Here is a 118,760-nt window from a genome sequence, read left to right as displayed (position 1 = left end):
TAGGATTTATTTCTGTGTTGTGTTGTTTTTGATTTGTGCTTAGTCTGTTTTTAGTCATCTGGTCTTGGTTATTATTTATGTCAGCTCGTGTCCATTAGTCTTGGTCTTACTTTCTTAGGGTTTTTCTTTATTAGTCTGTATGTTCCTTCAATTGCTTTCACCTGTTTTGGTTAATTGGTCCCGCCCTGCTCACCTGTTCCTTCCTCCTATTTAAGCCTGCCTTAGTTGTTTGTGTGTTGCCGGAACGTCTTGTGTTTATCCCTCTCGCCAGCCTGCGGTAAGCTCTTTCCAGCCTCTGATTATTTTTGTATACAACCTGCCTGTCTGCCAGTCCGTGCCTGTTCTGTTTTTTGCCTTCCAGTTTTTTAAGTCCACCTTTTTGCCACTTGGATTTTGTTAATAAACACCTTTTTTAATATACAGCTCTGTGTTTGGCTCACATTTGGGTTCAACCTTAACGATTCATTACACTTGTTACTGGAACGGTAAATATCTAGAAACTCAAAAGTCCCTAAGGCTGTTGTTTAATGTTTTGGCTACAGGCAACCTTTTAAGTACTCCAAAATAACCATGCACCATGACTGTTTTACAACCACTGAAGAACTTAATAATTATTGACTCAATAATTGAATGTCCACAACTTCTAAAAGATTTTATAGGCTTATTTAATTAGTATGTTTAGTATGTTGTATGTTTGAATTAGAAGCAGCATTAAGCAATTTACTCTTTTTCTGAGCCACAGACGGCCCACTTCCCCTTTCTTCTCAGCAGAGTTCCTGTAGACAGAATTTGCTCCCTTTTCAACCGTTACTACCTCTTTCCATTCTTACTTCACATCCTCTCAACTGAACATGTTAAAACTTATTTTCTCCTCAGCCTGTCTAACACATCTAATGCATTAAAATAATTATTTCACTCATTTAATACATAAGTGCTTGATCATTTAAAAAAGAGAAGACAAACATACAATTTATTAAAGTGAAAACAATCAAATAAAACATACAATTACAGAACTCTTATGTTATCTGTTTTACTGAATACATTTAATGTCCAAATTATTTTATTAATTTGTGAATAATAATGGAAGGTGGGTGAGCTCACCACACCACCGATTCTGAGGTTTCTTGACAGCACGCTGCGGCTCTGTGTAAACATAAAAGTATGTATATAGGAATATAGGAATAGGAATGGGTTCTGATGTGGAAATGTTCCATGTGGTTCTGTTGTTGGTGTTGGTTAGGCTTCTGGTTTGGTGCTGCTGGAATTTAGCTAGAAAATGAAAAACTGGTCTTCAGTCTGTTCAACTCAGCAGTTTGAAAGTAAAGAAGCTGATTTTAGTCCCAGACTGTCAGCGTTGGCTCTTCTTTCATTCTCAACGTGTTTTCAAGGTTTGGAAAGATGGAGCAGATATATAATTTCATCATTGCTTTGACTTTCTGCTGCTGATTTATTCAACTAAAGAACAAAATCTGTCATTTAAATCGTGTCAGAAAGAATATGGAAATGTTTTACTGTAAATTAGGACTTTTTGAAAGTCAGTGTTGATAGAAAAAAATCTGTTTTATTGAAACAAGCGTCAGAGTTTTATTGAAATGTTGAAAATGTATCAGATGAACAGAATCAAACACAGAAGAAGAAATTCTTTTAATTTCATTTTAAAACACATGAAGTAGAACTGCAGCAAATATACAAAAGGAAGATTTAACATCTGAATCTAAAAGGTTTTTAGAAAAACAGGAGCCGACAGAAACAGATAATGTCCAGAGATTGAGAAAAACTGGCCAACATTTCAATCAAATCTGACTGATGAATGAAAGTAAAAAACCAAGAGAGAAAGTCATCATGCTGATATTCAGAGTGAAGCTTTGACTGGAAACAGGCAGAAAAACAACATGTGGATCCTGGAATAATCCCAACTTCCATCTTTAAAGGACTGGAAGAGGAAGAAGTTTCCAAGGAATCATTTAGAAGAGTTTCACAAAGAAACAGATTGAATCCATGAATGTGAAAACGTGTTTCTGAGTGAAAGAGACAGACATGAACAGACTGAACTATCTGTTCAACAGGGAGAGGCTTTCTCTGACAGGAGGAGACGCTTTAGACTCAATCAGCACAAAAACACAGAGGAACCAGAACTGGACCAGAACCCAAAGCCAGGATGCAGAGGTTCAGTGAATGTGGTGTTGAAGGTGTGGAGGTGGATCAGTGAGTCAGAGGAAACTCTGTAGAAGGACAGAGTACCAGCAGGACAGTCCACATACACTGATACTCTGTTGGAGACGGAGGAGGAGGAGATAGATGTTCCTCTGTTATTGTGCCAGACATAGTAACCATCATCAGAGCATCTCAGACTCCAGGACAGATCATTATATCCAAACCAACAGTTTCTAATGTCTCCTCTCCTTCTGATTCTTCTGTAACTCACTGATATATTAACTCCTCCTCTCCACTCCACCTCCCAGTAACAGCGACCAGTCAGACCAGTACTACACAGCAGCTGACGAAGATCAAATCTGTCTGGATGATCAGGATATGACTGAAACTCCTCCACATGTGTCACCTTCCTGTTGTCTTCAGACAGTTTGAGTTTTCTGCTCACTGTGTTTGTGTCGATTGTGAGTTGACATGAATCTGATGGAGAGAACAAAGATAATCCAGCTGCAATTATTGATCATTTATTGACACTTTGATGATGACTCCTGAATGAGTGATGGACAGTTTGAAGATGGATGAATGTGAGCTGCTTTGTTGTCATGAATCAAATGAAAAACACACTTACACTTCCTCAGACCTGGTGTCAACCATTGGACTCCAGCAGGCTCCACCCTGAAAGGAGGAGGGGGTCAGACCATCAGTCTCTTTCAGCAGCAAACATGGACATTACATGTCTCTCAGACACACATTGTCCTCCACTGAGAAAAGACCAGTCCAACAGTTGGACATGTCCACTTGTTGTAAAAATCCAGAGACGGAAAGAAGAGCTGAGAGCAGATGATGATGGAAACATTACAACCTGCAGTGGATGTAGTGAGGACAGTTGGTGGCGCTGTAGCACAACTCATTTGTCCAAAGAGAGGAAAAGCTCCAACAGAGAGGAGAAAGGAAATCCCTCATTAACAACCTGAAGAAACAGCCTGAAGCCTAAAAGGACATCAGGAAACTAAGTCAACATTTCTGGAAGCTCCAACTGATTTAATAATCAGCATTAAAATATAATCCATCTAAACACTGACACCAACTCTGGATCCTTGTTACATCCACACTCCCACACAGAAATGGAGGAATGGAACATTAAAAAGCCCTGTGGAAATCTGCTGTGGCTACACTGGAAGACCCAGAAATACAAACATTAAAAAGGAGAAGCTTTTCATCATCATAAGGGGCTTTTCGGCCGGGCACGTTGGTGAGCGCCTGGTGGCCGGGCTTTTACCCACAGAGCCCGGCTGGGCTCAGCCTGAAGAGGTGACATGGGTCCCCCTTCCGATGGGCTCACCAGGGGCCAAAGGGGTCGGGTGCGCTGTGCAATGGGTGGCAGTAGAGGACGGGGACCTTGGTGTTCCGATCCTTGCTGCGTAAGCTGGCTCTTGGGACGTGATATGTCACCTCTCTGGTGGGGAAGGAGCCTGAGGTAGTGCGCGAGGTTGAGAGGTTCCGACTAGAGATAGTAGGGCTCACCTCAACGCACCTCTTCCACTCTGGAGTTGCCCCTGGTGAGAGGCGCAGAGCTGGGGTGGGCATACTTGTTGCCCCTTATCTCGGTGCCTGCATGTTGGGGTTCACCCTGGCGAACGAGAGGATGGCCTCCCTCCACATTTGTGTGGGGGGACGGGTTCTGACTGTTGTTCGTGCTTATGCACCAAATAGCAGTTCAGAATACCCACCCTTTTTGGAGTCCTTGGAGGGGTTACTGGATAGTGCCCCTCCTGGGGACTCCCTCGTTTTGCTGGGGGACTTCAACGCTCACGTGGGCAATGACAGTGGGACCTGGAGGGGCGTGGTTGGAGGAATGGCCCACCTGATCTGAACTCGAGTGGTGTTCTGTTGTTGGACTTCTGTGCTCGTCATGGATTGTCCATCACGAACACCATGTTCAAGCATAAGGATGTCCACATATGCTCTTGGCACCAGGACACCCTAGGCCGCAGTTCAATGATCGACTTTGTTGTTGTTTCATCTGACCTGTGGCCGCATGTCTTGGACATTCGGGTGAAGAGAGGGGCGGAGCTCTCCACCGACCACCACCGGGTGATGAGTTGGCTCCGATGGTGGGGGAGGAAGCCGGTCAGACCTGGCAGGCCCAAACGTATTGTGAGGGTTTGCTGGGAACGTCTGGCAGAGACCCCCGTGATACGGAGCTTTAACTCCCATCTCCAAGAGAAATTTGAACATGTCCCGAGGGAGGCTGGGGACATTGAGTCTGAATGGACCATGTCCCGTGCCTCTATTGTCGAAGCGCCTAGTCGGAGCTGTGGCCGCAAGGTTGTCGGTGCATGTCGCGGTGGCATCCCTTTAACACGCTGGTGGACACCACCGGTGACGGAAGAATTTTATTGTTTTAAGAATTTAAAACAATAAAAGACGATTAGATATAGGTCTGTAATTCACTAACTCATCTTGATCAAGAGAAGGTTTCTTAAGTAAAGGTTTAATAACAGCTAATTTAAAAGCCTGTGGTACATATCTATTTACCAATGATATATTAATCATATCTAAAATAGGGCCATTGATCTAAGGGATTACCTCCTTAAACAATTTTGTTGGGATCGGGTCTAACATACAGGTAGAAAGTTTAGATGAAGCTAAAATTTTAGATAGCTCAGAAAGCTCTACTGCTTCTAAACAGTTCAAACACAGCGCAGGTTCTAAAGATTCCTCCAATGCTGCCCCACTTACTGATGACGAGGTAATCATGTTTGGGAGGATGCAAATTATTTTATTTTTAATGGCATGAATTTTATTTATGAAGAATCCGATAATGTCATTACTGCTAAGAGCTAAGGGAATAGATGGATCAACAGAGCTGTTACTTTGAATAAGTTTGGCAACTGTACTGAAGAGAAATCTAGGATTATTTTTATTCTTCTCAATTAATGATGAAAAATATGCTGCTCTAACTCTGCGAAAGGTCTTTTTATACAACAATAGACTGGTTTTCCAGGTTAACTCTTCACAATCAATGCCATATGTCAGCACAAGGTCTAAAGTATGAAGCCAGGAGTTCGTCGGTTTATGCACATTTTGAGCAAAACCAATTGAATCTAGGATAGTTTTAATAGCTGCACTAAGGCTATCACATTCTGTGTCAACATGAATGTTAAAATCCCCCACTATAATTACATTGTCAATATTTAACACCAAATCACATAAGAGGTCTGACAACTGATCCCAAAAACTGAGAGTAAGGGCCTGGTGGACGATACAAAACAACAAACAGAAAGCGTTTTATTGCTTTGCAGTTTGGATGAGGGAAACTGAGGGTTAAATGTTCAAAAGAATTGTAGTTATTAATTGGCCTGGGAAGAATTAATAAATCAGATTGAAAGATGCTTGCTACTCCTTCTCCTCTTCCCATAGATCTGGGAATGTGGAACTTTAAATAATTGGAGGGAGTTGACTCATTATACTAATGTAGTCCTCTTGTAGCCAGGTTTCTGGAGACATCATGATTCTGATTATAGGAAGTAAATTAATTAACTAACAAAGTCTTTGAATGGAGAGACCTTATATTTGATAGACCACGTTTAACTTTTATTTTTTGGTTCAAGTTGAGTCATATTGATGTTTATTAGATTTTTATGATTTGCTCCTTTTAGATCTGTCTTTGATCTGCTCAGTTTGGCCATCAGAAAGACACTGTCTCAATAGGGTAATAGGTGGGTAACATTACAGAAGCTGCAGAGAGATGTGTTAAACTATGGCTCTGCTTCCTGGTCTGGATCCAGGGTTGTCAGCATTTAGGAGACATTAGGGGACCGAGACATTCAAACGCTTCTCGCCTTTAAATTAAATTGATATCGCCTTCACTTAATTGATAATTATTAACATCTACAAGTGCATCATGCTAAGCCTGACAATATTTGCACCATCATCTTGTCTCTTTAACTGTGGGACGCTGCATTAAACTATTCCTAATTTACCTTTAGACTTATTTAAATAAACTATACAGTTATTCTGACTGCAAGAGATAATAGGAGCAGGAGAGGGATGGGTGGGATTTAATTTAAGAGGTTTTGGTTTATGACATAAATCAGTCCAAACTTTGTCATAAAGTACCTCTGTACTTTTTTTCATCCATACCTGAGAGCTTCCAGTCTCCAGCGTGGATCCTTCAGTCCAGCCGACAGCTGCTTCACTCCCGAGTCTCCTGGATGATTGTAGCTCAGGTCCAACTCTTTCAGATGGGAGGGGTTGGAGCTCAGAGCTAATTTCAGAGAAGCACAGCCTTCCTCTGAGACCAGACAGCCCGACAAGCTGCAGACACACAATTCAAGACATGATGTTAACATGAGAAAGTAGTGCTCAAGAAGCTGCTGCTCAGCTGGTTCTTATAATTATAGAATATAACTCAAACAGTATTTTGTTCTGTAGGTTATAAAAAGTAACATCTGACACATTTAAACAGATGAATCCTGACTAGAGCTCCACTGGGATGGAAACTCTACAAACTGACACAAACTCTGCAGAAGCTTCTGGCTTTAAGAAACTTCAAACTGGACCTAAAATACCAACAATGAACTGGTGGTCCCAGTAGAACCATTGTTCTGGTCTTTAGATTGCTATAGTCTCATTGATGGAGTTGAAAATTTTTGCTGAGATAAAGAATAAAGAGGTGGTTTGGATCAGTGTTGTTAGCAGCATATGGTGAGCACATATTTCATACTTGCAGAATCATTAGAATGTCTTTGAGAAATCTCCCATCTAAGGTCAGATACAGTCTTTCAGTGGGCTCTCTTTCTTAAACTCTTTATTGAACTTTTCCCCACATTTTTCCCACTTACTGCATCTCATTCTCTTTCTGTCTCATCACTAGTTTCCCTGTCACTCTGGGCTCTGACCTGCATGTGTTTATGAAATTGTGAATCAACTCTGGTGGACGCGATGACCAGGAAACTGGGACATGGAAAGGACAAACTATCTGCAACTCATGTTCTGCTTAACAGTGAAAAACTGGGAGATAATTAAATGATTTCTCTCAGAAAGAAAGTCAAGCCCAAATTTGCAACTTCATCTTCAAAAAGTCCTATGGTCCGTTCTTCGTACGTTGCTAACTCAGTTAGCTGGATTTGATTGTTGACGATTTGGCATGATCTTGGATTGTTTGGTTCTTCGAAACTCATCCTGGACTTGCTGTCATAGCAACATGTGCTACTTATTTCATGTAAATAGGATTAAATCGCAATTTTCATAAGCGGAGGAGATAGGGTAGTCTGTCATAGCCATGTCTTGTCCATTTTTACAACAGCAACTTCTTGCAGAAGGTGCAAGAATAATTTGCAGAGCTTTTCGAATTAATCGCGTATTGCGCAATAGACAGGATCCTTTAGCGCAGGGGTGTCAAAGTCATTTTGGCTTAGGGACCGCATACATCTTAATCTGATCTCAAGAGGGCCCCACGAGTAAACTCATTGCAAGATTAAATAGAACTAATAAAAGTGGACTTGATTTTTATATTAAATTAATTTCACTTTTACACAATATATTATGAATAACTTCAGTGTTTTTAAGAAAAGTATGTGTAATTTCAACAATACTTTTACTCAGTTAAACATTTACTTAAGTGCATTATGCATAAGAACTGATCACAGTGATTGTACAATGTTGAAAAACATGTATACACATTTTTGGAACTTAAAAACACTGTCCTGCATGACAAAATACATCAAACAGATAAAAATTAAGAAATAATTTCAAATCAATTTTTGACATCTGAAGCTCAGTGCTACCATCTGCTGATTAAAACACAGCGCCCCTCATGGACAATATAGGAACTGCAGATTTTCAATTAAACAAAGTACATGTTTTTTTTTTCAATAATTCTTTTATCATTCTCTTCCTTTTATCTCCTCTTTCTTTCACCTTTTCTTTTTTTCTTCTTCTTCCTTTCCTCTCCTACTTTCCCATTGTAGTGTCCATATCATTTGAGATATTCCCCGCTTGAATCATAGCCATGTCTTGTCCATTTTTACAACAGCAATGTATCATTACCAGTGACTCATTTAGCCAAAAGGACACCTTTAAGGACAATGCCACAGAAACTTTTATTCAAGCTTACTCTGCTACCTCAACCTTGGGCTGCAACTCAGTAGGTGAGCTAGTAGATAACTTTCAGTCTAAAGTCTCAGACATCATAGACTGCATTGCTCCAGTTAAAGTGAAAGTTGTTTCCGGGAAGAAAAAATCTCCTTGGAGAAATGCTCCAGCAGTTAGAAGTGAAAAAAGGGAATGTCGGAAAGCTGAACGCAGGTGGAGAAAGAACAGACTCCAGGTTCACTATGACATCTATAAAGAGAGACTTTACAGATATAACTTAGAACTGAAAAATGCAAGAGAATCTTTCTTCTCTGAGATCATTAAGAAAAACATTAATAATGCTCGTGTCTTATTTGCCACAGTCGACAGGTTAACAAATCCTCCTGTGTCAGTGGCTTCCGAACTCCACTCCACCAGGGCCTGCAACGAATTTGCAAACTTCTTTACTGAAAACATCCAAAAGATTAGAGGATCTGTATGTACATCCATACTAAGTTCAGTACCAACGTTGTCTCCTACCAGAATTGATTTTGACCAAATGTCCCAATTCAGCCAAATAAACTCCAAAAGCTTAGAGCAGATAATTCAGCAGTTAAGTTCCTCCTCAAGCTGCCTTGATGTTCTCCCCACAGCTTTCTTTAAAAAAGTTTTACCTGTCATAGCGTTTGATTTGACTCAGATAATAAACGCGTCCCTTCTGTCAGGTGTTTTCCCCCAGTCCCTAAAAACAGCAATTATCAAACCACTGCTGAAAAAGAACAATTTAGACAAACTTCTACTCCAGAACTACAGGCCCATCTCAAACCTCCCCTTTATCAGTAAGATCATTGAAAAAGTTGTATTTCAACAATTAAACACCTTCTTAACTACGACCAGCCGCTTTGATGTTTTCCAGTCAGGTTTCCGTGCTCACCACAGTACAGAGACTGCCCTTATCAAGGTGTTTAATGACATCCATATAATTACAGACTGTGGAAGAACCACCGTTCTGGTTCTATTGGACCTCAGTGCAGCATTTGATACTGTCGATCACTCCATTCTGTTAGAACGTCTGGAAAACTGGGTCGGCCTCTCTGGTACAGCTCTCAACTGGTTTAAATCCTACTTAAAGGACAGGGAATTTTTTGTATCAGTAGGTAACTTTACATCAGAGATGACAAAAATCACATGTGGGGTTCCCCAAGGGTCCATCCTGGGTCCCCTCCTATTCAATATCTACATGCTCCCTCTAGCACAGGTAATAAAAAACAACAACATCAGTTATCATAACTATGCAGACGACACACAGCTCTACATCACCATGTCACCAGGTGACTATGGACCAGTTCAAGCACTGATTAAATGCCTAGAAGAAATCAATACGTGGATGTACCAAAATTTTCTTCAACTGAATAAAAACAAAACTGAAGTAATAATATTTGGACCAATAGAGGAAAGATCAAAAGTTAGCACACAGCTTCAGTCGCTTCAGCTAAAAACCACCAATCAGGCCCGAAATCTGGGAGTAGTGATGGACTCAGACCTGAACCTTCAAAAGCATCTAAAGACAATTACAAGGTCAGCTTTCTATCACCTGAGGAACATTTCTAGGATTAAAGGACTGATGTCTCAGCAGGATCTGGAAAAACTAATCCATGCGTTTATATTTAGTAGAATTGATTACTGCAACAGTGTTTTCACAGGTCTGCCTAAAAAGTGGATCAGACAGCTGCAGCTGATCCAGAACGCTGCTGCCCGCGTCCTCACTAAGACTAAGAAAGTAGAGCACATAACCCCAGTTCTAAAGTCCTTACACTGGCTCCCTGTATCTCAGAGAATAGACTTTAAAATACTTCTGTTAGTCTATAAATCCCTAAATGGCTTAGCACCAAATACATTACAGACTTGTTATTAGTGTATAAACCCTCCAGACCACTCAGGTCTTCTGGCTCCAGCCTACTCTGCATACCTAGAACCAGAACCAAACATGGAGAAGCAGCATTTAGTTCCTATGCTCCGCTTATCTGGAACAAACTTCCAGAAAACTGTAAAAGTGCGGAAAGCCTGAGTTCTTTTAAATCAAGATTAAAAACACATCTGTTTAAAATTGCCTTTGACTGTTCTAGTTAAACAGTTTTAATGTTTTTAATGTTCTTTTTTGTTACTACATTCTATCCCTACTTGCTTTTATTCTATTTTCTATCTACATTTTATTATTTTGCTATATCTTAATCATGTAAAGCACTTTGTATTGTCTTGTACTGAATTGTGCTATATAAATAAATTTGCCTTGCCTTGCCTTGCCTTGCATTGCCCAATAAAACTATTCACATTCATAAATCAAGCGGAGCACTATGGCAAAAGCAGTACTGCTCCACTTGTGAAAGTCAAATCTCATGAGCTCTTTTTGGCATTAAGGCATTGGCATTGTGAAGTTTAGTTTTACTTTGAAAGACTTGCTTCCTGTCAAGCCGTATATTGTATTAGAAAAACCTATGGATGGATTATTTAGACACGGAGCAATACAGTTTTACAGTGTAAACTGTGTATGACTTGGAAAACGAAAAACTTCATTTTTTACAGATGAAACATTTTTGTTAAAATTCCCAGTTTGCAGTCCTTTACTTCCGGTGTCTAAGGAATGACACCGATATTGGATCTGTTGCCATAACAAGTGGCTTTTTGTATAATAATTAAAGGCTACCATTTTGTAGAATATTCTTGTATTTCACTTTTACTTGTCCCCATGTTCTAGTGGGTCCCTTGGAGGATATGAAATAAAAGAACAAAATAACTATGAAATTATTAAAATGCAAAAACACATACTGTAGAAAGTGATACAAACATCTAGACATAGACAGACATAACATAAACATAGACAGCACTTTACGAATTAATTTGTCTGCTGCTTTTAGCCAGCCCTCTCTCCTGGCTTTAGCAGACTTTGAGGTGTTACCTGTCATTTTAATTAATGACTCAAATTTGGCATAACCTTACATTAAAAGCTTGTGTTCTACTTGGGAGAAAAACTGTTTGCGTTCTTTGGCCATGCTGAACAGCCAATAGCAGCGTTGCTGATCATTGTTTCAACTATCGACACATTTCCCCTTTTAAACAAATGCATGAACACGCAGTTATGTCAGATACCTCAATCCAGCGATACTAATCATAAACACGTGTGTTCGAAGAACTCAATTATCCAGGTCATGATTAGTCGGATGAAATTATCCGACCCCAACAGCGAAGCAGGTGAGGGTGTGGACTTAGGGAGCCATGGAGGAACTCCAGGACTGTTTTGAGTGCTCTGACTGGGACATGTTCAAAGCTGCAGCAACATATGAAGACAAGATAAACATTGCAGAGGACGTCAGCACCACAAAGAATATTATCACCTAGGCCAACCAATGACCCTGGATGACTGAGGAGGTTTGTCAAAAACTAACCAGGGAAGGGAATTGACCTTCAAGTCTGGTGACAAGAAGGCACTGAGGACAGCAAGAGCAAACTTGAACTGTGCCATCAGGTTAGCGAAATGGAGCCACACTAAGAAAATCCAGGAGCTTTTCCACAACGTCAGTAACACCAGGAGCATGTGGAAAGGCATACCGGCAATTACAGACTACAACACACCCTCCCCCCCAGTGGGTGAAGTTGATGCTGGCTTTCTCAATGGACTAAATAACTTCTTTGGGAGGTTTGAGGCACTAAACAGCACTCCAGCAGTGAACGCTGTTCCCCATCAGGAAGAGGTGGTACTCTACCTTGACACACGTGGAAGACTCTGAGGAGAGTCAACCCGCAGACGGCCCCAGAACCCGACAACGTACCTGGGCGGGTGTTCAGGGAGTGTGCAGGTCAGCCGGCTGGTGTCCAGCCTGTTGCACTGACTCCCATCATGATGCGTCCCTAGGTTCACCACCAATAACATTGTGAAGTTTGCAGATGACACAACGGCGGTGGGCCTGATCAGAGACGATAACGACTGGGACTACAGAGAGGAGGTAGAGCAGCTGGTGGGCTGGTGCAGAGACAACAGCCTGATCCTGAACGTGGAATAGACGAAGAAGATCATCGTCGACTTCAGGAAAAAAAGGCCTCACCACGCTCCACTGCTCATCAACAGCTCAGCTGTGAAGATGGTCAACAGCACCAAGTTCCTGTGGGTGCACATCGCAAACAACCTAACCTGGTCTGTGAACACAACGTCACTGGTGAAGACGGCACATAAGCGCTTGTACTTCCTGCGGAGGATGAGGAGAGCCCACCTGCCCCCGCACATCCTCATGACTTTCTACAGAAGCACCATAGAGAGCATTCTGAGCAGCTGTCTCTCTGTGTGGTGTGGAGGCTCCTGCGCCTCCGACTGGAAGAACATGAAGAGAGTGGTGAGGACAGTAGAGAGGATCATCAGGGCTCCTCTTCCCTCCATTAAAGTGGAAGTCCGGTCAACAAGGAAAAAATCAGTGGATCATTAGCTATACCTAAAACTAATAAGTCCGTGGTGGTTTAATTAATTTAACGTTAATCAATAAGAAAATAAAAGCATAAATTATCGTCTCTATCACTGTGTATATGGGCGGCCATTATTGCCCATATTTGGGAAAAAATGGCCGCCCGACATCACATCCTGTGACGTCTCTGTGTGGTAAGGCACTGTGCTCTACAAGCTAATTTAATAGGAGCTGTTGTACACAGCTCGGATCAACAGCAATTATTTCGGATTTCGAGAGGACTTCACCATTGAAATTCTTGATAGCTATTGTTAAAGCAACAATGCCAGAGTGCATGGCAGTTAGATGTAACAAGACATCGGGATAAATTGGAAAAAACATTAGTTTTTTCACCTTTCCGATTCATGATCCACCGGGTTCTTTTGTTGGATTACCTACTTGAAGAGGGAGGATTTGCCATCGAACTTCTGGCCAGAGAGAAAACACGTCATCTGTAACCAACATTTTGAAGAAGAATGTCTTCAAGATGACATGAGAACAAGACTTTTCGGTAGGTTTTGCTTTTTTTGTAATGTAGAATTTGCCGGATCATTTGTTTACCCGACCAGAGGACCGGAGTGATATGACACACTCTGAAAGGATGCTCACTGTTGCAAAGCCCACTTATTTTATGCGACTTTGGTCTTATTTTTTTCTCAAGTTGCTTGTAAATTTCATGAGTTGCGGGTTGCAGGTTTTTTTTGGCTTGATTCTGAAAGTAAAGTCAAATTTTTGGGGTCTAAACTAAGTGATGCCAAAATATCCCTGCGTGTCATAACGCACTGCAGCTAATCCTGACAGGAGCAGAGTAAACTCAGAAGGAGCCGATCTGCCCGTATTTTCTGCAGTTTACAGTTGCTGAAACTGCTGAAAGTAGATTAGGCGTTTTATACTCATCTTATACCATTGGAGTACCCAACCCTAAACTGTATTTAATGCTTATTTGTTGTGTTTTTATGTCTGTAAAATGTAAAATGAGTATTACCTTAAATTGAAATGCTTAATACCATGCCTATCTTTGTTTAAGAGGTTAAAAAATATTTCGGCATGAAAACGGGGACAGATAGGACATTGGGACTTGCTTTACAGCCGATACCGCAACCTGACGTCACAAACTGGGAGGTGGCAGTACTGTTCTTCACCAAGATCTATATATGAAAATTACTCTTAATTAAAAAAGCTTATTTTTTATTGAACAGTATGTCAATTTTATATTTAAAGTACTTTCAGCAGTTGGAATTCTGATTTTGACCGGACTTCTCCTTTAAGGACATTTCATCCCAGCACTGCATGTCCCAAATCCGTAACATCATCAGAGACCCCTCACACCCTCACCATGGACTGTTCTCCCAGCTGCCCTCTGGAAAGAGGTTCCGCAGCTTCAGCTGCAGGTCCACCAGGTTCTGCAACAGCTTTTTCCCTGCTGCTGTCAGACTGTTGAAATGTAAAACTCTAACTTGACTGCACCACACTGGCATCATTATTTTGACCTACCAACTTTTTATAATCCATTTAAATAGTACACAACTGAACGTTTACTGCAGTTTTGCCCCATATTGTTTTGCACTGAACTGAACTTTTCATATTGATGCCTTTTTGCACTATTATTTTTGCACCATAAACATGGAAGAATATTATTCTGCACACTCTAAAAAAGTTTTTTCTCCAGCATTGTTACATTCTTGTCAATGCTGCATTTTATATTGTAATGTTGCAGTATTTATTGATTGCTTTGACACAACAGTCAACTCAAAATCCACATTTTTCAAAACGGTTAACGCAGAGGCCTAAACAGTAGCAACAATGGTCAAAATGACACATTTTGTTTGCAAAAGGCTCCAACTCTGCCAAAACATTTAAAATATGAACCAAAAGCAAACTTTGGCCTTAAACAACACAACTTGCACCAAATGTTTGAGCCCTTCCAATCACTCATTACACAAGGGGCAACAAAATACCACACTCAGTGTGAATCAGTGCAGCATTGCTGCTTCATTGTAGCCAAAGACTGTATGCTGCTTACATGTCAGTGTCATTTGTTGTCAAATTTGCCTTCTTACAAAAAATGGATCCACAATCAAAAGTGCTGTGATGCAAATTTTCTTGACTAGTCATTATGTTTTTTTTAAGATTGTGGCTAACATTCCAACAGAAAATACTAGGGCTGTCTGTCTCTTCTAGTCTTTTCTCTCTTGAAGAATAGGCCACATGGCCTCATCTTCATCACACTCAATATTCTCCCTTGCAATGCATCTAGGGAAAAATCTTCTTGCATGCCTCATCAATATCTTGGGCAGCAGCAGTCATTGCATTGAGCAAGGGCATCTGCTCATCAGAATCAGAATCAGAAATACTTTAATGATCCCAGAGGGAAATTGCTGTTTACTGAGGCCATGCTGCCAAGGACACCGCTTTCACGGTGCCCACAGGGCGCTGCCCTTACTCTGTGGAAAGATAGAGGCCATAAAAGGAAGGTGGGAGGGCAAAAACATTTTTCAAACTTTATCCTAATAACAGAGCACAGTTTGAGATATCAAAAACCGTGGCACAAGAAGCACAAATAGGACCAGACACATAAGCAGAGAGGTAAACATTTGAGAATAGTCGCGTGTAAGTTCATCTGTTTTTGTGAGCATCAGTTATGTGTGTCTGTTTAGGTGAAGTGTTTATCTTTCCATGAATGCTCTCCAGAGGCCATTGTCCTTGATGTTATCAGCCGGCCAACAGTTCAGAAAGCATCCGCAGGTGCCAGCAGGGGAGGAGGTAGCGGGGGAAGAGTTTGGAGCACTCTCCACCATAACAATCCAGGAGTGACTAGATAGGGAAGGCATAGTTCAAATACTTTATTTGTTATAAGACAAGCTGCTCTGGCTTTCCCGTCAGCTTTAAGTCATTGCTGGCTCCAAATGGCTAATCCAATATTCCAAATTTATTGGGCTTTTCTGCGTTTTACATCAAGATTTTATCCCATCTCACCTTGAGTTCAACCACCAAAGCCAGTCTGTGTACCAGCACATCAAGCTTTTCGGCTCTGCTCATCTAACTTCCGGGTCTGTTCGTTCACCGCCTTAGCGATCGCGTTATATGCAGCCAGTAGACTGATCAAGGCCAAATGGCTACCGACATCCGCTGTATTTGCTGGTTGATAGAATTATTCTTACTATTTTCTACATATTTTATGTTATTTACTATGTTCATTGCATTTATCATATATATTTACTCTTTATTACTAAGAAGTTTTAAGGTTTTATTAAAGTGTATTTCATGTGGCTGATCTCTCTCTCTTATCGTTGCAGAAGGCCTGCAGAAAGCAGATAAATATGTTGTGATAAGTGTTTTATGAACTCTATTCAGCCATCTGGAGTGCTTACGCACAACTGTACTGTGTGAACTGCTTGGTATTATCTCAAAGGTCACATAGTGGTTTTGCTTTTCCCTACCTTTTAGCTTGACAAATTAAACGAGGGTTTCCTTTTTCTAAAAAAGAGAGGAGGCGACAGAGTTGCTTCAGAGCGAGTTTTGGAGATCTGTATTAAGCCGGGCGTACACTGTACGAGTTTTTCCCCTTTTCGGGCCGATTCTTCAGTCGTGCGAGAATTTTTTGAATCGGCCGAATTTCAGCTTGATCGTAGAGGGGGGAGGAGGGGGGACTGGCTTCTCACGACTACCTCCAGATCAGGAATAGGGTTAGGGTTAGGGTTAACCCTAACCCTAACCCTTTAAGCATCTCCGCTCCTCTCCTTGCAAGATTTTAAAAAAATAACCTCAATGTTATCTCTCCTCCTTGTGTTGTTAATGAATGTTTTAGGTATCTGAACCTGACACTGATACATCAAAATCCACCGCCACCTCGCACAGGGATTCCTCTTCCTCGGATTCCTCTTCCCCTGACCCCCCTACCTCTTAAGCCGGGCGTACACTGTACGAGTTTTTCAGTCGTGGTACTTATATACATCTCAAACTGTGCGAGGGAACCGCGGGGTTTAAAAGTTCACCGCTCACGATCTGTGCGGCGCGACGCTCGGACGAGACCGGACTGCTCACACTGTACGTCGTGTCCCCTCTGGGACCGCTCGCTGTGGGGACAGAGGCAGGCGAGCGACGGTAGGTGACAGGGACCCAGAGCTGGGGTTCGAGCCCAGCTCTGGCGAAGCCCGCAGGAGGCACCGGGCGTCAGGGGAACGGAGGGGAGAGAGGAGGGACGAGACGCACCGGCGGCCGCGCGGCACGGCAGGTCGCCCGGCCCGCCCCCCCAACAAGCGGAGGAGTGCCGAAACAGGCGGCCAGCGCGTTGCGGACCGCGGAGGAGTGCCGAAACAGGCAGCCAGCGCGTTGCGGACCGCGGAGGAATGCCGAAACAGGCGGCCAGCGCGTTGCGGACCGCGGAGGAGTGCCGAAACAGGCAGCAAGCGCGTTGCGGACCGCGGAGGAGTGCCGAAACAGGCGACCAGCGCGTTGCGCGGACCGGACGGCTCGCCCTCCCCAACACCGGCCGGAGGTTGCTTCAGGGACGCCCGCTTCCCTCCCTCCACTGGCGGGGACGGAGAGGAGGGGAGGGCGCCCCCTCGTAGCTCTGCTTGAACAGCAGGATGCGCTCACGAAAACCTCACGACAGCCGACTGAATTTCAAACATGTTTGATTTTCACCGATCGTCCGATTCCTGATCTGGAGGTAGTCGTGAGAAGCCAGTCCCCCCTCCTCCCCCCCTCTACGATCAAGCTGAAATTCGGCCGATTCAAAAAATGCTCGCACGACTGAAGAATCGGCCCGAAAAGGGGAAAAACTCGTACAGTGTACGCCCGGCTTTACTCTGACTCTCATCTGCCTTAGATTAAGGCCTGCAGACTGATTGTAAATTGAAAAGTTGTGTGAAGAAGTGTCAAACAGGTGTTTCAGTGATTTCATACCGATCAATAAGTTTCTAAGAGCTGGGAACATATGGTTTCTGTTTGGCTACTAAAGCAATGGAGCTTGGACTTTTTGAATGACATCTGCGGTAACAATTTTGCAAAAGGGTGAGGAAAATGTGTCAAACCAATGAGAATGGGTTGTCATTTGCAAGAGGTGTCTTTTGCTCTGCTGAGATGGTGATGATGAAAACTGACAGGTTGCCAGTTTCCTCAAACAGGTCAAAGCAATCAATAAAAACTTTAATCTTATTCCAACTGTAATCTCATTACACTGTCGTAAGCTGTATGCAATGAAATTTGGTTTTGGACTCACTCTTTGCATACAAAGTGACAATAAAATTTGTCTAAGTTTAATGAGATGCGGCTGTTTAGAAATCATCCAGGGCTTTAGACCACTTTGGTAGAACAACACCTTTTTCTTTTCTCTCCCTTCGTCAGCTTCCAGCTTTGCTTTGATAGCTCTGCTTCATCTTTCTCTGTTCTCATCTCTCCTGCTGCTCAATCAGCACACTGCATTCTGGGATCTTTATGTGCTGAGACAGAATAGTCCATTTTAGTAAATGTAAATGGGAGCAAAAGTTGATGATGCATTATGTTACATTTACTGTTACTTTTTTATTGTAAATCTTATTTAGTTTATTTCAAATACACATAAATAATTCAGGAATACTGTTAAATGACTGGGTAACCAGTGGGTCCCATTACTAGCGGGGGCCCAGACGGTTGTTTTTTTAGCTTCTCTGCATTGAGGTAACGTATAGTTGTCTATAGATGAATAATATAATATAATATATATAATATATTGCTATATATTACTCTATTGCTGAGGCGGCTAGTCGGAGCTGTGGCCGCAAGGTTGTCGGTGCATGTCGTGGCGGCAACCCTCGAACCCGCTGGTGGACACCAGCGGTGAGGGAAGCCGTCAAGCTGAAGAAGGAGTCCTACCGGGCTTTTTTGGCCTGTGGGACTCCGGAAGCAGCTGATGTGTACCGGCAGTCGAAGCGGCAGGCGGCTCGGCTGATCGCCGAGGCAAAAACTCGGGCGTGGGAAGAGTTCGGAGAGGCCATGGAGAAAGACTTCCGTACGGCTTCGAAGCGATTCTGGTCCGCCATCCGGCGTCTCAGGAGGGGGAAGCAGTGCAGTACCAACACTGTTTACAGTGGGGGTGGTGTGCTGCTGACCTCGACTCGGGACGTCGTGCGTCGGTGGGCGGAATACTTCGAAGACCTCCTTAATCCCACCAACACGTCTTCCATTGAGGAAGCAGAGCCTGAGGACTCTGGGTTGGGTTCTCCCATCTCTGGTGCTGAGGTTGCCGAGGTTGTTAAAAAGCTCCTCGGTGGCAAGGCTCCGGGGGTGGATGAGATTCGCCCTGAGTACCTTAAGGCTCTGGATGTTGTGGGGCTGTGTTGGTTAACGCGGCTCTGCAACATTGCGTGGACATCGGGGGCAGTTCCCCTGGATTGGCAGACTGGGGTGGTGGTCCCCCTATTTAAAAAGGGGGACCGGAGGGTGTGTTCCAACTACAGAGGAATCACACTCTTAAGCCTCCCTGGTAAGGTCTATTCAGGGGTTCTGGAAAGGAGGGTCCGTCGGATAGTCGAATCTCGGATTCAGGAAGAGCAGTGTGGTTTTCGTCCTGGCCGTGGAACACTGGACCAGCTCTACACCCTCAGCAGGATTCTTGAGGGGGCATGGGAGTTTGCCCAACCAGTCTACATGTGCTTTGTGGATCTGGAGAAGGCATTCGACCGTGTCCCCCGGGGGATCCTGTGGGGGGTACTCCGGGAGTATGGAGTACCGGACCCTTTAATAAGGGCTGTCAGGTCTCTGTACGACCGGTGTCAGAGTCTGGTCCGCATTGCCGGCAGTAAGTCGGACTCGTTTCCGGTGAGAGTTGGACTCCGCCAAGGCTGCCCTTTGTCACCGATTCTGTTCATAACTTTTATGGACAGAATTTCTAGGCGCAGCCAAGGTGTTGAGGGGATCCGCTTTGGTGGCCTTAGGATTGCGTCTCTGCTATTCGCGGATGACGTGGTCCTATTGGCTTCATCAGGGCGTGATCTACAGCTCTCACTGGAACGGTTCGCAGCCGAGTGCGAAGCGGCCGGGATGAAAATCAGTGCCTCCAAATCCGAGACCATGGTCTTGAACCGGAAAAGGGTAGAGTGCCTTCTCCGGGTTGGGGAGGATGTCCTGCCCCTAGTGGAGGAGTTCAAGTATCTTGGGGTCTTGTTCACGAATGAGGGGAAGATGGAGCGGGAGATCGACAGGCGGATTGGTGCAGCGTCTGCTGTGAAGGGGGCGCTGTACCGATCCGTTGTGGTGAAGAGAGAGCTGAGCCAAAAGGCGAAGCTCTCGATTTACCGGTCGATCTACGTTCCTACCCTCATCTATGGTCACGAGCTTTGGGTCGTGACCGAAAGAACGAGATCCCGGATACAAGCGGCTGAAATGAGTTTTCTCCGTAGTGTGTCTGGGCTCTCCCTTAGAGATAGGGTGAGGAGCTCAGTCATCCGGGGAGGACTCAGAGTAGAGCCGCTGCTCCTCCACGTCGAGAGGAGCCAGTTGAGGTGGCTCGGGCATCTGGTCAGGATGCCTCCTGGACGCCTCCCTGGTGAGGTGTTCCGGGCACGTCCCACCGGGAGGAGACCCAGGGGAAGACCCAGGACACGCTGGAGGGACTATGTCTCCCGGCTGGCCTGGGAACGCCTTGGGGTTCCTCCTGAGGAGCTGGCCCAAGTGGCTGGGGAGAGGGACGTCTGGGCCTCCCTACTGAAGCTGCTGCCCCCGCGACCCGACCCCGGATAAGCGGAAGACAACGGACGGACGGATATATATAATATAATCAGAATGTTTATTATTGTCATTGTACATCATGTTATACACACACACGTACAATGACATTAAAGCCAGCTCCAACCAGTGCACTAATATCAAAATGTCAGATAATCAAAAATATATATAATATACAGTGGTGTTATGTACATTAAAGGTATAAGATATGTTACTGTATAGATTGTTAAATAGGTGAGTAAATATTTGAGAACAGACTGTAAATATTGTACAGTGTCAAAATTGCATCATGAATAACGTCAATAAACATATTTCCATCATGTTTTAACAGGTAATGGACAGAAATCTGGTTTCAACAGGATGGAGAACTTTGTACCTGAGAGTTTCCAGTCTGCAATTTGGACTCTCCAGTCCAGCAGAGAGAAGCTTCACTCCTGAATCCTGCAGGTTGTTGTTCCTCATGTCCAGTTCTCTGAGACTGGGGGACTGGGAGCTGAGAACTGAGGACAGAGCTTCACAGCTTCTCTCTGAGAGGTTACAGCCACTCAGTCTGAGGAGACAGGGAGAAAAATCTGCTATTAAACGATTCATCAGAGATATTGTTGATTTCTTTACAGTCACCAATGTTCTCCTTGGAAAGATTGATGGATCTGTCTGATTTTACACGTCTTTATGTTGCCTTTTGCTGTCAACTGGTTGATTAAAAATAAACTACCTTTAGGTGTAATTTAGGATGCTGAGATGGAGAAAAAGTGAGGATGCTCAGGGAAACTGTGTGAATAAAAACAGCAACTTCCTTTTCAAGCACTTGCTGCCAAATGTTCGAAAACCTGCGCTAAGCCGGGCTGCTTTCAGAACACAAGGCTGTGTAATGAGCAGGTTAAAGCAACCCAACCACTCGGTAAATCTGAGAAAATTATACAACATCAATACAGTAATCTTAGCTAATGTGCTAAGGCCAAGTTAGTCTGCATTGTAAATGCAGACGAATTTAGCTAACGTCCTTAACACAGAGACACAGAGTCTGTATCTATGGCCTTCGTGTTTGTCGGTTTAGTTTTAGTCTGACTTTTGTTCACTATTTTTCAGTTCTTCCTCCTTGTTAGGGTTTTAGTTTTGATCTGGCTTTATTTGTTGTTAGTTTTCAGTGAGTAAGAGAGGGAGGAGGAGGCTCCTCCCTTCACTTCCTCTGCAGTCAATCACACTTGTCGGTCATTAATCAGTCAGACTCACTTCACCTGTCAGCCTCCCTGCATAGGCCTCCCTCTGCCTTCACTTCTCTGTGGCTCCGACTTCAGTACACCAGTAACTCCTCGCCAGTCTACCTGAGTTTTCCCTACTTGCTGTTGGAACCCTGCCACCTCTGCATCTCAAGTTAAATTTAGCCTGTTGCTGGATCCTTTCTGTCTCATCTCAGTCTGTAGTGTTGCCTCTGCCTGTTTACCTAGGGTGACCAGACGTCCCCGATTTCCGGGGACTGTCCCTGTTTTGGACCACTTTTATTACGGTAGAGCTGTTGCGCACAGAAATAGGTGTTACAGTAGCTGGTTGCGCTGCTGATAATATAAAGACAACTATGAAGCTAGGGAAATTGCTAATGTTGAAGTTGAATTTGTTCTACACGCTTCTGCCTTGGAAAAATATTTGTCTTTTTACAAAAACAATGTTTAAAGCCAGATTTGGGAACAAAGGTTATTCAGACAACGCAAGAAAAGGAAGCTTTGTGTGGGGAACTTTTGTCCTAGCTGTCTAGCTGCATATGGCCCCAGGACAGCACAATACTTTTCTTGAAGTATAATTTTGGAGAAGTAGAAACAAGTATTAATTTCAAAAGGTAGGTAAAAGTTGAAAAAAGTTTTTACAAAATCTTAAAATGTTGGATAGTCGTTATTTCCATCTTGCTGTGAAAATTGGTGAAATATTATCATTTTTAATGCTTAGATATAAAATTACAAGGCAATTACTAAAATTGCCTTTTGTTGAAAATATTTTTTGGCATGCCATACTTTATATTTATAGGTAGCCTAGATGTGCATAATATAAGAGTGGAACTAAAACATGATCTAAAATTATTATAGAGCTATAACTTGCTAAGAGTAATAACGTTAGATAATTATATCTTTAAAATGAGATAACTATCTCATAAAATGTGATAGTTTTCTTGGTCTAAAGAGATGATCTTTTCATTGTTTTAACAAGCACTATAGAAGTCATCTTGACTGCTGCAACTAAATCTCAACAAATTCACATTGTAAGTTTGTTCACTTAAGGAACTTAATTAGCTGAACAATGTTTCATAACCTAGTCAACAGATTTGCTTTCATCAGTCAGTAATGTTGTCACCTCAAGGCACAGCTGACAATGCAAATATTTGTGTGTGACTTTCTTTGATAAGTCATAAGCATTGCAACTCTATTTTAGAAACTGTCTGGTGAAAGCTCTGCTTGTTTACTGTATTTTAAATATGGATTTAATACTGTGCATGCTGACATAAAATGATATGATGATGAACTCATTGCTTGCTACTGGCTGAACATTGTGGGTGTGGCCAAATGGCGAATATCAGTCCCTCGCTGTATTCATACGATTGTCTTTAAATCACACATGGATGATTCGACTGGCAACAAACTCCATATGAAAGACCTTTGTTCACCTCTGAAGAGCCCGACAGAATTGAAATGTAATTTGACTCCGTTGCGCCCTCTAGGTTAATACATCGGCTGTATCTCCTCGCTGCGTCGACCGATCTGCACCAGATCTTTTGTGAGTCATGGGGGAGCACTGCCGAACATGCTCGTGTGTATCGCCCGTTGGAAAGGCGGGGAAAATGCGTGACAGCTTCTGTGGTGGCTGGCGGTGCGGGAACCCCCGCGGTGGCCAATGGGCCGGAGCGGCGCTTGGCTGCGAGGGCCGCTTGCGGCTTTAATTTCTATTATTAACACTATTGATGTATTCATTTTATTAGCCTTAGGATATAATAAAAGTGTGAAGAGGCACATTCCTGGCTTTTACAACTGATTTTCGTTGTTTAAATATGTAAAAAATAAATGAAACAATTACTGTCCCTGTTTCCTCATTTCATCTTGATGAGATGTATTGATTTTTATCCACAAACAAGAAATGTCCCCAGATTTGATGTCAGAAATCTCGTCACCTTATGTTTACCGGACTTATTAGACTCCTCTCTGTTCCAAGCCTCATCAACTGTTGGTTTACCTGTCTCTCCTGTGCTCCATTTACCTCAGCCTCCCATTGTTACTACCAGCTGCTTCTGTCCTCATCCTCCTAGACATTCTCTGCCAGCCCTCTGTGTCTGTCTCCAGCAACTGTGGAAATATCCTGCCTCATCTGTGCAACTAATCCTGTTGTTACTCAGATCTGCAAGTTTTCATCCAGCCAAGCTATACATCCTGTATTAATCAGATCTGCCAATATTCATCCAGCCAAGCTATACATCCTGTTGCTACTCAGATTTGCAAGTATTCACCCAGCCTAGCTGCATATCCTGCTGAGCTCTGGTCTCCAAGTACTTTCGCTGCCGTGCTGTGGATCCTGCTGCTGTGCTCTGGTCTCCAAGTACCCTCTCTGCAGTGCTTCTGGTCCTGGTTGCCAGCTCCTGCACACATCTACACCTCTGCTCAAGTTCAGTTCTGCATCTCTGGTTCCACCTACCATCATTCATCTTCCTTACAATAAACTCTCTATTTTAGCTCTGTGCGTTTCATTCTCTGCCTGGGTTCGTCCAAGAACAAATCATGACAGTGTTTGTCAGGGTTCTCTGTTTTCTGTGCTCTAACTCTGCTTCACAGGTGGCTGCAATTGACGGGTGGGTGTGGCCTACACCTGCAGCTCATCGAGGAGCCTTTGTCTCGGGCTTTTAAGGAGTACAGAGACAGATGGAAGATGCCAGAGTGTTAACCCGTCGTGGTATGCTTAGACCAGTGATCTGTCTCCCGTACCTCGTATCTGTGAGTTTTTGGAAGCCCTGTTTTTGGACTAACTCTCCTGTTATTCTTCAGTCTTGTCTTGTTTGGATTTTCTCACCTCTGTCGGCATCATGCTTAGTGAACCACCCTTCAGAATCCCGACCGCTCAGATTTTGCTCTGGCATCTCCACTCATACTCCCTTGGTGGTACCAAGCCGGGCGTGAGAACCCTTTCCTGGATTCACCTGGTTAATTCACTACACTACGGTTCTTCCAGCTGCTCCTCCTTCCTGCCATCTCAGTGGTGCTGTCCAGGCCCCTTGCCTGCATTCCATCTGCTAGCCCTCCTGTCTCTCAGCCACCAGTTTCCATCAGCAAGTTACGGTCACAGAGTTCCCTTTTCACTCCCCCCCCCAGACAGGTCTTCCGAACCAAACGGTAAGCGGCACAGCTTCTGGTAAATTTTCCCCTGGTTTGATCCTTAGTAAAACGTATCCTCTTTCTTCTCGCAGCTCTGACGTTCAGACCTCGTCAGTCACACACTCTGTGTGCTTTCCCGTTGTACACTCTTTAAATAAACATCTTAAAACATTTTCTGCAGATGAGTCAGAGCGTCTGCCATGTTGAATGTGGCAAATCTGCTGTTAGACTCAGACACTTAAACAGTATCAGAGCGACTCAGATGATGTTTACTTTATTTTTGTAATATTAATAGTTTATTTTGTATCCCTTTGGCTTTATTCTCCTGAAGAACCTGTATTCACAAGTTTGGTTTTATTGTAACTGAAATATACAGAAGAAGAAATTAATAACTGACCAATATTCATATCTGAATATCACCAGTACATTCCATGCTCATGTTACCTGGGGGGTGGGGTGGGGGGGGGGTGATAGTGAGCAATAAAGACGAAGTAATGGGGAAGAAGAACTGGGGTGCATTAGCAGTAGAGACTGGAGCTGGGGAGTTGTATTCGTTGTTGTTCAAGGATTTGCAGGCCACAGCAAAAACCTTAGGGACTTCAAAATGACCAGTAAAGTGCAGAAAACACACACAAAGGGAAAGAAATCAGACCGAGTCCAAAAATTGTAGAGCTCTGTTTCTTCTTAAATGAAAACGCTGACCTTACATTATATAGCAGAGGAGCAGGGATTCCACTTTCTCCAACAGTGCAGAAGGACAAAAAAAAAGACACTCCCATATAGAAACAACCCAGCTTTTAAAGCACCAACCTGTACCAACTAATAAAAAAAACAAGGGTGAAAACCTTTACAACATTTACAATTTCTATTTAGGGAAAAATCTAACTAAATTAACCCTCTAGAGGAAAAAAAACATCAACATTCAGCTTCAACATGAGGCTGATTGACAACACCAGGTGCCCGTTCTTCATATGTCGCTAAGTCAGTTGGCATGATCTTGGATTGTTTGGTTCTTCGAAACTCATCCTGGACTTGCAGTCATAGCAACATGTGCGCAAGCTTAAACCTGCTTGCCAGCAGGCTTATTTCATGTAAGCAGGATTAGATCGCAGCTTTATAAGCGGAGGAGATAGGGAAGTCTGTCGTAGCCTGGGTGCGATTTACGAGGGGGGGGGGGGGTTACCCCCCCCTCTGTTTGTGACGTCCCCCCCTCTGGTCATTGATGTTTTATCCCTGGGGGGGATACATTCCTCCCCCCCTCTGGTCTGAATAGGTAATATTGGGGATTTTATAAAAATTTATATAAATTAGGGCTGTCAGTTTTAATGCGTTATTAATGAGTAACTTTGTTAGATCATAACGCCGACAATTTTTTTTTGTCGCCGTTAATCACGCGTCAAAACACAAACACTGTTCCCTAATGTTTTTTACCCGCCGTGCTCTCCGCACTGTGTTTCTTTTACCCTCTGCGCTTTCCGTAGTTTTAAGAGTGCTAGAGAACTGCAGCAAAACAGACCCGCGTTCACTGTTGCCAAAGACTGTTTAATTAATGCGACTTTGGGCTTCTTTTTTCTAAAAGCGCTTCTAAATTTCATAAGTCACGGGTTGCGTTTTTTTGGGGCAGGTTTCTGAAAGTGAAATCGCTTATTTGGGCTCTAAAATAAGTGACGAAGTAGGGGTTATTATGAGACCTGCCTGCACTAGGCACTTTGAGTGTATCCAGCTGAAATATCCCTTTGCCATAGGAGCCGACGGTAGTAAAGGCAGAGAGAGCAACTCTGCACGTATTTTCTGCAGTTTTCGGTGCAATAACCGGTGATAACTGCTGAAAGTAGATTACTTGGTGCAGATCACCATTTTGAGCAGACATTGGTTCTGAAGATGAGTTTTTTACACGTTGATAGAATTGCAGAAACCCAACCCATAAACCGTACTTTAATGCTTAATAATTTGTTATCTCTGTATTTGACAAACTAAGGCTGAATTACATTGCCAAACGAAGGACCTGGAGTCACTAAACAGTTGCTAAACAGTCTCTTTCAGGGTATTAAGCTCCTGCAGTGGCAAGCAAAGTGTAAGACTGGAATGACCTGGAAATTTAAACCCTTTTTCCAGGTTTAAACTGTATGAATATGAATATAAACAGCAAGCAAAAATATTCAAAGAAATTATTGTTGTTGGTGTGAAAGCTCAGAATTAGATGTGTGTGAGAGAGAGAGTGAAAAAATGAACAAAACATGACTTTATTGAAATGTACAATTTTTATTAATTTGTATGTTTTTGCGTAATACCATGTCTATCTTTGTTTAAGAGGCAAAAATATATATATATATATATATATATATATATATATATATCGGCATGAAAACAGGTATTTATTTACACATTTATTTAAACATTGTGTAAACATCAGGGCATCATGATTAGTCATTTAGCCATTATAGTCCAGAGTTTAACATTTGGCACTAGGATGTTTTCATTCCAATTCTGAAAAGTGCTTGAAAAATAACAAAAATATTTTTTGTACAAGCATGTATTTTATTAGTGTCATTTATTGCAAAATTGCATATTAAAATGCCCAAACAGGCCATTACCCTTTCAAAAATAAAAGGATAAAAAAATTTGATTAATTTGCAATTAATCTCGAGTTAACTATTGACATTATGCGATTAATCGCAGTTAAAATTTGTAATCGTTTGACAGCCCTAATATAAATACATGTCTTGTGTCCTTCACATTTGGTAATTAAAATTTTTGTTGTCCGTTTTTAAAGAGTATTACAGTATTTCTGAGTTGCTAAAACACTAAAATTCATTTGCAAAACCAAAGTTGCAAGTGTACAAACCACTTTATTGATTGAAGCACACAGTTTGTAGAACTTTAAACACTTCTCATGTGGTTAGACACAGCTAGCAAATCGGAATCGCTCTTTGTGCAAAACTGTAAACACATTGTCATTCAAAAAGCACATGTAGCATTTTGGTGCACTTCAACTCAGAATGGCACAACACAGCCCCAAAAGTGAAATACAAGTAACACACTGTTGTCATCGGTAACACACAAGCACTCAAAATTGAACACACCTGTTTCAAATCAGTAATGTGTTGCACCCAATCAGTAATCGGGATCTAAAGCCATGTCAAATTCAAATGGCAAGTGTGATTTTCACAATGGAGGGCAGGAGAGAAGGTCAAAGTAGAAGTGAACATGGAAGAGAAGGAAGAGGAAGAGGAAGAGACAGAGGAGGAGGAAGAAGAGATGGAGGAGGAGGAAGAGGAGGAGGAGGAAGAGGAGGAGGAGGAAGAACAAGAGCCATAATTTCCAATTAAATTAGAGCAACAATCATACACCATGGCTCTGTCTCATTCCGCCTACTTCTACACTTCGAACACTTAGTTTTAAGTATGTAGTGTAGATAACACAAAAAGTCAGTGCACTGAAAGTACCCGGATAACCCCCTAAAAATGGGCACAAAATGCAGTGTGTAACGATGGACCCTACTCGCACTCAGTAAATTACTGTAACAAGATTGGCCCTTTTCTTGCAGTATTACAGTAAAACTAATAATAGTATTACATAAAAATATATATTTTATGTATTTTACATATTTGGTTACATTGCATTAGGTCTGTCTGTACAATTCTAACAAGATGTTTTATTTGCTAGAATTGAAAGACTGCCACATGCCGATGGAAGGAGAGGTATGTACTGTACATCTTTACTGTGTTGAATGTAATGCAGCACATGTATACAGAGTTATGAAGCCTGGAATGCTATGTCATTTACATTATATCAAAAATGAACTTTTTTAAATTTCTATAGAGAATGTTTCAACTGGATTCCATGGAGAGGCCTTATGAGTGCATCTTCTTGGATGAAGCTGGCTTCAATCTCACCAAGAGGAGAAGGAGAGGCCGCAACATTATTGGTCAACGAGCCATTGTAGAGTTGCCAGGGCAGCGTGGTGGCAACGTGACCATATGTGCTGCCATCAGCAGCTACGGGGTTATTCACCGCCATGTGACTTTAGGACCTTACAACACTGCCCATCTTATAACGTTTCTGTATGCTCTACAGGAAGCATTACTGAGACGTGAAGAGAAAGGTGATGAGCAGGCAGAGCATCCCATGTACGTGGTAATCTGGGACAAAGTGAACTTTCACCGTGGTCCTAGAATACGTGAGTGGTTTGAAAATAACCCACGTTTTATAAATGTGTGCCTCCCACCATACTCGCCCTTCCTTAATCCCATTGAAGAATTTTTTTCTGCATGGAGGTGGAAGGTCTATGACAGAAATCCTTATGCACAGGAAAATCTCCTTCAGTCAATGGATGCAGCATGTGACAACATTGGAGTGGAATCAATTCAAGGTTGGATTCGTCATAATAAAGGATTCTTTCCCCGTTGTTTAGCAAGCGACAGGATTGCCTGTGACGTTGATGAGGTCCTGTGGCCACACCATGCCAAGAGGCATGATGCTGAGGCAGAATGATTCCAAGACATTGCTATTTATCTGCTGCATATTTTGTTTGTGACTATATTTGTGTGCAGGATTGTGCAAGTACTTCATAATAAATCTAATTTTTCCCCTGCTCTGCTTTGAGTGCAGTGTTTTGCATTTATCTCTGTAGTGTGTAATGACTGCTGTGTAGTGTTTATGCATTAGCTGGATGTGTGTGATATCTGAAAACAGTGTTTGGTTTTGGGTAAAGATAACATAGTTCTGAAGCAATTATTTGATATAGCAAGACAAGTCAAAGGTTTTGACAGTGTAGCTTAAGTTTGGTGATTTGTGTTTAAGGTTTTGGGAAAGCGAGGGAAATTTTCAAAAAATGTGTTTTAGCAACTCAGAAATACTGTAATACGTTTTCTGCTCAAAGCGGTTAAAGTAAACTAATACCCACTCCCAATTCCAGACAGTAGATGGCACAAGTTTAAAAACAATAGTCGAACCTACTGGATCTAGCTATTTACCTGAAAGAGCACCTGCTAGCTAACCAAGTAATGAATGAGAACGTGTGGCAGCATGAACGTCAACAAAGTATTTTGTCATATTTCGACCTGAAAAATCAACAGAAAAGGTCAAGAGTAGATGACGGGACAAACAGTCATGGTAATGTTACAGGACGAACTTTGGTGATGAAGATTTGCAGGCAGCGTCACAAGACAAAAAGCAGCAGCAGCCGATTTCTCCACCCTTCCGCCCAGGACAGGTTGGAGGCTGTCTCCAGCCAGAACGCTTTCTAAGATGGAAAGCTGTCTGGCGGAAAGCATGCAGGCCATATAACCTTGTTGTTATGTTCATTTATGTTTGTTTATAAAACACTTGAAATGATCCCCCCCTCTGTTTTTTTTAGCAAATCGCACACTGGTTGTATCCATCTATTGTACATTTTTACGACAGCAACCTGTTGTGGAAGGTGCAAGAATAATTTGCAGAGTTTTTTGAATAAATCACGTATTGCGCAATAGACAGGATCCTTTAGCGCAGCGTGGCAGTGTAATTGTAGAGAGATTTTTCTTGGTGGCTGTTATAAACAGACAAACATCATTTAACAGTGGCTTTTAAAAAGAGGAAAAAGTGGTGTTTGAGCAGTAAATAGAAAATATTTAAGTTATTTTGTATGATGTTTTTTATTTTTTTTATCATATTCAGTAAGATTTGTTCAGGCCATTTTATTGTGAAGTTTAGTTTTATTTTGAAAGGCTTGCTTCTTGTATATTGTATTAACGGATTACCTAGACACGGAGCAATACATTTTATGACCGTGTAAGCTGTGTATGACTTGGAAAAGGAAAAATGGAGAATTGTAAAATGGATTTATCGTCATTTTTGTATTTGTGTTTTTTCTTAATTTTTTTTATAAAAAAAAGATTTCTTTGTTAAAATTCACGGTTTGCAGGCGTCCTTTTCTTCCAGTGTCTAAGGAATGACACCGATACTGCATTAGTTGCCATAACAAGTGGCTTTTTAAAATAAAGTATAATAATTAAAGGCTACCATTTTGTAGAACATTCTTGTACTTCACTTTTACTTGTCCCCATGTTCTAGTGGGTCCTGTGGAGGCTCTGACAAAAGAACAAAGTAAATATGAATTTATTAAAATGCAAAAATACATACTGTAGAAAGTGATAGAAACATCTGCCTGATTTGACCAGTGATGACATGTTTAGCCGCATGTCATCATTCAACCGCTGGTTGTCTAGGTGGTGTCCTGAAAACGACGTGGGCTACATTGATAACTGGAGAACTTTCTGGGGAAAACCTGGTCTGATCCGGAGAGACGGCATCCATCCTACTTTGGATGGTGCAGCTCTTCTTTCTAGAAATCTGGCCGGATTTATTAGTCCTCCTAAATGCTGACAACCCAGGGTCCAGACCAGGAAGCAGAGCCGTAGTTTAACACACCTCTCTGCAGCTTCTGTACTGTTACCCATCCATTATCCTATTGAGACGGTGTCTTTCCCACGGCCAAAACTTAACAGATCAAAAACTTATCTAAAAGGAACAAATCATAAAAACCTAATAAAAATCAATACGGTTCACCTTGAACCTAAAAATAAAACAATTAAATGTGGTCTATTAAATATAAGGTCTCTCCCTCCAAAGACTTTGTTAGTTAACGAATTGATTTCTGATAAACAGATTGATTTGTTTTGTCTCACAGAAACCTGGCTACAAGAGGACTACGTTAGTATAAATGAGTCAACTCCCTCCAATTATTCAAATTTCCACATTCCCAGATCTGTGGGAAGAGGAGGAGGAGTGGCAACCATCTTTCAGTCTGATTTATTAATTAGTCCCAGGCCAATTAATAACTACAGTTCTTTTGAACATTTAACACTCAGTTTCCCTTATCCAAACTGCAAAGCAATAAAACCTCTTCTGTTTGTTGTTTTGTATCGTCCACCAGGCCCTTACACTCAGTTTTTGGATGAGTTGTCAGATTTCTTATCTGATTTGGTGTTAAATACTGATAAGGCTATTATAGTGGGTGATTTTAACATCCATGTTGACACAGAATGTGATAACCTTAGTGTAGCCTTTAAAACTATCCTAGATTCAATTGGTTTTGCTCAAAATGTGCATAAACCGACGCACTCTTGGCTCCATACTTTAGACCTTGTGCTGACATATGGCATTGATTGTGAAGAATTAACAGTATTTCCTCACAACCCTGTCCTATCTGATCATGTTTTAATAACATTTGAGTTTAATCTAACTGAGTTCTCCACCCCCAAAAGAGGGTTCCATTATAGTAGATCTTTATCGGATAATGCTGTATCAAAACTTAAAGAGTCTGTCCCCTTTTTAATATCCTCCGTATTGCAGAAATGCCCTGTAGATGGCAGCAATGTTGTTTCTTCCAATTCACAAATAGATGTCTTTGTAAACGGTATGACTTCGTCATTGCGTTCTGCATTAGACAATGTAGCTCCCTTGAAAAAGAAGGTGATTATTCACAGGAAGCTGGCTCCTTGGTTTAATTCAGAGCTGCGTTCCTTGAAGCACAATGTTAGGAAATTGGAGAGAAAATGGCGCTCTACACACCAAGAGGAATCCTACTTAATCTGGAAGAACAGTCTATTGTTGTATAACAAGACCCTTCGCAGAGTTAGAGCAGCATATTTTTCATCATTAATTGAGGAGAATAAGAATAATCCTAGATTTCTCTTCAGTACAGTTGCCAAACTTACCCAGAGCCACAGCTCTGTTGATCCATCCATTCCCTTAGCTCTTAGCAGTAATGATTTTATGGGATTCTTCATAAATAAAATTGATTCCATTAAAAATAAAATAATTGGCATCCTCCCAAACATGATTACCTCATCCTCAGTAAGTGAGGCAGCATTGGAGGAATCCTTAGAACCTGCGCAGTGTCTGAACTGTTTAAAAGCAGTAGAGCTTTCTGAGCTTTCTAAAATTTTAGCTTCATCTAAACCTTCTACCTGTATGTTAGACCCAATCCCAACCAAGTTGTTTAAGGAGGTATTCCCTCTGATCAGTGGTCCTATTTTAGACATGATTAATCTATCCTTGGTAAATGGATATGTACCACAGGCTTTTAAAGTAGCTGTTATTAAACCTTTACTTAAGAAACCATCTCTTGATCAAGATGAGTTAGTAAATTACAGACCTATATCTAATCTTCTTTTCTTATCTAAAATTCTTGAGAAAGTAGTTGCTAATCAACTATGTGAACATTTACAAAGTAATGAGCTACTTGAGGAGTTTCAGTCAGGCTTCAGAGCTCATCATAGCACTGAAACAGCTCTGGTGAAGGTCACCAATGATATTCTCATGGCCTCAGATAATGGACTTGTGTCTATACTTGTCCTGTTAGATCTCAGTGCTGCATTTGATACAGTTGATCACAATATTCTCCTACAAAGACTTGAACATACTGTAGGGATTAAGGGAAAAGCATTAGGCTGGTTTAAATCTTATCTGTTGGACAGATTCCAGTTTGTTCATGTAAATAATAAATCTTCCTCAAACTCTAGGGTCACTTGTGGAGTACCACAGGGTTCAGTCCTTGGACCAATTTTATTTACTATATATATGCTTCCGATTGGCAAAATTATCAGACAGCATGGGATTAATTTCCACTGTTATGCTGATGACACTCAGCTATATTTATCCATAAATCCTGATGAATCCAATCAGTTACTTCGACTGCAGTCATGTCTTGATGACATCAAAAGCTGGATGACTTTAAATTTCCTGCATTTAAATTCTGACAAGACAGAAGTTGTAATCTTTGGGCCAGAGTCTTCAAAAAATAAAGTTCTTAATCAATCCCTTAATCTGGATGGCATTAACTTGGCCTCTGGTAATAAAGTTAAAAATCTTGGTGTTGTTTTCGACCAAGACATGTCATTTAAATCCCATATTAAACAGGTTTCCAGAGTTTCCTTTTTTCACCTCCGGAATATCGCCAAAATTAGAAACATTCTGTCCAGGAGTGATGCTGAAAAACTAGTCCATGCATTTGTTACTTCAAGGCTGGACTATTGTAATTCTTTACTATCAGGAAGTCCACAAAATGCAGTTCGAAGTCTTCAGCTGATTCAAAATGCTGCGGCAAGAGTTCTGATGAAAATCAACAAGAGGGATCATATTTCTCCTGTTTTAGCTACCCTTCATTGGCTTCCTGTTAAATCAAGAATAGAATTTAAAATTCTCCTTCTAACGTATAAAGCCCTTAATAATCAAGCTCCATCATATATCAGAGCTCTGATTACCCCGTATGTTCCTAACAGAGCACTTCGCTCTCAGACTGCAGGTCTGCTGGTGGTTCCTAGAGTCTCTAAAAGTAGAATGGGAGGCAGATCCTTTAGCTATCAGGCTCCTCTCCTGTGGAACCAACTACCAGTTTTGGTCCGTGAGTCAGACACCCTATCTATTTTTAAGACTAATGTTAAAACTTTCCTTTTTGACAAAGCTTATAGTTAGAGTGGCTCATACCCTGAGCTATCTCTATAGTTGTGCTGTGATAGGCCTAGGCTGCTGGAGGACATCAGGGTCTAATTTTCTCACTCTACTGATTTCTACTGTTCTTCAGTCTACTGTTCTCCAGTTTTGCATTGTATTACATTGAAATGACTGTCGTCATTTCAGCTTTTAACTTTTGCTCTCTCTCTTTTTCTTCATAGTAGGTACACCTGATCTGGCGTTCTGTTAACTGTGACATCATCCAGAGAAGACGGCTCACCCGCTACTTCCATCTAATTTAGAACAGATTACTAGATCAATGTGTGCTTCTGTGCTTTTTTGTTTCTCTTGTTGTGTCTCTGTTCTGTCTTCTGTAACCCCCAGTCGGTCGAGGCAGATGACCGTTCATACTGAGCCCGGTTCTGCCGGAGGTTTTTCCTTCCCGTTAATGGGTGGTTTTTCTTCCCACTGTCGCTTCATGCTTGCTCAGTATGAGGGATTGCAGCAAAGCCATGTACAATGCAGATGACTCTTCCCCAGGAGTGAATGCTGCTTGTCGGGACTTTGATGCAATCAACTGGTTTCCTTATATAGGACATTTTTGACCAATCTGTATAATCTGACCCAATCTGTATAATATGATTGAACTTGACTTTGTAAAGTGCCTTGAGATGACATGTTTCATGATTTGGCGCTATATAAATAAAATTGAATTGAATTGAATTGAATCTAACATGGACAGCACTTATGCATTTAATTTGTATGCTGCTTTTTGCCAGCCCTCTCTCCTGGCTTTAGCAGACTTTGAGGTGTTACCTGTCGTTTTAATTAATGACTCAAATTTGGCATAACCTTCCATTAAAAGCTTGTGTTCTGCTTGGGAGAAAAACTGTTTGCGTTCTTTGGCCATGCTGAACAGCCAATAGCAGCGTTGCTGATCATTGTTTCAACTATCGACACATTTCCCCTTTTAAACAGACTCATGAACATGCAGTTATCTCAGATAACTCAATCCAGCCATACTAATCATAAACAACAGGTGTGTTGGAAGAACCCAATTATGATTATGATTATGATCATGATTAGCCGGATGAAATCATCTTGGATGTCTCATTTGATCTTGGATGTTTTAAGCAACGTACGAAGAACGAGCCCTAGGTCCTTATTAGCACTGCTCATGGGCGCACTTCCATGGCAACACCTGACCAGGTGACCTCAAAAAAAAAAAAAGAGTGGTGAGAACAACAAAACAAGTTCATAAAGTTACATCAAATAAATATAAACTTAAACCTTTCCCCAAATACTTAATTGCATTAAAAACAGTAAATGCCTGTTTTGAACATCTGTTAGTAAAGGGGTAAATCCCTCACACTTTCGCCCCCTTTAGAAGGCTCCCTGTTCACAGCGAGACAAAAAATCTGAAACACACTGTTTCGTTTTCCAGGAATGTGACAAATCTTAAATCGGTAAGGTTGAAGGGACAAGAACCACCTTGTGATCCGACTGTATCCTTCATGACCTCCAGCTTTTTAATGCTCGATGGTCAGCCTCAAGAGTAAACTCTCGGCCCATAAGAATCTATCGAAACGGGTCGGTTGTCTATTTAATTGGCCAAGCACTCCAATTCAACCATCGAACATCTGGTCTCCCGTGGAAACAACTTCCAGCTGATGTAGGCAACTGGCTTCCTCTCCATTCCTTCTCCCTGCAGAAGAACCCCACCAATTCCCCTGGCAGATGCATCCGTCTGGACCGTGAAGTGTAAACTAAAGTTTGGACTCTGAAGTACTGGTTTTTGACACAGTGCCTCTTCCAAATCCTGAAAAAGCTCTTTCCTGTGCCCCTCCCCACACAATTTTTTTTGTTGATGTTCCAGTGAGGTCAGAAAGGGGGGCTGCTCTAGCAGAAAAGTTCCTAATAAACCTCCGATACCACCCTTCCAGACCCAAAAAAGGCCGGACCTATCTCATGGTTGTTGGCCTCCCTGTTGCTTTAATCGCCTCTACCTTATCCTTCACTGGTTTTATGACCACTCCACCAAGGATATGGCCTAAATACTGGAGCTCCCTCCTAGCCAAGGAACACTTCTTAGGATGGATGGTCAGACCAGCCTTCTTTATGGTCTGCAGCACCTGTCTCAGATGAATTAGGTGTTCTTGCCATGAATTGCTGTAAATAACAATATAATCCAGGTAAGCTGCCGTGAATGACTCCATACCTAGGAGGACCTTATTCATCAGTCTTTGAAACGTGGCTGGAGCCCCATGGAGTCCAAAAGGCATATTCATGAACTGCCACAGCCCCTGAGGAGTCCTGAAAGCAGTGAGAGGCTTAGCCGCATCGGTTAGCGGAACCTGCCAGTAGCCTTTACAAAGATCCAACGTGCCTGACCATATTTAGCCTGACCAAAACATTCAATAAGGTCGTCCAACCTTGGTAACGGATAGGCAACAATGTCTGATTGAGCATTCACCTTCCTAAAATCAATACAAAAGCGGATGCTTTCTTAATTACCAAAACCACAGGGTTGTTCCATTCACTGCTGGATGGCTCTATGACACCAAGCTTCAACATAACCTTAATTTCTTCTTTGAGCACTGGCGACATCTTCTCTGGAATGCGATACATGCGCTGTCGAATAGGAGTACTATTCTTCAGACGAATGTCATGCTCCACCAAATCTGTTGCTCCTGGCTGCTCTTTGAAAAGGTCTGGCGGAATAATAGCCTCCAACTCCTGTTGCTTGGTGAAAGAAAGATGAGCGAGATCAGGTGAAACAGTAAAGTCTTTGACAGATGGCAACTCACCCTTATCATCTTCATCTTCCACTGCCAGAACAAAATATTGCTGACTAAGGAGTGGATCCCGTGATTTCCACTCCTTGAGCAGATTAATATGAAACGTTTGTTTAGAGTTCCTTCTCTCAGGCATCTCAATCTCATAATTAGTAGCACTTACATCACAGTATATGGCCCCTGCCATTTTGCCAACAGTTTATTGTCAGTTGTTGGAAGTAATAAAACAACCTTCTGACCTGGCTTGAAGGATCTGCACCTGGCGCTCTTGTCATGCCAGGTCTGTTGCTGAATCTCCTCTAGGTGCCTCTTCACTAGGTTGATTGTCTCCTCCATCTTCTCTCTCATGTTTCTTTTTGGATGCCTGGGGAACTTCACGATATGCAAACAAATGATAGGGCAACCACTTATCCCAATCTTTGCCATTGACAGAAATAAACTTCTTCAACATACTCTTCAAAGTCCTATTATACCTTTCCACCAACCCATCTGTCTGTGGGTGGTAGGGGGTGGTCCGGATACCCTTTATGCCCAGCAATCTGTAGACCTGCTTAAGATTGTTGGACAAAAAAAATTTGTACCTTGGTCAGTCAGTATTTCAGAGTGAATCCCCACCCGTAAAAACAGCTGGAGTAATGCATAGGCTATTTGTTAAGCTCTAATGTCCCTAAGAGGAAAGGCCTCTGGATAACGAGTGCTATAGTCACATACAACAAGGATAAACCGATTCCCCACTTGGGTCTGTTCAAGTGGTTATACGATGTCCATATCTATTCTGCTGAAAGGGACATAACTGATAGGCAATGACTCTAGTGGATATTTTGGAACATTCCTACCTCCTGACAGCTGGCAGACAGCACAGGATTGGCAGTAATCCTTCACTTTATAAAGACCTGGCCAGTAGAACCTAGGAAAAATCCTATCATAAGTCTTTTTAAAACCCAAATGTCCCGCCCAGGTAACACTTTTAACACCTGTCCCCTTAAACCTTAAGGCACAACCAGTTTCTCAGAACCTGTTTTCCCCTCTGCCATAAACTCATAACTATCTCCAGCTAGTTGTTTAGCCCGACTTTGTGATCTGGTAACAACACACACTGGTGTGTTACAAGAAACCGGAATATCCTAACCCAACATCACTTTGTGAGCAAGACCCTATGCTACACCCACATTCAAAAGATACGTTTGGTCCGCCACCTCCAAATAGACTGCAGCAGTAGGATAAGTTTTATGATCACCATGAACACAGCAAATATTAAGGCCTGGGCCTTCTAGATGGCACTGATCTCCCGAAATAGATGGATGAATTAACGTCTGTACGCTTCGTGTATCTAGGAGGGCAGTGACTAACTTCCCATTAACCCTAACCTCCATGACCTGTTTTTTTACCCTGAAATTGATCTTTTGCAACCACTGGCCTCAGCACAGTGCAAAAATATGCTGACTTGGCCTTCCTTAAAGGGCACTCTGGTTTTATATGCCCCTCTTGACCACAACCATAGCAAACTATAGGTTTAACTTCTGACTTCAGCTTAGCAGATGGAAATGTCTTCCCTCTTGGCTTCTCTACACCCGCCACCTGACCTGGACCACCACCCAAACCAGACCCCACAGACTTACCCTGTATAAAACCGGGCTTCTGTTAAAGGCTGTGTCGAAAAGCTTTTGGTCCCCATCTTGCAGCTAGGAAGTTTTCAACCAAGTCTGCTGCCTCTTGTGCTGATGTTCGATTCCTCTCTTTAACCCATACTCTGCGCTCTGGAGAAAGTGAACTGTAGAACTGGTCCAGAATGAGGATCTCCCCCATTTCTTCCTTTGTCTGCTTCCGAGGTGGCATCCACTTCAAATAAAGATCTTTGAGACAATTATAGAACTCTTGAGGGGTTTCGCCAGCTCTACCCTCAGGCTCCCTAAATCGTTGTCTGTAAAGCTCTTCATTGATCTCATACTTAGTTAAGATGGCTGCCTTTATTTTAACATAGTCACAAGCATCCTCTACAGCCATGGCCACGTATGCTGCTCGGACCCTGCTGGTGAGGTACCAGCCTTAATGCCCCGTCCGACTCTGCCCACTGGTAGGCTGCTGCTAATCTTTCAAAGATTGTTAGGTATTGTTCAATGTCATCTCCTTCTTGAAACTTTGGAACATCTGATTGAGTCCAGGCACTTTTACTGATCCACCTTGGGAACGTCATTGAAAAACTGGCTCTTCATCTGCACCTGAAGAAGGGCCTGGTTGAGGCGGAGATTCACCCTTCTGCTGCATCTCAACCTCATCTCTCAAGTTGCCTACTTGCACTTGAAGCTGCCGCCATCTTCTCTCCTGCTTACACTCCTCTTTGTCCCATCGATCAGCGAAGTCATTCTGGAACTGAAGACATTTTTCCAGCATGACAGCAATGGCATTCATGTCAACTGGTGTTGTTTCCTCCCTGGACTGCCGGACTGCAATTGGCTGACCTGTAGCTCCATCCTGCTCCACCTCCTTCGCTGACTTTGAGTCTATATTTTTAAGGATTTTTGTGTGCTGTTTTGGGCCCAACCTTATTGTGCTCTTCTGGACATTGGTGTCACATCCCACCACTGCCACCAAAATGTAAGGATTTGCAGGCCAAAGCAAAAACATTAGGGACTTCAAAATGACTGGTAAAGCGCATACAACACACAAAAAGGAAAAAAAAAAATCAGACTGAGTCCAAAAATTGTAGAGCTCTGTTTCTTATATATATATATATATATATATATATATATATATATATATATATATATATATATATATATATATATATATATATATATATATATTTGCCAAAAAAAAGGCTGACCTTACATTATATAGCATACAAGCAGGGATTCCACTTTCTCCAACAGAGCAGAAGGACAAACAAAAAAACAGACACTTCCATATTGAAACAATCCAGCTATCAAAGCACCAGTCTGTACCAACTAATAAAAAACAACAACAACATTACAGCATTTACAATTTCTATTTAGGAAGCAATCAAACTAAATTAACCCTCTAGAGAAAAACAAAAAACAAAAAAAACATTTACATTCAACTTCAACAAATCAAAGCTAAACAATACTCCAAATCCTAAACAAAACATATCCCCTCCCTTTCAATGAAAATGGATTTTCCCTCATGTGGCTGATTGACAACACCAGGTCCTTATAAGCACTGCTCAAGGGTGCGCTTCCATGGCAACACCTGACCAGGTGACCTCAAAGAAAAAAAAGAGTAGTGAGAACAACAAAACAAGTTCATAAAGTTACATCAAATAAATATAAACTTAAACCTTTCCCCAAACACTCAATTTCTTTAAAAATAGCAAATGCCTGTTTTCAACATCTCTTAATGAGGGGGTAAATCCCTCACACTCCTCCTTGTTTTTACCGGCAGAGCAGAACCTATGAGCTTGTCACCTGCAATCAAACTGAAATAGACACCAGCCTGTTCTGGACCTAGAAAGGTAACACTGAGGGCTCGGTCTGGGAATGCTCTGCTAAAAAGACAAAAAAAGGAAATGGAACGGCAAGAAATTTTTGAAGCAAGCCGAAAGATCGTTGTGGGAATTCCAAAGATGGCTTTGACTGGCCCCAACACTGCTTACGAAGTTTCACCAAACTCGGTGGGAAGGAGTTGAAGAGTAGGCTTAAACCCCTTCGTGATGGAAGTAAAAGAGACCTGACAGGACAATGCGGGTCCAACGAAATGGAGTGGCATGGTGATGATCGGCGGGTGGCGAGTATGGAATTAACTCCAGCTGTGAGCGAAGCTGCCGTTTACGCTCCACCATGGCCGCTTACCCCGCCTCCATCAGAACACTACAAGCCCTTTACAACGCCGGACCAGTGAACGACAAACCGCGGTGAGACTTTAGCCCATTTTTATCCAAGTCATGGTGTTGCTGGAAACATAGCGTCCACGCCTCATGTGACGCATGTTATATGGATAATAAGACTGATAGCCAAAGTGTAGCTGCTGTTGGCAGATCTCCTTTTTCCCCCGCTAACTGCACACACACTACAAAGTTGTCCACCTGCACAACTGGATTTCCCTCACATGCGCGGAGGCTCCGTACATCATGTCGTAGCACCATATGGCACAGTAGAGAGCAACCACAGTTATTGTATTTCACCCCAACCGCAAAATACAGTCTGCAATCAGCACTTCGGTTCCTTTAATCTCGTGCATGGATTGAATGACATAGGCAGCAGTGAGTGTCAAAAATGTGATGAGAAGATTCCAAATGTCCATTAGAATCCCAGATCAGCTGATTGGAGCTATCGGCGGATTGTTGAGGAGGTCGAAGCTGCTTACGGGCCTTGTTCGGAACATGCTACAGCTATTGGCATCAAACTGAGGCTAAGATTCAGGAGTACTGGAGAAACTAAGCATGTACTAAGAGATGACATCTATGAAAAGGTCTTTATTGATTATGCCAACTGTACTGAGATTGCGTTAGATTGCGTTAGTGTGGAGAACTTCACTAATGCTTTAGCAGTCCCCGACCTGATCCTAAAACTGTTGGAAGAGTGACCCCGCACCCTTGCATTGGCTTATGGAATTGCTCAAAGATATGAAGCTACAAGGATGGCTGCCCATGTGGTCACACAACTGATGCGACCCATCACCACACGTAACTTGACATCTCAGGGGGCCAAGCTAGCAATGGTGCATGAGGACTGCAACCTGTCCCAGTGGGAACCACCCGAGAAACATCGACAGCAATCCATCTCAAGTAAGAACAAAAATTTTAGCAATGTCATATGTCATAACTGCTCTGGTGTGGGTCATCTACAGAGAAGCTGCCCTAATTTTCTTCAACTGAATAAAAACAAAACTAAAGTAATAATCGTTGGACCAATAGAGGAGAGATCAAAAGTTAGCACACAGCTTCAGCTGCTTCTGCTAGGAACCACTGATCAGGCCCTAAATCTGGGTGTAGAGTGTAGACCCACCATCCAGCCATCAAATGCACAAACACTGCAGCGAATCGGGCCACAGGGGCTGCCTGTGCTGGGAGAAGTTGTCCTCCCATTCCATGTTGGAAGCAAGATAGTGGATGTGAACTTCATTATTGCTGACACCGCTGAAGACACAGAGGTCATCCTGGGTCAACCCTTCCTGCAGCAGTCAAGTGCCTGCTTTGACTATTGGTGTAAGGAAATAACTCTTTTTGGAGAAAAGGTTTCCCAGTTGGGTTTTGACCCCCCAGGCTAGGGTACCTCTCTACCCTGCCGTACAGTCAGCAAGGTTCTCATGTTAAGCCCCACTAAAGCCTTCATGGAAAAGCTCAATGTTCTTGTGGCCCATGTTGTGGTCCTGCAGCAACAGTCAGCCTGCCTACATATCCGGATTTTCAAACCCGGCACCATCCCAGTTAAGGTAAAGAAAGAGGCGGTGGCTGGAGTGCTTCAGCCAGTACAGGTTGTTGCAGAAAATGAGCTTCAGGCAGCTGGAGCTGACAGAGCCAATAATGTGAATGAACCTGCTAACCCCATCTTCTTTTACCTACCGAACCATCTCCAGCAACTGTATGCTGACAACTGTGGTGAAATGTTGGAGGAGGACTGCCATCAACTGGGTCAGTTATTGTGACGATACGCGGATGTGTTCTCCACTGGCCCAAATTATTTGGGTTGCACCAGCATCGTGAAACAAGACATCCTGACCACTGTAGGACCTTCGGTGAAACAGGCCACCCGAAAAATGGCTCGGCAGAAACAAGAAGCGGCCGACCAGCAGGTGCTTCAGAGCTTGAATGCTAGTCTTGCCTGACCCAGTAATAGCAGCTGGACAGCACCAATTGTGATGGTAAGAAAGAAGGATCAGAGCTCTAGGCTCTGTGTAGACTACAGGGCCCTAAATGAACAAACAATTAAGGATGCATGCCCATTGCCTCGGATTCAAGACACCCTGGACACCCTCTCCACTGCGAAGTTCTTCAGCACACTCGACCTAACATCTAGATACTAGCAAGTGGAGATGACACCCGGGGCGAGAAGAGCCGCTGCATTCTGCACACGTAAAGGGCTTTTCGAATGGAACGTGATGCCTTTTGGACTGTGTAATGCTCTAGCCACTTTCCAAAGGCTCATGGACTATGTTCTGGAAGGGCTGCAATGGGAGATGTGTTTGGTCTATATTGATGACATTATAGTTCTAGGACAAGACACTGGTCAGATGTTGCAGCGACTGGAGCATGTGTTTGCCAGGCTGCATGCAGCCAACCTCAAGCTCAAACCCTCCAAATGCTGCCTGTTTCAGGAACAAGTCATTTTCCTTGGCCACAAAGTTTCGGCTAAGGGCGTGGCCACAGACCCCCAGAAGATTCAGCGGGCACAGGAGCGGCCCACCCCTCAAAACGTGGGGGCGGTGCGGCAGTTTGTGGGACTGGCGTCATATTATCGCCATTATGTGGAAAATTTCACCACCATTGCCAAGCCACTCCACGAGCTCACCAAAAATTATGCATGTTTTAACAGGACAACTCAATGTCAGGAGGCTTTTGAATAATTAAAACGATGTCTAACATCAGCGCCTGTCCACGGTTACCTTCTGGATAGCGGTGAGTTGCTCCTTGATACTGATGCCAGGGACTGTGGTATTGGTTCTCTCTCAGATACAGGATGGGGAGGAGAGAGTCCTGGCATATGGCAGCAGACGTCTGTCAGCTACCGATAGGAACTATTGCACCACCAGAAGGGAACTCTTATCTGTGGTGGAGTTCACCTCACCTTTCAGACAGTACCTGCTGGGGCGACACTTTACCATTCGAACTGACCACAGTAGCCTACGATGGCTTACCAGACTGAGAGAATCTGAGGGTCAACTCGCCCGCTGGTTAGAGAAGCTGGCAGAGTATGATTTCCAAGTGCTTTACCGCCCAGGCATTAAGCACCTAAATGCAGATGCTCTTTCCAGGAAGCCATGCTGTGAGAACTGTGCATGTAACATGCCAGATCCAGAACTGAGCAGGAAGCAAGTTCAACACAAGGGTGTGCATTGTGCCCTAATGGATAGCTCATCAGTCTAAACTGACTTTTTGACTTCCCCAGGGCAGCCTCTAGTGGGGGTAGTGGGCAACTGCACGAATGGCAACGAGCAGGTCGGCACTCATCCCAATATCCACCTGGTGAGTGAAGCACCTCAGCCTAACCTGTATTATCTAACCTGTATTGCAGATAGTATTATCACGCTCTTTCCAGAGCTCTGTATCAGAACAACTGCATGATGGGACCCGTAGGTGGCCATTTTGGGGCAGAGAGGACTCTGTCATGCCTAAGAAGTGGATATTATTGGTATGAGAGATGATGTTACTCTATGGTGCCGAACCTGCATCAGCTGTTCAGCCAAGGACCAGGCAAGGAAAACGCCCTAGGCACTCATCGGAACTGTTCGGGTTGGTGCCCCAATGGAAAGGGTAGTAGTTGACCTGCTGTGACCCTTAAATGAAACTGAGAGACATAACCATTATATATCGGTGGTACAGGACTATTTCAGTAAGTGGATGGAAGCTTATCCCCTACCTGTCGAGCACTCCCACTGTGGTGGAGAAGATTGTGTCGGAACGGGTCTGTAGATATGGAGCCCCACACGCACTCCATAGTGACCAAGGCACCAATTTTGAATCTGCTGTTTTCGAGAGCATGTGTGAGCTTCTGGGCATCGAAAAGACACAAACCATCCCATTTCTCCCCCAATCCGACGGCGGATGCCACTTTGCAGAAAATTCTGGCCACCACTGCAGAGCGGTGCCACTGGGAGTGGGATCTGATGCTTCCATATGCACGTATGGCTTACCGGGCTCCTAGCACAGCTCTACTGGATTCACGCCTAATATGATGCTGTTTGGCCGAGAGGTAACCGAGCCTATCGATCTTGTGGATGTTCCCCTCTCTGATGATGGATGTTCCAATATTCCACAGTGTGTCATGCAACAGAAAGACAGGTTTCAACTCTCCCATCAACTGGCCAGGGAGTGGCTGGGTCGGTCTTCTGAGCGAGCAAAGAGACAGTATGATAAAAACATGCAGAAATTGCAGTATAAGGTCGGAGAAGCTGTTTGGCTCCTGATTAAAGGCACCAAAAGAGTGAAAAACAGAATATGGAAGTGCCATACTTCCTACGAGGGTCACAGGAACATTGGATGACCTTGTTTATTGCATCAAGAAGGGCCCAAGGTCACGAGCTAAAGTGGTTCATCATGATAAGCTCAAGCCTTATTACATCAGAACCCCGATGGACAATAGCTGGGTTTTCCAAGACACTCATGGCCCAGCATCAGTTGAGGTGCCTCCACCAGTGGTCAAAACGCCTTTGGATGTGGATCATGATGGTCCTTTAAATCTCTGGGATGATTTCTCAGAGAGGGAGGAATCAACTATGGATCATCCATCTCAGTCTCTGCCTGCCCATTCAGTTTCATGTGGAGACAATCTAATGCAGAACGAGGCTTGCCAGTTTCTACCGGAAGGAGTTGACACCGAGGATTCTGTGGAGGAGCAGCAGCCACTGGTCCTTCAAAGAGCAGGACCTCAGCAAAGACCACAAAGGAGACGCAGACCCCTGACCGATTTGATCAGGGGGTCAGCGGCTAAACATCCACCTGCATGGGTGAAATCTTTTGTTTTCTTTTCTTTATTGGCCTGAATCTGGGTGTAGGCGGATCGCTGCTCATTCAGGTGGTGGAAATTTAGAAAAAAAAGAAAAACTATACAGCATGCCTGCTTCGGTTCCTATTGTGATGCACTACATGCTGTGGAGCAACGAAGAGGAAGCGAAGGGGAAGGGGAAGAGGAAGAGGAACAGGGATGCGTTAGTAGTACAGACTGGAGCTGGGGAGTTGTTGTTCACCTTGCCAAGAAGAGGAATAAAGTTCAGCAAGCTTTCATCTGCCTCCTCCTTATTTTTACCACCAGCAGAGCAGAAACTATGAGCTTGTTACCAGCAAACAAGCCGAAATAGACACCAGCCTGTTCTGGACTTAGAAAGGTAACACTCAGCTAGCTTAGCTTTAGCACAAATATATTGGAGAGACATTTTTTCATATTCTTTACCCAAAATACTTTAAAAATGTATTCAAGTTCTTTCTGAGCAAAGTACGACTCACAAAGGCAAATGTTTTCCAAGGCGGAAGCGTGTAGAACACATTTAACTTCAGCATGAATAGTTTTTTTCTAGCTTACTTGCTAAAATATTGATTTTTCCCGTAGAAAATACATCAAAGATAGTTTTAAGAGCACTCACTATGTCACGTAATTCATGTACAAATCTGACAAAGGCTGTGATGTCTCACTGTGATTGAAACATGAAACCCAAAACATCTTTGGGAATCACTTCTATATGGTAAATCTGTGCCGGGTTTCTAGTCATAGGTAATAAAGGTCAGACAAAAGTTAAATCTATCAGTGAACTAACATGTCCATCATGTTTTAACAGGTAATGGACAGAAATCTGGTTTCAACAGGATGGAGAACTTTGTACCTGAGAGTTTCCAGTCTGCAGTTTGGACTCTCCAGTCCAGCAGAGAGAAGCTTCACTCCTGAATCCTGCAGGTTGTTGTTCCTCAGGTCCAGTTCTCTGAGACTGGAGGACTGGGAGCTGAGAACTGAGGACAGAGCTTCACAGCTTCTCTCTGAGAGGTTACAGCCACTCAGTCTGAGGAGACAGGGAGAAAAATCTGCTATTAAACAATTCATCAGAAATATTGTTAATTTCTTTACAATCACCAATGTTCCTCTTTGAAAGATTGATGGATCTGTCTGATTATACACATCTTTATGTTGCCTTCCATTGTGAACATGTACATTATAAATAAACTACCTTTAGGTGTAATTTAGGATGCTGAAATGGAAAACAAGCGAAGAGGCTCAGAGAAACTGTGTGAATAAAAATGTAGCAGAACCAGCAGTAAGCTGGGCTGCTTTCAGAACACATCATGTTAACAAACTCCTAAAAGAGTATAAAACCTAATGTAACTGAAGTTTGTCTTTAATATAAATGATATTGATATAAATTTTTCCTTATTTTCAGCTCGTCTAATCTGTGTCTTTGAATTGTATTATTGGTGAGGTCCATGGATGGTAAAAATTAACATGTGCCGTCTTTCCAGAGAGAGAAGGAGCTGGGTCTGTAAGCAGTGAACATTTTAGTTTCCTCTTCTGTTTTGACTGCAGGTACGAGTTGGGCTAAAAACATTTTATTTTGTTGTCTATATTATATAGTTAAAAAAAGTGTGGCAGTAAGGAAGCCTCTAGCTTTTAGAACCCATTTAATGTAATGTATTTAAATTTTAAAATGGATTCTGCGTAATCATCAGATCAACAGCTTTTGGGGACCAGAATTTCGCTGCTGTCGCCCCAAATAATCAGGAACTCATACTCATTACAGGACTACAAATCCCACTTTTTTAAACTTGCTGTTCTGTAGTATAATTTTTTGTATATTTCTGTGTATTTAAATATTGTTTTGTAAAGTGTCTTTGAGTGTCCAAAAAGCACTATATAAGTTTGATGTATTATTATTATGATTATTGTTATTATTATTATTAACTTTGTATCCTCACAACAGGTGACTATGTGAAGATAGACAGCCAGTGAACAACATTAAAAAGTGATTTTCTTGAGTACCCTGAATAACCTTTATTCATAAATTTGGTTTTATTGTAACTGAAATATGAAGAAGAATAAAATAATAAGTGACCAACGTCCATGTCTGAATATCACCAGTACTTTCCACACTCAGCTATCTTAGCTTTAGCACAAATATATCGGTGAGACATTTTTTTCATATATTTTTTACCCAAAATACTTTAAAAACATATTAAAGTTCTTTCTGAGCAAAGTACGACTCACAAAGACGAATGTTTTCCAAGGTAGAAGCGTGTAGAACACATTCACCTTCAACATGAACAGTTATTTCTAGCTTACTTGCTGGAACATTGATTTTCCCAGGAAAAATGAATCAAAGATAGTTTTAAGAGAAGATCACTCACTAAGTCACACAATTCAAGTACAAATCTGACAAAGGTGGGATGGCTCACTGTGATTAAACATGAAACCCAAAACCTTTTTTAAATGTTTTTAGCAGTGATTTACTAGGACTCATTTTAAATTATTAACTTATTTATTATCTTATTTATGTAATTTATTCACGCCATCATTTTATTGGTCTTTTAACAAAAGTCAGGACAATAATAATAATAATAATTATTGTTGTTGTTGTTGTTATTATTATTTAATGCATTAAAACTGAAAACTATAACAGCAACAATTCTGACACATTTTGTTGGGATGGGGCTGAATGTATTTCAATCTTTGAAGTGTTCACAAAAGGAAACCTTTGAGAATCACTCCTGTACGGTGAATCTGTGTCTGGTTTCTATTCATATGGGAATAAAGGTCAGACAGGTTAACAAATATGTTACTGAACCAACATTTACATCATGTTTTCAGCAGGTAATGGTCAGAAATCTGGTTTCAACAGGATGTAGAACTTTGTACCTGAGAGTTTCCAGTCTGCAGTTTGGACTCTCCAGTCCAGCAGAGAGAAGCTTCACTCCTGAATCCTGCAGGTTGTTGTTACTCAGGTCCAGTTCTCTGAGACTGGAGGACTGGGAGCTGAGAACTGAGGACAGAGCTTCACAGCTTCTCTCTGAGAAGTTACAGCCACTCAGTCTGAGGAGACAGGGAGAAAAATCTGCTATTAAACAATTCATCAGAAATATTGTTTATTCCTTTACAGCCACCAATGTTCTCCTTGGAAAGATTGATGGATCTGTCTGATTTTACACGTGTTTCTGTTGCCTTTTATTGTGAACTGGTTGATTATAAATAAACTTAAAGCAACCCAACCATGTGGTAACAGAGGATGAGTATATAAATAAAACCTAAAAATAAAACAATTAAATGTGGTCTATTAAATATAAGGTCTCTCCCTCCAAAGACTTTGTTAGTTAACAAATTGATTTCTGATAAACAGATTGATTTGTTTTGTCTCACAGAAACCTGGCTACTAGAGGACTACGTTAGTATAAATGAGTCAACTCCCTCCAATTATTCAAATTTCCACATTCCCAGATCTGTGGGAAGAGGAGGAGGAGTGGCAACCATCTTTCAGTCTGATTTATTAATTAGTCCCAGGCCAATTAATAACTACAGTTCTTTTCAACATTTAACCCTCAGTTTCCCTCATCCAAACTGCAAAGCAATAAAACCTCTTCTGTTTGTTGTTTTGTATCGTCCACCAGGCCCTTACACTCAGTTTTTGGATGAGTTGTCAGATTTCTTATCTGATTTGGTGTTAAATACTGATAAGGCTATTATAGTGGGTGATTTTAACATCCATGTTGACACAGAATGTGATAACCTTAGTGTAGCCTTTAAAACTATCCTAGATTCAATTGGTTTTGCTCAAAATGTGCATAAACCGACGCACTCTTGGCTCCATACTTTAGACCTTGTGCTGACATATGGCATTGATTGTGAAGAATTAACAGTATTTCCTCACAACCCTGTCCTATCTGATCATTTTTTAATAACATTTGAGTTTAATCTAACTGAGTTCTCCACCCCCAAAAGAGGGTTCCATTATAGTAGATCTTTATCGGATAATGCTGTATCAAAACTTAAAGAGTCTGTCCCCCTTTTAATATCCTCCGTATTGCAGAAATGCCCTGTAGATGGCAGCAATGTTGTTTCTTCCAATTCACAAATAGATGTCTTTGTAAACGGTATGACTTCGTCATTGCGTTCTGCATTAGACAATGTAGCTCCCTTGAAAAAGAAGGTGATTATTCACAGGAAGCTGGCTCTTTGGTTTAATTCAGAGCTGCGTTCCTTGAAGCACAATGTTAGGAAATTGGAGAGAAAATGGCGCTCTACACACCAAGAGGAATCCTACCTAATCTGGAAGAACAGTCTATTGTTGTATAACAAGACCCTTCGCAGAGTTAGAGCAGCATATTTTTCATCATTAATTGAGGAGAATAAGAATAATCCTAGATTTCTCTTCAGTACAGTTGCCAAACTTACCCAGAGCCACAGCTCTGTTGATCCATCCATTCCCTTAGCTCTTAGCAGTAATGATTTTATGGGATTCTTCATAAATAAAATTGATTCCATTAAAAATAAAATAATTGGCATCCTCCCAAACATGATTACCTCGTCCTCAGTAAGTGAGGAAGCATTGGAGGAATCCTTAGAACCTGCGCAGTGTCTGAACTGTTTAAAAGCAGTAGAGCTTTCTGAGCTATCTAAAATTTTAGCTTCATCTAAACCTTCTACCTGTATGTTAGACCCAATCCCAACCAAGTTGTTTAAGGAGGTATTCCCTCTGATCAGTGGTCCTATTTTAAACATGATTAATCTATCCTTGGTAAATGGATATGTACCACAGGCTTTTAAAGTAGCTGTTATTAAACCTTTACTTAAGAAACCATCTCTTGATCAAGATGAGTTAGTAAATTACAGACCTATATCTAATCTTCTTTTCTTATCTAAAATTCTTGAGAAAGTAGTTGCTAATCAACTATGTGAACATTTACAAAGTAATGACCTACTTGAGGAGTTTCAGTCAGGCTTCAGAGCTCATCATAGCACTGAAACAGCTCTGGTGAAGGTCACCAATGATATTATCATGGCCTCAGATAATGGACTTGTGTCTATACTTGTCCTGTTAGATCTCAGTGCTGCATTTCATACAGTTGATCACAATATTCTCCTACAAAGACTTGAGCATACTGTAGGGATTAAGGGAAAAGCATTAGGCTGGTTTAAATCTTATCTGTCGGACAGATTCCAGTTTGTTCATGTTAATAATAAATCTTCCTCAAACTCTAGGGTCACTTGTGGAGTACCACAGGGTTCAGTCCTTGGACCAATTCTATTTACTATATATATGCTTCCGATTGGCAAAATTATCAGACAGCATGGGATTAATTTCCACTGTTATGCTGATGACACTCAGCTATATTTATCCATAAATCCTGATGAATCCAATCTGTTACTTCGACTGCAGTCATGTCTTGATGACATCAAAAGCTGGATGACTTTAAATTTCCTGCATTTAAATTCTGACAAGACAGAAGTTGTAATCTTTGGGCCAGAGTCTTGAAAAAATAAAGTTCTTAATCAATCACTTAATCTGGATGGCATTAACTTGGCCTCTGGTAATAAAGTTAAAAATCTTGGTGTTGTTTTCGACCAAGACATGTCATTTAAATCCCATATTAAACAGATTTCCAGAGTTTCCTTTTTTCACCTCTGGAATATCGCCAAAATTAGAAACATTCTGTCCAGGAGTGATGCTGAAAAACTAGTCCATGCATTTGTTACTTCAAGGCTGGACTATTGTAATGCTTTACTATCAGGAAGTCCACAAAATGCAGTTCGAAGTCTTCAGCTGATTCAAAATGCTGCGGCAAGAGTTCTGATGAAAATCAACAAGAGGGATCATATTTCTCCAATTTTAGCTTCCCTTCATTGGCTTCCTGTTATATCAAGAATATAATTTAAAATTCTCCTTCTAACGTATAAAGCCCTTAATAATCAAGCTCCATCATATATCAGAGCTCTGATTACCCCGTATGTTCCTAACAGAGCACTTCGCTCTCAGACTGCAGGTCTGCTGGTGGTTCCTAGAGTCTCTAAAAGTAGAATGGGAGGCAGATCCTTTAGCTATCAGGCTCCTCTCCTGTGGAACCAACTCCCAGTTTTGGTCCGTGAGGCAGACACCCTATCTATTTTTAAGACTAATGTTAAAACTTTCCTTTTTGACAAAGCTTATAGTTAGAGTGGCTCATACCCTGAGCTATCTCTATAGTTGTGCTGTGATAGGCCTAGGCTGCTGGAGGACATCAGGGTCTAATTTTCTCACTCTACTGATTTCTACTGTTCTTCAGTCTACTGTTCTCCAGTTTTGCATTGTATTACATTGAAATGACTTTCGTCATTTCAGCTTTTAACTTTTTGCTCTCTCTCTTTTTCTTCATAGTAGGTACACCTGGTCTGGCGTTCTGTTAACTGTGACATCATCCAGAGAAGACGGCTCACCCGCTACTACCATCTAATGTAGAACAGATTACTAGATCAATGTGTGCTTCTGTGCTTTTTTGTCTCTCTTGTTGTGTCTCTGCTCTGTCTTCCGTAACCCCAGTCGGTCGAGGCAGATGACCGTTCATACTGAGCCCGGTTCTGCCGGAGGTTTTCCTTCCCGTTAATGGGGAGTTTTTCTTCCCACTGTCGCTTCATGCTTGCTGAGTATGAGGGATTGCAGCAAAGCCATGTACAATGCAGACGTCTCTCCCTGTGGCTCTACGGTTCCCCAGGAGTGAATGCTGCTTGTCGGGACTTTGATGCAATCAACTGGTTTCCTTATATAGGACATTTTTGACCAATCTGTATAATCTGACCCAATCTGTATAATATGATTGAACTTGATTTTGTAAAGTGCCTTGAGATGACATGTTTCATGATTTGGCGCTATATAAATAAAATTGAATTGAATTGAATATATTTCTCTTTCTCTCTCTCTCTCTCTCTCTCATTGTTAGTGCTAATTCAGTATTATGCTGCAATGTTTTCTCTTTATACCATCTATAGTCTACGTACTTTAGTATATAGAGGTTTCTTTAGGAATGTTACGCTGATAAAGTAACAAGGGGGATATGCAGGAGCTGGACTGTTTGTTTCCCTAGCATGAGGAAACATCTGGACGGTGACCCTTTACAGTTTTTCTGTAGTGTCAAAAGATCTGTCAACTAGTAAGATTAATTATTGGGCTTTGAGCTAAGAAGTTTCCAAAAAAATAGAGCAGATCTGCCAAGAGAGATCACTCACACACAGCATTGTTCCAAGAATGTTCTGCACATACGCAATAATGGTGTGCCGAAGCACACAAATGTTGGCCTATAAAAAGGGGTATTCACTGCATTGTAATCAGAACTTTTGCTCATACCCTTTGGTGTTTGTTTGCGTGATTTTGATTAAAGTTCTCCTGTTGGCAAGCAGAGAAGCGGAAATCTTCATCCCCCGAGTCTTTCTTTTTTAAGGTTCAATAGTTAAATAACCTCCCACACTGATGTCCTTAACATAGAGACAGAGACAGAGTCTATATCTATGACCTTCATGTTTACGTGTCGCCGTTTAATTTACGCCACTCAAGCTACTTAAGTTGGTGCAGTGATTTTATTCTGAAATTTACCAGAAGTGTATCCTGTTTAGCGCCCAACATTTCCTGTTTAGATGTTTGAATTCAGGATATTGATCCAAGACCTCTTCGGCGTCCATCAAATTTCCATCTTGCTGAATTTCTGCAGCTCCTCAGGCCTCTTGTGGTGCTGCACTGCTAGGTGGAAGGATTTAGCAGCAGCTATTAGTCTTTCTAAGGTGAATCAGCAGAACACTGGTACGGAGTATTCCAAACTTTCACTTTATTTCTCATCCACCATACAAAGCCATGTCTCCAAGGCACTGAACTTACATCGTTATCTCATACATGAGAAAAGGAACAGAGGTTTTACCCCTCACGATTTAGCATCACGTCATTTCCTTTACTCTGAAAACAACATAGAGACCCATTGACATTATATCTCTTCCTATTATGAAATGGGAAGAGGATTTATCAGTCAACTTTGAACAAAACTTCTGGGCTAAGATAAGTCTAAGAACTTTCAAATTCACTAGAAACACCAACTTACAACTAATACAATACAAAATCTTTCATAGAGTACACTACACAGGACAAAGATTATTCAAGATGAGTTTGGCACAATATAATATCTGTCCACACTGCATAGGCAATCATCCTGATAATTATATTCATGTGCTATGGTTATGCACACCAGTCCTGAGGTTCTGGGCACAGATAGGTAAGGACTTATCAAAGTGCCTGAGTTGTAAAATTTCACCTTCCCCATCAGTTTGCTTTTTCACTGCATTATGTATCGCAAAGAAAACATCTCAATCACAAAGTAAGGAAAATCTCAGTATGAATCAGTATAGAGATCTTTTGTTGGATCATATTAATCTTGAGACAGCATCTGCATCCACATCTGATCGATCTCTTTGGGCTCCTTTGATCAGCACCATCACTTAGGGGAATGGGGAGCGGTGGGTTGCTTCCTGCTGGCTGGATAGGGGAGTCCCTGGGGCTCTGGGGGGCACTCGGAGTGGGGCGCCTGGTGGGTCTGACCCCGGGGTCTGTTGCCCCCATCTGGGAGGGGCTTGGGCGGTCTACAGCGGCCGCTTGCGGCGCTCTTGGGGAGTTTTGTGGTGACGGACGTGGGTTACTGACCTGGTAGCTGTGCTGCCGCTGGGTGGGTCCGGGTGGGTCTGGGGGCCTGAGGTCCCTGGGGTGTGCCGCCCCCGGCGGGGCCTCGGGGGTTCGGGTTCTGGGGCGTATGCCGCTTGGGATCTGGGCCGGCGCGCGCCCGGGTGTCTGCCCCTGCACGGGGCCTCTGGTGTGCTGGGGGGCCTCGGGGCCTGTTGAGCCGGTAGAGGGGCATGGACGTTAACATCTCAGGGCAGATGCTCTTCCCCCCACTAGCATTCTGCTAGTGGGGGGAGGGGAGGGAGGGGGATTAGGGACTAAACCAGCACGCATGTCTATTGTTGTATGTATGGAGAGTTGTTTGAATGTTAGTTTTGGGGAGGGATTACATCTACGGGTGGGGTGTGTGGGCGGGGTGGATGTGGACGTTTTGGTGGGCTTGTGTCCGGCCCCCTGTCTCGGTCCTGGTCCGTGCCGTCTCCCAGTGCGGGTTTCGCCTGGGGTTGGGGGTTTTGGATGGCTCGTGTGGGCTGGCTAGTCAGGGACCCCCCCTCTTATTTGATTATTTATTTAAATTTTTTTTTTGGGGGGGAAGCCAGTAGGCTTGGTGGGTGGGCTGGGGGGGGGGGGGTGTTGCCAGGACTGGGGCTGACGCCTCTGCTCTCCCCAGAAACGGGTGGGGGGGAGGGGTGGCTGGGATAACGTGGGGGAGGGAGTGGGTCTATTAGGAAATTTATGGGGTGAGGGGGGTTCTGGTTGGGTGGCCCGTATGGGTCATGTTGGTCCCCTCCCTGGGGGGCCTGGGTCGGGGGGCATCTGGTCCGGGGGCGGGATCGGGGGTCGGGCACAGGCAGGCGGATAGTTGGATTGTGGTGCCCCCCCCACTTGGGTTTCTTGGATGTGAGTGGTATGTGGTAATGTGTTTACAGCGTCATTTTTTTTTTCTAAGTATGTGTGCGGTGAGTGGGGCACTAGAATGGTATTGTATGAATGAGTCTTTTTTAGTTTTTTTTTGCCAGGTTCGGGTCCGGTCCGCTCCCTCTCCCAAGACCATCTCAAGTCTCCGCTAGGTGCGGAGCCCATCCCCCCACGTCCTGCCCCCCTATTCGGGTTTGGGGCGGGTTCCCGGGTGGGTGCCAGCCCATTCCTGGTGGCACCCACCGGGGCCCATGGCCGGGACCACTTCAGCGTAGCTGGTTGCCGGCGGAGCCCACGGGCTCGCCCCAGCGGCTCCTGGGGGCTTCGGCATTGCGGTGGCTTGGGGATTTCCTCGGGGTCATCTCTCCTCTTCCCTTGGTGGGGGGGGGGGGGGGGGGGGGGGGGGGGGGGGGGGTTGCAGATTTCCTGTGTTTGCCCCTCTTGGGCGCCCTGATTTGGGGGCCCGTTTGGGAGTCCGGGGTTATGTGTTCCCTGGAGCCTGCCTTGGTGCTCGGGGAAGGCGGGCCTTTGGTTCTTCACAACCACTATTGAGCAATTTCCTTCTGGATAAATTTGACATACACAAGTGCACCCTCACAAACACCCACAGGTGCTGGGTTCCAGGTTCTAAGTGTTCACTTATATACAGAAAGCCCATAATTATTTTATCTATTTATTTATTTATTTTTTACTTTCTTTTCTCAGGTATCACATTTACACATGTCAGCTTAAATAATAATACATATGATTTAGCAATGGTATCAAGGTGTTACTCTATTGTATCTGTTACACTATGTCTGATGGTTGTGCTGTTCTTTTTACATCTCTCTTTTCAGGTGATGAAGCAGACGGAAGACGTTTTATCATTCTTTTCCTTTTATCTCTTCTTTCTTTCACCTCTTTTTTTTCTTTTTTTCTCTTTTTGTTCTTCCTGTACTTTCCCATTGTAGTGTCCACATAATTTGAAATTCTCCCCGCAGGAATCAAAATAAAACTATGCATAAATCAAGCGGAGCACTATGGCGAAATCTGATTGCTCCACTTGAGAAAGTAAAATCTGTCGAGCTCTATTTGGCATTACGACATCAATTCTTAATGCCACATTGCTAGACAGGACACTGGAAAAAAAAAGAGAATATAATTTATATTTGTAATATTTTTATTTTTGTAATTTTAAGATTGTATTTTGTATCCCTTTGGCTTTATTCTCCTGACGTTATTTTTGTAAAGAATAAAAATAATTAAAAGAATCTAACCTAGCCCTGTTGCTCCAGTTTACAACAACTCTTAATAACCTTTATTCATAAATGTAGTTTTATTGTAACTTAAATATATAGAAGAAAACTACTGACCAATATCCATGTCTGAATATCACCAGTACATTCCACACTCAGCTAGCTTAGCTTCAACACAAATATATCGGTAAGACATTTCTTCATATTCTTTACCCAAAATAACTGAAAAAAATATTCAAGTTCTTTCTGTGTAAAGTAATTTTCACAAAAACGAATGTTTTCCAAGTTGGAAGCGTTTAGAACACATTTAACTTCAACATGAACAGTTTTTCTAGCTTACTTGATAGAACATTGATTTTCCCGGGGAAAATACATCAAAGATAGTTTTAAGAGAAAAGCCCTTACGTGTCATATAATTCACGTACAATTCTGAGGAAGGTGTGATGTCTCACTCTGATAGAATATCAAACCCAAAACCTTTTTGACTGTTTGAAGCATTGATTTACTTGAACTAATTTCAAACTACTAACTTATTTGTTATCTTATTTATGTAATTTATTCACACCATAATTGTATTGCTGACTTTTAACAAAAGGCAGGAGAATAATAATAATAATAATTATTATTATTATTATATTTAATGCATCAAAACTGAAAACCATAACAGCACCAATTCTGACACATTTGTTGGGATGAGGGTCCTGAATATATTTCCTTCTTCAAAGTGGTCACAAAAGAAAACCTTTGAGAATCACTCCTATACGGTGAATCTCTGCCTGGTTTCTAGTCATAGGGAAAAAAGGTCAGACAAAATTTGACAAACCTATCAGTGAACTAACATTTCCATCAATTTTTTAGCAGGTAATGGACAGAAATCTGGTTTCAACAGGATGGAGAACTTTGTACCTGAGAGTTTCCAGTTTGCAGTTTGGACTCTCCAGTCCAGCAGAGAGAAGCTTCACTCCTGAATCCTGTAGGTTGTTGTAACTCAGGTCCAGTTCTCTGAGACTGGAGGACTGGGAGCTGAGAACTGAGGACAGAGCTTCACAGCTTCTCTCTGAGAGGTTACAGCCACTCAGTCTGAGGAGACAGGGAGAAGAATCTGCTATTAAACAATTCATCAGAAATATTGTTCATTTCTTTACAGTCACAAGGCAAGGCAAGGCAGATTTATTTGTATAGCACATTTCAGTACAGAGACAATGCAAAGTGCTTTACATGATTAAAATATAGGAAAATAAAACAGAATAAAAGCAAGCAGGAATAAAATGCAGAAACAAAATAGAACATGGAAGAATAGGAATTAAAAGCAAACAAGTAAAAACAGTTGGACTACAAAGTGAACTAATGATATTTCAGTAAAACAGTTCAATTAGAACAGTCATAGGCAATCCTAAACAAATGTTTGTTTAATCTTAATTTAAAGGAACTCAGACTTTCCGCACTTTTACAGTTTTCTGGAAGTTTGTTCCAGATAAGTGGAGCATAGGAACTAAATGCTGCTTCTCCATGTCTGGTTCTGGTTCTGGTTCTGCAGAGCAGGCTGGAGCCAGAAGACCTTAGTGGTCTGGAGGGTTGATGCACTGACAACAAGTCTGTGATGTATTTAGGTGCTAAGCCATTCAGGGATTTATAGACTAACAGAAGGATTTTAAAGTCTATTCTCTGAGATACAGGGAGCCAGTGTAATGAGTTGAGAACTGGGTTGATGTGCTCAACTTTCTTAGTCTTAGTGAGGACGCGGGCAGCAGTGTTCTGGATCAGCTGCAGCTGTCTGATCCACTTTTTAGGCAGACCTGGAAAAACACTGTTGCAAAAAACCGGTAACCCTAAAGATAAACATGGATTAGTTTTCCCAGATTCTGCTGAGACATCAGTCCTTTAATCCTGGAAATGTTCTTCAGGTGATAGAAAGCCGACTTTGTAATTGTCTTTAGATGCTTTTGGAGGTTCAGGTCTGAGTCCATCACTACACCCAGGTTTCGGGCCTGATCAGTGGTTACTAGCTGAAGCAGCTGAAGCTCTGTGCTAACTTCTGATCTCTCCTCTATTGGTTCTAAGATTATTACTTAAATTTTGTTTCTATTTAATTGAAGAAAATTTTGGCACATCCATGCATTGATTTCTTCTAGGCATTTACTCAGTGCCTGAACTGGTTCATAGTCACATGGTGACATGGTGATGTAGGGATGTGTGTCATCTGCATAGCTGATGTTGTTTTTTATGATCTGAGCTAGAGGGAGCATGTAGGTATTGAAGAGGAGGGGACCCAGAATGGACCCTTGGGGAACCCCACATGTGATTTTTGTCATCTTTGATGTAAAGTTACCAACTGATATAAAAAAGTCCCTGTCCTTTAAGTAGGATTTAAACCAGTTGAGAGCTGTACCAGAGAGGCCGACCCAGTTCTCCAGGCGTTCTAACAGGATGAAGTGATCGACAGTATCAAATGCTGCACTGAGGTCCAACAGAACCAGCACTGTGGTTCTTCAACAGTCTGTATTTATATGGATGTCATTAAACACCTTGATAAGGGCGGTCTCTGTACTGTGGTGAGCACAGAAGCCAGACTGGAAAACGTCAAAGCGGCTGGTCGTTGTTAAGAAGGTGTTTACTTGTTGAAACACAGCTTTTTCAATAATCTTACTGATAAAGGGGAGGTTTGAGATGGGCCTGTAGTTCTGGAGTAGTAGTTTGTCTAAATTGTTTTTTTTCAGCAGTGGTTTGATAATGGCTGTTTTTTAGGGACTGGGGGAAAACACCTGACAGAAGGGACATGTTTATTATCTGAGTCAAATCAGATGCTATGACAGGCAAAACCTTCTTAAAGAAAGTTGTGGGTAGAACATCAAGGCAGCAGGAGGAGGAACATAGCTGCTGAATAATTTCCTCTTAGCTTTTGTAGTTTATTTGGCTGAATTGGGACATTTTGTCAGGATAAGTTCCAGTTGGATACAGCTTTGGTTCTGGTGTTGATATGGATGTACAAACTGATCCTCTAATTGTTAGGATTTTCCCAGTAAATAAGTGGCCTGCAATGAATTTGCCAATGTTCTCCTTGGAAAGATTGATGGATCTGTCTAATTTTATACATCTTTAAGTTGCCTTTTTGTGTGAACTGGTTCATTATAAATTGACTGAAGCAACCTGAATCAAAATTTACCACATAAGCAGATTTCTCCCTATCAGAAATAAAAGCAGCAACAATCTGTGTCCTTACAGAGCTTTGTTGGAGGCTTTAACCACTGGCAGCAGCCTCAGGAGAACCTCCTCTGAAGCAGAGTATTTCTTCAGGTCAAACACATCCAGATCTTCTGCTGATGACACTAAGATGAAGATCAGAGCTGACCACTGAGCAGGAGACAGTTCATCTGTGGAGAGACTTCCTGATCTCAGAGACTGTTGGATCTCCTCCACAAGAGAACGATCATTCAGTTCATTCAGACAGTGGAACAGATTGATGCTTTTCTCTGCAGACACATTCACACTGATCTTCTCCTTGATGTACTGAACTGTTTCCTGATTGGTCTGTGAGCTACTTCCTGTCTGTGTCAGCAGACCTTGTAGGAGTCTCTGATAGGACTGTGAGCTACTTCCTCTCTGTGTCAGCACACCTTGTATGAGTCTCTGATAGGACCGTGAGCTACTTCCTGTTTGTGTCAGCAGACCTTGTAGGAGTCTCTGATTGGTCTGCAGTGAAAGTCCCAAGAGGAACCGGAGGAACAGGTCCAGGTGTCCATTTGGACTCTTTAAGGCCTGATCAACAGCTGTCTGATGAAAAGGCTTTGGTTTAGGGTCCTTAGAAACTGAGGACTCCTTAGATGTTTGTGTTTCTTCCATCAGGTTGACACCATGATTTATGAAGGTCCGATGAACATGAAGAGCAGCCAGAAACTCCTGAACACTCAGATGGACGAAGCAGAACACCTTTTCCTGGATCAGTCCTCCTCTCTCCTCTTTAAAGATCTGTGTGAACACTCCTGAGTACACTGAGGCTGCTCTAATATCGATGCCACACTCTGTCAGGTCTGATTCATAGAAGATCAGGTTTCCTTTCTGCAGCTGATCAAAAGCCAGTTTTCCCAGAGACTCAATCATCTTCCTGCTCTCTGGACTCCAGTGAGGATCTGTTTCAGCTCCTCCATCATACTTGACCTTCTTCACTTTGGTCTGAACCACCAGGAAGTGGATGTACATGTCAGTCAGGGTGCTGGGCAGCTCTCCTCCCTCTCTGGTCTCCAACACGTCCTCCAGAACCATAGCAGTGATCCAGCAGAAGACTGGGATGTGGCACATGATGTGGAGGCTTCTTGATGTCTTCATGTGGGAGATGATCCTCCTGGCCTGCTCCTCATCTCTGAATCTTTTCCTGAAGTACTCCTCCTTCTGTGGGTCAGTGAACCCTCTGACCTCTGTCACCATGCCAACACACTCAGGAGGGATCTGATTGGCTGCTGCAGGTCGTGTGGTTATCCAGAGGCGAGCAGAGGGAAGCAGTCTCCCCCTGATGAGGTTTGTCAGCAGAACATCCACTGAGGTGGACTCTGTAGCATCAGTCAGGATCTCCTGGTTCTGGAAGTCCAGAGGAAGTCGACTCTCATCCAGACCATCAAAGATGAACAGAACCTGGAAGTGTTCAAAGCTGCAGATTTCTTTGCTTTCAGTAAAGAAGTGATGAACAAGGTCCACCAAGCTGAACTTTTTCTCTTTCAGCACATTCAGCTCTCTGAAGGTGAATGGAAATATGAAGTGGATGTTCTGGTGGGCTTTGTCTTCAGCCCAGTCCAGAGTGAACTTCTGGGTTAAGACTGTTTTCCCAATGCCAGCCACTCCCTTTGTCATCACTGTTCTGATTGGTTGATCTCTTCCAGGTGGGACTTTAAAGATGTCTTCTTGTCTGATGGTTGTTTCTGGTCTGTGTGGTTTCCTGGATGCTGTTTCAATCTGTCTGACCTCATGTTCATCATTGACCTCTCCAGTCCCTCCCTCTGTGATGTAGAGCTCTGTGTAGATCTGGTTCAGAAGGGTTGGACTTCCTGCTTTAGCGATCCCCTCAAACACACACTGGAACTTCTTCTTCAGACCAGATTTAAGTTGATGTTGACAAAATGAAGCAAAATGTTCTAAATTAACACAAAAAGTGAAATCAGGAAGGAAACCAAATGATCTTCTGAAGGTGATGTGAATATATGTTATTCCATCTCTTCAGACATCAGTAAATGTGTGATTTATCCACCAGGTTAAATCTTTGTAGAAATCCTCTTACTGCTCTGCAGACGGTCAGCCAGCTCCTCCTGCTTCATCCTCCTCAGAAAGTTCAGAGTGATCTTCATCAGTGCCTCTCTGCTGCTCCTCCTCTGCTCTTGATCCTTACCTTCCAACATCTCCTCATCATCTCTCTGACTCTCTGAGCAGTCTGGGTCATCTGGACTCAGAACCTTCTGGATCTTCTTCAGCTCGTTCTTCACAAAAGTGACAATATTGTCCTCCAGCAGCTGGAACAGAATAATAAGTGAAGGACACATCAGACTGAGATCATGGATCCAAACATCAGAACCATGTTAACGGTCCACTGGTCCACTAAGTCCAGCATGGAGACGACTGAACAGAACTGATGGAAAAGTAGTTGTTGTACATTGTTAGGATATCAACGAGGTCAAGTGGAACGAACTGTTTATCCCAGGACTGTCTGCCACACTTGGATAACACCGGACAACGAGAAAATGACTCATCTGTCTGATAGCGTCCCGGAGTTGACACCGTATATCTACTGATGAAGCAGTTTGGATATGTACTGCCTTTTATGGGTGTTAACCTAAACTCCTTTATAATGTTTGAATGATGAGCAATCGGGGCTTCTTGCCGATCAAGAGCCCATCAGCGCTGATGTGTTTGTAACCATTTCTCTGACTGTGGTAGATTAAATAATCTGAAATATGCTTTATGCTTTTCAGAGTTTTGCATCTTAAGTGGTCTCAAAGTGGTGGTCGCCGATTTAGGGTAAAACGGGCCGGGTCCATAGAGGATTTAACAAACTGGTGTTTCCGCCTCGGACCCAGAAAGGCGACGGACCATCTCAGGTTTTTCCGGCCAGGACGCCATTCAGGAAGAAAAACAGACTACGGCCGGGCAGAAGGTAAGGAGATTCCATTTTTATCTCCAGTGTTTTTTCTTCCTGGACGGGCGGACCTTTTGCATTGCATGAGGCAGAGAAACGGTTTTTGATGAACCAGTTGCAAAGGTGTCGATAATTACCATACGAGTAAGGCGCGCGCAGGCTTTGGTTCAGGGGTGGACTGGGACAAAAAATCGGCCCTGGCATTTTGGATTAGACTGGCCCACCACATTGTCATGGTTCCTAAACAGGCGCGCTTGGCCTCCCCTGGGATTGCGCAATCCCATGTTAACTGCGCTGGCTTTCATTCTGTGAATGCATCTTCCTGTCTCTAGATCATAAATTCAATTGTTCAAACAGTTATGAGCTGATTTTCCACAATTTAATATATGTGGATTACAAATTGTGTTTTGGTCATTAAACTGTGTGCAGGTAACATGTTTTTGTGCTGCTGCGCGCGATCATAAAAGCCAAAGAAGTGTTTGTAGGTGAGGCCGGCAGTTCCTTGGCCTCTAGGCAGGGGGCGCTCAAGAAGCACCGCTCCTGATCCTAAAACTGTAGAGTCACAGCAAGTTATGGATGTTTTATTAGCGAGTTTTGCTAAACAAGTAAAGCACTAAAAAGACTCTAAACATACAGCAGAACAGGACTGATGAAGGAAGGCTTTCCTCCCTGGCAGTGAGCTCCACTGAGACTGAGAGACTTTTAAAACTGAAGAAGATAAAGAGAACTTTTACCGGAAAATTATGATATTTTTGTTCAGAAAGAGCGCCACATGGACTTAAATATAAGTAGAGGTAAGACAGCAATAATTATTCATGTTTTGTTTTTGTGATAAAATGTGTGTACTTTGGGTTATAGTTTTAGAATGTGTTACAAATGCAGAAATCCATCATAACTCATAAACTGTTACCAGTCAAATGACAAATAATTTTTTTAAATTTTTTTCATCAAATAATCAATATTTTTTCCATGTCTCTTGGTTAATTGATTTGGCTCAATTAGTCTCCTTCAGCACTTTGCAATGAGTCTACTCTGTCGAGTGTATATATTTGTAAATCTGACTCTGATGACGTCAGTGCCTCACCAGCTATGAACTCTACTGCACGTCACTGACTACAACCACCACCACCACCATATTTTACATCAGACACCGGAGCAGATTGGCCTAGCCCTTTAGACTGTCAGGGATGATAACCAATGGGCTGCAGTAGTCTGTGGTAACGGCCGGATGATCGGAACAGATATATAAAATAATAATAATAATAATAATAATAATAATAATAATAATAATAATAATAATAATAATACATATTATTAATATACATGTCGGGTCTGCCGGCCCAAACAGCACGTCGACCCACCGGAAAAATGCCCGGTACGCCCGATTACCAGTCCAAGCCTGATTTGGTTTAAAGTCCAGGGACCCCATAAGAGTCACAAAGGCTACCAGCTATCTAGGAAACTGGGTTTAGAGTCCCTAACAATCTCATAGAGATGGCTTAAAAGCCACTTTTCCGGGTAGGCGCATGATCACCTGAGGTGAAAGTCCCCGGGGTCAGGAACAGGCCCTGAAGCAAAATAGGAGGTCTAGGAGGTGGGTTTCGAGTCTCTTTGCTGTGTGAGGACGAAAACACTATTTTTCTCTGTTTGTCTGCACACAGTAATAAAAGCCACCCTCTGAAAATGTTGCGCATCGAGAGGTGGGTTGTAACTGGCCAGTTTAAAGCAACCATACAAGATAAAGAAAAAAGCGAAAATTAAATAAAATGAATAAAAACGGAAACGGAACTAAAAGGGCGTTGCACCGGGGAAGCGTTTACGTGGGGACTGACTAGGATTTCCGTTGTGGATAAAATTGTTTGTAACTACTAATTGCAACGTATAACTTTCAAAAATGGATAAGCGTCCATGTGTCTGCGAGACATAGTTATATCCTTGTAGGGCTGAAGAGTATTACCGTGTTTGGACAAAACATTCTGACTAGCCTCTGGATTTTTGGTTTTAATAGCTCAAAAAGTTCTCTTAAAGAATTTTAAAAGCCGCTAGTCCAACTATATTTGAAAAAGGTAAGTAAAAGGGTACGTACAGAGTTAACTGAAGCTTGGCCAGAAAGTGTGTGTGTGTGTGTGAGTGTGTGTGTGACACGTTATTGACATTAAGCCAGTGGAAGTGCAGGGTAAGGCTGCACCTGTTCAGGTGACGTATAACCTGCACATCCAGAGTACACTGGCTCATTGAAACTGCCGTGTAAAAACACTACAATAAGGCATATAGGAACATAAGTTTTGGTGTCTGAGAGATAAAAAATAAGCTCTCATTGGACCGGGGTCAGGACGCTGTCCTCGCAGGTTGGCCAAAACGTGTGAGTGCTGGAATGGCTGAGAACCAAGAGCATGAGCTCCAGGGGTGCTACTTGGGAACATTGCTGGAGACAGGAAAGGGGAGCATAGTGGCAAGCTTCCCACACAAGGATGCTGAACACCATTTAAAACAATTCGAAAAGTGGTGCGAAAAGATGAGGGGAGACAGGGTTTTTGGTGATGCAGAGGGGCCTCCGCCAGAAGCCCAGATGTGTACTCACTATTTGCAAATGTTAAAAAATAGACTAGCCCAAGCACAAGTAAAAACGGCTGGTGCTGGCGAGTTTGCTCGGGAAAAATGCCAAAAAGAGGAAATCAAAATAGCAGGCTTGATAAACCTAACTGAACTTTGTTTCAGCATATGCTTCTCAGGCCTCGACGAACAACAACAAGAGAGTGAAAGTCTGCAGGGGGTAAGTGAATCGTCTTTTTTCAAACAAGAAGGTAAGTACACAACTCCTCCAGTCATTCCGGACATGTCTGCTTCTGGAGCAGCTGCTGTTATGCAAAACAATCTGTGTGGTGATACTAGAGAACTGTTATCCAAGGCCAGGAGTGTGGTGACTTCATCAGACCCTTCGGTGGAGGTGCCTGGTATGGAGTTATGTGGGGGACAGGTAAGCTGTGACGTAAGACCGATACATGGAAAAAGTAGGTTAGATAAACACAAACGAGACCAGCTACGGCATGCGATAGAACAAGTGGTAAGACACGCTCTTAAAACTGCAGAATCAGATGACACAGATGTTATGAAAACTGATGACGCGCGAATACAGGGCGGAAAAGGGCACCAGATATAATCTGCATTCTAACGAAACTGATCTTTCTTTACCTGCAACAAAACAAAGTGTGCAACTGCCATTGTTTCAGACTCACAGTGCTACAGGACAGGTGCATGCAGTGGCTTACAACCCTCTATCATGTGTTGACATTGTTCAGCTGAGGCACATGCTCCCTGATCCAAGAGAAGGGGCACATCTTTGGATCAAAGCATTCGTGGAGATTTTAAGCGGGTATGTATTGGCTATTGGTGATGTGAGGACTGTCTTATCAGCATACCTGGAACCACATGAGGTACATGCGGTTGAAGTTTCTGCTGGAACTGACAAACTAGGAGCAGCTGCTCCTTTGGCCCCGGTGGCACGGCAACTTTGGAGCACACTGAGAACATTTTATCCGGTAAGTACGGATTCTGGCCTTTTGAATGACACTACACGTTGTGCAGGGGAGACGGCTTTAGCATATGTGAACAGAATGTTGAAAGTACAGGAAGACCAGACGGGCTCTTGCCCGTTATCAGACACGCTGCAGGAACTTTTTAAACAGGCAATGTTAAAGGGCCAAACAGTGGATGTTAAGGAGGACATGGACAGAATGGTTGCGAGTTATGAAATGCCTTTAGATCAATGGATGGCTGCTTTGGTACATCAGCTGGATATGGGTGAAAAGAACATGAAGCAACTTAGCAGTGATTCACAGAAGTTAGAACACCAACTCTTAGCTGAACAGCTAAAAAAGCTGAGAGACAAACAAAGTAAAAGGAGGAAGAATAAGAATGTTGCAAAAGCTCAGATGGTTACTGCCCCGACACCTGTGTTTGGTGCAAACCAGTTTGTGGGCCACCTCCCTCCAGATGTCCCATTTCAGATGTATCAGAGACCTCCATGGGGACAAAGTCCCAGTATAGAAACACAGCGGTACAGAAATCATAGAAAGGGACCAACCAAAGATTACGATGTGCCCTTGTGCTGGGCGTGTGGTTGGCCAGGGCACTTTGAAAGAGGCTTAACCGTCGTTAGGATCTAATAGTAATAAAATTACTGAGATTTAATTGCTTGTAATCACAAACCAGTCCATTTGAAAGAAATTTAGATATACATGATCTTTGATTTAAATAGATGTAAAAAAACTGTGCTTTGGGTTTGAACAAAACTGCATGGAACTAAGTATGGTTACTTTTTCTAAAGGTTTTGTATTCATTTATTTAATTTCCTTTTTACTTGGAATTTGAATGCAACTAAAGAGACATTTAGAGAATATCACGAAGGCCACACTTAGCACATAATTAGTAACAAAATCATCTGATGTTATTAGTTATGCTGAACTGAGGCAAGCCTCAGAGGGACAGTTTAACCTGAAACAAGACAAAATATATGATAAACAAATCTGACCATGATGTAAACATCCAAAAGTTTATGGTGAGGCTGGGTTCAGTGTGTTCTGGCCTGAGGGGGCATGAAAAATATATCAGCAAAAATAAAATAAAAGGCGAGCTTCTGAAGGGTTATAATCTAATTCTAATCTCTGTTTGTGTTTTGGGTAGCCTTCTCAATGTGCTAAATTACGGGGAAAACTCTTATCATGTATAGAGAAACACTAGAAGCTCAAAAGCCTGAAAGAGAAAATGGTTGCTTTAAAGTTTCACCCTTGACCAATTAAGATTGAAAAGTTATATATAAATAAAGGTAAAATACACATAGTCAAAGGACCAGAAAGAAGTCAAAAGACTGTTGGAACATACAGATTACGGTCCTTGGGAGACTTTTGGGTTTTTATTGTTTTGTGTATTTTGATTATTTCTTTGTTAAATGATTCTTTTGCTTTAATTTTTGCATCACCAGTGGCAAAAAAGTGACAACATTTAAGGTTGCTCGGCAGATAATTTAAGAAAAGGAGAAGTTTTAATACAAAATGCTGAAAGAAAAGGAATGAGAGATTCCTACCTCCCCTGGACCAACCAAGAACTTAGACACATCACATTAAGAACCAAGACACTAAAAAGACCAGGTTTTCTTTTGTCACCTAATACACTAAAAGAATTGTTTTTCTCTGAGTTGCTTCTTTCAGATGATGGGAAATGAGGCTGGAAAGCCACCTTTGTTCCAACAGAAGACACTGGAAAGTGAACTCTTTCAGGTCGTGTGGTAAGAAGTCATGATCTAAAATGGACATGCGGGGATTGACAAAAATGACAAAATTATGCTAAGTTTTAACAAACTTAGGCCAGGTAATATTCAACGGAGAGATTTTAGTCTCTTTTTTCTTAGACATTCTCAGATGCAAGTGAGTACCAAGCGGTGCCACAGTGGTCCAGGGGACGGAGAAAAAAGGTGATGTACTTGACTCCCGCCTAATCCAGTTTTAATCAAATTTTGGACAAAAAATCTGTAATTTTTACAGAAGCTGCATAGAGGTTTAATGGGGAATGTGATGCTACAAGGTTAAGATAAATATGTTTTTTTATTATTGAACTTATACAAAGAGGTTGAACTATGTGTGAAAATATTTTGCTTGGATAAATTTTTAAGGGATCAAGATCTGGGGTAAAGGTGAAGAAATTTAAGAAAAGTTCATTTTAGAGGGAACGATGTGGTTGATTTTGTTTTGAGAAAGTTTTACTGTAATTTTTGTTTTCAATTTTTTCTTTTCAACTTATGTACACTACACTACGGATGAAGATGGACAATTCTTGTATTAGATAATTTGATTTTGGACAAAATCCATATTGGCAAAATGCTGGCAGAATTCCTTATGGTTTTTAGACACAACGATTAGAGAAAGAAGATTCATGGACAATGCTCGTCCTGGAACGATGTTGTGCTGCTGAACTCAGACATGAGGACTGAAAATGGACAACTAATTGCGGGGGCAAAGACAGAGGCATCGGATAACCTTCAATGGACTGCAACATGAAACAAAGATGAGTTGGCAGACACCCCTTCTGCATTTCACTTCAGATTTTCCTGTACACAATTAAAAAGACAAAACACACATTAGAAACAAACACATTGGCGGATGCGCTTAGGAGAAAACTTTCAGATTAAAAGCAATCAAGATTATTATTAAACCCCTAGGATGTTGATTGTTTTAAGTCAGAGCTGTTATTAGCGAGCTATATGACGGTATGCAATTCAGACGACATGGGAAAAAGTACATTTAATAATAATTAAATGTATAATTATGATCATGAAAAACTAGTGGGCGAAAAAGTTGAAGTAGGCATTACAGCAACAGTTAATAGCATAAACGAATCAATGAACAAGTGAGCAAGCCAATTTTTCCATATAAGAATAAACTCTGAACCTTTTAACCTTGTTCAAGCGAAGGAGAAATTGTGAGCACATTTGCTGTGTATCTTAAAGTAAGCAGAGGCACAAATAGGAACCAAATAATTAGGATGCCTGTTAAATCTGCCACTCCGGCAGACATCAATAAAGCACCACAAAGGTTAAGGATTTAAATGGATAAAACTACAGGATTAGAATAATGCCTTATTCTACCAAATAACATGGGTAAATTAGGGATTAAAGCACCAGTGAAAATAGTTTGGAGTTGTACACAGTTACCTAAAAGGTTTGAGGAGACTTAACATCTCTCTGTTTGAACACAAAATAGCACAATAGTTGTCCTTTAACTAGATGTTAAAACATCCAGAAGGAAAAAAAAACACATAAACATACTTTAGCCATCTTTTACCCTTGAGGTCTTTTAGACCAGGATAATCTAACAATCGTCTTATTGCGTACATAGAGAAAAGAAATGAGGTCAATTAGATTAGTTGGACGTTTGGTATCTGGTCAGGACAGCAGAAGCGACTCCTGGACACAAGATGATGATAGGAGGATAACAGCTTGAACATGATATCAATGCATGAAGGTTGGCTCTGAGGAACATCAGAGCTGCAATGGCACCCATCAGTGAAACTCCTGCTGTGCTACAAAACATCTTGAACAGGACTATGCATGACTGCTTTGCTTCACAGGTGATGGAATTCAACTACAAGGTTTCACAAACATGACACGGAGAGGTTGGCGTTGAGGAAACGCACCTAGAACACACTATTGGACTCTTAACAAAAAGAACATTTGAAAATGGGGATTCAACAATATGCAACTTGGGGTTAATGGGCTCTAAAGCGGGACTCTTAACAGGAGATAAACTGAAAGCCTGGGCATATGATATATTAAAGAGTTATTTTTGTTCTTTGACTATGTATTTTGGGAAAAACTGGTTAGTTTTAAACTAAGAGCAACATACATGCTCGTGCCTGTTATGTTGCTCACATAAAACTAAGAACCACATGTGTTATTGTGCTATAACTTGTTTTAACTTGTGGTGGGAACCTATGGCAATGTGTTGTGGGAAAGACTGATTCTGTATTCTTATTTTGTTTGATTTGTTGTATGCAATATTATTTTGCTTCGCACACTGCTGAGGTGCTGGGAACGGTTGATGTTTTGGGAAACATGCTTAGGGAGGCAGGGCAGCTGTGGAGTGAGAGATGGCCACTCTCGCTCCACATCTGATTCTTTGTTTACAAGTATATAAAGAGGTGACTGCCCTCAGCCCGGTGAGTCTGCCGTGAGTTTGTGTGTGGATACCGGCATCGTGAACGCTGATCTTAACCTAGGACTGAGGGCTCCCAGTTCGTGTCAATGGTAAGAGCTGATTCTGAGAATCTGTTGAGCGTCACGTTTGTTTGAAAGCTTGTTGCTTTATTGCTTGCCACTTTGCGTGTGTGAAGAGCTAATTGTTTTGATGTGCTGTATTCTGTGGGGAATAATAATAAATGTGTGCCTTATATTCTAACAGAAACAGTGTTTGAGTCCTTATTTGTGTTTGCCGATCTCTCCCGATCCTGAAATAAACATTTCATAAAACAGCATACGACGAGAGACATTTCACAGACAGGGGGTGTGGGACACCCAGGAATAGCTGCTGTGGTTTAAAAATGTCAAAGATTTGTCGCAGGTGGTGGAGTGTTTCGATCACCCAGGCTTGGAACCAGGTTGGACCAAGAAGACGACGTCGTGTTCCCACAGGGATTACCTGTAACCTAACACTGACTGTGAACATTTTTTGTGTTTGGGTTTGCTGGGGTTGCCAAGAGGAGCATCGGAGATGACTTTCTCTATCCTGACCAGGTTCACACTTAAACACAAAGAACAAAATTATAGAGGCTGTAGTGATAAGTTAAATAGTTGCAGTTTTACCTCCTGCCACCAGATGGCTACAGATGTGATGTACCCTCCGGATGTGTGTCTGTGTGTTGCAAGTCATCAGCAGAAGAAGAACATATGACGGTGTACCTGTATCCTCCTGACTCGTTATACTAATAAATAAGTTCAGTTACGAACCCAAGTTTCTTCATTTAGATAAGAAACATCACATGGTACCAGGAGTGGTCCAACAGATGTCATGGAAAGTGTGAAACCGCCTGAACCTCTGAATTGGACGGGAAACGTGGACTGTGAATGGCGAACGTTCAAGCAACGTTTCAACTTGTACCTGCAAGCACTGGGACTGGACACAAAGCCAGACGCGCGGAAAATAGCACTGCTTCTCATCGTCGCGGGACCTCAGGCTGTGGAGGTATTTAATACGTTTGTGTTTCCTGAAAGGGATCACAAGGATCAGTTTGACAAAGTCGTGGAAAAGTTTGATGACCACTGTTCACCAAAGAGGAACGAGACCTTCGAACGGTATGTGTTTCGATCCCGCATGCAATCGCAAACTGAAAGTTTTGATGCTTTTGTGATGGACTTGAAATTGAAAGCAAGAACATGTAACTTTGGAGAACTGAAAGACTCAATGATTCGTGACCAAATAGTGTTTGGAGTGCACGATAAAAAAGTGAGAGAGAGGTTACTGAGAGAGTCTGAATTAAAGTTGGCTGAGGCTATTAAAATTGGCAACGCCAGTGAGCTGGCTAAGCTGCATGCAAAAACATTTCGTGCACAGAAGGAACAGGAGAGTGCAACGGTGCCCGTAGCAGCAGTAAAGCAAATGCAGAAATCAAGAAAAACGAATAAACAACAAAATGTCACGGGGACGTTTTCATGTAAAAGATGTGGCAATTAGCATGCACCAAAACAATGCCCTGCATTTGGAAAAACGTGTAGCAAATGTAAAGGGAAGAATCACTTTGCTAAGCAATGCTTTTCCAAAGGGAAACAGAGTGGCAGTGATCAAGTCCACACAGTGGAGGAAACAGAGCTTGCTGATTCGTTCTTTGTCGGGATGGTAGCGCAAGCTGAAGATAGCATAGCAGAACAGCCAAAAGACATTGAACAGTGCACAAATGCAGCCTGTGCTAAAAAGGACAAGTGGATTGTGCCACTGGAGATAAACGGTGCAGTCATTCCACTGAAGTTAGACACAGGGGCAAAGGCAAACTTAATCAGTGAGTGTGACATCAGAGCAATGAAGGTGAAACCACGCATCCACCCCAGCTCAGTGAAGCTTAAAGCCTACAATGGACATAACATTGACATAAAAGGCGCATGCAAACTGAAAGTGCAAGTTAAAGGAAAAGAGCACCACCTGATGTTTGTAGTTGTTCCGGATGACATGACTCATTATTAGGTGACACTGCATGTGAAAATTTAGGCTTAGTGAAGAGGGTTTACTGTATTAACAATGTTAATAGCCAGACCAGCGTTGAGTCAATAGTGAACCAGTACCCAGACATCTTCAAGGGGTTTGGAGTTTTACCATTCACCTATAAGATACAGTTGAAGGATGATGCACAGCCAGTCGTCCATGCTCCCAGGTGCATTCCAGCTCCCCTACGAGAAAAGCTGAAACAAGAACTGGAAAGAATGATGTCACTGGGTGTGATGAAGAAAGTGGAAGAGCCCACAGAATGGGTCAATTCGATGGTGTGTGTCAGAAAATCGAATGGAGAATTACGTGTGTGCATGGACCCAAAAGATCTGAATAACAACATAAAAAGAGAGCATTATCAAATACCTACCAGAGATGAGATAACAAGCGAGATGGCCGGTGCCAAATACTTCAGTAAATTGGACGCCTCTCAAAGCTTCTGGCAGTTAAAACAGCACGAGGACAGCACAAAGTACTGCACTTTCAATACACCATATGGGCGCTACTGCTTCCAGAGAATGCCTTTTGGCATATGTTCTGCTCCAGAAGTATTCCACAGAACGATGGAGCACATCATAGAGGGCGTTGAAGGTGTACGTGTATATGTTGATGACCTGATTTTATGGGGATCCACACTTGAGCAACACAATGAAAGGCTCATCAAAGTACTTCAGAGAGTCCAAAAGTACCAGCTGAAGCTGAACAGATCCAAGTGTCAGTTTGGAGTGAAGGAAATCACCTTTCTGGGTGACAAGCTGTCACCAGCCGGTGTTGAACCAGACAAAAGCAAAATTAAAGCAATACTGGAAATGCCAAGACCTGAAGACAAAAAAGGTGTGCTGGGTGCATTAGGCATGATAAATTTCATTGGAAAATTCATTCCAAATGTATCCTCCAAGACTGTGTACTTAAGAGAGCTACTGCGTGACAGGTGTGAGTTCGAGTGGACAGCTGAACATGAGGCAGAATGGTCCCGTCTGAAAACAACTCTCACAACGGAGCTAGTGTTGACGTTTTTTGATCCATCAAAAAGGATAAAGATATCCACTGACTCATCAAAGGATGGCATTGGAGCTGTTCTACTACAGGCATGTGGAGAAGACTGGAAGCCTGTCGCCTATGCGTCGAGAACCATGACAAGTGCAGAGTGCCGCTACGCTCAAATTGAAAAAGAGTGTTTGGGGCTGGTGTACGGGTTCCAGAAGTTCCATGGCTATGTGTATGCCCTGCCAAAGTTTGTAGCAGAGACAGACCACAAACCACTAATAGCCATCATCAAGAAAAACCTCAGTGAAATGTCACCTCGCATTCAAAGGCTCATGATGAAGCTACAACGCTATGATTTCGACCTGATTTATACACCTGGAAAGCACATAGTGGTAGCTGATGCTCTGTCTAGGGCAACCACACAGACGGAGGAGCAGGCCGAGTGTTCCACAGAAAACAAAGTGAATCTTCATGTGAACCTGATCACTGAGACACTGCCCATGTCCGACATGAAATCCAAGCTCATCGCTGATGAAACCAAGAATGATGTCGTCCTGCAGAGAGTCATCCAGCTGATAAAAGAAGATTGGCCACGAGGTGAGTGTCAACAATACTACAACATTAGAGGAGAGCTGAGCTTTGTTAGGGGACTGCTGCTGCGAAAGAACAGAGTAGTCATTCCTCAGTCTCTAAGACCAGACATGCTGAAAAGATTACATGAAGGACATCTAGGCATGGAAAAGTGCAAGAGAAGGGTTAGAACTGCAATATATTGGCCAAGCATAAATGCGGATATAGACAAAATGGTGTCAAGATGTGCCACATGTCTAAAACATCAAGCAAAGCAGCCAAAAGAGCCCATGGTAATCACAGAAATACCAGACGAGCCCTGGCAAAAAGTTGGGACTGATTTGTTCTACTTGGATGGAAAGAATTACCTGCTTGTAATCGACTACCTATCCAACTATCCAGAGATTGCACTGCTCCCCAACATGTCAGCGGCCTGTGTGATTAAGCACATGAAATCTATCTTTGCCAGGCATGGGATTCCTCAAGTTGTGTACAGTGACAATGGCCCATCCTATGGCTTCAAAGAGTTTCAGGATTTTGCAAAAGAATATGACTTTCATCATGTGACTTCTAGTCCCCTGTATGCTCAATCAAACGGAAAGGCAGAGAAAGGTGTGCACATAGTCAAGCAGCTGCTCAAGAAAGCACAAGAAAGTCATTCAGATCCATACTTAGCTCTGCTGAGTTATCGAGCTTCGCCTCTTGAGCATGGCCTGTCCCCTGCAGAAATTCTTATGGGACACAAACTACGCACCACACTTCCATACACCTCTGAACAGAAACAGAAGGAAGTGAAACAAAAACAAAAACTTCTACAAAAGAGACAAAAAGCAAATTATGACAAGTCAACAAAGAGCTTAGTACCACTGGCTAGGCATGACACAGTAAGAGTACATGATTCCACTCCCCTGGAGCAAGAAAGCAACCGTTCTTGAGGAAGTGAGTCCAAGATATTACAACGTCGAAACAGAAGATGGTCAAGTCCTCAGGAGAAATCGACGGAGTCTACTCAAAACCCAAGACACCTGGCAAGAACAGGCTGATGAAGAGCCGCTGCGAGATCCAGGCTCCACCGCATCAGATGATCCACCGCTGGATGATCACCAGAGAGCTGTAGAGACTGACTTGCCAGTGTTGAGAAGGTCATCGCGAACTGTCAAAGCACCTGACAGGCTGAATCTATAAGGACTATGCGCTGTATCCTTTTCATTGAAATTTGAGTTGATGTTTATGTTGTTTAGGAGGTAAAGTTAAGTTAAAAAGAAGAGAAAAAATTAGTTCATAGTCATATATGAGTGCTAAAAGAAAATAATAATACACCGATACAAACTGCTCATAATAAGTATAAAGATTGCTAGATAAAATTGCTAGTTATGTGATTGACGGCAAAATAGTTTCTGTGCAATGTTTTCATCTCTAGAAAAAGGGGGATGTAGTGATAAGTTAGAGTTGCAGTTTTACTTCCTGCCACCAGATGGCTACAGATGTAATGTACCCTCCGGATGTGTGTCTGTGTGTTGCAAGTCATCAGCAGAAGAAGAACATATGACGGTGTACCAGTATCCTCCTGACTTGTTATACTAATAAATAAGTTCAGTTACGAACCCAAGTTTCTTCATTTAGATAAGAAACATCACAGAGGCCTAAACAAATACGGACACAGAGACGTGTTCAAACAAAGCATTCCACTAATCTTCAATTTAAGGTGCAGATAATAAGGCTAAACAAATAATTAGAAGAAGGGCAAAACTTAATGCTGATCATTTACCAATGGGTGGTCAATATTTAAGAGGGTTTAAAGGAACTGCACAATTTCTTTAATAATCACAACAGACAGTGATTGATGAAACAAGAAAGGAAATTCCAGAATGGGGATTTTTAATCTGCTGGGACAAGACAGTGCAAACATAAAATAAGGATTTATAGATCACTGGGTGATATAAGTTAAGAAAACACAGATCCTAAATTTGGAAAAACTGTGGAAAAAGTAATGGTAATAATAATAGATGAATGAAAATGTAAGAAAATCACTTGGAGTAATGACTGCTTAAAGTTTTTCAAGGGTAAACTAAACACATAAGAACAAGAACTAGGTACTTGTTAAAGGGTTGATTTACTTTGGGTTAAAATTATGCTTGGGTGTATTATCAATTAAACTAATGTTAGATGACTGAAACAGGTTTAAAGTCTCATAAAAATCTATCTAGAGCAGTGTGGAGCAGTTAAAATGTTCAGGGGGAGATGTTTTTAAAGAGGAAAAAGGAGTTACTGTTCACAGCATACTACAGTTTAAAGGTTTGTTTCAAACAACATTCAAACAGAGGGACATGAAATACAACCAGGGTTGCTTACAAAAGCTATCTGTTAAAACAAGCAGATATAATTAACAAAAAAAAAAGAAAATAATGGCGTTAGAATTGCCCTTCACTTTGGGTGAAAGGCATATTCAACTAGAAGTCCTTTGGTTTGATGCACGTCAAGCTGAAACTGATTCACAGAAATACTTCCTGTCTCCGCCCTGGGCTACACCCACTTCCTGAATAGCAACCAATCACGACTTTATGTGTGCTAGGGGCATGCACACACTTCCTTTTTCTCAGCTGAGTTTTTCAAAATAAGACAAGAAGTACATAGGGTTGTCTCTGAGTACCATCACAACAATATTCTGGAAATATATATAGTAGAGCTTTCTTATACAAACTTAAGGGTTTTTCTGTTGGGCTTTTTAGAAAAATGTGAAGTATTTTAGAGCTGGTTCAGCAAGAAGTTTCTGAAAGGTTTAAATACAATTCCTTGTTGAGACTTAGTGTGCTAAGTAAGGTTAGATGAACCTTGACACAGTAGCCATGAAATATATGATGACAAATTTCTGTTGCAGAGATTTTTCAACTGTTGGACATTGTAAGGTGAGACACACATTGGAACATTTTGTTAAAGAATTATAAAGAAATGCTGCTGTACATTGAGAGGGCATACAGGATTTAACAACATGTACAGACCATAAATATGGAGTCCAGCTGGGTTTGATGCTGCCGGGCAGACGGACATCTGGGAACCTCTGAGTTCTGCTTGTCCACTCTGTGGAGGAACCAGAACAATTAGGAAGGAAGTAAATATTCATCCAGCAGTTTTCACAGATGAAATCACCAACAACTTCCAAAAAGGTAGAAAAAAACACCAAAAACAAAACAACTTGACTTTTTTTCCGAAGTTTGAAGACGTTTCACTGCTGTAACCCAGGTTTACTTAGTTAGCAAAATAAATAAATTGGTTAAAAGGAAATCAATTAATAAATATGTTAATATGGTTAACAATTCATTAAATAACATCTGTAAAATTTTATTTTATTCAGTATGTTATTTCATGAGTTATTTTGTGTTTAAAATGCATTTGGACTTTTATTTTGAAGGGCACGTTGCTGCGTGACCCAGGTGACCAGCAACCACCAATGGGATTGTTCAAAGGTTTTTGTTTTTTTTTGCTGGAAGAGTTGTGGTTTTTGCGGAGCGGGCTAAAACTTTGAGAGAGGAAGGTGAAGATAAAACTTTGAGAGAGGAAGGTGAAGATACAACTTTGAGAGAGGAAGGTGAAGAACCTTAAGTTGTTAGAAGCAAATTTTGTTGGATTTTGTGAAGAAGATATTTTCCGTGCTCGATCTGTCCCTGTGTGGGGACGATTAGTACGTTGGAAATCGGGACTTGGTGAGTGAAAAAATATATATATAAAAAATTGTGAATATGTAAAGCCGAGGTAGTGATTTAAAGTTGATTTACGGTAAAACTTGAAGCACATGCTGCAAATATAAGCTAAAACTGAACATCACAGTGCATAACTACACTATGATGTTCGGCAGCTATTTTAAGAACCGCAATTGAGACGGGAGTTGGACAATTTTTATTTAAAGCTACCTGGTTATTTATGTTGGTATTTATGCACATCTTATGTTTTTACAATAGGCCATTTAGAGTGGGTTGGAGAAATATTCAACTTACACCGACTTGGAAACCACGAGGTTGAAGCAAGATGGCGAGCCACCCTGTGACCTTCTGAACTGTGCAACTACCTGAGTAATAGCGCCTCTGTTGGACGGTGCACATTGCTTCCAAACTGGTAGGATTCATCCACTTTCTGCAAAGCTGCAGCGGACTTTTGGTGAACCCTGAGTTGCTTATTGCAAAAAGAAAAGCAGATAGGAGAGAAGAGGAGTCTCTTTTCTTTTGGTCTTGTAGTATCAATTTATTCATTCTTTTGCTGAATCATTTTAGTTGTATAACCTTAGTTTTTTTTGAGTGCAACAAATTGTAAATGGTATTTGTTTGTTATGCTATTTACTTTTTGCATTGTGAAAAAGGCTGCCTTACGTTTTACTGTGTAGAGCCCTTTAAGGGGCGGAGCTTAGGAGCCGGAGTGTAGCATGCAGATGAGGAAAAGTAGAGAGAAAAAAAGGGAGCTGTACAGTTCACCATTTGTAATTTGTGGGTTTGTCAAGCTGTTGCAGTTTGTTGCCGCCTTCTTTCAATGTGTGTGCGTGAAATGCAAGTAAGTAATTTTGGGAGGTGGGGACATTGTTTGTTTTAACAGAGTATTTCAGTTTGCTTTTAGTTTATGACATGTTTTGCACACGTGCACACTTAAGAGCTAAATAAGGCAGTCTGTTTCTCCTGCCATGTATTTACTTAGAAACCAAATGTTTGTAGTTATTAATATTGCAGTTTATCATGCGAGATATTAGTTCAGTCATTTGTTGAGGATTATTCAGACACTGATATTGTATTATTGTTGTCTTTCTAGAAAACCATACACACTCTTATGGCAATTAGTAAATAAACTGCAAAGACAAGTCAGACTAATTGGAGTAGGACTCTGCTTCTTCGGAGTTTTAACTGGACTCACCGCAGCGATCTGAACTTTCCAATTAGCAATAAAAACCCTATTTTTCATGCATAAATGTAAATGGGTACATTTACTACGTGAATCCTCAAACTCGAAAGGTAAACTTCACCGATGTGAATTAGATCAGCCTGAGTTAATCAATAGATCAAAATCTTAACTCAACAGAACTAAGAACTAATTTGAACTAAACCAAACTAAAAAGGTTGTAACCTGATACAAGAGCCTGATATTAAAACCTGATACTAAAATCTGATATTAAGTCAAAAGTCAGAGGTTAATCCGAAAGGTTAAAACCTAATTACTTAACAAAAAGGATTTATGGTCATTTGAAATTGTATTAAGTGTTGTCCAGTGTCTTGTGTGTAAGTTCTTCAATAATAAGCCAGCAGTTTAAACTTATTCCCTGGTCTGTGGTCTTTTTACTTTCCTAACATACTGTAATGCATCTTTTGCTCCAGTAAACGAACTTAGTTGAATAATTCTGGCCCATAGAATATATTTAAGTGCTGTTTTTGTTATTACTCTGTAATTACCACACAAAGGTGTTACAAATATGATGAGCCAACCAGGAGCAAAGTAAGGCATCACATTACGTGTTCAAATCTGTATTTTCACCCAGACCCCCAAAATATTTTTTTTTTCTTTGCTGGAAGAGTTGTGGTTTTTGCAGAGCGTGCTAAAACTTTGAGAGAGAAAGTTGAAAATAGAACTTTGAGGGAGGAAGGTGAAGAACCTTAAGTTGTTAGAAGCCAATTTTGTTGCATTTTGTGAAGAAGATATTTTCCGTACTCGATATGTCCCTCTGTGGGGACGATTAGTACGTTGGAAATCGGGACTTGGTGGGTGAAAAAAAAGTTTATTTTCTTTCTTTCTTTAAAAAGGAAAAAAGATATGTGCAATGTATTTTTGATTTTGTGAATATGTAAAGCCGAGGTAGTGATTTTAGGTTGATTTATGGTAAAACTTGAAGCACATGCTGCAAATATAAGCTAAAACTGAACATCACAGTGCATCACTACACTATGATGTTCGGCAGCCATTTTAAGAACCGAAATTGAGACTGGAGTTGGGCAATGTTTATTTAAAGCTACCTGGTTATTTATGTTGGTATTTATGCACATTTTATGTTGTTACAATAGGCCATTTAGAGTAGGTTGGAGAAATATTCAACTTATACCGACTTGGAAACCACGAGGTTGAAGCAAGATGGCAAGCCACCTTGTGACCTTCTGAACTGTGCAACTACCTGAGTAATAGCGCCTCATTTAACATGCAAACTAAACCGAAAGTGGTCCACACCTTTGCAATGGGGGGTTGTTAGGACACTCTTCTGAGGACAAAAACATTCACATTTTGGACAAAGAAGACAGTGAAGCAAGCGATTTACGTTAGGAGAGAAAAAACAACTTTAAGCAGAGGATCCTCTCCCCTACACGGGTGCTCAAAACAGCTCATGTAAGGCTAATAACGACCCTAACCCTACTCCCCAATGACCTTGTTGGCCTGCTCATTAACATGGAACAGAACCAATCAGAGTGAACTCCAGTCCAAACTAAATCTTTGACTTTAAGCAGAGAAAAGTGTTTAATGATGGCGACTAATCAATGAGGCCCAAAAGCAAACAGATCAGAGCTGTTAAACATGATGTAGCAGCATCCAGGATGCCTCCAACAACATCCATTCTTTCCACTTTCACTGCTGTGGTTCTGGAGAACATCCAACACACACACCGCTTCACATATGAACATAGAAATGTGGGAAAAAGAGCTGAGCTCATGTTAAACACATGTTGGAATAAAAACATTTCAGACTGACTCAGTTTCCAGTTACAGCAGTTAGATACAGCTCACCTCTCTGAGGATGCAGGTCCTGAAGATTTGAAGTTAATGAGACGACCATATGACCTGTTGCTCTTAAAAGACACACAGCTGGGTTCTGGGTCTGGTTTTTGTGTCAGTGTATTAGGAATCCTGTCAGGTCCTGAAGGTTTGAAGTCAACAAAGGGATAATACTTTGAATCGTTGCTGGGTTCTGGTTCTGGTTTGACTGTTTGATGGATCCTGATGGAAACATAATGATCAAAACACATTCTTAGAGGTTCTGCTGACATACAAGCCCACATTTACATCATGGACCCATGTGGGCCGGAACTGGGCTGAATTAATTAATTTGTTAATTGTCTATTTAGATTTGATGCAGAACAACTCTGAGTAAAAGCCGAGACCCATATGTTTTCCAGAGGGCTGAAACATTTAAACTGATTTGCTTCAGACCCTTTTGTGACCCAGTCAGTACCTACAAAGAGAAACCAGCTGGTTCTGTTGATCTGGGTCGTATTCAGACAGAAAATAAATGTAAAGATTCTTCCATAAATGTCTGATCAGCCGTCCTTCTTTCTAGGATGAATAATGTTGAACACATGTTGGTCATCAAGATCCAGGAAATGTTCTGAAAGTTGGGGAGTTTTTCCAGATGTGTCCTGCTGGAACCCAGAGCTCTGAGCAACAGGCTGGTGTCACTCAGCTGGTTCTGCAACACTGACTTGCTGTTTGTCAGAACCCACTGGTACCATGCTGAGCTGCTCTGTTCAGTCTGGATGAAGCAGCAAAGAGGAACAGCAGCAGCTTCAGGACCACTTGGTCTCTTCTGGCCTGATATAGTGAGAACGCTGTGTGAAAAGGGCTCTGGACACTTAGAGATGCTGATCTCACCTCTGAGTGTGGCTCTGGCTCTCAGCTTCCCCACACAGAGTGGTTTTAGAGGGAGGGACTCCCTCCTCTCTGTCCTCACACTGATCCATGCTGCTGAATTCACATCCACATCAGCTCACACACACTTTCTACCTTCACCTGCAGAGGAAACACAAATCATTCATCTGCACATCAACTCTGATCATCCTTTACATCATTAGTGCTGGAAAAAGATCAGCTGCTCCTCCTCTGATTGGCTCTTCTTCTCTGCTTCATATCAGTGTCAGTTGAATGCAGTCAGACAGCAGTGAGAGGCAGAGGAAGCTGCCATCAGCTGCTGTACTTCTACTATCAGTCCACTAGATGGAGCCATGGAGCAACATTTCATCCACTGACACTGATTCACTCTGACTGAACATCAGCAACTATTTAATTTCACAATCATTAAACTCTACATCAAAGCTGAACTATTTAATAATCTAACTGAATCAAACACATTTTAACACTGATGCCATTTTATTTTGAAAGGACTCACAGGAAGCAGCAGGAAACTGTTGTGTCTGACTTTAATGGGAGACCTGTTTCTCAATATGTGTTCTTGAGCGGTCTCGTGTGCTCGCGTTCTCGTGACAAGTCATCAGCCTCAGCCCGAGTACTGTTCCAATTGCCGAGAACGCAAGACCGATGACGCACCACATCCCCGGATGTTGTTCTCGCCCCGCCCTCTTTATCGAGCATGCATCAGAGCAGACTTGTGCGATCTTCAGACTGACCGCTTTCCCAGAATGCACTGCGGTCGCAGCTTGATTCGCAAACAGAGCTCAGCGGTTTGTTAAAAAGTCCCTTTTCTGCTACTGTTGTTCTTCAAAACTATATTTTCAGATCATTTGAGATGAGAACATTATACTTTTAAGCTTCCCTATATGACCTGTTTACAGAGTTAGTGCGTAATTTTAATAAAAAGTCTGACGTTGAGCGTAGCAGAGTGACCCGCAGACGTCTGTGCTACAATTCTGTCGGCCTAGTAGTGTGCATAGTACCACTAGTCATGATTTATTTGTTTTGTGTTTATCTGACTGATGTGTGTTGCTTTATTAACTCAATACTTGCTGGAATAAATTGTAAATATCTCTTAAGGATGACAGCAGCATATAAAATTAATAAATAAATAAAATCTACAAATGTTTTTCCTATCTGAGTGAGTTTCTTCTGAGTGAGGACACGAAGAATTGAGAGGAGAAAGAGGGAAAGAAAACAATAGTAATAATAGTGTATGAAAAAACAGAAATTTATTTTATACAAGTGTTTTATCTTTGGAACAGAATGAAAGAGTAATGTATTCAACAAATTATTAACAGTTACTAACATCGTTTAAAACAAAGAAATAACTCATATTAACATCTTATACAAATAAACAAAGCCTACAAACATGCAATTAAAAATAGTTGGAATGGAAATTAATTTAATGATTATTTAATTTATTTTTATAGGTAGTGGAAAAAATGAAATGAAGCAGCATGTAAACATGACTCCAACTGATCTACGTTAGGTCAGATGTAGTCATGTTCACTTAAACGTGCAGCCAGCTGGAGCACCTCCCTGTCTTCAGTTGCCGATGGTGGACCTGTTTAGCCTGAAGGCTGGTCTCAGGTCCCCTTCATTACAAAAATATTTGGAGAATTGGCACAGAGGTGTTTATCCTCACATATTTTGTTTCTTACTGTAAATAAAAAATGCCAAATGTTAGCATAATTGTTTTTTTTTTTCAATTCTCACCTTTTCACAGCATAAAACTATAAATGCTTAACATGCAGATTATTATAGTGTAAAACTAGTCAAGTATAGTAAATATAACAAATGGCTTTTCACTGAAAGAATTAACTGAACTAACTGCACATAATTTGTAGATTAATCACTGTAAAGGTGGGCAGATATAGAAATGACTTTTTCTTTCTTAATGATCAATGCTGTGAAGGTGCAACAAAATAGCTTAACCCTACTGTCATACTGTTACTGATGTTAAAATTGGGTTTTCATTTTAATTATTTAGAGAAAAATAGTCACAATTTCAACCTGATCAATTGTTTAATACCATCTTCAATGTTTTTTTAAATATAAAAGTAGAAAACAGGATGTCAATCTTAAAATGCCTACCAGTTGGCATAGATTTGCGAGCAAAGCCTGCCTTCTGAGCCTCCTCTGCACCATCAATCTTCTCCTTGCTCGGATTTGCCTCCTTAATTACGCTTCCTCCTCTTCAGCCTGGTGGTAAAGCTGAGCAACGACCAAAGCAATGGCAATATTGCTAATTTTGCCTCTACAAAGTGCTGATTTTTATAAAAGATTTAATCGCCTTTACAACTACAACAATTACAACTCCCAACAAAGAAATTCCCTCTATTGCTGGTTTTAAACCCACAGTTCTGTAATTTTTTTAGATATTTTTTAGACTTTTTAGAAATTAATAAAAAAATCGCTTTTAATAAGATATGATGGTGTAGTGTATAAATAGTTTTGAATGTTAAAGAAATGCTCAAAAACTGTGGGTGTGATGACGTCACGAGTACACGAGTATACTTCTGTTCCAATAACCAATACGTGCTGCGCGCTCGCGTTCTCATCAAGATAACGCAAGTCTATACTCGCGTTCTCGTGAATTGAGAAACGGCCCAGAGTTTGAAACCAGGAAATAAAAACATGAAGCAGTTTGTTGAGTGAAAAAAGCAAAGAAACATCAGCTGTTCATCATTTTGTTTGGTTCCAGTTCATAAATAATCTAATAATCCTGTAGATTAGTCTTCAAACAGCAGAGATGAAACTTTGTGCTGAAATCAGATGTGAACATGTTCTCCAAATATCAGAGAGCAGAAACAAAGAGGAAAGTTCCTCAGGACAAAGTTCTGGTAGGAAAAAAAGCAAACTTACAGTTTGTTCAAACGGTCCAAAGTGCTGAAGAACAAAATCTAAAAAACAGACTGAGACCAAACAAAACCACCGTAGAACCAGACTGGGTGCCTCACCTGAACAGGTGAGTTCAAACTGAAAGTTACAGTTAGAAATGTTGCATAAATGATGACGTCACAGCTCACCTGGTTTGTGTTTTTTTTTTTCAGACTAAAACAGTCAGTAGAGCGTCTGCAGTGATATCATAGGCAGGTTGATAAAGTCTTGATGAGAAAGGAGAGAAGTTGTGCTGAAAATGTTTCCTGATGGCGTCCTGAGGAGAAATGAGCCCAGAGAACAGAGCTGTTGGTTGCTTCCTGCTGCAGGAACTGGTCAGACTGGTCTGGCTGAGTGGGAGTCAGAGGAAAGTTCACCTGCTGACGTCGGAAGCAGGGAGGCCCGAGGCATAAGCAAACTAAGCGGTCGCTAAAAGATTGAAGTATTTTATGTATCGTTTATTAATTTATTTTATATTAATACATAACCTCACTGTATTCGTTTATAATATTCGCTACAGTCACAGGCTATGATTTCAGTGATCCATAAAGAAAGATAAAGATCCACTTAAATGCAAATCATTTCGTCCAGTGAGTCTACTCAGATGTGATTATAGGATATTGACCATAGTACTAGCAGCATATATTATAAGTGATATAATATATCCTGACCAGACAGGATTTATTGCTGGTAAACAACTTCCAGGTAATCTCCGTCACCTTTTTAATGTGATATACACTGGTGAAGATAACATTGATCACAAGATTGTAATATCCCTAGATGCCCACAAAACCCTTGATAGAATAGAGTATCTTTATTTGTTTACCACCCTTGAGAGATTTGGATTTGGTCCTAAATTTTGTTCGTGGATTGAGTTAATATATGCAAATTCCCAAGCTATGGTAAGAACGAATAACATAATATCTGACCCATTCCCTCTGTTTCGAGGGAACAAGACAGGGGTGTCCTCTGTCACCCCTGCTCTTTGATGTGGCAATCAAGCCCCTTCCAATAATGTTGAGGAATGCTTCTGAACTGGGGGGAATACGCAGGTGGATGCAAAATCATAAACTTTCGCTGTACGCTGATGACCTTCTCCTTTTCCTGTAGAATCATGTCACAAGCATTTCTGTGGCTCTTCTTATTATTGAAAACTTCGGTAGGGATCCGGGTTTAAAAATAATCTAGAAAAAAGTGTTTTTCCCAATTAATGAACAGACGAGGAGACTATTATTCCAGGCCTATACTTTTACAACCATGAAAGACAAATTCACATATTTAGATGTTACGGTAACAAGCAAATATAAAAATTTATTTAAGCATAATTTTAAAGTAACAGCGGATAAGGCGCAATCAGATATGGAAAGGTGGTCATCTCTCCCAGCATCATTGGCAGGTAAGATAAACTCTTAAAAATGATCATAATGCCAAAGTTCCAGTTCTTATTTCAGACAATACCAATTTTTATTCCTAATTCTTTTTTTTTAAGAATTGAATAAATGTACATAAACCTTTATATGGAAAAAAACAGTCCCCCGGATAAGAAGAGAGTTTCTAGAGAGACAAAGAGAGGAGGGGGGCCTAGCTCTACTAATGCTGGTGAAGATTCTCAGTCATCCAGGTCATGGTCAGTCCAAAAAAAGTAAAAAACAAAGCAACTGGACTTGTTTTCTGTAGTTGAAGACATTTCGCTTCCTCTCCAGAAAGCTTTCTCAATTCAAAAAGTCTGGAGTATTGTGGAGTATCAAGCTTTATACTACTGCCCAACAAAGGCCTTGTAATGGCTTAAATAACATGCAAATTCAACGGTAACAGGTCCACCCCTTAGTAATGGCCGGTCGTTAAAGTCATTAAGCCAGCAGATTGAACCGAAACCGGTCCACTCCTCTGTAACGGGGAGTCGTTAAGGTCGTTGTTGGCCTGGGTTAAAGGAATGATGTTTTGATCACCCGAATGAGGGTGAGAGTTAAGGTGATGATTGGCTGGAATTAATCCTATAGCTGTATTATAAGTTTTTGAGAGTTGGAACCTAAGCCCCCCCCCCTCTGTTTAAGGTTGTTTTTTCTCTCCTAACGTAGATGGCTTCCTTCACACCCCTTTCAAACCATCTGTCTTCTTTGTCCAAAATGTGAAAATTTTGGTCCTCAAAAGAGTGTCCTTTGTCCTTTAGGTGTAGGTGGACAGCAGAGTCTTGTCCTGAGGAGGTAGCTCTCCTGTGTTGAGCCATGCAACTGTGGGGAGGTTGTTTGGTTTCTCCAATATAAAGATCAGAACATTCGTCACTGCACTCAACTGCATACACCACTCCGCTCATCTTAGGGTTGGGGGTTTTGTCCTTGGGATGCACCAGCTTCTGCCTGAGGGTCCTGTTTGGTTTGAAATGTACTGGGATTTTGTGTTTGGAGAAAATCCTCTTGAGTTGTTCAGAGACTCCAGCAACATATGGTGTGACGATGTTTTTGCGTTTATTCTTCTCACCATTATGTTCTGCAGCGGGTCTTTTGGATTTTCTTGCTGATTTGACAAAAGCCCAGTTAGGGTACCCACAGGTTTAGAGGGCATCTCTGATGTGTTTCTGTTCCTTGTGCTTCCCTTCTGTTTTAGTTGGGACATGCTCGGCCCGGTGTTGTAAGGTTCTGATGACAGAAATTTTGTGCTCCAGTGGGTGGTGTGAGTCTGTGTGAGTGGGTTTCCTATATACTTCAATGTTGAGGTTTCCATCTCCTTCCATGCTCACCAAACGAAAAAAGGTAGCTTGTTGTGGTTGGCATCCTCTCTGGTAAACCTGCTGGGTTGGCTCCATGGAAAAGAAAATCAAAGCAGCGACTCAGATTTAGACCAACTCATGGCTTTCATCTTTTCAGCTTTTACTGCTGTTATGTGCTTTGGGCACACAATTTTGTTTATTTGTTTTTTTTAGATTGTTTTGTACACTCACCGGCCACTTTATTAGGTACCCCATGCTAGTAACGGGTTGGACCCCCTTTTGCCTTCAGAACTGCCTCAATTCTTCGTGGCATAGATTCAACAAGGTGCTGGAAGCATTCCTCAGGGAGTTTTGTCCATATTGACATGATGGCATCACACAGTTGCCGCAGATTTGTCGGCTGCACATCCATGATGCGAATCTCCCGTTCCACCACATCGCAAAGATGCTCTATTGGATTGAGATCTGGTGACTGTGGAGGCCATTTGAGTACAGCGAACTCATTGTCATGTTCAATGTCATGAGATGATTCCAGCTTTATGACATGGCGCATTATCCTGCTGAAAGTAGCCATCAGAAGTTGGGTACATTGTGGTCATAAAAGGATGGACATGGTCAGCAACAATACTCAGGTAGGCTGTGGCGTTGCAACGATGCTCAATTGGTACCAAGGGGCCCAAAGAGTGCCAAGAAAATATTCCCCACACCATGACACCACCACCACCAGCCTGAACCGTTGATACAAGGCTGGATGGATCCATGCTTTCATGTTGTAGACGCCAAATTCTGACCCTACCATCCGACTGTCGCAGCAGAAATCGAGGCTCATCAGACCAGGCAACGGTTTTCCAATCTTCTATTGTCCAATTTGGATGAGCTTGTGCAAATTGTAGCCTCAGTTTTCTGTTCTTAGCTGAAAGGAGTGGCACCCGATGTGGTCTTCTGCTGCTGTAGCCCATCTGCCTCAAAGTTCGACGTACTGTGCGTTCGGAGATGCTTTTCTGCTCACCTTGGTTGTAACGGGTGGTTATTTGAGTCACTGTTGCCCTTCTATCAGCTCGAACCAGTCTGGCCATTCTCCTCTGACCTCTGGCATCAACAAGGCATTTCCGCCCACAGAACTGCCGCTATCTGGATGTTTTTTCTTTTTCGGACCATTCTCTGTAAACCCTAGAGATGGTTGTGCGTGAAAATCCCAGTAGATTAGCAGTTTCTGAAATACTCAGACCAGCCCTTCTGGCACCAACAATCATGCCACGTTCAAAGTCACTCAAATCACCTTTCTTCCCCATACTGATGCTCGGTTTGAACTGCAGGAGATTCTCTTGACCATGTCTACATGCCTAAATGCACTGAGTTGCCGCCATGTGATTGGCTGCTTAGAAATTAAGTGTTAACGAGCAGTTGGACAGGTGTACCTAATAAAGTGGCCGGTGAGTGTATAGACTTTAGTTAAGTGGTTTTATTGAGAGATTTTAGCGTTGGATAACTTTTATTTTGTTTGGTAATTTGATTACATTAGTCATGGTGCTATTGGTCCGCTTATAAGTAGGCTGGGACTCAACATATTAGGGAGCCCGCCCTTCCGCTCGTCACCACTACCAAGGATGTGTCCTGAGGGCGGTGCGTGCACATCTTTTCGAGCTGTATGACACAGCTGATGATGATGACAGCTGACGACTCCAGCCGGCCATGCGGTATTTTTGTTAGCTTTTTGATTGTTTGCTGTTTTGATGATTTTGGCCTGGTGGGACCAGTTGTCCTGTTTTCGGTTCTTACTTTGCAATAGTTTTTTCTTTGCTTTAGTCTGCTTATAGTAGAGGCTTCAACGGCCCTGTATAGGGTTGGCCCTCTGCTATAGCATTCTGTTCTTTTGATCGGCTCACCAGGTCCAACTTTCTGTTAATACTTTGGAGAGTTGTGTTTTTTTTTTCTATTTTCTCTCCCCCTTTTTTGGACACGGAGAAACCGAGGGTATTTAAACTCTCTCTCTTTTTTCCCTCTCCCTCCACAGAGAAGCAAAGCAGCTGAAAAAAAGAAGTCCAAGAGAGGTTTTAAAATTAAAATATTTTTGTTAACCCTCAGTCCTGTCTACGTGTCCTTAAATATGTTGGCCCCTTTCTGGGACGTAACATATTTATGGGGGCATGTCAAAATATAGTTTACCTAGCAACTAGTTGTGTCCTGCGGTTGATTTTTTATGTTAGTAAAAATGTTCACTTGGTTCCTCCATTTAATGAGCGAGATGTTGATAAATATTTCACCCTATTTGAAAGGGTGGCACTTGCACTTAAATGGCCGAAAGAGATGTGAACTTTGTTTTTGCAGTGTGCATTAAATGGCAAAGCGCAAGAGGCATATGCTTCGCTGTCAGTGGAAGATAGCCTTGATTTTGACAAAGTTAAAAGTGCTATCTTGCGGGCGTATGAATTAGTGCCTGAAGCGTATCGCCAAAAATTTCGCAAACTAAAAAACATTATAATCAAACGCTTGTAGAATTTGTCAGGGATAAAGAAATTCTCTTTGATCGTTGGTGCTCTTCTAAAAATGTTAAGGACTTTGCACAACTTAAGCAGCTCAGGTTAATAGAAGATTTTAAAAACAGTTTGCCAGAGAAGGTTACTACCTATTTAGATGAAAATAAAGTGTCAGATGTGTCACAAGCTGCGGTACTCGTTGACGAGTACATGTTAACGCACAAAGTTAATTTTGAGCAATCACATGTCTTTCATAAGTTTGACAAACTTGAAAATAACGGCAAAGAGCGGGCAAAACTTGTTTCGTTCACTGAATCAGATACACCTGCTGCACTCAGTGGTGTTGAAAGTAAGTCCGAACATGTGTTGGATTACGCTACTGTAATTCGTGTCATTTCTGTCAAGTATCTGGAAAACCCAAACAGACAATTCTTCCCGCACCATTGTATCCCATTCCAGCCATCTCTGAACCATTTGAACGAGTACTGATTGACTGTGTGGGTCCGTTACCTCGAACCAAAGCGGTGAATAAGTTCTTGGTAACAGTGATGTGTACCTCCACTCGTTTTCCAGAAGTTTTTCTGGTGCGTAAAATATCTACACCGGTAATAGTGAAAGCTTTAACAAAGTTTTTTTCATTGTTTGGTTTACCTCGGGTTGTGCAGACTGACCAAGGATCTAACTTTATGTCCAAAGTTTTTGCACAGTTTTAAAACAACTTGACATAAAGCACTGCCACTCCAGCACTTATCACCCAGAAAGTCAGGGCGCACTCGAGCGTTTCCATCAAACGTTAAAAACAATGCTTCGTACCTACTGTTTGGAGATTGAAAAGGACTGGGATGAAGGTGTACATTTACAACTGTTTGCCATACGGGAAGTGGTTCAGGAGTCTCTGGGGTTTAGTCCGTCGGACTTGGTTTTTGCTCACACTGTTCGTGGGCCGTTAAAATTATTAAAAGAGAATTGGTTGTGTGAAAGATCTGACCAAAACTTATTGGACTTTGTGAGTAACTTTCGACTGAAGCTGAGCAGTGCGTGCGAGATAGCCAAAGAAATTCTTAAAACTGCAAAGGCTAAAATGAAGTCCTGGTTTGACAGAAATGCAGTTATGAGAGTTTTTAAGACTGGTGAAAAAGTATTAGTGTTACTTCCGGTTCCTGGTTCTAGCTTACAAACACACTACAGTGGCCCTTTTGTGGTCAAGAGGAAAGTCGGAGATAGAGATTATTTGGTCTCTACTCATGATCGGGGGTGGAAATCTCGCCTATGTCCTATTAATATGTTGAAGCCTTACATCGAGCGTGCGGTCTCTCTGACTGTCAGTTGTGTTTCTAGTGAACCAGCTGACGCATGTGTTGGGGCCTGTGCGGACGCAGGGGAGGAGCTGTGAGGTACTGAACCTGAAGGTGACGTCTTTTTCCCGGATGATAAAGGAAAGTTTCCAAATTCAGAAGTACTGGAAAACTTACCTCTTTTGTTGTCTCACCTTGATTTTTCCAAGCAGGCTGATGTCATTAATTTAATCCAGTCTTATGTGTCGCTGTTTGAAGACATTCCCACTCAGACTCATGTGCTTAGCCATGATATTGATGTTGATGATTCCAAGCCTATTAAACAGCACCCTTACAGAGTGAACCCGGACAAGCGACGCCGTTTGAAAACACAGGTGGAGTACATGGTGAAACATGGACTTGCTGTTGCCAGCAGTAGTGCATGGAGTTCGCCATGACTCCTTACCGTTAAAGCCAATGGAGAGGACTGTTTCTGTATGGATTTCAGGAAGGTAAATGGGGTGACTAAGCCGCAATGTTATCCATTGCCCCATACGGAGGACTGTGTGGACCATGTATGGGCTGCCAAGTTTGTGACTAAGCTGGATTTGCTGAAGGGATACTGGCAGGCACCTTTAACATCACCGTCCGTCCGTCCGTTTTCTTTCGCTTATAGCGAAAGAAGCGGCTTCAGTAGGGAGGCCCAGATTTCCCTCTCCCCGGCCACTTGGGTCAGCTCCCTCGGGGGAATCACAAGACGTTCCCAGGCCAGCCGGGAGACATAGTCCCTCCAGCGTGTCCTGGGTCTTCCCCTGGGCCTCCTCCCGGTGGGACGTGCCTGGAACACCTCATCAGGGAGGCGTCCGGGAGGCATCCTAACCAGATGCCCGAGCCACCTCAACTGTCGACGTGGAGGAGCAGCGGCTCTACTCTGAGTCCTTACCGGATGACTGAGCTCCTCACCCTATCTCTAAGTGAGAGCCCAGGCACACTACAGAGAAAACTCATTTTCTCTGTAGTGTGTAGTGGCCGCTTGTATCTTGTTCTTTCTGTCACGACCCAAAGGTCGTGACCATAGATGAGGGTAGGAACGTAGATCGACCGGTAAATGGAGAGCTTTGCCTTTTGGCTCAGCTCTCTCTTCACCACAACGGATCGGTACAGCGCCCGCTTCACAGCAGACATCGCACCAAGCTGCCTGTCGATCTCCCGCTCCATCTTCCCCTCATTCGTGAACAAGACCCCAAGATACTTGAACTCCTCCACTAGGGGCAGTACATCCTCCCCAACCCGGAGGAGGCACTCTACCCTTTTCGGATTCAAGACCATGGTCCGGATTTGGAGGCACTGATTTTCATCCCGGCCGCTTCGCACTCGGCTGCGAACCGCTCCAGTGAAAGCTGTAGATCACGCCCTGATGAAGCAAATAGGACCACGTCATCCGCAAATAGCAGAGACGCAATCCTAAGGCCACCAAAACGGATCCCCTCAACACCTTGGCTGCGCCTAGAAATTCTGTCCATAAAAGTTATGAACAGAATAGGTGACAAAGGGCAACCTTGGCGGAGTCCAACTCTTACCAGAAACGAGTCCGACTTACTGCCAGCAACGCGGACCAGACTCTGACACCGGTCATACAGAGACCTGATAGCCCTTATTAAAGGGCCCGGTACTCCATATTGCCGGAGTACCCCCCACAGGATCCCTCGGGTGACACGGTCGAATGCCTTCTCCAGATCCACAAAACACATGTAGACTGGTTGGACAAACTCCCCCTCCAGGATCCTGCTGAGGGTGTAGAGCTGATCCAAAAAAAACGTCACTTCCTGTTTGCGGTAAGGCGTATTGTATCACTTCCTGTTTTCACTGCGTGAGCAACGGTTTGTTGCTCCAGATTCTCTCGCTTTTATCTTTAATCTCTTTGCTGTAACATCTGTTTCTAACACATAAGCACTTTTAAAACATTTTCTGTTGCTGCACATCACGCTTGGGAACTCCTCGTGTTTCACGGTTTGCTCTCTTGGCGTAGTAGAAGGGCGCTAACCTAGCTTTAGCTCCACAATGGCTTCCTCTCCTACTATTACTTCAGCTTCTCCGTCTCTGACTAAGTCTCCCCTTATCTCCTGCTCTCTGTGTCAGATGTTTAGCTATTCCTCTGCCTCCTTTAGTGATAATGGTACTTGTAATAAATGTAGTGTTTTTGTAGCTTTGGAGGCGAGGGTGTCAGAATTAGAGTCCCGGCTCCGTGCTATGGAAAGACCAGCTGATAGCCGCCCCTCTGCTAGCGCAGAGCCACATAGACCTAGCGTTAGTTAACTTAGTGGTCCTCCAGAAGCACCCGAGCAGCCGGGTAAGCAGGCCGGCTGGGTGACAGTTCGTAGGAAGCATAGCTCTAGATTTCAGCCACCAGTTCACCACCAACCCGTCTGCGTTTCTAACAAATTTTCCCCACTCAGCGACACACCCGCTGAGAAGCCGACCCTGATTATTGGGAGCTCAATAGTTAGAAACGTGGCACTAGAGACACCAGGGACCATAGTTAAATGCCTGCCAGGGGCCAGAACGGGCGACATAGAATCTTACCTAAAACTGCTGGCTAAGGATAAGCGTAAATACAGTAAGATTGTTATTCACGCTGGCGGTAATGACACCCGGTCACGCCGATCGGAGGTCACTAAAGTCGGTGTTGCTTCGGTGTGTGAGTTTGCTAAAGCAATGTCGGACTCCATAATTTTCTCTGGTCCCCTGCCTGATCTGACCAGTGATGACATGTTTAGCCGCATGTCATCATTCAACCGCTGGTTGTCTAGGTGGTGTCCTGAAAACGACGTGGGCTACATTGATAACTGGAGAACTTTCTGGGGAAAACCTGGTCTGATCCGGAGAAACGGCATCCATCCTACTTTGGATGGTGCTGCTCTTCTTTCTAGAAATCTGGCCGGATTTATTAGTTTTCCTAAATGCTGACAACCCAGGGTCTACACCAGGAAGCAGAGCCGTAGTTTAACACACCTCTCTGCAGCTTCTGTACTGTTACCCATCCATTATCCTATTGAGACGGTGTCTTTCCCACGGCCAAAACTTAACAGATCAAAAACTTATCTACAAGGAACAAATCATAAAAACCTAATAAAAATCAATATGGTTCACCTTGAACCTAAATATAAAACAATTAAATGTGGTCTATTAAATATAAGGTCTCTCCCTCCAAAGACTTTGTTAGTTAACGAATTGATTTCTGATAAACAGATTGATTTGTTTTGTCTCACAGAAACCTGGCTACAAGAGGACTACATTAGTATAAATGAGTCAACTCCCTCCAATTATTCAAATTTCCATATTCCCAGATCTGTGGGAAGAGGAGGAGGAGTGGCAACCATCTTTCAGTCTGATTTATTAATTAGTCCCAGGCCAATTAATAACTACAGTTCTTTTGAACATGTAACCCTCAGTTTCCCTCATCCAAACTGCAAAGCAATAAAACCTCTTTTGTTTGTTGTTTTTTATCATCCACCAGGCCCTTACACTCAGTTTTTGGATGAGTTGTCAGATTTCTTATCTGATTTGGTGTTAAATACTGATAAGGTTATTATAGTGGGTGATTTTAACATCCATGTTGACACAGAATGTGATAACCTTAGTGTAGCCTTTAAAACTATCCTAGATTCAATTGGTTTTGCTCAAAATGTGCATAAACCAATGCACTCTTGGCTCCATACTTTAGACCTTGTGCTGACATATGGCATTGATTGTGAAGAATGAACAGTATTTCCTCACAACCCTGTCCTATCTGATCATTTTTAAATAACATTTGAGTTTAATCTAACTGAGTTCTCCACCCCCAAAAGAGGGTTTCATTATAGTAGATCTTTATCGGATAATGCTGTATCAAAACTTGAAGAGTCTTTCCCCTTTTTAATATCCTCCGTATTGCAGAAATGCCCTGTAGATGGCAGCAATGTTGTTTCTTCCAATTCACAAATAGATGTCTTTGTAAACGGTATGACTTCGTCATTGCGTTCTGCATTAGACAATGTAGCTCCCTTGAAAAAGAAGGTGATTATTCACAGGAAGTTGGCTCCTTGGTTTAATTCAGAGCTGCGTTCCTTGAAGCACAATGTTAGGAAATTGGAGAGAAAATGGCGCTCTACACACCAAGAGGAATCCTACCTAATCTGGAGGGACAGTCTATTGTTGTATAACAAGACCCTTCGCAGAGTTAGAGCAGCATATTTTTCATCATTAATTGAGGAGAATAAGAATAATCCTAGATTTCTCTTCAGTACAGTTGCCAAACTTACCCAGAGCCACAGCTCTGTTGATCCATCCATTCCCTTAGCTCTTAGCAGTAATGATTTTATGGGATTCTTCATAAATAAAATTGATTCCATTAAAAATAAAATAATTGGCATCCTCCCAAACATGATTACCTCGTCCTCAGTAAGTGAGGCAGCATTGGAGGAATCCTTAGAACCTGCGCAGTGTCTGAACTGTTTAAAAGCAGTAGAGCTTTCTGAGCCATCTAAAATTTTAGCTTCATCTAAACCTTCTACCTGTATGTTAGACCCAATCCCAACCAAGTTGTTTAAGGAGGTATTCCCTCTGATCAGTGGTCCTATTTTAGACATGATTAATCTGTCCTTGGTAAATGGATATGTACCACAGGCTTTTAAAGTAGCTGTTATTAAACCTTTACTTAAGAAACCATCTCTTGATCAAGATGAGTTAGTAAATTACAGACCTATATCTAATCTTCTTTTCTTATCTAAAATTCTTGAGAAAGTAGTTGCTAATCAACTATGTGAACATTTACAAAGTAATGACCTACTTGAGGAGTTTCAGTCAGGCTTTAGAGCTCATCATTGCACTGAAACAGCTCTGGTGAAGGTCACCAATGATATTCTCATGGCCTCAGATAATGGACTTGTGTCTATACTTGGCCTGTTAGATCTCAGTGCTGCATTTGATACAGTTGATCACAATATTCTCCTACAAAGACTTGAGCATACTGTAGGGATTAAGGGGAAAGCATTAGGCTGGTTTGAATCTTATCTGTCGGACAGATTCCAGTTTGTCCATGTTAATAATAAATCTTCCTCAAACTCTAGGGTCACTTGTGGAGTACCACAGGGTTCAGTCCTTGGACCAATTCTATTTACTATATATATGCTTCCGATTGGCAAAATTATCTGACAGCATGGGATTAATTTCCACTGTTATGCTGATGACACTCAGATATATTTATCCATAAATCCTGATGAATCCAATCAGTTACTTCGACTTCAGTCATGTCTTGATGACATCAAAAGCTGGATGACTTTAAATTTCCTGCATTTAAATTCTGACAAGACAGAAGTTGTAATCTTTGGGCCAGAGTCTTCAAAAAATAAAGTTCTTAATCAATCCCTTAATCTGGATGGCATTAACTTGGCCTCTGGTAATAAAGTTAAAAATCTTGGTGTTGTTTTCGACCAAGACATGTCATTTAAATTCCATATTAAACAGGTTTCCAGAGTTTCCTTTTTTCACCTCAGGAATATCGCCAAAATTAGAAACATTCTGTATAGGGGTGATGCTGAAAAACTAGTCCATGCATTTGTTACTTCAAGGCTGGACTATTGTAATTCTTTACTATCAGGAAGTCCACAAAATGCAGTTCAAAGTCTTCAGCTGATCCAAAATGCTGCGGCAAGAGTTCTGATGAAAATCAACAAGAGGGATCATATTTCTCCAATTTTAGCTTCCCTTCATTGGCTTCCTGTTAAATCAAGAATAGAATTTAAAATTCTCCTTCTAACGTATAAAGCCCTTAATAATCAAGCTCCATCATATATCAGAGCTCTGATTACCCCGTATGTTCCTAACAAAGCACTTCGCTCTCAGACTGCAGGTCTGCTGGTGGTTCCTAGAGTCTCTAAAAGTAGAATGGGAGGCAGATCCTTTAGCTATCAGGCTCCTCTCCTGTGGAACCAACTCCCAGTTTTGGTCCGTGAGGCAGACACCCTATCTATTTTTAAGACTAATCTTAAAACTTTCCTTTTTGACAAAGCTTATAGTTAGAGTGGCTCATGTTACCCTGAGCTATCTCTATAGTTGTGCTGTGATAGGCCTAGGCTGCTGGAGGACATCAGGGTCTATTTCTTTCACTCTACTGATTTCTACTGTTCTTCAGTCTATTGTTCTCCAGTTTTGCATTGTATTACATTGAAATGACTGTCGTCATTTCAGCCTTTAACTTTTTGCTCTCTCTCTTTTTCTTCATAGTAGGTACACCTGGTCTGGCGTTTTTTTTTTTTTTTTTTTTTTTTTTTTTTTTTCCCAGTGTCCTGTCTAGCACTATGGCAATAGGAATTGATATCTCAATGCCAGATGGAGCTCGACAGATTTTGCTTTTACAAGTGGAGCAAACAGCTTTCGCCATAGTGCTCCACTTGATTTATGCTTGTAAATAGCTTTATTATGATTCCTGCAAGGAGAATTTCAAATTATATGGACATGACAATGGGAGAGTAAAGGAAGAACAAAAAGTGAAAGAAAAGAAAAAAAAAAAGAGTAGAGGTGAAAGAAAGAGGAGATAAAAGGAAGAGAATGATAAAATGTCCTCTGTCTGCTCCATCACCTGGAAAGAGACACAAAAAGAACAGCACAACCAACAGACATAAAGCAACAGATACACTCTAATAACACCTAGATGCCATTGCTAAATCATATATATTATTATGTAAGCTGACATGTGTAATGTGATATTTGAAAAAAGAAAGTGACACAACATAAATAAATAAATAAATAAATTATAAGATTACTGTATATAAGTGAACACTTAATACCTGGGACCCAGCACCAGTGGGAGATGTGAAAGTGCACTAGTTTAGGTGAAGATTATCCAGAAATAGCTTGATAGTGATTGTGGAGAACCAAAGACCCACCTTCCCCGAGCACAGAGGCAGGCGTCAGGGGACCCGTAACCCCGGACTCCCAAAGGGGTCCCTAAAGCAGGTCGCCCAGGAGGGGCCGACACAGGATATCTGCAACCCCCCCCCCAGGGAAGGAGCAGAGACGACCCCGAGGAAATCCCCCAGCCACCGCAATGTCGACGCCCTCAAGAGCCGCGGAGACGAGCCCGTGGGCTCCGCCGGCAGCCAGCCCCGCTGAAGTGGTCCCGGCCATGGGCCCTGAGGGCCAGAGGCCCCAGGGGCGCCCCGCCCCCGCGACGAGGGCCCCGGCCGCCCCCCGGGGGGCCAGGCCCCGCGAAGAGGCCGCCAGGAGCGGGCCGGCGCACGCCCGGGAACCCGCCCCAAACCCGAAGCCAACTAATGCGCCAGGGGGCCAAGGCGCCCGCCAACGAAGTGGAGGAGGGCAGGACGTGGGGGGATGGGCTCCGCACCTATCGGAGACTTGAGATGTTCTTGGGAGAGGGAGCGGACCACACCCATACCTGAAAAAAAAAAAAAAAAAAAAAAAAAAAAAAAAAAAAAAAACTCATTCACCCCATCCCTCCCTTGTGCCCCACTCGCCACACACAGAAAAAAAAAAAAAAAAAAAAAAAAAAAAAAAAAAAAAGACGCTGTACACACATTCCCACATAACACTCACATCCAACACTGACCAAAGGGGGGGGGGACACCCCAAATCGACTATACGACTGCTTGTGCCCGACCCCCGGCCCCGGCCCCCGACCAGACGCCCCCCGGACCGGGCCCCCCCAAGAGGGCGGGCCAACACGACCCGCACGAGCCACCCGGCCAGAGCCCCCCCCCTCCCCCTAAATACCTAATAAACCCACTCCCTCCCCCCACCTTACCCTTGCCATCCCTGCCCCCCGCCCCCCTGGGGGGAGCGGAGGCATCAGCCCCAGACCTGGTAGGCCGCTGACTGCACACCGCAGCCCCCCGCCAAGACCCCGGACACAGTGGCCCGCACCTCCTCCAGGCCCCAGACTCCTTGCCTCCATCGGAGAACGGGGGTGTGCAGAAGACCCCGACCCTCCCTACGCCTGCTCAAATGTTGTGTTGTTGCATGTTGTTCTCAAGTGCGTTTAAAAACTGGGAGCGCCGAAGGGGATGCATGGCACAGCCCACCCCCCTTTCGGAAGGTAGCTGTTGCCAGCGCACCCCTTCCGTGTGACTGCCCAGAACCCTCAATGTCTAAGTGGAAGAGGAGGTGAAGGGAGCCGTCCGAGGTGAGGCCCACACAACATAAGCCCCCTCCCAGACGTCTTCCCCCCACCCCCCCCCTACCATGGCCTATATGAGTGTGTGATGTGAAAAATGTTTGAAGTGAAAGTGTCTAAGATGCAAAATAAAATTGGGGAGAGGGGCGTCACCAGAAAGTGGCAACCTCCAGTAACGCCCCCTCCCTCATGACCTGCATGTGTGGCGGCGTGATGGAGCAGGCAGAGGGAGGAGTCCGGGGATGGGGAGCAAATGACTGGGAAGCCAACCCAGGGAGCCAGCTCCCCTACTGACTCCAATAGGCACCCCCGCTCCCCGAAAGCCCCACCTAGAGAAGGGGGCCTCGCCAGCGGCACCACCGTAGCCCGGGGGCCAGGGAGAGGCCACAGGGCCCGCCAGCCAACCACCCACCAGGACCAACACCTAAGCCCCCCCCAGCCCACCCACCAAGCCTACTTAAACTAAATAAATAAATAAATAAATAAATAAATTAATTAATAATAATAATAATAATAATAATAATAATAATAATAATAATAATAGGGGGGGACCCTGGCCAGCCGGCCCGCACGAGCCACCCCAACCCCACCCCCCAGGTGAAACCCGCACCGGAAGACGACACAGACCAGGACCGGGACAGGGGGCCGGACACAAGCCCACCAGAACGTCAACCCCCCCAACCCCCCCCCCCCCCCCCCCCCCCCCCCCCCCCCACCCGTGGATTTAATCCCTCCCCAACACTAACGTTCAAACAACTCACCATACATTCGACAGTAGACATCAAGGCTGGGTAGATCCCTACTCCCCCTCCTTTCCCCCTCCCCCCACTGGCAGAGTGCCTTTCCAATAAAGGAGAAGAGCATCTGCCCAGAGGTGTTAATGACCATGCCCCCCTACCAGCTCAACGGGCCCCGAGACCCCCAGCGCACCAGAGGCCCCGTGCAGGGGCGGACACCCGGGCGCGCGCCGGCCCACACCAAAAGCGGCACACCCCCCGGAACCGGAACCCCCGAGGCCCCGCCGGGGCCCGCGCCCGAGGGCGGCGCGCCCCAGGGACCCCAGACCCCCAGACCCACCCCGGCCCCACCCAGCGGCAGCACAGCTACCAGGTCAGTAACCCACGTCCGTCAACACGCAGCTCCCAAAGAGCGCCGCAAGCGGCCGCTGTAGGCCACCCGTAGGCCTCCCAAACTCCTCCCAGATGGGGGCAACAGACCCCGGAGCCGGATCCACCAGGCGCCCTACTCCAAGTGCCCCCAGGGCCCCAGGAACCCCTTCATCCAGCCACTGCGCCCTGCAGGAAGCAACCCACCGCCCCCTATTCCACTAAGTGATGGTGTTGATCAGAGGAGCCCAAAAAGACCAATCAGATGTGGAAGCAGATGCTGTCTCTAGATTAATATGATCCAACAAAAGATCTCTATACTGATTGATACTGAGATTTTGTTTACTTTTCCAATTCATGAGGATAGTTTTCTTTGCGATGCATAAAGCAGTAAAAACCATGTAAACTATTTCTTTTTTCAGAGGACTCTCCTCAAAATTACCGAGCAGGCAAACTGATGGGGATGGTGTAATCTTACAGCTCAAGCACCTTGATAAGTCCTTACATATCTGTGTCCAGAACCTCTGGACTGGTGTGCATAACCATAACGCATGAAAATAATTATCAGGATGATTGCCTATGCAGTGTGGGCAGATATTAGATTGTGCCAGACCCATCTTGAATAATCTTTGTCCTGTATAATGTACTCTGTGAAGGATTTTGTATTGTATTAGTTGTAAGTTGGTGTTTCTAGTCAATTTGTCTGGCGTTCTATTAACTGTGACATCATCCAGAGAAGACGGCTCACCCGCTACTACCATCTAATGTAGAACAGATTACTAGATCAATGTGTGCTTCTGTGCTTTTTTGTCTCTCTTGTTGTGTCTCTGCTCTGTCTTCTGTAACCCCAGTCGGTCGAGGCAGATGACCGTTCATACTGAGTCCGGTTCTGCCGGAGGTTTTCCTTCCCGTTAATGGGGAGTTTTTCTTCCCAGTGTCGCTTCATGCTTGCTCAGTATGAGGGATTGCAGCAAAGCCATGTACAATGCAGACGACTCTCCCTGTGGCTCTACGGTTCCCCAGGAGTGAATGCTGCTTGTCGGGACTTTGATGCAATCAACTGGTTTCCTTATAAATTATAGGACATTTTTGACCAATCTGTATAATCTGACCCAATCTGTATAATAAGATTGAACTTGATTTTGTAAAGTGCCTTGAGATGACATGTTTCATGATTTGGCGCTATATAAATAAAATTGAATTGAATTGAATTAAGTAGATCTGTTAATGCAGCCTCTGACGCACCTGATTCTGCTGACACCAGGTCCAGATGTTCACAGCAGCTGCACTGGGTTGATTCACATGTTCTGTCCACAGCGAGCGGCTCAGGATTTCCTCCAGACTGAAGCAGCAGCTGAAACTAGTCAGAAAAGGAGGAATAAAAGCAGCAGATCCAGTAAAGGTCGCCGTATGGAGGCTAAAAGCAGGGAGACGTCTCAGAGAACCCAGCAGACACACGGGTCCGGTTCTGACCCGGTCCAAGCTGTTCAGTGTTGTCCTCAGAGCGGGCCTCCCTGACGCTGAACATTTCCAGACCCTCGCTGCGTAACTCAGAGGTTTTCAAAGGTTAGGAGCAACCTGGGCCTCAGAGGGACGATTGTTCTGCAGCCGTGGCATCAGAACATCTTGGAGTTCTGAGGAAGGATGGACCTCCTCTCTCTCCTGGGAGGAGAACCAGGCTTCCTCCACCTCAGCTGCAGCTTCTCTGTCATCCTGGATGAACACATCACCTTCCTGCATTTAATCTCATGCTGTCCCTTTAGACGGCATGAAGCGCGGCTAACACCAGGCCTGAATCAGTCACCAGCTGGACGGCAATATTTCACACTCATCATGTAACAGAGGCTGAAGTTGTTAAAATAAATGAAATAATCACTCAGCCAAAGTGGTTCCTGCTTTACACTTTCAGGTCAGAGCCACAGATGTTAGCCTGAACAGGAACTAGGATCTTACTTTAATCCTGGCTGCAATAAATACCATAAAATCATCTAAAGTCCTCAGCAGTAGCTCCTCTAACTGGACCAGACATCCTGGGTCAGCGACCAGAACCTGAGGACGTTTAAATGTTAATTATAGTTTTAAACCAGAACCTGAGGACGTTTAAATGTTAATTATAGTTTTAAACCAGAACCTGAGGACGTTTAAATGTTAATTATAGTTTTAAACCAGAACCTGAGGATGTTTAAATGTTAATTATAGTTTTTATATATATATTTAAATGAATAAAATGCAAAATATTTCAGCACATGACTTTCTCAGTACTTGATAGTTTTAGAACATAACATAAAAGTATATGGCATTTGACATTTTAAAAGTTTTAAGCCTCCTTGAACATGAGAAAATCCTCGTTATTCGATGCTGTAGCACACATATTCCCTAGTTACTGGAGGAAAATAGGGAGTACCAATATGGCGGCTGGTGGCTTCACAGCGACTCGTTCTAACAGCGGCTATTAGCACTCCAGTGTATAATAGAGATCAGAGATCAAAACCGACTCATACAAAAAAAACAACCTGCATAGAGCAGCAGCTTTTACATTAATCTCTTTCTCTTTTTATACATTTACCCAAATCAACTGTACAGTATTTATCCTCTTTTTAATCTTAAAACAATAAACGTGAACCATTCAAATTGACAAAGTATCACATAGAGCCATAAAATTAATTTTTAAACAGCCCACACACACAAAATGGTGTATATGAATTATTTTAAATCACATTTCAATCATGTTTGTTAATCATTCATTAAATTATTGTCTCTCAATAACTCAAAAGCACACTGTTGCTTGTTTTAGCTCATAAAACCAGCTCGCTTAACTATATAGCATTAGTTGGCATATAGTAATAGTACAAATCACATGCAGCAATAGCTCAATTAACACAGATAATTTACACAAAACACAATTTTTTACATCCTGAATTCACTCATATACCTTCATCTGTCTCAAGCTGGTTTTAAACATCGTCTCCAAGCATAACAATATAACAAAGATACTTTCTCCATGAAATCAGTGAGCAATCAGCCAGAATCAGCAGTAGTTAGCATGCTATGCTAAGCGCTAATCATCATTACTCACCGCAGTTTTCACTCGACAAAACACAACAACACGGTGATGTCCCGCAACCAAAAACCCTCCTGGCAGGTGCAGATAATCTCCTACGATCAATAACTCAAGATATAACACAGTTTTAATCAGTATTTACTTAGTAACTAGTTATATTGACGCCTCCTGTTCTAACTCTCTCTAAACTGCAGTAACGGCATCAGCGCAAAGAGAAAAAAGACAAAAGAAGAAGCGCGTAGAGCTTGTAGTTGTGAATACGCTCCCTGCTGGCAGAAATATGGAACTACAACAGAAACAAACTATTGAATATTACAAATAATACAAAATGAATATTCTACCTTTTTTAGATCACAAGGGAAGTGAGGAAAGCTTTTCCAAATATTCCAGCCATCAGCTTTTCTACATCAAAAAAGAACCTGGAAAAGGAAAGAGTTGCTCTGGGTGAACAAATACTGACGGCATCAGGTAGGACCAGGCAGGGATTTTAGGGCTAAATATTGCCATGTAGAGCTAATATATAGAATATGCAACTAGAGTATATTGCAAAGTGGTAAACCTTGTTTCAGTGTCTAAGCTCTGTTTAGGGAGATGCTACAAAATCTGCTGGCCACGCCCACATTAAGACATTTATGTCATGTGGAATATGAAACGCATGGAAGTGATAAAAGCCGACTATTTGATGATATTTATAGTTACATAGAGACAAAGAAAAAGAAACTTCATGTCCTGTTAAATCCCCAAAGAATGTTTTTTAGCCTGTGGAACAAGCAGTGATCAGGTAATGCTCCACAATAACCACACTAAAATGTTTTCACTTCAATTAGATGTTATTTCTATAGCGCCAGTTCACAACACGTCATCTCAAGGCTCTTTACAAAGTCACATTCAATCAGATCCTAAAAAGTAGCTGTCAGTGTTTCCAGTCCAGAGTGCATGTAGGAGGGAAACATTTGGTACTAAAACGCCTCTCACTGCATGGCAGAAATTGTGGCATTAAGCACATCTGTGGTCAGAAGCTTTGGGCATTACGCCATCCAGTTGAGTCCCAACAGAAACAGTTTATGAAATATGGAACCTGGCAACTTCTCCCCTTCATGATACGCCTTCACTCAAGGCTTTGGATGCAAGCATAGAGACATATGCAGCAGCTTCTTCTTATTATTTGATTATTATTCTGCTTCCACACAAACATGAGTGTCAGCCGCATCTTGGCTGAAGGAAGAATGATGAGGGCGGACTGCAACAAGTTTGGAGTTAACACGGTGAAATCTAGCCAGAGTTGAACTAAACTGGAGCATTAGAAGACAAAAGGGCAGCTAGAGAGAGCAACGGCAACGACATAAAGCAACTGGAATCATTCTAGAGCTCCGTATACGCATGAGGTGTTCACTGTCAACATCTGGTTGAAATCACTAAGGTAGCTGAAAAGATGGCCCAGACAAAAAAGAATTTAAAAGGTGCACCAAGAGGTAAAAAGCTATTTATTCAAGGATTCACAGCACACCTTCATAAATATGAAACCATTTACTATTTACATAAACTGCATTTATTTCACATTTCAAACACACATCACTGTCACATTTAACTCTTCCAAAGAATGTCAAGAATCTTCTTCAAAATGAGCAGAGCTTAAAATGTTGGTCTCTATGTAGTAATAAAGATTCTCTGCATGTGTAACAAAGGCAGGTTTTTAGGTTGGCCCTGAAGTGTTAAGCTTTACTGTAAATGTCCCAGCAATAGGTTGGATGATGTGGGCAGAGAAAAACAGCGTAGCTGCATCCCTGTTGCCTTGCTGGCCACATCTAGCTTCAGCAGATCATTTGGTTTTCACAAACTCTGTCACACTTCATTGGGATTGTCTGCAAACTGCATTGCTTCATTATAAATATGATCTGGATGTTGACAGATAACAATGATCCTGTAGTTTAACACATAGCAGCAACAGAAAAGGATGGAAGCTTGTTTTCTATGAAGATGTGGTAGTGTGACCTCTGAACATGGAGCTGATCTTAGTGGATGGAACACATGGAACCATAAAGGTGATGTTACCTATTTTCTGCCATTGTAGACTTTGATTCATGGAACAACTGCTCCTTGTGTTCTATGGTAAAAGCAGCCAGAGCCTCCAGTTACAAACTGGCTGAGTAAATGTATTGTTTGCTGCTGATTTTCTGCCGTTTAGTAACTGAATCCTCAGCATGTGGAGCATTTCATGGTGTCATAATGGACGTGTGATCATGCTATATTCAGCTAATCCTCACCAGGATCTGCAGCATGAAAACAGTAGACGGCTTTCAGATTGTCTGCAGGTAACTAAATGCCAGCTTAGTCAGCTACTAAGTCAGATGAAGGCCTGATTGCTCACTCGCATTAGCATTTGTAATTATTTAGTCATTTGTATACCTGTACCTCAGTAACAATGCTTATTCAGAACGTTGTGAATCTGTGAACTGACTTAGTTTTAGAGCATAAAGTAAAAATACAGGTCTAACAGTCACTGAGGGAAAGCAGATCATCAAGGGTTTTATCATGAAAAAATAATATTACCTTGGATGTTATTGGATGTACTGTTTTAGTGGAATATGTGAAATGAAGCGATTTGTGTTCACATGTTTTATGTGCCATTGTTATAGATATATCAGTATTTAGAATACACTGTAAAAAAGATAATGATGATAATGATAATGTGGTGAGGGAAAATCCCCAGGGATTACTTCAGGAGAGTTTCCTATGAACATATTACTGAGATAACTTCATCAAAGAAGCAGCTGTGACTTTTAAAAGTCATTTCTCTGTGTTCCAAAGGTAGTAAAGTGATTGGCTGTAGAAGTCAGTGTTTGGATGAAGAACATTTACCTCCACAGAAATCTAGAAAACAATACATGTGAAATTCTTTGAGTTCATTTCATTAAGCTTCCCAGTAGCTGAGCTGATGTGGCGGCGATCTTACCTGGGGCTGACTCCCAGATTTTAATCATTTATTGATTTGATAAAAACTCATTTTCTGGAACATAGCTTGACCCGTTCTGTAGTTGTTCAATAACCAAATGTGACGATGAAAAGATAGTATGAAGCCAGCAAAAGCCACCTCCTTGTCCCCTAATGTGTATATTGTGTAAGTTGTTGTGCAGACCCAGGGACACGTGTGGCAGATGGTTCCATGAGCCGTGCCTAGGCTGACAAGAAGATGTCCTGAAAGCTCTGAGGGAATCCAGCTGGAACCGTCTATTGTGTTGTTGGAACCAAAGTTCTGTGGCAGCAAACTATGGAAATGTTCTTCATCATTTCAACATTTTATACTTACCTATTTCTATTTCAGTTTTTCTGGACCTTGTTTTATTTTCTGTGTAATTAGTATGTACATAGTGTGGCAATGTAAACCTCAGCAGTTTTGATCAATAGAATTGTAAAGTCACATGTTGATGAGCTTTAAATGTGAAATTCCACATCATATCTTAATGAAATGTGTTGAGTAACATCTGGAGGTGTTCTCCTGTCAAGCTGAATCCAAATTGTCCACTGAACACGTCCTAAAGGTTTACTAGCAACATTGACAGCAAGCTAACATGTGAACTGTGGAGCTGGAATGTTCCAGATGCTGGAAAAGTGCAGAAATCAACGTTCCAGAGCCGTTGTTCAGGAACCAGAAGCTGCTCTCAGATCAGTTTTAGTCCAGATGTTTGTGTTGCACTAAAAGCTGAAAAGATGAAAGCCTTGAGTTTTAAAAGCAGAAGCTTCATGTTTCTACTGTGCTGTGTGTGATGTGTTGCCAACAATCAATGAGCTTCATGGAAGGAAAGAACGTCTGAGTCGCTGCTTTGATTTTCTTTTGCAGCTTTTCTCTGACTTCTAACTTCAGCTTTAAGCAACAGTTCTGGTTGCTGCTGAAGCTCAGAAATCTGATCCACACTTGGAGCTTTTTACTAAAAGCCATTTTCCATCAATACACACAGAACTGTTAGAGGCTTTTTCTTTGTGCTTAGAAATCAAATGGAGTTGATTCAGATCAAGTCCTGCTGGGTGCGCTCCATTGAGCCCACCTGAACACCACTGGATGGGAGGAGTGAAGATTTCAGAGCTTTCCCTCTAAAGAAGCACAGCTCTTCACAGCTCTGAGAGACATTTTCTTCACAAATCCCAGTCAGTGGCATCTGCAGACCTGATCACATCCAAACATCCCATTTTTCAGGACTCAATCATTTCATCTGTGCAATTGTTCCAGCTGCTGTGGGAAGAATCCAGCTGTGAACATCTGGAGCTTTAATGTGCCGCTTCTCTCCTCCCAAACATCCAGCCTCCACCTGTGGAGAACAGCTGGAAAACAGCTGCAGGTGGAAAGAAGGAGTTTGGACCAAGCTGCCTCCTCTCTGCTCTTTTCTCTGACTCTGACTTTAAATTCACTTTGATGGTTTGAAATGAAATCAGGGTTTCAACCTGGATCTTCAGAACATCCTCAGCTGATGCTGATTTTAACCAGAGACTGTCGACACTCTGCTCAGCAGCACTAAAATAAGGAGAAATAATTCTCTAGGAGCTCTAGTAATAATCTGCATTAGAACAACGGCTCATTTTAGCAGCAGCAGTGTGCTGATATTAAGGACTACAGTTTACTTTGTTACTTTGATGGATTTTATCATTATTTGGTGTTAGTTTGTATTTTTAGTGGATTCTTGGTTCTGTTCATTAAATAATGACCCAATGGAATCTGTGCTGCTGTTGTATTTCCCTCATTTTAAGAGCTGCTGAGGAACAGATTATCTTTTATTCATGTCCTGATAAATGAAAGCTTAGAACTGACTGTGGTTCTGCTCACTTTTTACCATCACTGACATGTTTGGATCATTTAAAAACGCAGCAAATGGGTTTAATAATCAGACATCATGCAGTTTATCTTTTCACCAGCAGAGGGATACAAATCTCCAGCAATGAAGAGTCCAGTTGGTTCCCAGTTAAAGCAGGTTGTGGTTCCATCAGAGCTGAACAGAACCTGGATCAGCAGAACAACAATGAAGCCATTTAAACAGCAGCAGAGTGTTTGTGTTCACACTGGGAGTCATGAGAAGGCTTCATGTCTTCAGACGTCAGCAGGTGAACTTTCCTCTGACTCCCACTCAGCCAGACCAGTCTGAGCAGTTCCTGCAGCAGGAAGCAACCAGCAGCTCTGTTCTCTGGGCTCATTTCTCCTCAGGACGCCATCAGGAAACATTTTCAGCAGAACTTCTCTCCTTTCTCATCAAGACTTTATCAACCTGCCTCTGATATTGTAACCAAACCAAGATACTCAGAGTCCTGATAGCAGTTTACTATCAACCAGAATTTATTAATATATTTTTGGAACAGAAATACACCACACCTCAGTATCCTTTAACATTTATTAATACACAATATTAAAACAATATTATGGATAAGGACCTTATAATGACATCCAGCGATGTAATTCACAGAACAACTTGAAATCTTCTAGCAAAGGAGATAACTCCTGTAATTTTAATTATTAGGAAATATTGTCCTTCCTTTCTGGAGTATCTACTAAAAAAAAATAAATAATAATAGTTCACCCGTTCAGGAGTCCAACAAACAGGGCTCTTAACTGTCCTTTCAAAAATAAAATAAAAGCTGGCCAGCAAAATAAAATAAATTAGAGCTCTTTTTTTAGATCGTGTTCATGTGTATGCATTGCAGAGGGGAGCTGGGGAATATGTCTGTGTGTTGCCTGCAGGATAATCAGGGAATTTCCAGACGTCCTCCGTGAGCACCAGGCACCTCAGCCAAGCTCTCTCCCTCTCTCCCTCTCTCACCCGTGTCAACCGACCGCCGTATCTTTGGTCGCTCTCTCACCCTCTGTTGTGTCTCCGTGATCGCCGCCGCTAACAATGAAAAGTCACAGTTGTGAACTAGAGGAGCGCAGCTGCGTTGTTCTGGTGCCTCATACGTTGCTTAAAGCCCGCGATTTTCACTCGGGGCAGCAAAACCGTCCATTAAAAAAATATATATATATAACAACGGAACAGCATAAAGAAATCAACATTTATAAAATTAAATTACACTGTTGTACAACATGGCTGGGATTAGCATTCTGTTACCTTTTTGCCACATTTAACAGACATATAAAACATTACATCCCATCAACAAATACATATATTTAATTCGGCCATTAAACTCAGCCTTATTAACATTAATAACGTTACCCAGAACATGTTATTGCTCACCTAACAATGAAAAGTCACAGTTGTGAACTAGAGGAGCACAGCTGCGTTGTTCTGGTGCCTCATACGTTGCTTAAAGCCCGCGATTTTCACTCGGGGCAGCAAACCAGCAAACTGTCGCAATACTGTCGCAAATTGTTGCAAACTGTCGCAACAGTGCAAAAAAAAAAAAAAAAAAACGATGCACCCTGAACGCACCAAAGAGTAACTCTAGTTACCTCTGGGTTACATCCTACCCCACTTAGACTGTGACGTCCCCGTCACTGCTACTTGCCATAGCATGTACTACCCAGGCAAGTTGCTGCTGTGTGTGGGGATCTACACTGTGATGTGTACAAAATGCTCTGCCACCCACGTGGTAGTCACTCAGGTAAGAAGGCGGTACCCTACGTCTCTGTGGTCTACCCTGTGGTGGAGTAGAATCAACCTCTGCATTACTTTCTGACAAATCCGCTTGCTCTGAAATAAATTCAGGGGCTGCAGGATTCAGAGACTTATCAACTTGAGATACCGATTGTTCAGGGACTCCAGGCATCAAGTAATGGGACTCCACATTTATATTGTCCTCCACAAAAGACAAAGCATCCACATCACTCACTTCCTCAGGTGTCTCCGGCACCTGAACCTGACTGCCCAGCACATCATTAACCTCCTCGGCCTCCCTCACAGCTGCTGGTAAAAACCCACAGGGAAGGAGCATGTCACGATGCAGAACCCTCTCTCTTCCTTCTTCATCTTCCGGTTTTACTACATAGACAGGGATACTCTCATCAGGCTGTTTGACAACGACATGAACAGTATATTCCCACTTGTCTGAGATTTTGTGCTTCTTCCTGAGACTCAAGTTCCTCACCAAAACTCGGTCTCCTACTTCTAAGGGCAGAGCAGTCACTCTAGCATCCCAGCGTCTTTTGTTCAACAGCTGTCGCTTTTCTGCATTTCTCGACGGCAGTTCATATGCATGCCTGAGTCTTTTCTTCAAATCTCTCACATACTGTGTGTGTGTCTTGGGATTGTGGCCTGGAGGGCTGATGCCGAAGCAAAGGTCGATGGGGAGACGTGGCTCCCTCCCAAACATGAGAAGAAAAGGAGCTTCCTTGGTCACATCATGCTTCGTACAATTATAAGCATGCACAAGAGGTCTGACATACTTCCTCCATTCTTCTTTCTTTTTCTCCTCCAGAGTTCCCAAAAGATCAAGCAGTGTTCGATTGAATCTTTCTACTGGATTCCCTCTCGGATGGTAGGGAGTTGTCCGAGATTTTGAGATTCCAGCATGCTTACAAAGCTCTGCAACAACCTCTGACTCAAAACAGGCACCCTGATCGCTATGCAGTCTGCGGGGGAAACCATAATGACGAATGAAATTCTCCCACAACACTGTAGCAACAGTCTTTGCTGTCTGATCTCTGGTTGGGTACGCCTGTGCATACTTTGTGTAGTGATCTGTTACTACTAGTATGTTTCGAGTGTCTCTTGAGTCAGGTTCCAATGTCAAAAAATCAATGCAAACTAATTCCAAGGGAGCTGTGACCTTGATGTTAACCAGTTTGGATGCCTTTTGAACCCTAGACTTACGCCTCACACATCTTTCACAACTTTTGCACTTACTTTCGATGTATTTTGACATCTTCGGCCAGTAAAATCTAGCTCTGGCTAACTCCAATGTTCTTTCTATGCCCATGTGACCGACATCATCATGAACACCTTGGAAAGCCCTCTCTCTGTGACTACTGGGCATGACAAGCTGATTATAAGCCTCACCCCTTTGGTTGAGAACTTTACGAAACAGTACACCATCTACCAAAAGTAACTTTGTTCTCTCCCTCAAAAGGAGAGCTACCTCTGGTTCCTCTGACCTTTTGTCTACTGCCTCAACATCTAACTCTGCTTCTAATATCTCAATAACTCTCCACAAGGTGGCATCTTCCCTCTGCAACTTATGACAATCCTCCATAGTCATTTCCGGCAAAGCTGAGTGACCCGGACCTGGGACTGGGTCTTCTAAATCATCCGGAACAGCACTTTCATCACACAGAAGTGTCTCAACTGCTGGTACCCCATTTGCAGGATCTTGCTCATTTTGTGTGACTGTATGGACATAGATGCTGTGACGCATACAAAGAGTTTGAACTGTCTCTTTATCTAAGAACTTGAAATCTTCAGTTGCCAGGTTAGCACGATCCATCATACTAGAGACTCTTCTGTCTATCTCTTGAGACTCTTCATCATCTTGAGACTGCTCCTGAGGTCTCCTAGAGAGCCCATCAGCATCAACATTCTGCTGACCACATTTGTAACGAATGTCAAAGTTGTACAACGACAAAGCAGCCAGCCACCTGTGGCTTGTGGCTTTCAACTTTGCGCTTGTTAACACGTACGTTAACGGGTTATTATCTGTCATAACGGTGAAACTAGCCCCATACAAAAAGTCTTGAAACTTCTCACTAACCGCCCATTTCAGGGCCAAAAACTCTAACTTATGCACAGGGTAGTTTTTCTCACTTTTGGACAGACCACGACTGGCATAAGCCACAACACGAGTTTGTCCGTCTTGAACTTGATATAGAGCTGCACCTAAACCCGTTGTGCTAGCGTCAGTGTGAAGCAAATATGGTAGCTGCCAGTTGGAAAAAGCGAGCACAGGTGCTGAGGTCAATTTTTCGATTATGAGCTCAAATGCTGCTTGGCATGTAGGAGTCCAATCTGCTCCAAGAGGTTGTGACTGTTTCCGCAGCCAGTGTTTAGGGCCTTTGTGCCTGGGAGCTAAGTCACCTTTTAACAAATCATTTAAAGGTCTGACAATTTTAGCATAATCCCTGACAATGCGCCGACAGTAACCAGTGAAACCTAGAAATGATCTGAGTTGTTTGGCTGTTTGAGGCCGAGGCCATTCTTTGACAGCTGCAACTTTGTCAGGGTCAGGCTGAATACCCTGAGCGGATATCACGTGGCCTAAGTATTTCACTGAGGTCTGGAAAAACTTGCATTTGGAAGGAGACAGTTTGAGACCAAAATCTGCAATACGTTTAAGAACTTCCATAAGTCTTTCCTCGTGTTCCTCCAGCGAGCTGGAGAATATTATGAGGTTGTCGAGGAAAGCAACAACCTCCTGGAGGTTAATGCCTTCCATCACCTTCTCCATAGTTCGCTGGAAGGTTGCTAGGGAGTTGGTCAGGCCCTGTGGCATCCTTCTGAATTGCCATGTGCCAAAAGGAGTTGTGAATGCTGTCTTTGGTCGATCAGCTGTTTCAACCTCCAGCTGGTAATAGCCGCTCTTAAGCTCCAGGACAGTGAACCATTTTGAGCCTGATAACAGGGTGAATGTCTCCTCTATACGAGGCAATGGGTAAGCATCTTTTTTCGTCAGATTATTCAGTCTGCGGTAATCTACCACCATCCGCAACTCTCCATTTTTCTTTCTAACAAGAACAATTGGAGAGGCGTAAGGACTGTGTGATTCCTCGATGATGCCTGCGGCCAAAAGGTCTTGAAGATGCCTTTTCAAATCATTAAAGTCGGCAGGTGAAACACGTCGGGTCCGCTCTTTGAATGGTTCATGTGGCTCTAGTTCTATCCGATGAGTGACTCCTGCAACACTTCCCACATCCAGATCATGTCTTGAAAATGCACTGGGGACTTCTTTATTTATTCTAGCCTCTATGTGCTCCTTTAACTGTGGGGGTATGGGGCTCTCATCAAAGTCAAGATGGAGGGTGTCTGCTACAGAACTGTTTTTCTCATTATGGGAGACCAGCAAAGACTGTACTTGCTGCTGAGGCACCTCCGAGTGGACGTTTGGATCGGAGGGAAGAACAGGCACCGCCCAATCAATGGCAGAACACTCAGCAATGACAGTCTTTGGATACAAGACGATATCATGTTGAGAATCATTTTTGATGGCAAGCTTAAGCCTACTGTGGGATTCAGGTTTTACCTCAACTACCTGATCATAGATAATCAGGCCTCCTGGTGTGGGAAACTCCACTGCACCGCTCACAAGAGCTTGGAAACCACCACTCCCAGGTTTAGTGTGACAGATGGCTTTCAATGTGTAAAGCGTGCCATGCTTCAGGCGTACAGGTACTTTGCTGCTGAGCGTCACACGCATGACTTTAGCATCTTTGTTTTGGGAATCAATCCGTTTATGACACTCTGCATATGCCATTTTCCAATTAGCCTGGATGGGCAAAACTTCAAGGAACTTTGGTCCACCCAACTTTATGCATTCTTGTCTCATTGGGCATAGGATGTTTGTGCCAACTAAAAGTGGATACTTGGCATTGTATGACTGATCTGGGCTCACCAAAGCCAGAATGTGAAAATATTGGTCCGTGCCACACACATTTTTTGGAAACTGGACATCAACTTCCACATATCCCACATAAGGGACCTTCTGTCCGGCTGCGCCTTCGACAGCCAGTGCCCCTTTAACGGAGAATAATTGCGGGTGAGAAAGATACTTAGAATAAAATTAATGATATATGATTGTCATTTGTGATCCTGTGTCAATAATGCAGTTGCACTGGATGCCATCCAGCCAGGCTTCACTGTCACAAAGTTCTCCCACAAGTCCGTCTGGAATGTCACTAATTTCTGTCACATTTGCGGGATGCATGGAATGACTCAAGACAGAGGAACTAGTTTGACAGCGAGCTCCTGCTTGTTCCACAGCAGGAGCCCCTAAATGTTTAAAGGCAGGTGTGATTGGGGATGTGTTTGTGGTGAGCTTAATGGGCGTTGATTTTGTCTACTCTGATGTCTCTCACAAAGTTTCTTTTGTACTAGCACAGCATTAGTGGGATTAGTGCATTGGGGTAGCATATGTGAGTCTTCACCACAGTTATAACAGAACTTTCCAGTTCTTGTGAGAGTTTCAGCAGGAACAGTTGAGACTGGGGGAGCTAGAGTGCTGCTTTTAGTTCTTTGGGGAAACCTCCGCCCTGCTCTTTCATTTCGGAGTGAGGGGTCATTTTGAGCAGGAGTATTCTTCCGCAACTCAGCCTCAAGTTGTCTGACCCTCTCTTCAAGCTGCTCCTTAATAGGGTCTGACACTATGGGAACATTGGTGCAAGGAGGTGCGGCCTCAGCAGCAGCTAAATGCGCCTTAGTAAGGACTTTGGTAGAGCTTCCCCCCAGATGTCATTTTCTCCGCATTTCCTTTAGTTGGCTTTCTTTCTCGTAAGTTCTAATTCTGAATAGCAGTTCTGAGAATGGGATATTCCTCTTAGGAGTGCCAGTCAGGGGTTCTTTTAGGTGCAATGTGGTTAGCAACGTGTCATCCCAACAGCCCCTGAGAAACTGCTTTAATAGCTGAGAGTCAGCATCTTGTTTGGTTACTCCATTACTTTCTACAACTTCTTGTAACAGCGTTTGAAGTCGACGCAGATAGTCAGATGCTCGCTCCCCACTGTTCTGATGGGTTTCTAAAAACTGAATATACAACTCCTCCCCTCCTGTTACATTGCCATAAGCCTTGTCTAATTCTTGTAAGTAGGCACTGGGTGAGGCTTGTGCTCCAATAGAGAGAGCCACTGTTAACGCAGGGGCTAATAAACTATAAAGCAGTGTGCGGCGCTGCTGTACCTCTGGAATACTGGGGTCGTTTAGTACCTGCTTAATCCGGAGCCGCCACACACCATAGTCCACCTCAGAGGGGGCTTGGGGAAGTTACCCGAGAAAAGACGTAACTCTCTTGTAGTAGGAAGATGCACAGGTGTGTCGTGCTTCACAATGTGCTCTACTATGACTTTCTGAACATCTGCTGGCAAAGGGTTGATAAGGAGAGAGTCATTAGGAGTCTGTTTACTACTACATGGCTGATTAGAACCACTGGAGACTACTACTCTTGGATTGTGAGAAGACTGTGCTTTGAGTGCAGCAGCTGGGGTCGACGCTATTGGCCCCTTAGGATGATCAGTTTTTCCACAAATCTGAGTCGCTGCTACCTGATTCAAAGTAACAGAGCTGACATTATATACTGCAGCAAACTCATTTATTCGTTCCTTAAAATGGACTGTCATGTCACCAATAGCTTGGGCAAGGGGCACTAGACCGTCTCTAAGTGGCTCACTATCTGGCTGCGGTGGAGAGAACTCATCGATCTGGATAATCTCCCACCGTGAATCATGAACTACATGCTCATTGTCCAGTAACAGTGGAGTCATAGACTCATTGAACTGGCACAAGATGGTCTGACGCAGATTATCAATGGGCTGCACTCTAACAACATCATCTAATGTTGCAAAGGCCTCTTTTACTTCCCGTAGTCCCAATTTATCTGGAGCACCCCTTATAATTACAGACAAACTCGGGGTCAAATCCATACATGTCACAAAACTCCATTGTTACCCTGAAATGGTTAAACTCTCAAAAATTTAACAGAGGAAAAAAAATGAATACGAGGTGGATGCACTTCTGGTCCCTGTTCGGGCGCCAATTTTTCTTCTTATTTCTCTTGTTGTAACCAAACCAAGATACTCAGAGTCCTGATAGCAGTTTACTATCAACCAGAATTTATTAATATATTTCTGGAACAGAAATACACCACACCTCAGTATCCTGAGTAACATTTATTAATACACAATATTAAAACAATATTATGGATAAGGACCTTATAATGACATCCAGCGCTGTAATTCACAGAACAACTTGAAATCTTCTAGCAAAGGAGATAACTCCTGTAATTTTAATTATTAGGCGCCTGCCTTGCATGTGCAATGAGGAGGCAGTGCCTCCCAGTGCAAATGCATGGGCAGGGCCTATTACTATTCACCTCTAAACGGACTCTTTTTTAAACTTCTTATTTTATTCTTCCATCACGATTAATGCGGCCCGAACCATAGCGTGCACCCCCACAATATAGTTATCAAAACGTGCGGCTCGATCATGAGATGTGTGCTACTACTTTTATTGAGGTTTCGAGTTACCATGGCAACATAATTAACAAAAAACCACCCCCAAAAAATTCCATAGGAATGAATGGAGTCGGGTAGAGAGAAAGCCTCAAAAAAGCCTCAAAATTATCATTTTCAACGCTGTACTGTGTCGCCATGCTTTCACCTACAAACACCGTTTAACTTCCAGATTGTAGATATATCTGTGAACTACTCAGAAGTGAAAACGGGATGTGGATACCTTTTATCGTCTCTTCACAGTTACAACTCAAAGCTCATGTCCAAAAATCAGCAAAATCATTGTTTACAACGAAAGTCAATGACGGAATTCTCCAACCGTTAGAGTGGCCCACTCTAGCTTTTTTAAAGATTTCAAAACTCCGAACAACTTGACCTTACTCGCTCAATTTTCACTCTACGTAGACAAATTATACATCAAAACGTAGGTATTTTTATCAGGATTCGGGAAATGTAACCCTCATTGGTGTGGCATTTATAGATTTTTCGCTAATCACTTCAGACCGACACAAACCCGAAACCTCCCCCATTCATTTCCTATGGAGCTGTTTTGAAAAATGACGTCTAAAAATCCAACACATCACATGTTTTCGCATCGTCGCTACTCCTAAACCGTTTTATGTACAGGCATGAGACTTTCACACATGAATGTCCCAACCCTTCTGGCACTCACAAAAAAGGAATTTTGTGGATAACTGTTACGGTTCCGCAGGAACAATTCGTTCGGGAGTAGCGAATGTGCAAAATCCTAAAAACGCTTTGGAGCTGCATTTTCCCACATCATCCACTTTTTTACATCGTCGCTGTGTCTACACCGATTTTTGTACAAACATAAAAATGAGCTTCATGGTCCTCAAAAGCCTGCTGATACTCATGGTGAAAGAATTATTTTGATATCTCTTATACTTTTTGAGTTACAGCGATTTGTTCAGGACCCTTTTTAGAGGATTTCTAAAATTCCATAAAAATCTCCTTTAGATCATAATTTTTTACGCCTTTATTAAACTTTTTCCAGCAAAAAACGATAGCTTATCTTCTTCCCCTATCCGTTACGAACTAAACGCAGAAGAAATTACGTCTCTACCATTTACGGATAAGGAGATATGAAGCGTTGTCCGAGGCAAAGTTCTCCATTATAATCCAATGGGACTTTTTGTGACCAAAGTGTCTGCACTTCTGTAGACGGCCGCTGCAGCTGTGTCAGTGAGTTTCCATGACGACGGAACTCTGAGGGCCAGAGGGAGACGCTCCGTTGAGATACAATGGCAACTTTCATCGCTCACTGCACTGGCTGTGATTAATGTAGAAATCTGAAATTCGCACAGTCACTTCCTCTTAACATTTTAAAATTTTCATGTGACTTTCATCCATGTGTCAGTTTACTGTCCCATTTTGGATTTTACATGCTTTCCTATTGGACCTTTGCTTCCAACAGGACCTGGCATGATGCCCAGACACGATCCAATTGGCCAATACAGCACCACCCACATGTGGGAAATGGCACTACACACCATTTTGGTCAAATGTTGAGTTCTGGGCCCAGATGTGGTGAGGCTGAGTTGCTAAAGGAGGCCAATGTGACCCATGACCTTTGGTCACGTTTGGTGACATTAAGTATTGGCACCCCTATTTGAGGCACTTCCCAGTACAGGATTTGGACCAAACTGACAGAGTACAATCACCCGGTGGTACTGAACACAACCTTGTTAGCGGCTAATGGTTAGCATGTTGCTAACCGGAAGTAGCTCTAGGAAGGTCTCACCAACTACTGCTTCACAGAGTCTGTTCTTCCTTTAGAGAGAAAGCTCCACAAGAAATTTGGGCTGCGTCGCATAAAGCATCTCCAAGCTATGAGGTGTCAAACATCCAATGCTTTTCAATGGGGGACAAAACCCCTTATGGTCCCAATAATGCATGCCCATATATGGCGCTACTGTATAGACCAGTTCATTGTTATTGTTTTGATGCGGGTTTTTCGTGCATGCGCGCCGGACCGGTAGGCAAAAGACGAACACAATGGCGGACGCAAACAGAGAAACTCACGAGTTCTCCACGTATTTTTCTTCTTTAGATAACGTACTACAAGATCGTTTTAAGAGTAAGTTGATGGTTGATGGTATCAGATTGCCAGATCCACACAGCAAAAGCCTGAAGGGACGGAGCGAGTCTGTGAAATGCTGGCCAACTGTTCCGTACCGCGACATACAGCTGCCTTATAAACACGGCAGGCCAGTACAGACGAGAGAGCATGAAAGCCATGAAACCACTGGACGGCTGCAATTATTTTATATCAGGAAAAAGGCTCCAGCAACGCCCGCGGCGCCATGAGGGATTAAGCGGTCAGAATATGGATGGATGGATGTTCAGACATGTTTGTGCAACAGCACAAAGCGGCGTTGGACACAGACCGCGTCTCAGCAGAGGCCCGGTAGGTTAAAAAAAACATTTTTCACTACGGATTATTTA

At 42.5% G+C, this 118,760-nt stretch overlaps 1 protein-coding gene across 1 annotated transcript; it reads right to left on the bottom strand.

The window, feature by feature from the left end:
* Positions 1–2,128: 2,128 nt before the first annotated feature.
* On the bottom strand, positions 2,129–72,454 carry LOC118558638 (NLR family CARD domain-containing protein 3-like; the record flags this gene model as incomplete). Its single annotated transcript, XM_036129095.1, has 9 exons — positions 72,423–72,454; positions 71,199–71,304; positions 61,699–61,918; positions 60,101–61,555; positions 59,653–59,992; positions 48,513–48,686; positions 46,495–46,668; positions 2,780–2,826; positions 2,129–2,631 (listed from the first exon to the last, which is right to left on the bottom strand). Coding segments are annotated over exons 1-9 (3,051 nt in total), but the record flags the coding sequence as incomplete, so codon positions are not given.
* Positions 72,455–118,760: the final 46,306 nt, after the last annotated feature.

The sequence above is a fragment of the Fundulus heteroclitus genome, unplaced genomic scaffold (genome assembly GCF_011125445.2).
Source record: "Fundulus heteroclitus isolate FHET01 unplaced genomic scaffold, MU-UCD_Fhet_4.1 scaffold_138, whole genome shotgun sequence".
In the NCBI taxonomy this organism is placed as follows: domain Eukaryota; kingdom Metazoa; phylum Chordata; class Actinopteri; order Cyprinodontiformes; family Fundulidae; genus Fundulus; species Fundulus heteroclitus.
This window is presented reverse-complemented; position numbering and strand designations above follow the sequence as displayed.